Consider the following 135,784-nt stretch of genomic DNA (forward strand, 5'->3'; position numbering starts at 1 on the left):
AATCAAGACAACAACAAGAAATGCAGGTGATTTTAGAAAAGACCATCTTAAAAAAAATAGGATCACATTAATAAAGGATATCGTCACACATGGAATTATCGCTTCACTGTCACTTCAGCAATTAAGATGTTTTGTTCAATGATGGCTCAAATATATACATACACCTTCGGGAATATTTGGTTAAAGGCCCGTTACCAAGTTTCACATTGACCAGCTGATTTGGTACCCATCAACAACCGTCTGCCACAATACTGTCTGGATATTTGACCACTTCTCTTGACTTTTCTTGACCTTGAACTGTCATGGACCTGGTTTTCAAGCAAAACCAAGAGTTTTCAGTAGGGTTGAGGTCTGGGCTTATTCCACTTAGGGCCATTCCAGAATGTTATCATTAGCCTGCATTCCAAAACTAGATTTGATATGTGTTTGGGACCATTGAGTTGGAACACCCAACTGTGTGCAAATTTCAACTGTCTAGCTGTTGTTGAGGAATTTGGAGACAGTCCGTCTACACTATTCCATCCACTTTGTCCAGTGATGACCATCATGCTACCACCACCATGCTGGTACAGCTAGTGCAGTCTTCTTAAATTTGATACCTCTTGTCATTGTGGCCAATTACCTACATATTTGTCTTGTCTGATACAAAAGTCTTCTCCTGAAGGCATTTGGCTTGTTGATGTGGGGAGCTGAAAAGCATAAAGGTGTTGATTTTGGAGGAGTCTTGGTCAGCACCGACTCAGTCAGTAGTGATGTAAAAGTCACTTTAGTCTGGACAATGACAATGGCATTCGAGATGTTTTCTGTTCATGGCGAGATCGAGCCTTGGTGGCTCCTGGGTTTTTCCTAACTAATTTCAGCATGCTCCTAAGTACCATAAGTTATATCATTAGTTCTGCCATTTTTCTCAGTATCAATTTTCATTGTTAAAAATTAAATGTACATCGGGCACAAGCAATCAAAATAACTTATTCATTAAAAATTGTCAGTATTACTGAAATATCTGTAGACTGTGCTGTTCTTCCATGATGAAGATCCACACTGACAAACAGGAGAAAATCACAAACCTAAAGTGGTTTTGGAGTGTATCGGGTGGATTGAAAACAGAGGGGAGATTAGCACTTTTTTCACAATTTTAAAATACTTTTAAATACAATTAGCACTCCTTTATCCCAGACTAGAAAAGATCAAGCACATGGAATTTTCCACTTCTGCCACAAATTCTGAGAATCCTACAATTAAATGTTGTTACTCTTGCTGAGTCATACAAATACCCAGGAATTTTTGTTCACAGTAGACTTTGATTCAGAGTTCATAAGGTTCATGAAAAGGTTTGATAACAGGTTGGAAAAACCTGCTATTCATTCCTTCTCTCAAGATTCTCTTTGTTTGTTTGTTTTTGAATTACTCATAAAATTATGAAACAGTTCCAGAAAGATTAAAGAGGTGGGGATGGCCCTCCTTTTAACTGATAAACCTTTGAAACTGAGCCCATCTTGGGAGAAAACAAAAAAGGCATGACACAGCTCTCCTATTAATAATCAACTTGAAATATAATATTTAATGTTCTCAAGAAAATAACAGAAAGCCTGGCATCCAGTTAAATGCAATTTATTTATAGTGTGGTTTTCAGCAGTGGTGGAAATATGCTGTGTCAAGAAAGCCCCCGTGATAATGTCTTCAAACCACATTAAATTCTTCTTTCATTTAAGTTTTAAACTCATTAAAACTGGTTTCATATACAACGCACCTTTAAATGTCAACAACTTCAAACTGCCCTTGAATTGGAGATTTAGCCCCCACGTATAGGCTTAATCATCTCATGTTTTTATCATTCTTTCAACTGCATTTATTAACACATTGTTTACTCTGTTCCGCATTTTTTGTCTGTTGTTTGTGTTTTTGTGACTCATTTTTGTTCTCAGGTCTTTCCTGACAAAGACATTAATCTCGCTGATTAAAAAAACATAGGATCAACGTAGGGATTTTGAAAGTATTCTAAAGGTTAATAAGTAAGAAATAACTTGTAAAAGCAAAGTATTTCCTAAAAAAAATGTTTGTGTATAACGAAGTATATATATGTGTGGCAAAAAACAACAACAAAGAGACAGGTTCTCAACTCACACCACAGCTGCCAGCAAGACCAGAGGGAAAACAGCTGGTTTACTTGGGAGGGCTGGTCGTAACTGGATTTACTGCTTTTTTTACACAATTAGCCAGAATTTACTGATTAAGCACAAAAAACATAGTATTCAGCTAAATTTTATTATATAGGAGCAGTTCACAACAACAATCATCTGAAGGTTTTGCTGGAGTAATTTTCCACAACATTTACCTTTTGTTTGTTCAGTTCTAGCAAAAAAAAAGCCCAAACCGACAAGAATTTAACCGCCACCGTGTCACCATCTGAATGTATTTTCATATGATTGCAATTATGTGGGTCAAACCTTAGAGGGATTTCCCTACTTGGGAGTGACCTTCACAGGCTGTAATGAGAAAAGAAGACATGCCCTCTTTGGGTGACGATACATTTAAAAAGGCAGAGTGGTAAAAAGAAAGACCCTTGGGGTGTTTAAATGCTAAACAGGCAAAAACAACCCTCCACGCTCCTCATCTTTTGATCTGCCACCTTTTTAAATGGAAAACAGGTCCAATTAATTCAGCATAATATAACCTAAGTCTGCCACCCAAAGACAGATTTAAAGGTTGCTGCTGTAACATTCAAGTAACCCCCAGTCAATTCGTTATGACAGTTTTTCAGTTTTCTTTATTTATTCGTTCATTTTAAAAGATACAAAGGCCAAACACAAGGTCCTCTTAGAAACACAAGACTGGAATAATTTTTTTTTTTTTTTTTTTTTTTAAAAAGCTTCAAAACCAGCCAAAATTCAGAGGTCAACAGTCAGTAACTCATAATACATAAAACACATCAATATCATCAGTTTCTTTTTGATCAATCAGAAAAAAAGCCAGAACAGGGGAACAAGATATCTATAACTTCAATGCTGATGACTATCTAGAAAAAAATATGTCACCAATAAAGTGGAAACTTAAACTGAGCAGCTATTAACCAATAAAACACATGCAGACGTGGATAAGAGGGCTGACTGCTGCCTGGAATCATCTGCGATAATAAATACTGTACAGTGTTTGACACCGACATCTATCCGCGACCTCTCAGTGGCACTGCTGTCCCCTCATGCATTTTTTAGGGATCCTGAATTAATATTTATTGTCATCAAAACTAACACAGTATAATATTGCACAAGCCCATAATTCATAATTCATGGGGTGGAAAGGTTTAGAATACTGTGACAGGGTGGCAGAAAGCTGATGATATGGAGGCTTGTGTCATGTCCAGTGGAAGCGTTAAAATCAGCTTTAATTTGGTATCTTATCAGCAGGGCTGCAGCTTTGAACTGGAGGCATAATGCTGGACCCAAAGTAAATGATCTGCTGCAAACATTAGCGTCTACCAATGCAGGCAGATCCCAGTACAAACGTACTGCGTATATGAATGTTAAACCCAAACCCCTTCCCCCCTACACACGCACACACACCACTTTCAAAACTCAGTTTAATCCAACAGACACTGAACTGCAAACTTGATTTCTCTGCTGCTTACCTCTACACATAACAGCAAAATCTATGTTTGTTCTTCAATGCACAGCACAGTTGTTTTTTTTTTGGTTTTTAATACTTTCAAAACACGAACATCAAAGTGCCATAAAAAAGTGAAACTGTGTGAACACGACTAGAAGCAGGGCCGAGTGAGTGAGTGAAAGAGGAGAGCTCAGTAGCATTTGCTGTACATTTGGAGCAGATCTACCTTGACCTGAGACGACATCCATTTAGTTTTAGGCTTGCATCTGGTAATACATATATTTACTGATTTAATACTGTTATTTCAGTAAAAACATAAGTTGAGTAGGGGATCCAGATCTGAGACTTTTATAACCAGAACACAAATGTGACTTTATACAAGTAAAATATATCTGCTATAGCTAATAACACATGAAAGACTGCAATAACTGTAAAAAAAAAAAAAAAATTTTCTGAGTGATCTTAAACGTTTTGAAAATTTTATCCCCTCTAATGACTGCAGCATGTGTTTGAACGATTTGCAAATAAAGAAAAAAGTGTTGTTTTTTTCTTTCATATATTAATTACCTCTTAATTATCTTAAACCTGTTGTCTTTTGTTTAAAATATCTGATCCCGGGTGTCTCCTCAGGTATTTTAGATCACAAGTGAAGTGACTCTATAGGTTTGTAATGATGGAGACTTAAACACATTTTATTCCTCTTTCTGTTCTGTGTGTCAGCACCAGTGCACAATATACTAGATTTTTATAAATACAACAACAACCTGAGGATGTGCTGGCAAAAAAATATGTGTGGATTGCATCTTTATTTGAAGCATCCAGGTCAAGAATTTACTCTTGTACAAAAAAGGAACACTATTCTGTTAGTGGCTGCTATACTAAAGCTTAGAACTAGATATTAAATAGATATTAAACATCTTAAAGCCGCCCTGAAAAAGAAACAAAAGGTAACAAACTAAGAATTTTACTCTTTAAACCACTGGTGAGAAAGACTAGTACTACTCTAAGACTGACCTTGAAATTTTCAGTCTCACCTTTTTTTTTTGCCCAGCAAAATAAAATATTACAAGCTTTTAGTTTGTTATGAGTAAATTTGGTCGTTTTTTCAAATAAAAATACATTTTAAAAATCTGGTTATTTGCCAATATGTTAATCATATATTAATTATTAGATATTATGTTCAGATTAAGTTTTGTCCATAACCCTCAGTGTAACTTCAAAAGATAATATATATTCTGTGTTTCTTCAGGGGAGCTCAAGGGTTCATTTAAAGGACATGTGCAAGTTGTTTTAATGGAGCGTATATACATCACCAGCTGTGGGTCTCGGAGGTTCCATGTTCCACAAAGAACTGATTTAAGATCAGAGTCCAGGTAGCACCAACTGGTACAGCAGCAGTCGTGTTACCCCTGACCTCAAACACGGGGATTAGGGACACAATAATTTTATTTATATTTTGCCAATAGATTGGATCATATCTGTCCATAGATCTGCTTCCTGAAAAGATCCCAGATTTGGTTCAGGTGGAAAAGATGAATGATCAGTTCAGGAAACAAAAACAGAGGGCACACGTGGACTTCTGGTAACACTGGTTAGGGGCAACAACTCCCACCTCCGGCCAGCCAGGGTTTAGGTCGTGGTGTGCTACTCTGGTGTTTGCTGCCCTCTAGGGCTGAGAGCAAGGCAGTGCAGGTGTGGCTCAGCAGGGAGAAAGAAAGGAGGGAATTAAGAGGGAAGGGAGGAAAACAAAGAGAGGGGAAGGAGGTAGAGAAGAGGAGGTAGGGGGGGGGCAACGCTACTCGTCACAGCCCAGAAGCTCCATTCGCAGGGTGATGTGGTCATGCCACTCCCACGGCAGGATGCGGACGTATCGGCCGTAGAACGGCGGCTCAAAGATGTTCTTTTTATGAACGTTGTTGTCGCTGTTGCCTGGGAAAATCTGAAGAGAAGACAGTGATTAATTAACACAACAGTTTCACATGTTGTTGCAACAGTAAATGTTGATTTTAATTAAAACGCCCTTAATTTACTGTGTAAAGTTATTAAGATCCATTAAGATATTTTAGTTGCAAAAGTAAAAAAGGAACATGGGCTCTAAAACCATTGTCAACATAAAATAGAAAATTCAAAATGAGATCATAAAGCCATAAATGTTTTATTGATTAAATCAGAGCCACGCCTCAGTGTGACCTAATCTGGCCGTATACTGCCTGCATCTGCAGATCAATTGATTTTTCGGCTGTAATGGAAATGAATACACACAGAAGACTAATCAGTCCCAGTGACAGCATAACTGGCTCCAGATGCAGACAAGTACATCAAATACAGATTTCGTTGTTATTCAGTTTTTTGCTTTATTTAATTATTTACTGATTACAAAAAACACATGGTTAAAGTAAGAGCTGTTTGGGTACCATGACTGGAAGGTACACAAGATTAGGCAGATGGTTTTAATGCTGTGGCCAGTCTAGGTGTGTTAAGTTTTACTCAGTAATTAGAAGAACATTTAAATTCATTTTGTTCCCCTGTGCTGTTGGACCGACCTTGTCTGTCTTTGTGGTCTCGTCCTTAACTATGGTCCACAACTGTCCATCATCACTGTGGGCGACTTTGAAGGCTGTGACAAACTGGACAGAGCCAAAGTCTTTGGCTCCCTGTGTGATGATTCCTGTGATCCTCTTGGTAGACTGAAGGTCAACCTGAGGTCATAGACAAAAAAAAAAAGAACCTTTACATGAGTAGAATGCATTAAATAAAAACCAGTGTGCAACTCTGGCCAGTCTTCTCCCACCTGTATCCACTCAGATCGGTTGTTGGTAGCAGCAGTCCAGGCGTTGGTCTTGCCCTGTTTGTCCAGCCGGGCGTAGTGAGGGTGCCAGGTGAAGGCCTCGATGCCCCAGGTGCGGAAGGTGCTGGAGGCTGTAATCTGGCGATCAGACACCAATCTGGACTTCATGCCCATTGGCTCTGAACAACCTGAAGCGTTTGAATACACTGTGGAGGTGAGACCAGGCAGAGAAGAAGAGACAAAGGAAAGAGAAGAAAAGAGGAATGGAAAGAAAGAGAAAGAAAGAAAGAAAGAAAGAAAGCATGATAGACAGAGGACGGACAGGAAGCAGCCCAAGGCCAGCCAGTGATGCGAAGCAACAGACAAATGAGCAAGGACAAAATGTGGGTGTTTCTCAACTCTTTGTTGCGGCTGGCTGGAATCATTTATATTTCATAATGTACTGTCCTAACCCTTAGACCAACTACATTTCTTCTACAAGACAGTCTTGCTATTTAGCTGCCATTTTAGGCTAACAACATTGGGCTTTTGTCTAAATGAATGTTTTAATTTCATGGGGACATAAAATCATATACTTGGAGTGCCTGGCTCAGCTCACCAGAGCACTGCCATGTTTGTTCACACCAAGGATAAAGCAAGCTAAAAAAACACTACATACACTTGCCTTCATCTTCATTATGAATACTATTAGTCATGCCCACCAACCCGCAGTTTAAAATTACATGAGCTTCAACTCTGAGCATGCAACAAGATGAATGGCTTATTAGTTTTTTGGTTTTGCTTGGCCCAAAGATTTCTACTTTTCTTTGTTCTATAACGTCTCTGCTCTTACCCAATCACACCTGAGGCTGACAAACACCCACTGGATGAGGAGAACATTAGGTTTTACAGTGACTGGAGGTCCACAGTATTCTTACTTTATGTAATTTTACATGTGCAGAATAAAGATCTTAAAAAAAAGAAAAATGTGTGGAGCTCAGTGTAATATTTAAAGGCTGTAACAGACTTTTTAATGAGTGATGGGTTAGTGGAACAGCTGAGCATGCATGTTAAATGAACAGGGGTCAAAGCTGCATGAAAAATATTTAGCACAAGCAGCTGAATATTAAAACAGCATCTTTACAGTTGAGCTGATTCACTCAACAGCGTTGAAGCAAGTCAGTGAATGTAAAACAAACAGTGCTAGATTAGGTAATGAGCATTTTGCATTAAAGTGAATGTGAAAGTATTAGTATGTTGTAAAGTGATTAAACCAAAAACACACGCTGGTCGAGATCTCGTGTTACACAACTGTGGAATCATGCAGAAACTGAAGTTCAGTGGAAGAAGAACACACACTGATAAGAGACAACAAAGAGAAACAGATGTCTGACAGTGCGACGAGGCCAGCAAGACTGAAGGAACTACACTGGCTTATGATAAAAGGAAAAGAAAGATGAATATGCTTCTACTGAAATACAGAAGACTTCAAAGAACCACATATTACATCAGCCTCCTGGGGTGACAACATTGGGACGATGAATATGATCAGTCTTTTACCAATTAGCATCCAATATGTTGTGGTATATATAATCATATGGTTTTAATAAATTCTTTAGGGAACATCTTAGACTCAGACAGCACACAGCTGCGTTCAGAGCTGGCAAACAGTATTACCCTGCGCATGACATCGTTTGATCATGATTAACCGCTCAATGCAAAACTGAAATAATTAGTGACAAAACATAGGAGATAAATGCCAGCAGAAAAAAGGCTGTTGGATTTCCCTTCCTGAAAACTTCCTCCCACATTAAGCCTGCATGTTAAAAAGCTTCTTTCAGTCACTAACAAACCTCAATAAACTGAGAACCTAACATGTGTGCGCGGCATGTGTACAGCGGATGTTTTCTTTGTGAATTTACCGTTGAGTTCACAGCCCACCAGCTCCATGCGCAGAGTGCAAGCCTTACGACACACAACGGGAATGATGCGGATGTACTGGGCAATGATCGGGGGGTCAAAAATGTTAGTCTTGGTGCCGTCATTGTCCATGTTCCCCACAAAAACCTAGGAGAGAGGTGGGAGCAAGCAAACTGTGTCAACTGCACCATCAGGTGAGTGTTAGCAACCATTGTTAGCAGCTTTGTGACCTAACTTCTGCTTTCAAGCTGATGCAGTCAAAAGTGTGGCATTATAGTAACCGTAGAGTATTACCAGATTTATCTGTGTGATGTGTGATATATTATTTATTTGTAAAGGAAAGTCTTTTATCACTGTGGAATCTGTCTTGTTTGGAACAGTTACTGCAATTCTAATATAAAGCAATGGAAAACAGACTTTTCAACTACAATACTGTGTGTTTTATTCTTCTGTTGCCTTACATAGTCTTTTCTCTGTCCATCTGTTCTGTACATGGTGTATGTCCTGCCGTCCAGGCTGGAGGCCACCTTGAAGGCCTTGATAAACTCAGCTGTGCCCATGCGACTGGCGCCCTGTGTCACAATTCCTGTGAAGCGCATCTTTCTTTGCATGTTGATCTGGAAATGTAGAAATGGATGATGGTAAGATGAGTCTCCCTTCCCTTTAAATCAAATAGTTTTCAAAATCTCAAAAACATAAGAGGTAAAATGAAGCAGTCCAAACAAAAAGCTCTGCATACTGTGAGAATATGTTAAAAGTTTATGATTGAAACGCATTTGTTCTAAATCTCGATGATTCCAGACCCTAATTTCTCACCAGCCTTTATTTATTATTGTCAGTCTACATGGTCAGTTTTCTAACTGCCTGCGTTACACTCATAATCTACTGTATAACTATTCTCACTTGTATCCATGGGTTCTTGTCATGTGCAGCTGCACTCCAGGCATTAACCAGTCCCTTGTTGTGGAGGCGGGCAAGCTCAGAGCCCCAGCGCTGCAGGCCCAGTAGGCTGTAACGGACTGATGAGGCTGAGATCTGTGACTCGGCAATGCCCCCTCCCTCCATGCCGAGAAGAGAAATACAGCCTGAAGAAAGAGCCTGGGGTTAGGTTAAAGTTTATTTCCATTTAATTTCTGTTTCTGAGATATGGAGCTGAATAAACATTATGTCACAATGCAGTCTTCACGTTCTTCACGTGGTGTGAAGCCTATGAGATAGTTTTACTTTTACTACGCCTCACTCCCCAGTATCATACCAGTCTTGGGGTCTGATATGTCAGCAGTGCTGCTGCCCTGCGTGGCTACCTGCTGATTCAACTCCTTCACAACCCCAGCATCCACCCGTACTAGTAATCAACCTAATTTACATAGGTGACATGTCTGTGTTGGTAATGTAATTGGCAGCTAGAGGCCAAACTCTATAGAAGATTTTCTGCTGTTGCTTTTTAATTCTTCACTTATAACCAAAATTGTGTTTTCTTTGACAACAAAACTGAAATTAGTTTATTATTTATTTATTAAGTCCAAGTGAATGTCTGTATTAAATCAGTACCAACAACGCATTTCTCAAATATCATATTCAGAAGAATTGGCTCAAGGGATGAAGAACTCCCCCCAAAATTCTGCATGTGACGGTTACCAATGGAGAGGCATGTAAAAAGTCAGTATCTGGTCTCACACACGTGATGTGTATGCATAACTTTTACTAACCTGAACCATAAAATCATTAGGGATGCAGAGCACTGAATCAGCCTAATTGAACAAAGTATTGATTTCGCATTTTGAACAGACCATCTTTATGTTGAGCATTGATCATCATAAAACCCCAGCAGCTTGGCCACCATCCCCTATCCTCTTTAGTGTCGTGCACTTCCTTTAATCACAGTGCTTCTGTTACATTAGCATAAATAAAACTAAGAAGATATGGAGTTTTTTTTATTGCCTCAAAGCATTTTGTCATACCAAGTGCTTGTCTGACACTTACGAAGTTGGCAGTGTTTTCCTACATAAGGGGAAGGGCAGTGGCATTTGAAATCTCCATCCAGGTCTCTGCAGGTACCGCCATTCTCACATGGCTGTCCAGCGCAGTCATTTACATCTACAGGGAGATAAATCACAGTCAGTGTTGTTACAGGACAGGTCAACTATAGGTAAGTTTAAAAGCAGATTACGGTTAGAAGTGTGAGTGAGCTGCATATCATGCTTGAGAAACAGAGTTCAATATTCAATCATCTGATTTGCAGTAAGGTCACCTCATGCTGTGCCAGCAGAACTGGAGCTGTAGAGAGGTTAGTGAGACGAGCTTAGTCCTTAGTCAGAAAATGACTTGATAGATATATTTGACATCAAAGAGACTACTGCACATGAGATCGTGTGTTTAAGGTGTAGATTATAAAACAAATCTCCCAGAAGTAAATGTGTCTTTATAGGAAATCTCTGACTCCATTTCTGGATGCTCAAAGTACAATAGATGATCTTCTGGAGAATCATTTCAGTGCCTTGAATGTGTTCATTTTGCTGTGATTCTTTGCATCACCTCTTGATGGCACCCTTACAAACATTATGTGTCCCACTTAAAAACTGTAGCACAGAGAGGGGGACAAATCAGCAGAATGAAAATGGGACTAAACTCCTTTTCATCTCACCCACCACAACTGTCAGTGTGATTAAACTGGCACTGAAGGCACTCTATATTGACCACATTCAGGACCAAGGCACGAATGATGCTGGTTGTACAGATGACTGCACACAAAAAGCAGAATTTCAGACCAAATCTCTAAAGCTTTAATCCTGAGTGCTTGTTATTACGCAGGGAAATGCACGCAAACAACTCAGCACATTGATGTAATGTTTCTAACCAACAAACACGCACACACAGCAGCATCTTCCTGCCCACATGCTCTCTCTATAAATAGCTCTGTGTCCAAACATTCATTTTCAAACGTCACAGGAGGAATATAGTCATTTTGAAATGTGCATCCGCAAACTCTGGATAATGAGGTCCACAGCTGTGACACTTCTAGCTCGGGGAGTTCATGCTACATCACATAAAACTGACTATTTTAGCAGCTGAATATTTTAAACATCAGGCCCTGCATGTTGCAAATAGGCTCTTTGATCTCTTTGTTGTTGTGAAAAAAAAATGTTAGCAGCTACCTCTGTCTATATCCAGGCATGCTGGTATTTCCTGTATCAGAGCATTTTTATATTTTACTAGAACAAATTATTACAGCATAATTGTTTTTATTATTATTATTGTTGTTTTATTTTTTTACATGCACTGGATCGTTACAACATTTGAAACTACAGAAACAGAAAAAAGGAAAATAAAATAAAATGTGTAGGACGAATGCAGCACATGGTGTATGAATACTTGCACTTTGCTAATTCATGGGTAGAAACAGTCAAAAGTTAAAGGTCAATCTTCCATTTTTATTTACTTTAAAACTTATTTAAAATCAGACAGCTGTTTTCTGGGACGAGAGGCTTTGTGGGGACAAACTGAGTTCTTGTCACAAATAAGTGAGATGATCTGTGAGGTGTCAAAGAAAACAAACCAGACAACATTAGTAAGACAAACTCTTGTCAAGTTCTGAGGAGCGTCAGCTGGTGGCCCTCCTCCTGTAAGAGGATTGAGGACCAGGAGGACCACACAGCCTTGTCAGATCCAGGCGCTAATCCATTTATCCATCTATCTGATAAAAGGGGGAGGAAAGAAGAGAGGGAGAAAACAGGCAAGGGAAATGTTGCAAAATGTATGACCTGCACGACTAAAAGAAAAACAATACTGACTGTCCTGTGTGTAGTAGCATCTCAGTATCAGCTAACTGTTTGTACATAGATTTTAGTGGGACGAGTGCGTGGTAGCTAAACAGGCCAGCTCTCTATGGCTGGGATCCAACAAACCCTATCACGTTTAAGGGAAATGGCACACTACCACAATATTTAGAGTGTCAATATCTGTCTCAGCATGAAGCGAAAACCAATAGAGATCTCACGTGGCTTGTTTGAAATCTGACCCTGATCGAAGCACAGCCAAGGTCCGCTGGCAGCGCATGTGGTGATCAGCAAACCTGTCTGCATCCTGGATCTGTGCTGCAGCAGGGTGGGATGAGGTGCCAGCTTGCATCTGACAGTCCAAACCTGCTTTGGAGTTGCTCTTTTAAAAGTGTCATGTCTCCATACCTCACAGTGTGAGACTAGACCCTACAAGGTTCTCAAAGTGAGCTCTGAAACTAAATGATTGATGTGATTTTACAACAAAACAGAAACCCTTCTCCACAAAGACAAAGAGTAGCAACACACCAAGGACGTTACTTAAGAACCTTCTGAAACTTATTTATATGAAACTGCTAAACTCAGTATAAATGCTAGCAACTTTCGACCTTATGATTTTTATGAAATTTAGCACAACTATTAAACAGGACCAAAGTCATTTATTCAAACTAAAGCCAACATGAAGTGACAAGATTACATATTTTAATCACTTCTCATACTGTTGCCATGGTACAGTAACCAAGAGCTGCTCTTAACCCCAGCGGCATTATTAAATTAAAAAAAGCTGAAATGTGTTATTTTCTGTGTGCTGTGAACTGGACAGACTGTTATAGCACAGCCTATAATAGATCTGACCCACGATAACACCAAAGCTTCTATAGTGCAACATTTTACTATCTATATCACTGCATCTCCACACTCTTGTATGATGTATTCATTATTCATGACTTCATGTCCTTGTGGCTTAAAAGAAAAAAGAAAAGAGAAGGGGAAGTTTGACGGATTTCAAGGTTCCCTGCAAAACCCTTCTAAAGTTAGAAGTAATCTAAAGTTAAACACCACATTATATTTACATATTTACACAAATGTGGTTGGTGTACTTTCTTGGGGATCTCGGGCAAAGCCACTCGACTCACTACAATTTCAAATAAAAACACAGCAGGCTCCTCTAATCTATCATAACTTCATGGGTGAATGCCATAAGTCTAGTTTTTTAAAAGCCAACTCGCTTAATAAAATTTTAAGTATTACTCAAATATGTATACTTATTTAGTGGACGGAGAATGTTTTACTTTTGACAAGGAAATTCCTTTTAGTTTAAAAATAACTTAATGTCAAGAACTAATATAAAAAAATACATAATTTTACTTCACTTCATCCATCCAAGCTGTAATGTCTTTATTTTCATGGAAGCAACCTCTATGGTTAATTGTGACTACCCACCCTTACTAGTCTGTTTGTTTTTTACCTGTGAGGCTTCAGCCTCTTATCAAAACACCTGACAGCTGTGTCGTGATTCTTAAGATCATGTAGTGATTCCACATAAGCTGCTTTGAGTTCCTATTAGGTCAACAGGGCTTCTTAAATGCAGACTGTAGAGAACCAATAAATATATGCTGGGCACAACAGAGTTCACGACGGCACAAACACACATGAAACACACACCCTGTATTCCACAGGGGGCACGTGTCCCAGACTGTCCGCACCACCACATCCTGGGAGGAGTTGAAAACTCTCCCAAAACAAATGAGAGATCAGAACACTCATAGACACACCCTTTTCTGGCCTCCGCACTGATTTCCAAGAAGTCGGAATAACTGTTCGGAAATGTGGGATTTAAAGACTGTAAGAAGAAAAAGACTATTTCCCGTACTGTTTGCATTAATGTGCTTCGGTCTGAAGTGAAAAGCATTCAACATCCTTCTCTCTCTCTCTGCATCTCTATACCCCCCCCCCCCCCCCCCCCCACACACACACACACACAAATTCTGTACAACCCATAAAGGCTTTTAGGCCAATTTGACAGGACAATCAGAACTGCTGCAGTCAGACCTGAGTAGTGAGTGTGACATTGTAAGGAGGGCAGACTTAATTCACTGTTCCGCCTCCATGTTCGCTTTTTCACCCGGCAACAGAAGCAGCGCTGACGTTGCTAGCACTCAGCATGGACCGCCACTTTCTGTTGGCTAGACTGGCACGAGGGATAAACCATGTGTGTGTGTGTGTAAGTGTATGCTAAACAGTCTGTACATGAGATCATGAGCTGCGTGCGGCTGTTCATGTGGGATGTGCAGCCCACACGTGATTAAGCTGTTTTCCAGTAGATTTCTTGTTCATTTGATGTGTTTCTCAAAAGAATTTTAGGCTGCGAATCTTGAAGTGGAGTTGAATGGTGCCATTTTGTACCCCCCATTCCCCGATCAGCCAATCTTCCACTTCTTTTCTGTTTCTATTTATAGTATTTTTTTTCCATGCAGTAGTTTGTGTGAGAACATCATCTCCTACATCTGGCTTCCAGTTTGCTGACACCTGCTTGTCAGGCTTTGAGCTTGACTGCTTTCTGATTAGCACCATCACTCCAATCACAGACTCCCATGCATTACCAATCCTATACAGCCTCACATTTCTGAATATTTTATTTTTCTGAAGTTCTGGCCTCATATTTCTGTCTGAATGTGCAAGTGTAAAGTGAATGTGAGAATGTTGGCTAAATGTTTAACTACACTACATCCCTGGGTTCACCACAGTCACCGGTTTTCTTCTTCCAGACTCCTTCTGCTTCACACAAACCATAGGAGCTGGCTGCCATGATAGTTACTCCTTGCCCACACACACAGACATATTTTAGAGCACTTAAACTGTCAAACAAGTCATCAGAAGCTGTAAAATGAGGTGGACCTTTATGACCCAGCAGTCCTCAGGGGGGCTCTCAAACAGACATGGTCAAATAAATTCCACTCCTCATTATCCCTGAGGCATCATCTAATTAGTGTAAATGCCTGCCCCATGGAGGGCTCATACTCTGGCAGCTTAGCTAACATTAACTGCCAAATGACTTGTGAATGTATAGATTTTGATGAGCTGTGATTTGTGGTTTTTGAGGGGAAAAGAAAACAGAAACAGATTCCTTGGCTATGGTTTCTTAAATGAAAAAAAGAATGTCTTGAACCGAAATACACTCTGGGGACTGTAAATTAAAATAGATGAGAACTTGGAAGCAACCTAATTGACTCAGCGGGAATGATGCACAGCTTCAATGATATCTGAGCAATTGTTTTAGTATAACAAGACCCATCCCATCAGGGTGGCTAAACTGATTAAAAGTTGGTGGATCTAATGCTAAAATGATATCACTGCTGTTTTTGTGGTTGGCCTTGATTCATAAAGGACTATTTGTGCTGAGTTAGAGATAATGCTGAACTCAGCGGTTCCTTGTCTATAAGTGTATCTGTGAATGTAGCCAAATTCCTCAGCCTCCACATGCAGCCAGAGTGAACAGAGAGCAGTTGGATCCAAGAAGGAAAAGAGATAAAAGTGCAGCAAACACTCCTGTTTTCACTGTTACCTTTCTTTGAATTTAAATCTGCACCTTGGACACCTAGGACAGAAAAGCACACAGGTTCACACAAAAATACACTTTGAAGGTCTGACTTGCAAATGAGCTCTTTGAGCACGTGTGGTAACTGTCACTCTGCTGCCTTCTCCTGCAAACAGTAACCATCTGTCTCTGTGTGCAGGGGTGGAGGCAGCTGCAGGAGCGCAGCACGTTCCCATCCTTGTTTCGACTCTTTCAGGCTGACCCTGTTTAAAGCAACCTGGTCTGAGTGACGTCTGAAAAAGGATGACAACTGTCCAGTGGCCAGCAATCACAGCAGCTGTCTCCATGTTAGTGTATCACATTACACTGATCAATGTGGACGTCATTACACGTGCCAGTTAATGGCATGGCAAAGTATGTACTGCTGGTAAAAAACAAACAAACAAACAAACAAACAAACAAACACACAATAGTAGCACAGTGGCAACACTGAGACTTAGGTCTGCTTATTACAATTTTCTCCACAAGTAAGCATCAGTAGAAGTCAAAAACTGTTCCAACACCCATTGTTTTTCAATTTTCATTCATAGTTGGCCTTCATTAAGTAGAGTTATTACACTACAGCAGCTCTACAAGGCCCACAAAAAGCCTGCCAGTATTTTAGATTTGCAACCTACAATAGTCAAAAGGGAGCACAAACTTACTGTTCTGGCAGTGAACTCCATCAAAGCCGGGCTGGCATTTGCAGACATACTCGCTGAAGACATCACCTCGGCGGGACTGGCCCGTCACCTCACAGATGGCATCATTCTTACATGGATTGGGGTTGCAAGGTCCTTTGGGTATTGAAAAAAAGAGCCAAGTTTAACAGAGTTTAAGCAGTGTTCTATGTAATTTTTTATGAAAGGGGTTTAACCTTGATTTAACAAAATTAAACTTGGGCTTCTGAAGTGGGGTATGCCAGAAAATGTTTAAGGAAAAACTAAGCAGTAAACTGTGAATCAGTCATCCTGCAGAGGCATAACATACCAGACTCAGTCTCATTGCAGGTTTCTCCAGAGAAGCCATCAGGACAGATGCAGATGAATGGAGACCCTGCCCCGGTCACACAGGTCCCACCATTAGTGCACACGTTCACCTCACAGAAATCACCTGCATACAGAGTGGAACGGTGGCAAGTTGAGTACTACATTTAAAATAAACTACTCTGCACAAGAACTGATAAAAAAGTACGTTCTTCTAGTGGGGAAATTGAATTTGATTTTTTTTTTTTAAATGAAGCCAGCGGTGGTTTATTTGCTTCATTTCACATTTATAAATGCTTGACAGTTTACTTTTTCCCCTCAGCAAACATCTGATATCTCCAGGAGAATATTTCAGGACAGAAAATATGCTCACATACAGTAGGCAGGTTTAGCATTGGCTTTATGCGTCTTTACAATGAAGAAGCTATCCCTTTTTCACAAAGGAGTAGCTCCACATGTTAACATATTTTTAATAACAGATGCCTTCCTGACACAACCCCAATTGGATTTTTTGGTCTCGTCTTCCTTACAACAGGGATCCTTCACTGTTAGGCGTATGTGCAAACCACCACACTATGGAGCCACTATACATGTTTTTACTAATATTAAATTTTTGCTCATTTTTTAGCATTACAACTATAGTCTGAAGCCATTCAGTAAGAGTGTAACAACAATTAAACAACTAAAATGATGTTGTTCTGTTATCATATTTCCATTCTATTCCCATATTGTGTTTCTGAAGAGTACACACCATGCTGCAGGCTGGAAGTGAGGGTTTTAAAAAGCTGAGTAAGCCATCACTACATTGTAAACACCACACAAACACTGGATGCTTCTACCAGAGTGTAACTGCTGCCGAGCCTGGACCTGACAATCTGGCTGCTCTCTGGGCATGAGGGAAATCATGTCAGTTAGTGCTCGGCGGAGGGGAAAAAAGAAACAGAGGGTTTGTTGTGGCGTTTTAAGAGCATCATGACTGAATCAGGTCTGATTCACTCGCAGAGTTTTAGTCCAACAAAAAAGGGACGCCTCTAATTCAAACTATGTGTTACGTCTATTTGAGAATTACACCAGTGAAAAAAGTACAGTGAATTAACAATGAGCAAATGGGTATTTTACTTCCTGCATGCTCTATCAAAGCGCTTTTTCCTCCTCCTAAAGCAAACTTAGCGTGAAAGCATCTCACACAGCCATCAGCCCTTTATAGGGTTTAAATAACAAACCACATGTAATGACAATTTTCTGCAAATTGATACATAGTATTTTGGAAATCAACTTTAAAAATTACACCTCTATATAGCTATTTTGACACTTCGAATAATACAGAGGAAGTCAATGATTTAGCATCTTATAACACTCAAGAAGACAGAGATGCCTTTTTAAGCAAACACTTTATCATCATTTAGATAATTGTTAAGGAAACTGAGGTTGGACCCCTTGGGACAAACTAGTGGTTTAATCACCGCAGAGTCTGCCATACAGGCTAAGAAAGGAGTTCTGACCCTGTGTTTTGGAGGAGGAAATAAATATTTTTCCCCGCCTTCTAATATAAAGTTAAAGAACTGCATTTTAGCTATGCTGAGGGTATAATTATCATAGGCCACAGGGCCATAGCTAAAAATGGTATCTTGGAGAGACTAAATTTAATGTGCAAGGCCGCATGCTTCTAATGTAATCACACACATCCTTGGTTGTTCTTAAAAACAAAAACAAAACAAAAAACAAAACACAGAGTAACTTATTCAGTGCAAACTCTAGCCAACGTCGGAAGCACTACTCTTCAATGTGCACAAATGAATATCGTGTAGTCTGAGTATTGTGTAGTCACTTATGACAATATGGACCTCATTTGTTATTACCAGCAAACAGCACTGAGGGAATTGCAGGAATCAGATCCATTTTACAAACATCCTGTTTGACTGTTTATCCATGAAGTGCCCAGCCCACAAATATCCCGGGTTATCTGTGCTGTAGCCAGTGTCACGGCCCTCGAGTGCTTTCACATCTCGTGGGATTCTTAGGAAACAGGCCTGCCTGGCACCACTAACAAATCCTTATCAAACAAAGTTGCTGCCTGTTTATCTTTGGGAAGGAACACATCCTCCCTTCCTCTGGAAACCTAACAGATAAAAATGAATAACAAAATATGTTTACAAAAAATCTAATAAAGTTTGCAACAATCGGCATTTTATCTGTCTGTTTGTGGTATGACTTGACTTATTCAGCTGAAAATCTGCCTGGGTGTATTGAGGAAATGAAATTAATGACGCATCAAGTTAATGTGGTCCGCAAAGAGGCAGTGACCCAACCTGAAAAAATCCCTACAATGACACCGTTGTCAGTAAAAGTCACTTTACTGATGAGTGAAATGAGTGAAACTTTTGTTGTTCACGCCTATTCATTTTAAGTATAATGAAATTGAAGAGTCACAAAGCAAACAAGTCATGGCTCTGAACTTAACCAGTTATAGTACATATTGTTATATGCTGTGCAAATGCAACCACATGAACCCCAAGCTCTGTTATACTCTTCCAAGATACTTAAAGCTTAAAAATATGTTTAAGTAAAAGTTTTCTGTACTACAAGAGTACAGATATAGATGCATAATATTTGCTACAGTTATTAATGCAGTGAAAAAACAAAAAAGTACACCACTTCTACAAGTACCCAACATGGTGCCCCACTAAGTCTAAACCACAGTGACAGATCAGGAAGGTATGTGGAGTTATGTTTGGCTGGAAAACCCATTTCCACAGGGCATTGTTTCTCTCACTTTTTATGAGTCACTGTCTGTGCCTTTCCCATGATGCCCCAGCCCTAGATTGAGGTCCAAACAGTGTGACTATGTGATAAGTGTTGTGTTTGCTTGGGGGGGGCACCAACAGATATTTCCCACATCACAGAAGGAGAAACCTTTACAGTTAACCAGCAATCTCAGTCAATCCTCTGTACCCTCTGATCACAATACAATTCAGATGGATAGACAGGAAAGAAAATGAGCACTTAACAAGGATGAGAAGGCTCCACAACAAGGGACTTTTTGGACTTACTGCATTTAATGTGAACCTTGAATGAGGAAGAAGACAGAGGAGTCATTTGAGGACATTAGGAATGTGGTGGACAAACTGAGGACACTTAATGAGTCCACATTAAAGAAAAAGAAATTGAGGTAACATAAAACTCTGGCTTCCGCACTGATGTCTGATCCATTTGTATTCCAAACTTAATCATTTGTGAGGACTGCACAGAGCATGCCATTTGCTGTGTGCACAAAATACACATAGCCAAGGGCAAAAAGTTTCTTTCATCCGAATTACCCCTGAGCTATCAAAGGAGACTTGGAGAAAAAAAACAGTGGTGCACAAAACATAATACACTTAGACAGGTTAAAAAAGACATTAAGGAATTACCTTATTAAATGTATTCAAAACAGGAGCTATCTGCAGCCAGATGGAAGTAACTTGACTGTGGTCTGAGGGGTGATTAGTCTCATAAGCTGTATGTTAAGTGCAAAGAATGAGCGAGATCTGTCAGAGGTCAGGGGTTTGGAAGTCAATAATCTCAAAGGCAATGTCTCCATACTGTTGATATGCATGGTGAGAACAAAAAAACAGAACAGAAAAAAGAAGCGGACATGGGAAGTTGTTTTAGTGCAGGACAGAATGCAGCAAGGCACTGATACCAGTGTGTTACTGACGATATAACAACCTCATTTCTGGACCCAGGCATCTCCTGGACCGTGTGAGGCTCACAGCATTTCAACATGATGCTGTCAATGTTTCACTGTGGATATCATGCTAATACCAAACCATGCAGCAACATATTAACGACCTCATGTTGTGGATCTCAGACGTTCTCTGTGGGGTTTTTTGTTTTGTTTTTTTGTGTTCTTGCCATATGCCATAAGCACTTGTCCACTGTGGACCCTCAACATGTAGTTCTATTGAGAACCCTCCAAATGTTACTAGTATTTAGTTTTCTGGCTTTGTTTACATGCAAAGTTATATAAGTGCTGTACTTTTTATAAAAAATACTTAACCTTTACATCAAAAACAGGCTCACCTTCAAATATCATACAAATCTACAAAAAACTGATTTAAATACAATCATCTTTACACGTTAACTAACTGGTTCATTTACCGTTAACGTCTCATGCCACTAAACCTAGCAAGCCTTGGTTTACTTTACTTTACTATAACACCTAGGAGAACAGCTACGCTGATTGTTCTAATGGAGCTTAAAGAATTCAGACCATTTTTTAAACTTTCAATGGCGTCTCAGTGCTCATTTTCTATTGGGAATTGGAGGACCATTTGGACTCAGAAATGGCTAATGGTGTTGGTCTTAACAACTGGACTGAAAAGGTCCTGTGGTCTGAAAACAGCAAACATGCTGTACGCTGCTCTGACGTCCACACACTGGCCTGCCAGGTCATACAGGCTGGCAGGCCAGTGTGGGAACTCAGTGTACCAGAAAGAGAAAAGCTTACATCATGTCCAAAAACACACACACACACACACACACACACACACACACACACACACACACACACACACACACACACACACACACACGTACACGTCCAGCCCTTGTTAAAACAGTTAAGGATGTGCTGAACTATAATAAAAATTCCTGTAGTACTGAGTGCTCAAGGAGCAAGCAGGGAAAACCTAAACACACAGGAAGTGGAAGGTCCTGTGATAACCCAAGCCTTTTCAATATTAAGAATCAGCGGGACTCCAGCTGCAGGTGAGGTTTCTATAATCTGCATTTGCTATTCTAGAGCACAGCCATCTGCTACTGCTCCCAAGAAAACAACAACGAAGGCCAGCCGCTAAAAATACACACTCAAACACACAGGCACACACGAGTCATGCACCATCAACAAAACAACACGCTCGTCTGTAGCTGACTACAGCTGAAATAGAGATAATAACTCCATAGTAACAACAGTCTTAACTGGATTACTCATTGGAGATGTAACCTTTGTGGCAATGCTGTCAATAATTTGGCGTTCTTTTCTCTGACCATATGAATACAAAAAGTTTGTGTAAACAACTCCTGATCTTGGATGCAAATCCCATCAATTTTCTACTTGGCTCCAGTGCTGAATGCACAAAAGACAGCGTGTAAAATATTCAGCATGGCAGATTGGAAAGTGGGGCGACAGACACTAATAACGTGTCCCGAATTAGATGATATTCCATATTGTTATGAAACATTGATTAAGGAAGCTATTCAAAATTCATATGGAATTTTAAAAGAAAGAAAGAAAGAAAGAAAGAAAGAGCCTGTCCTGTCCCCAAGGGATTTGGTGGGAAAAGGAATAATAAAGTCGTCACATGCTGAAGCAGACAGCCGCCCAAGGGGAAGACCCAGAACGCGCAGATGGTTAGACGGAGCTTTGATATGAATGAAGATTTCCGTCACACATTCACACACATGGAGATGAATAAACTCCAAAAGCAAAAAAAAAAAAAAAAAAAGGATATAGAATATATAAAATCTGACAGATGTTGTCCTGCAAAGCTCTGTGTTGGACCAATGCACAGCCATGCCAGTCCCCTAAGACAAAGTATGTGTATAAAACACGGATGTAGCTTCTGAAAAGTGAATCAAACTGAACTGTCTTAAATCTGTACTTTTTCATGGCCACCATGGGAGAAACTGATGAGTTTTCATAAATATTCCCAGTCCTATAGAAGTCCATGGGAAACACTTTCCTGGTGAGTTTATATAAAAGCAAAAAAAAAAAAAAAGAAAGAAAATAGTCCGTCTATCCATCCAGTAAATTTAGTTATGCTCATTCTAAAAGCCAAAAAGTTAGATTATCCAGGGTATGCTCACTGGGTAACAACTTTTCAATCACAAGTTGTTAGCCAATAACAACAACAACTAACTACTAAGTAAGTAGAACCTTTTTAGCAGAGTCAGACCAAAATATATGAAAAGGTAATAAATCCAATGTGCACTGTTATGAAAAGCTGTTTCTTTTATATTACTATTATTATTTCAACACAACAATACAGAAAAAGTGAGAACGGGCTGGAAAAAGATACTTGGGTAAAAGTAGTAATGATGTAATCAGAAAGTGTGTAAAGAAGTCCAGAAGGTCAATATACAATAAAAGATATTCCATGGGCTATATGTTCTTTAATACAAAATAAGATGTTAATAAATATTAATAGCAGAAAAATATTGAACAATTTAAAAAAATATATATATATATACATAAATAAAAACAATCCTAACTAAATTATTCAGGAAAGTCTCTTCATTTTTTTCTGAAACTTCGAAGAAGGAACATCATCACTTTAACAGGAAATTAAACTCCTTGTTGAGATCAGATATCTCACATTTAGTAAGACCAATATCTACCTGATCTATTAGCAATTATCTCAGACTCACAAGAAAATTTGTAAAAGGAAATTATTCATACACACCTGCCAACATGCACAAGTTATACACATACACACACACAGTGTCCTGGCTATATTTAGCCCTGGTTCCGTCAGCTATCCTAAGTGGTCTTGTCATGAGAAAAAGATTGCCTCAGCTCTGACAGAACTCAATTTTCCACTTGTCTTCCATCAGCAGCTAATGAAGAAGACAACCAAAGCACAACCTGCTGAAATGAACCTAATCAGGTCAAATGCAGAGTGGGAAAAATCCACTCAGCTCTTATTATGGCCTCTAAACATTTTGCATGACACAGCAGCAACAAGTCCCCCCCCCCTTCATTGCTGTCTGTAGCAGAGATTTGAGCAAGCGCTGGTGTGGGTGGAAGTTCGCTGGCACGCTAGGATCTGGAAAATTGACTTCACATTGTGGTTGGGTTAACTGTACCTTTTCTCCGCAGCTGTCCTGTCTGTCAGTCTTGAGGACTAAGAGAACACTGAGATGTGCACTTCACTTCATTCATTTCAGTTTTAGCAACAGACATAGAAAAGTTCATGAAACATTTGTGCAATACTGCACCTGGGATAAGTAAGAGGAGTTGTTTATTATCCATTAATTTCACTATCCTTCAAGTCTGAAAAAATATGGTTCTCTTAACTACCAAACAGAACATATCTTCAATTATGTCTTGCTTTTTCCACAGCATGTGTTTCCACACAATTGATGAGCGAAAGCACTAAATCTACAAAACAATAAAATAAAACTCACTAAGAAGCACGTAAGCACAATGTGTAGTTCGGATGTTATATTATAAGCAAAGCATAATGCATAAAGTATCTATTATAGGATTCATGTTGGCTCGTCACCAAACACAAGCACCATAGACACAGCCAAGGCACACTCTGTTTCTTCTGGCTCAAAACAGCTATTTGAGGGGAGACTTACACATAACAGCTAGTTCAGTCCACCTTCAGTAAAGCGAATGAGTCTTTGCTACTTTGACAGGAAACAAAAGTGTAATTTCCTGATATTTCTAACTGTCTTACAAAGAAAAGCATGGTTTATGCATGAGTAAACTGCAATTTAAAAAGTACAATGCTGGTGATTTACCTCTGGCTCTGAACAAAATCTCTGGTGGGTGTCAAAAGGCAGGAAAAACTCTTGACACAGAAGCATTAGGCAGATAGTGAAACCATGACAAGTACAACAGTCATGCTATACTGTGAAAAAAAAGTAGCCACTTCTACGCTTCTATTTTCAAATCAATCTAACTCTGTTCTTTATTAGTTTATTTTTATGCTTTCCAACATATTTTCAAATACATCTGTAAAGAAGAAGAAACTGCTTTGACCTCTGATACTGAGTTTCAATCCCTCAGGAGAACTAAGCCAATGGCTCACTGACAGCTGAATAGACTATAAATCAAAATGTTTAATCTGGAAAGCAATGTACTATTACACAACAGTAATCCAAGTTATGAATTTCCCTTTTTTTTCAATATGCAAATGGTGGAAAATGATCCTTTTTTTTTTTCTTCCTTTTTTCACATTTGGAAAATACACCATCATACCAAGGAAAACACATGTGACTCCTTTTCCATTTGTGTGTGAGCAGAAATGGAGGCAGTGGAAGTCAGGCCATTTCAGCTTTTGTCCATCGGCCTAAATGTGTTTGATGCGTGGAGAAGCAAACAAAGATAAGCGCCAATGGCATAAGGTTAACACTGGATAAGTATAATAGCCACCGTAAGTGTGTGTATGCTTCTCTTTTTTAAAAAAAAAAAAAAAAAAAAAAGGGGGGGGGGGTGTCAATGCGCACATGAATGCCTCCAAGCGTTGACTCTGTAAACCATACAAAACCTGGAACACATTTAGATCTCATCAGCTACAGACGGTTAGTTGTTTTTATGTGATTATCCTTACAACTGCAATCCTCCCGTTTCACAACCAGCCAGTGTCCCACTCACCACATTCCCACACGTCCTGTCCACTTATTCATGGATCGCTTGAACTTGGACCTACAAATGCCCACAGCTCCATTATTCTGGCGATGAAGTGAAGGCACCACTTGTGCCGGGGTGTGATTAGCGCGCGCGCACACGCACAAAAAAAGGGGGGAGATAGGGGAAAAAAACTCTGATGTGTCAACAACTAATTTATACTGTGTAAAATCAGAAGTGACGAGAGGGGAAGCAAGCAACCAACTCAACTGAAACAGTCACGGTACTGGACGCTGTGGGCTGCGGTCTGAGCAGTAAGGGCTGTTAACAGTAAAGACTGATAGTAATAGAACAAATGTTAAAAGAGGGAGAGAGAGAGGTAACTTACCGTTTACCCCAAACACCAGACAAGCTGTAAAAAGTTGCAGCCAAAGGAAAAACCGCGTCTGTTCGTTCATACTTCTTGTTTTTATCAGCCGTTAAATAGCTGTAGTTTGTTAGTTTGAAGGACAACTGTACGGTTAGAGTGCAACGACAGTCTGGACGTTGTTGCTACGGCGGCTCGAGCTTGTTGTTCGGCTCTTACTCCCAGAGAGCAGGCGTGGAGAAGGAGCACGTGTACCTCGGCTCTCGGCCAATCGCAGCCTGGCATTTAATTGTAACCCCGCCCCCCGTTTAAAAAAAGTCACTAAGAAAAGTAAATTGATCTGCTATGGAAACAAAAGAAGCTTTTATAGCTAATGGGCTGCACTATACCTAAATTTGATTTCATTCAATTTTTCAATACCCAAACCTTGAGGGGAAAATCATTGTTTACATTTTAGTAACATTCTATTCTCTGTATGTCCTGTACATGTGGCAGAATTGACAAATAAAGTTGACTTGACTTGACTTGACTTGATTTATGTATTACGAAGGTGAATAGGTCTGCCAGTCCTTTCCAGTGTAGTAAAATGCTTTTCTCTGAGTTTGAGGGACATCACAGCACCAGGAACCACGCACCTTTATTTTGACTTCAGATATCAAGCCAACAGCATTAGTGAACTTCAAGAACCAACTTCTGATAGCATCACCTTTGGCCACCAAAAGGACGTCCTTAAAATCACACTCTTCCCTTGACAAACAGTTTGATTACATTTTCACATTGTATGAGAGTTACAGCTAACAGGGACAAAAACAGCAACGCGTACTGACAGAAAAGTTCAGGATATACTCAAGAACTCAACTCATTATTACTGTTGTTGGACAGAAGTAAGCTCACTGACACTTTGACCCAAATTAGACTTCATCAAAACGTTTTACAGCCTCCTCCAGAGTAAATAAACATGGACACATATTGACAGCTAAGCTAAACAGCGGTGGCCAGAGTTGTTTACCCCACAGAGGCCACTGTAGCTAGGATGATTCAATTCAATTCAATTCAATTTATACAGTGCCAAAAAGTCACACAAAGGTGCTGTGTATTTTAAGATAAAGACCCTACAAAAATACAGAGAAAACGAGGTGACTTCCTATGATTAAGCACTTGATGACACTGGGAAGGAAAACCTTCCATTTAACAGGGAAAAAAAACCTCTGCCAGAAACCAGTTTGAGGGAGGAGCAACCGTGGGTTGGGGGTGAGTGAGGTGAACTGGGAGGTGTAAGAAAACAGAATGTATTTTACTGTAATCTACATTCTGCTGAACTCTAGTGGTAAGATTTTACTAACTTTAACAGTTCAATCAGCATGCATTAGCATCATTTGGTTGTTTTATGGCTAAAGTCAGATTTGCTGTATGTGAATTCATTATACATAAATAACAGCTTTATATGATTACAACAGGATGGATAACAGATGGGAAAAGGAGCTATAATCATGTAAGGCCTAGACCACAGCATTAAAAAAAAATTCCATATGAGTTTTTGCTTTAATTGTAATGTATATATCATCTATATATGATATATGAATATAGTCTAAAATGTCAGATTTACTATAGCATGTGAGAGAGTTCATTGATTCTTAATGTTCTGAATAATGTTTCTTGTATCCAAAAATGTTTGAAGCACACTGAAATATTTTATAAATATTTGTAATATTTAAATGAGTCCCATTTTTCTTCTAAAACTGAATTTACATGCATTTAATTTGCGTCATCATCGTCACCATCAGTACCGCTTTAGTCCGTAATGTCTCTCTTTGATGGAGCCCTGTTGATGAATTGCAAGTCTATTCACAAAAAGTTCTGGGAAAATTTCCATGATGTGCCATGCATGAAATTCTCTTCTGACATGCAGATTAAGGCCAGAGCTTTATTGTATCAAGCCATCTGTGGGTGTTTCTGGAACTGGGATCCAGCACTGGGTCAGAGTTGATTTTTGAGCTGTCAGAGGGAGTGGGCGTGAGACAAATAATTGTTTTTAATAGGTGTGAGACTAAGAGTGATGTCCAGGAGTGGAGATTCTATCAAGCTCCCAGTCTTTCAAATTTATCTTGTGTGGATAAATGTAACTTATTTGTGGCTCTTTGTACAGCTCCAAATCTGGGCGACTAATGCAACTACATTTGTTTATGCAACACTACATCTATTTTAGAACTCCAGTGCCTGTAATTGATTTTTCTTTCCCTGCTAATACCACACTTTGAGTGGTGGTGCAAAGTTAACATTAGCAAGAAAAGGAAATCCCCGAATGGTCATTTTCTCATTAAAATACTATCTTTAAATTTTAGAGATTGGTGTTAAGCTTCTCTTGTAGTCTCACTCATTAGTTTGAAGAGCAGCAAGTAAAACACAAGGTGATTATTGTCAGGGTCTTTATCATTTCTAATTGATTAGAGGGGGAACTGAGAGAAAAAATAATAATAAAGGAGATTACATTTCTCTTTAAGAGGTAAGTAAATGGGGGGGGGGGGGGTATAATCTTTCCCCTTTTCAAGTTTTAATATGAACTGCAAAAAATGACCACTTCTCTCTGAAAAACCCGATGGCACAGTATCATGTACACATCAGGCTGACTGACATTTATCAGTGGTCACTGTGGTGTGTGTCTCAGCAATGACAGATTTCTTAGATGTTCCTCTTCCATGCGACAAAGCTTCTTCACATGACTGACCTTCAGTTAGTATGAGCTGGGTTAATCATCACAAGATGACAGTTAAATGAAAATTTAATGAGACAGGACCCTGTTTGATCTTAATCCGCATTGCAGAGAGTAGCATAATCCTGTAAACTCAAATCTTGAGAACATGTGATACCCTTAAAGGGAAATGCTACTTGGCGAATTTGGCACAGGATTCATGAATGTATAGCTGGTATGTATCAGTGATGTTTCACTTCTGTCTCCCACACAGAAACAAGAAAAATTGGCCAAGATGTCTTTCACTTCTGTCTCCCATTTGGAAATGAGACTGAGGATTCATCATAAACAGCACCAGATATATATGCTCACAAGACTCAATGATTTTTTTGCCAAATGGGGCTTTCTGGTGTATGTTGGACTGTGGAAGATATACACATGACAATAATTGATGGATGTATATATTGCCAAAAGAATTCTATTAATTTTAGTTGTTTAAGTTTACATCGTTGCATCATTGTCGCATAAAGTATGCTGAAAATCACATTTCTTAGAATTTATTTGAAAGAGTTAAAGATTTGGGAGATGTGATGAAATGTATGCAAAAAGTATTGAGAGTGTGTATGTTACCAATCTGTAAAACTATACTTTTTGATGTCAAAGTTAAAGCCATGTCATCAACACATTAAAATAAACAAATATTCACTTATTATACATGGATATATTATATATTAGTAGAAACAACATTTAAAGCATGGTTAAGCCGCTATGAGACTATACAGTTATTGATTTTGACCCACGACAGTGTTTCCAGTTAATCAATGGCGCCCTCTTGTGGCTAACACACTCAGTGCAAAGATCAGACAAATCGCTTGAAAATGAATGACATTTCAACTAGAGGAATAACGTTTGTTGGGTTTAGTTTTTCTGTTTGTATTATTATTATTTTTTATTATTTGTCAACGTAAGCTAGGTTTTCAGTTAAGTAGGAAGTAAGTGGTTATGTTTGCTATACTGCCTGCTGGTACAAACGGAAATTTCAGTTTCACAAAGCGAAGGAGGAGACTGTGACACCGAAATGGAGAGTTTCATGTATTATATTATGACTATACATGACAGGTCTAACAAGTAGAACGTAAAATAAGATGGACAAAAACGTGAAAATAAAACGTTAAAAAAATTGAATATACATATTTTCATTCGCAATTGTAAATTTATCATTTGGTTGCATTTGGGATTGCAAAAATTCGGAGCTTTTTCAGGTGACATGAAGGCATCCTGAGCGAGCCGCTGGTCAGTCAGTTTCTCCGCTGTAAACAGGCGGTGTTAGAGCGTCAAACTTCGGGTGGGTCCGGGAAAAACCTAGTGAAACTTCAGAAAGTGTAATGGTAAGACCATACATTTTAATTTTATGCTCAACCCATATTGCGTTCTTTACGTAAAGTGCCTGTTGTGTTTGGTCGACATCTGACAGAAAAAGTTTTACCTGAGTGACGTGACAAAGGCAACAAACTGAGGCACTTTTAAGCTAGCAGGCAGTTTCTTCTAACCTACCTATTTCTCGTTTTGTGTAATCCATATGCGTCACGTAACCGCACCGCAAACCACATATTGCAAATTACTCGTGTTTGTGTACTCTTTTGTTGGTTTGCCTTGGACATTTTATTCAATGAGATGTTGCTTGCGTGTTTTCCCAGCTCTGAATGAAATACTTTCTTCTGGCAGCAAGGTGAGTAAAAACCGTCAACATTAATAGATGGTGTCACTGCTGGATAACTCTATCATGTCTTCAGTGGATTTTTAGTTATTTATTTATTATTTTGAGATTTCATACTAGACTCTACTGAAAGATCAGATCCCAAATGTCGCACAGCTGCCTATAAGTTAGAGCACCATGTAATTTTATGCTGTTGTATGTGAGAAGCTGCCGTTTTAGCAGAAATTTACAAACATATTTTATGTTTTCAATATTTCAGTTTCATTTATGAAATTTGACTTTTGTAAATGTACTGTGTAAAAATAATCCATTTGCTGTAAGCTTTTTGCCTGTGTAAATTATATGTTTATGCACACACAGCGGATCAACTCACACATATAAAATGACCACCGCGGAGGGCGGTTATGTACACACCTTTGGCCCAGAGCTGCCTGCCATGTTTGATGGTGTGAAGCTGGCGGCGGTGGCTACCATCCTCTATATCATTGTCCGCTGTCTGAACCTCAAGAGTCCCACTGCACCACCAGAGATCATTTACCAGGACACCCTGCTCAGTCACTACCTGCTCAAGACCTGCCCAATGCTGACCAAAGAGTGAGAGATTTTAATATTGTATTAAAAGATCTGTGATGGCACTGGGATGACTGGAATGTGGACTTAATCATGAACTCCCGATTCTTACCTTAGATACAGGTGTACCATAGACTCATCAGGCATAACATTATGACCACCTGCTTAATTTTGTGTTGGTCCCCCTTTTGCTGCCAAAATAGCCCTGACCCGTTGAGGCATGGAGTCCACCAGAACTCTGAAAGTGTGCTGTGGTATCTGCACCAGCAACAGATCCTTTCAGTCCCGTAAGTTTTGAGGTGGGGCCTCCATGGATCCGATTTGTTTGATTTGTGGCAGGGCGCATTATCCTGCTGAAAGAGGCCACAGCTGTCAGGGAATACTGTTTCCACGAAAGGGTGTATAGGTAAGCAACTCACACACAGCTGGCCATCCATGTGATGTAAAAGAAAATGGGATTCATCAGACCAGACCACCTTCTTCCATTGCTCCACGGTCCAGTTCTGCTGCTCACGTGCCCATAGTTGGTGCTTTTGGCAGTGGACAGGGGTCTGACCATACGGGCCAGCCTTCACTCCCCACCTGCATCACTGAGCCATGGCTGCCCATGACTCTGTTGCTTATTCACCACCGTTACTTTCATGGAACACTTTTGATAGATACTGACCACTGCATTCCAGGAAAACCCCACAAGAGCTGCGGTTTTGGAGAAGCTCTTACCCAGTCGTCTAGCCATCACAATAATCAAACTTGCCCAAATCCTTACCTTGGCACATTTTTCCTGCTTCTAGCGCATCAACTTTGAGGACAAAATGTTCACTTACTCCCGAAGATATCCTGCTCACTAACCGGTGCCATGATAATCAGTGTTATTCACTTCACCTGTCAGTGGTCATAATGTTATGCCTGATCAGTGTATTTACAGTGTGAGCACAGTGTATGATATACACAACATACAAAAATCTAGAAAATTTAACAACAAAAGCAAAAGAATCAGAAAACAGTCATCCTGAAACTGTTCCAACTCTGTTCTAAGACGTGGTTTGCATTAAAGTTGGTCAATTCCAGATTTTGGCTTACATAGATTTGAATCCCACTCTCACAGGTCCTCGAGTCCTATGTTGAACTGACTGAACCACTGCTTGTGTGGACTTCTGAGGTCTTTATTCTGCTTTATGTGACTCATTGTAGGGGGGGTTGGAAAAAAAGCTGTTATTGGCCAGAGTCTCCCAAGAAGGACTAGATTTCCTAAACACTGTAAACAGAGCCTAGAGGAGCAGCAGTCTTTTCAGATACGTTGTAAGGGAGAGATCCATTCTCTCAGCCCAGCACCCACAGAGGCAGGCAGTGGCTGAACTAGGAAACATAAGAAAACCATGCAGTGTTGTTGCATTATAGAAGTTTAGGGGGATTTCAGATGTTTGGAGACATAACATCCATTCACAAATGTACTTTCATTTCTCTTACTCTGACCATAATGTGAATAAACATGCCATTTGTTCTCTGGTGGAATGAGCCAGGAATTACAATTTACGCTGAGCTGATCCATTAGTGAAACTGTAATTTTCCACATACATGGTAGGAAAAAAAGCTTCCCGAGGAGAAAAGAAACTTTAGAAATATTTTTGGGAGGAAATTTACCAACCTTTCTAAGTATTTTCAATACATTTGAGTCAATATCTATCTATTGATAGAGCGACAGGCAACAGTGGATGGATGGATATCCTCATTTATTTAGATATTGGCCTTAAAATAAATGCCCCAATAGCAGCCATCAAGCGCTGCTAAGTGGTTGATCCATAGTATCCAGATTATATCAGAGATAGTCCACAGCTTCTTCTGTGTTGTAAAAACCTGGTATCTACATTACTTTCAGGGCTGCGTTCAACACTGAAAGAACTTAGCAAAACATTTATTTAAACAAAAACAGTGGTGCGTTGAACATCCTGTCCTGTTATGTAAGTGTTTCACCTAGAGTGTGCACTGGCCATGATAAAAATCTAGCTAGCGGTTGGGTAACAGTTCTGACTCACTCACCAAAGATGACAAAACATACCTCACACCCCTTCCAATAATGTTGCACAGCTATTGAAAGAAACATGTCATTCATTAGAAGGAGTGTCCGTGGATGGGCTAAGCTAATGTAGCCCTGATCCACTACCCATCCTAGTGAGGTTTGGCGATTTCCTCCATACCTCAAGTTTACTTTCAGTTTTTTTAGGTTGTTTTTGTTTTTCTGTAAAGATTCTGTTTGCACAGTGGGTGTGCTGTTTTTTAGTACATGCTATGAAGTAGATAAAGATAAGGAAAATTCTCAGCTGTTTGTTTTTGGACAGGAAGGAGCGGTATGTTGGCCAACCGCATACCTGATGTGAACTTAATTTCTTCTAAATGTTATTTGGCTTCATATTTTTGGCACTCTTCATATTTAAGCACTCTGGAGTCAAGTAATTTGAACACCTAAAAAAAAAAAGAGCACTCTCAGAGTTCACCCTGGCTTGTCAGACTGATGATCTTCTGAAGCATCTTCCAGTTACATAATATGGGCCTTGTCCTTCTTTTCAGATACATTCCTCCCTTGCTGTGGGGGAAGAGCGGTCACATCCAGACGGTGCTCTACGGGAAGATGGGACGTGTCAAAACTCCAACGCCCTGTGGGGTTCGCATGTTCCTCCCAATGCAGGATGGTGCTACGGCTACCTTTGACCTCTTTGAAGCTATTGGAGCCCACACCACTGGAGGTCAGAGGCAAAAACTACTTTGTTCCTGTTAAACCACCAAATCAGCTGGTTTTCGGGGTATTCAATTACACAACGGCTGATGTGTTGGTACTTAAAGAGTTTCCTGATTGTTGTTTAGTTGAGGTGCTTTTATTTTAATTTCATTCCTCCTGAGTTTTATGTGCTTGTTTGGACCGATAGAACATCAGTCTCATGTAACAAGCAGCTCCTGCTACACTTCGAGCGAGCAGCGACAACTTTAATGAACTCCCTCGAGGAACGATGCCAGCAATGTAGTTCAGCGGGGTTAAATCCGCACACACACTACAGTGCACATGACATCGACTTTTACACAAGCTCATGACTCCAATTTAAATGTAGTTGCACATCCAGACTCTTTTGTGTCTTTGTGTGGGTGCCAGATGACATTACCATGGTAATCTGTCCTGGGATTGGTAACCACAGTGAGAAGAACTACATCCGGACCTTTGTGGATTATTCCCAGCGGCAGGGTTACCGCTGTGCCGTCCTCAACCACCTGGGAGCCCTGCCTAATGTTGAGCTCACCTCGCCACGCATGTTTACATACGGTAAAAAGTTATTGCCACATTGTCTGTTTTTATGATATTTTTAACATCACTTGGATAAAAAAAAGAGCCTTATAATGTGCAATCCTGCCAAAATCAAACTTTTGACAAATAAAACCAGATTCCCAAGAAGCATAATGTTATAAATATATATTAATCTGTCATATCGAGTATATATTACTGCTATACATTTGTAAAAGCAACTCTTTTACTTTCAGGTTGTACCTGGGAGTTTGGAGCTATGGTGGACTACATAAAACGCACTTTTCCCCAGACTCTGCTGGTGGTCGTGGGGTTCAGTCTGGGAGGAAACATCGTCTGTAAGTTCCTGGGGGAAAACCAGTCAAACCAGGACAGAGTGCTATGCTGTGTCAGCGTCTGCCAGGGTTACAGCGCCCTCAGGTTGGTAAACTGACTGAAGGATTAACACAATTAAGACTAATGGGTCATGTTGTTGTCGGCGTTGCTCTGCCGTCACGAGTGAAACTGAGGTGATCATGTTGAACTCTGATGAATACTGAAACGGGGTTTATTTACTCTGAAACACAGGAAAGAAAGGAGACTGAGAAGACTCTGTTTTATCAGGACTATCAGAGCTTTGAAAAGAAAAAGAAAAAAGCTTGTGAAAAAAGCATCCTAGGTACGGTTCTAGTCAGAGACTTTGTTAGAGAAGAAGACAGCACTCAGTGAAACCTAAATTGAATCTTAGGGAATTCTGCAGCGGCAAAGATGGTGATAGAAGTACAATGTACAAAGATGGTGATAGAGTTAATTTCCAAGGGGGTAAAAATGTTAATAATGCCTCTTTAAGGGGAATGTCAGTAAATTTCTTAAGTAGTTTTTATCAGCTTTGACTAGTGATCTTCTACATGCAGATTTTGTGTCACAGGGACCAAAAAAATGTTGTTTCCCAATGGTTCTTGTGAGATTTGCTTCAAGAAAGTATTACACGTTGTCATGTTGCCATTCACCCTGCTTCACTGAGTGAATGGGTTAAATGCAGAGAGGAATTTCCCCATGGGGATGAATAAAGTAGGCAGCACGGTGGCACGGTGGTTAGCACTGTTGCCGCACAGCAAGAAGGTCCTGAGTTCAATTCCACCATCAGGCCGGGGTCTTTCTGTGTGGAGTTTGCATGTTCTCCCCGTGTTTGCGTGGGTTCCCTCCGGGTACTCTGGCTTCCTCCCACCGTCCAAAGACATGCAGCTTGTGGGGATAGGTTGATTGGATAATCCAAATTGCCACTAGGTGTGAATGTGCGAGTGAATGTGAGTGCGAATGGTTGTCTGTCCCTGTGTGTAAGCCCTGCGACAGACTGGCGACCTGTCCAGGGTGTACCCCGCCTCTCGCCCTATGACAGCTGGGATAGGCTCCAGCGCCCCCCGCGACCCTGAAAAGGATAAGCGGAAGCGAATGGATGGATGGATGGATGAATAAAGTAATAAAGTATACATTATTCAGAGGGAATATTTCTGTGGTAAACAACATTCAGTGAGTGGTGATCATTTGGCAGCATTGAATTCACTTAAGCTTTTTTGGCAATTAGACCAATGAGCCGTCATAGCAGGCTGTCAGCGTTGATAGGCATTACGAGTCTAGGCCCTGATGGGATTGAAGATGGAGGATTGGATGGAGCTCTGAGTGACCAGGGGGAGGTGGGTTCCACCAATCAGAGTCAAGAGGCATCAGGCGAAAGAAGATGATTGGATTAGAGTAATGATGTCAGCAGTGAATTTGAAAGCGTGGAAGTGATGAAAGAAATAGACTAACAGCCAAACATCCATGAAAGCAGGCAGATGAGTGATTACAGATATTGAACTGAGGCATAAGCGTCATTACTGCGCTTGTATATGATCGTATTAAGCGGACCCATTACATTTGTTTTGGATTGCTTGGAGGTACTGCGTGCAATATTAGGTTGTATAACTTAACTTAAAGTTTTGTGTTAAGCAGCACCATAATAGTGTTGGGATTAAATAATTTGCAGTGTTGATATTTACAATAGTTAAAATATAATAGTGATATGATGGATCAGACTACTGCTGTAGTGACTTTAGTTTGTAATGTGGTTCCACAGTATGTTTGTATTCATGTTCATTTGCTTGTGTGTGTTTAGGGCTCAGGAAACTTTCCTTCAGTGGGACCAGTGCCGGAGGCTCTACAACTTTATGTTGGCGGAGAATATGAAGAAGATCATTCTGTCGCACAGGTGGAGCAACACAACAGTTATTGATTAATGGTTACAGATACGTAATACTCTTAAATTTGATCAGAATGTCATTTAGTCATAAAGTACTGCAGCTTTATTCTGTTCTGTAGCTCAGACACAAGCTTGAATCTTTTCTCTGCTAATTGTTGGAGTGGCTTTCTGCAGACACAAAATTTTCTCGATTATCTCTCTGTCTGATAGAGAGTAGAAATTCTTAAATGTTAGCGTAATTCTGAAAAATTAGCCAGAAATTCCTAAATCTGTTATCTAAAATGTAGATCTGTGAGTCATTTGTGGAGAATCGGATGAAAAGCACTTCTCAGCCAAACAAAGACACAGTCTTCCGCGTTGGTTTTGTCTAAATGTCATATTTTTAAACAGGGACAGTTTGCTGGCCATGCAGTGCAGCAACATTGGCGATGGAGAGCTGAACAGACTGTATGCAGCCACATCTTTGATGCAGATTGATGACAGCATTATGAGGTGAAATATTCTGGGCTTTGAATATGATGGGTTGCTCTAAATTCTGTGGGCCATCTCTTTAACTATGTTATCGCATCATTTTTCACTTCAGAAAATTCCACGGTTATGACTCACTGAGAGAGTACTATGAGAAGGAGAGCTGTGTGCACTACATCCACAAAGTGAGTGACAAGTACCTATCCGTGTATGTAACACAGCTCAACACATCTATCCCTCTATTACTACTTCTGCAATGACTTCATGTTTGGACTACTGTTAAATACTGTTGCTGCTATATTTATTGTTCACCTGATCTAGCATACTTGGATAGCAATCATACATAATTAAGTCCAGGTGTGGTTGAATACTACTTCTCTTATCACTGTTATATTATTCTGTTATAAAAGTGTAATGGTAGACAATATAAAATGTGGGCGTGGCTTCCAGGTTTGAAAAGTGACATCAGCACAGAAGTGCCAGTGATGGTTACTTCTATCTTTTGTACTGTCTGCACTAATAATGTATAAGTAGGTATTCTAAAAGATTAATAAATAAACTGGACTACTCTTTTTTACAGATCACTGTCCCACTCCTCCTGCTAAACTCCTTGGATGACCCACTGGTTCATCCATCACTACTGGCTGTTGCACGCACTCTTGCAGGTTTGTGGTTTTTGTCTAAACTCCTTCTGCAGTGTGAGTCAGTGGTAGTTAAAGGTTGTCTTTGTAACAGGCTAGCTTAAAGCTGGCTGCCATGATAAGTAGCTACCAATTTGAGTCTTCAACATAGAAAACATGTTGTTGAAAAGAACTGAGAAAGTCAAGGAAAGTCTTTTTTTTTTATGTTGTTTTCCACTAAGTTTAAAATATGCTCCCATACAAAACCTTTAATAACAAATATTAAAGATATTATTTCATGGCATGCAACACAGGTGATGTAGAGTCTGATGAAAATGCTGTCCTCACAGTGGTGCTAACTCAGAGCAACATGAAGTGAGTTAACAGGACACTCGCAACACAGTCTTAAGTGTTGATAAAGTCTTGATGCAGCTATCTGCTCAACACACCCTCCCCAGACAGTCTTGTTGAATTTTTCAGGGCCATGTGATCCACCTGAGCTGTTGGGTTATATACAGGGACCTGTGTGTGTGTGTCTGGCCTCAACCTGCTGCCTTGTCTTGCCTCACATGGGAGATTCTTGTTTTGTAAAAGTCTTTGTATTCATGTAAAGTTTTTACGCTTCAAGTAGTCATGAATTCTATTTCTTTAAATTTTTGTCTACTTTTCTACTGGTTCTGTATCAAGATTCAAGTTATAATCTGTGCAGTCGTTTTCTTTTGAAAAACATGATCATCTTCATGGTTGGATATTTGGACTCGTCACAGCTTTGGCGTCATTTAGCGTCTTAAAAATTGGTCTTTGACGGGAACAGATTTTTGGTGAACTGAAACTTTATACTTCTCTCTTCCTAACTGTCTTCCCCTTTTAGAGAAAATGCCCAATGTGGTATTTGCCCTGACTCAACATGGGGGCCACATGGGCTTTTTCGAGGGAGCTGTTCTGTTCCCTCAGCCCCTCACCTGGATGGACAAGGTCATAGTGGAGTACACCAACGCCGTCTGCCGCTGGGAGAAGAAGCAGTCGGTCTGTCGGAGTAGCAGCGAGTAGGACATGAACTTTTTGTATGAAAGCACGCAATACCACTCTGCGAGTTGCACTTACATACAAGTCCAGAGACAAACACACAAAGACAGCTTGCTGTACCTGCTCAGCTTCAGCACTTTTGGCCTTACAGCTACATGATTCTGGAACTTGTAGATGATTAGACAAGGCAGCCTGAGTGGAAGTGGTTAAACCAGATTAGAAATAAAAACCTACAGAGGTGATCGCACAGGTGAGTGTAATGTGATCCCAAGCAGAAGTGTTCCTTCTGCTATGGTTCTTTTTATCTCTCAGGTTAACAATAGTTTGCCCTCTGCTGGTTTTTGGCAGGTACTTCTTTCTTTATTCTCTAAAGCAGGGTGTATTTTGTAGTTTGAATTCTGCCATAAGAAAGAAAAAAAGGTGGACTTTTTTTTCAAGTTTTCAAATAATATTTTAATGATGTTTTGGTTCTGTCCTGTTCTGAAGTCCTTTAATTGAAATAGTGCATTTTCACTAAGAGGATGTTGCTGTTTATTAAAGAAAAACATCTGATAAGAATGTGATTTAATCTCTCAAATCAGGTCATGTTTTACAGATATTTTTTGGTAGGTTTTCATGCTCAATTTTCTCCAGTGGACTATCAGTCTGCATTTAGGGTAGACAAAAACAGACCCAACTGAACATTTCTGGTTTGTTGAAACATGTACTTGTAGATCCAACCATTCCATGAATCAATCAATTTACTGTAAAGCCTCCTGGTGTAGAACTCTGGTTACCCAAAACTTATAAATAACTAATAATTCCCAGCGTAGAAATAATTTAACTAGAAGTGACAGGTGTGGTGGTATAAACGGCTGTTTACGGTATGCTTCGAAGGTGATAACATTTTGAATGTGTCTCTTCTTGGTCACGATTATGTTCCATATACCAGGCGTGGCTTCAGTTTAAACACTGTAGTGACTTAATATTAAACTTTAGCATCGATTACCTTTTGGGGGAGGATGTTGTTGTTGTTCATAGCTGTTCATTGCTGCCTACTGGATGGTGGTGTTTGCAATATAAAAGGTAAAAACAGTTAAGAGTATCGCTCTATTGAAGATGATTAGTGTCACTGACAAAAAAGGAGAGGGGGTGGATTTTTATATTTTTTATTTTCTGTATTGTGAGAAAGAAAGAAAAAACACTCCTGTACTGTCATGGTACTGTAAATTTCCACCAGAATTATGTGATTTCAAAGGTTTCAAACACCAGCTAAGCTGGTGAGGGCACAAATGCAATGTTTTTGCTGTTTTGGTTTGCTTGTTTTTAATATTCTGAGCTCTTATTATCATGTTAAGGACTTTTGAGGTTGGTCAGTTTCCTGTGAGTTACATTCTCAGTGGACTCCACCCAGTCTATGTAGCCTCCAAATTATGCAACTTATATCTGCTCTGCAGAAGTCAAATGTCATGCAACTGCACCACAAACATGTCCTGACTTTTTCACTGTTTGCTTGCACTTTATTGTCTTCAATGCACTATGTAGAGTCATTGACAATTAAAAGTAAATGAACACATTTTTATTGGTGTGATATTATAAATTAAGACATTTCAATTGTCTTTTCTCACAATCATTTTCTGATGGGGTATTGTGCATAGTGTAAAAAATTACTCTTCATTAACTTGTTCCTGGATGAATGAGTTTTTTCAAGTTACTTGACAAGATTTTTCTTTTTAGTCTCATTTCACATAACAGGGGCTTGTCTGCATTCTTGAATATATGATTATGATGTATAGAATGAAGGAAAATGTGGGTGTTTTCATGGTGCGCGGCCTGACTGTTTACAAGTGATTTTCACATATTGTTTCCTTTTGTGTATTTCTACATCAACAAAGTCACATCACTTTGCATTTATTAACAGTTTATTGTACATGTATTGACATTGTTATTGGTGCACTGGGTAGCACAATGGGTCAAACTTTATTATACCTTACTGAAGAAGTCTTAAAAAAAAAAAGAAAGAAGGAAAAGCAGGAAAAAGAGGCACTTGTTGGAATACCAGCCTTGTGCAAGAAGATGATCAGGGGTAAGAGGTTGGGTCCTGAGAAAGCTGGGGCCTGCCAGTAATAAACCATCTGTGTGGGTGAATTTAAGTCCAGAGAAAGCACAGTTTGACAAAACGGAGACATAACGTGTTGTTCAGAGCTGGTCAGGATTGGCAGTGTTTTTGCGTAACGGAATAAGTGATGAGATAATCACATATATGACTTTGATTTTTTTTTTTTTTTTTGGTCCGTTAATCATAAGCTTCTGTACACTTCACACCAGTACCAAACCATGCTGCTTCTTCTTCTTCTTCTTTTAAGATTGACAACTGCCTCCAAGGCAGCCAGTCATTCAGTCCATGTACTTGGGTTTGGAATGAAAACTAAAAGTGATTGTCACAGCTAATCCACCACTGTGTACATTTACTTATCTGCATTTATTTATTTATTTATTTATTTATTTATTTATTTATTTATTGGTTATGGTTCTAGTGATAAAAAAGGGAACCCTGTGACAAGATTGATGCTAATTGGACTAAAATTTATCTTAATTGCACCAACGAAAAAAAGTCGGACTGGACTGTTTATTCTGCTAAAAAAAATACAGAATTGGCAAAAAGTAAATAAATACAAACACTAAAATGTTCACTGTAATGAGTTAGAAGTAAGTTTTACTTATCATAGGACTGACTTTTAAAGAAAGACAAGCAAATACATGAAGTGTATGCACTCTGTAGTTATTTGGAGCATGTATGGCACTTTTGATGGTCATCAACTAGAAAATTCAAACTATACGGTGTCACCTGGATGGCTTGTCTAGTTTTTGTCTTGAATGTGCTTTGCCAGGACCTGTGCAGTACAATATCATTTTACCTTCTAACACAGTCAAGACTTTCATTCATAACTTTAGATCCTACAACCACACAGCTAGATTGGGCGTTGATTCTTCACAGTCTATAGGGTTTATAATACGTAAAGGCTCTCGACCTCATTGGCAAAAGGACTGAGGATGTCTAGTCAAACAGCTTGGCTGCTGTGGCCTTGCCGTCGTACTTGGGACCTTTTCCGTCAAACTCGGCAGGGAGAATTTCGGCATCAAACTCCTTGTAGTAATTTTCCAACTCGTCTCCGTGCACGAACACCTAAAACGAACATCCGCAGCTGTTAGAGATGCTTAAAGGTGTGTGCTATCCTTCAGCAGCCAAATGTCAAAGTCATAAATTAATTTAATATCCTTGTATCTAATATCCTGACAGACTCCAACGTATTGCTTAAGCGCACCATAAAACCAATTTTTAGAGTGGCATTATGGTTATTAGATTCAGCTCTGTTAATCAGAGTGAAACCCACATCAAAATCCTTTCAGAAGCAAACTGAAGGATCCAGACCAACACATTATTGAATTAATACAGTGGTACTTGACTGTCGAGTATGTATGAAAGTCTAGTTTTATTAGAAAAAATACAAAACTGTTTTTGCTGCTTTTTGCCAAGCAGGTTCATGTCAAGTCAGATGCTGTCACGTTGCGTATTACAGCTCTCCTGCACTCAAACCAAAATATAAAGGATATCTTGAGCTTGGTTGATGATAGGTTTATATATCAGAGACTTAAGGGGCAACAGTGGTCACAGTTTGCATTGCAAACCCCCTTAATGTCTGCCATCAATGCTCTCTACAAGGACTAAAACCAATCTATGTTGTCATTGAATATGATTCATTTGACTCACTCTCTCCAGCAGCTTGCTCTTCATGAGAGGTTTGACCACATTATAGGTGGTAGTGAAGTACCAGGGCTGGTGGATGAAGTGCACAGCTTTGAAACGGGCAGGGAATGAGTCCTGGTGGAACACAAAGAGCAAGATGAAGGGCAAGGAATCTAAAAATCCCATCATAAATGAATGATAAGTCAAAGTGTTGAAACTTTGTTTGACTACTCTATTATACAATGGTTTTTGAGCTTCTCCTCTAAAGTAATTCAACCAAAATAATGGATTTTTTCTCCCCCACCTGTAACATGTCCACCATCTTTTTGAGCTCAGTGGGTTTGATTCCTGATGCCTGCTGCATGGTGAAGCCCTTGAAGTTTTCAATGATACAGAATCCATTGATTTGAGTTTCCTCGTTCTCTAGAAGCTTCTCAAGTATCACACAGTAGGCGCGCAGGATCTGAATATACACAGAAAAACGTGTTTTATATTTATAGTATCTTCTAGTAAGCTCCTGTCAGAGATGGGACAAAAATACATAAGCTTCCTGTGTAATAAAAGAAATGAGTCACCATACCTCATCAAAGGTGATCTCCTCGTAGTCCCAGTTCTCGATGTTGAAAAGCAGGACCACACGGCCGTATTTGTCTCTGCTATGCAGGATGCCGGGGTAGCCGGCCTCGATGGTGCTGCGCACGGCCTCAGGGGTCAGGTTCTCAAACAGCTCGGGGTAATCCTTCCTAAAACGCACATAACCTGAGTAGAAGCACAGGAAGCCTATTAGATTACATTGAAAAATGCTTTTTTTAACTACAGGTGGTAGATTTTTATTTTTTTATTTATTTTTTTAACCTGGATCCTTATGATAAAATCATATGTTTGTGAGGCTACATGACTTTTCAGAATTGATACCATAATGACGCTTAGATGCACAGAGGAAGAAATGATGTGCATGTATTTAGATCTGCCACTTTCAGCCGCTCATTTTGAACATTTTACCCTTCATAAGGTCGAAAGCCCTGGGCACGTCGTACTTCCTGGCACGAATGAAGCGGGTCAGCATGTTGTCTGGTTTCTCCCCGAAGGTGTCCTGCACCCCCTTGGCCAGATCATCACCACCTTCTGCCTTCTCCTTAATAATTGCTCGCAACTCCTTCACTGCTGACACCCGCTTCTCATCGGTCTCATTCAGCTCATCCTTGGCCTGCAGAGAGGAGCCAGTCCAGGCAGTTAGTTCACAGATTATATTTGAGTGGTCCTGGTTGTATAAGGGTTTATTTTCAGAAATATGGTCGATGTTTCATTTCACTTATGCCCTTAAAGTTGGTCGTACTGATCAAATCATTGTGTTCTACCAGATACAGGGTGATAATTTAGATAGGATAGGGTAGTGGTCTAACCACAATTAAGAATGACAAGCCAGCTTTAACCTCCTAAGACCCGAACTCTTCCATGGCATGCATTTTTAATCTTTGATATTTGGGCTGATTGGAACCCGATGAACGTAAAAACAAAGAATCACCAGATTTTTTTTTTTTTTTTTTTTTTTTTACTTGATTTTTTTTCCAAGAAAGATGAGAGCCACATATGAGGATATTCGTTTTAAATTTTGATAAAACAGAGGCAGTATAATGTCCTCGTAAGTGGATATCAGGCCCTTGTAGAGCAAAATTGAGTATTTTGGTCTAAATAACCCAAAATGTGATGTCCACATATGTGGATGCCAGGTCCTAGGAGGTTAAAGTCACTGCTTCCAATTTGTAACTCTAGACAAACAATTGGAGGGCTACAATCCCAAGTTTTACATTTCTGGTGCCACCTATTGTTGTGGAAGGGTATTGCACATCCTAATGAAGCCTTAATGTTTTTTCCCAATTTGGAACACCAATACAATAGATGTACCTTGAAAAAACTGGACATTGTTAATAACTAAACCATTGAAAGTTGTATATTCTCAAACTTTAATTTTATTTATGAAAACAAACTTCAATTTAGAGTCATTTATCTAGCGTAAAATGGGGTAAAGATGCTACAATAATAGAGGGATAATGCCAACAATCAGATGACTCCCTATGAGCTAGCATTAGGCAACAGTGGGAAGGAAAAACTCCCTTTTAACAAAAGGAAACCTGGAGGTTTTACTGGGGTTGTACTGGCATTGCATTGCAATTCCTTTGCTTGTTACAGAGTTTTTTGTCCTGATGTGACTCTGATGAATCTTGATCTTATTCCAAAGGTTTCTTTGATCACCTTCTGCATTGTGTGGTCTGGTACGTTGGTGCAGGGTCCAAAAATTGGTCCGTGGTCCTTGACGGTCAGACGCTCCAGCTTGGCCCTGAGCGCCTGCTCCTCCTCTGACACCATACGGTAAGTTCCACTCTGAGGACAGAAGATATTATTACAGCTTGTCATGGTTGCTTATAAATGTTTATTTATAGTGAGAAAATCTATTGGTCCTGTAATCTCAAATTCCTCAGAAACATTTAAAGACACTTAATCAGGGAAACAAATGGACTAGTAAATTTACAATCAAATGACCTCCCAAAGTCCAACTTCCAGTCTGGATTCGGGAGACAGACACGTCTTCTTTTAAGATTAGGCTTAAAATGTTCCTTTTTGATAAAGCATATAGTTGGGACTGGATCAAGTGACCCTGAATCCTCCCTTAGTTTCTTAGTTATGCAACAATAGGTGCACATGATGCACAAAGTGTTTCTTTTTTTTATTCACTTCTTTAAACTCACTATGTGTTCATGTTTATACACAACTTTGCATTTAATCTTACTTCTTAGCCTTCACCTATCCACTCGAACTCTGCGCTCCTCCAGTCAGATGCTCTACACCCCCAACACCACCACCCCACCCCACTGCAAAAACTGATCTCAATTCAAAGCTACTCTAATTGTGGTCAAGAAATGAATATGGAACTGAGCATGCTATATCCACTTTAGTAAAGATTAAATGCTTTAAACCAACAGACAAAGTTGTGCTTTTGAACACAAACCCCAGTAGGCCCTGTTCAGAGCAAACATTTTATCATAGTAAGAAGGCACAGGTATGATTACCATCATTAAAAATGGATGCATTCCACTTAGGTGTGCCATTTCCAGGATCTTGACATTATGGATGTTCACTGGCTTAGTGGCACAGGTGAATGAAGCACATTCATTTTTAATGGCAGCAGTGTCACCTGTCAAAATTGCTGTAATGGGGGAGACTAACTAAAGATGTTGCAGTTTGTTATAATGGCTGATGGAAAACAGTTTCCCTGTGAGCACAAAGATGTTTATGTTTCACGTGTCTGCAGGAAAACTTTTAAGTTGCGCAGCACTTTGGATAAAAGCCGAGTGCCTCGTCATGTCAATTTAACTCTCTCACAAGACTGGGTTTTGCTGTGTGAGCTTTAAAACACGTCTAATCCACGTGAGACAGGATGCCTGTCCACCAGTGTTGCAGGTCCGCAATCAATAGACTTCAGTGTTTTGGTTAATCTCCCTCACATGAGTCCTGCAAAGCTTGTAAATACATGGTGAGGACCACTATTCGACCTGAAGCAGGGATCAGAGATTAGCAGCTAAAGAAACTGTGGCTATCGCTGGTGTCTGTAACAATGGGCCTTTGGGAAGTTTTGAGCTGCAGCTGAATCCATCTGAGATGGAGAATAGATGTTTGTCCTTATGAATGCTGTCCTGTTTGTCTGTTTAAGAGTGTAAAAGTGGAGATACTCACGACTACAGCCATGTCTTCTCTTTAAAAAATGTCCTTGTCCTGTCTGGAAGAAAAGAAGAGGTAACTTGTGATTCTTATCAATCCCTCTTAAATCTTAAAAATTGACACACTGTAGTCCATCTAAATCCCTTTTATCCCATCCTCTCTGCTCTCACACGGTACCTTTTTGGCTATATTTAGCTTTTGCCAATCCTGGGTGACTTATCAGGAGAGTTAAGCTTGACAGCCTTTTAGTTTCATAATCATCAGGCTCACAGTGGGTGTCGATGGGCCAAATGTTAGATATAGAGCAAGAAAATCTTTAATTGGTACAATGGTGCATACATATAGGCATACATACAGTATAATACAGCATGCAACCACTTGATGAAAGAGATTTGAACAAAAGTTGAATAGCTAACCTAGTTGCGGTCAGTTATTTACTTGAAAGAAAATTAAAGTGCAGTCTAATAGTCTATTAAGCATTTATAAAATAGATTCATAAAGACCAGCAACATCCATGTGTCTTTATAATACCATGCTACACAGCCCAAAGCTGTGGTGTCACGAGTGCTTGCATTTTTATGACTCTCGGTGTCAGTGGAAATGCCTCAAACCTAACCACTGTCAGCCCCATGATGCACCCACTGCACAAGATTTGAGCTGGAATGATCTGCTTTTAGATACCTCGAGATAAAAGAGAAACAAGGCAGCAAAACATCCATAATTTCATCCTGCTACATAAGATGAAGTCTGTAAAGCTGAGCCAAATCCACTGCCTGGTAACAACAGGAGTTAAGGAACTGAATACAACTGGAAGCATCACCTGAGCAAAGAAGGCCGATTCCTACCTGAGGCAGACGTGAAGTAGCTGGTGGGGAGTCACAGGGGTCTGTGCTCAGAAGTGTCGATGGGACCTATGATTTGTAGTGTTGGGATTAGTCGCGTCACAGCAGATTACGCCCAACAGGCTCCTTTTTCTTTTCAATCAGTATAAAAGAGGCAGTGAGTGTGGAAAAGGGGAGGGTGGGGGGGGTAGCCGTGATGGGGTTGCTTTTTTAACCAATGGTGGACGGGCTCCGGTGATGAAAGGCAGGGCCAGGATGATGTAAAGTTAAGTGTACCCTTCAGTTCAGAAGTGATTTAAGGAGAAGAGGGATTTGATTGCATTCCGAGGAGACTTGAACGGAGTGAACAGTGACCATTGTGAGTGCTGAGTCCCCAGGATGAACACACTGTGTTCAAATGCTCTGTTTTACATGTTCGGAGGTATAATTGAGAAAACGTGGTTAGTCTGGTTCTGTCATATCGCTAACTAAAGAACCAGCAATATTATCTTAAAGGGAATGCTGAAGGGATTAATCAGTTTATCAATTAAGCTTTTACAGCTTTATTAGGACATTTGTTTCTTTACATGGCAAACTTAAATTGCATAATTTATCACATTTCATGCAAGCTGTTGGAGTCGAGCAGAAATCCAGAGAGCTGAAAAATTAAGCCACCGCAAAAGTGCAACTAAATTACAATTTTTCTGTTGGCCAGTCGCTGAACTGAACATCTCTGTGTTTGTGCTGTTGGTGGCTTCTTGAAGAAATGTTAAAATAAATTATCTGACAAATCACGAGACATGCCCCTTAAACCTAATAACAAGCATTTGCAATAACTGGAAATGAATCTTTTACAGCGCTGTCGAGGAGTTTTGGCCCACTCATCTTGGGAGAATTGTTGTAATTCAGCTACACTGGTTTCTGAGCCTGAGCTGCCTTTTTAAGGTCATGACACAGCACCTCAATCAGATTCTGGCCACTCCAGAATTTTCATTTTGTTTTTCTGGATCAATGGTAATGAAAATTTGCATATTAATGATCAAGAAACTGACCTCACAGCCCGTTGTTTGCCAGGGAGCTAGTTTCAGTCGTTATGCAAATATTATGTTTATAAGGTTGGGGAAAGCTGCAGTCAGCTGAGACTGAAGAAGTCACTTGGATGAGTGACGAAACATTTCTCCCACTGAAAACTCTACGTCCAGATGAACAGAATGAACTTTATGGGAGTTCTTTGGAAATCCCCAAACCCCCCATAAACCCATGACACCTTAGAATATGGGGTTCCATGGTGCTAATGACATTTAACTTGTCTTTATTTAAAAATCAAGGGGTTGCTTTCAATTGAACTCTGTGCTATCATCATACCAAAACCTAAAGAACTCTTAAAGGCCTTCAGACAAAACATTTTAATGTCCATGAATTAGTAAAATGTTTTTTAACTACTATAAGAAAGATCATCTACAAGAGGTTTATCTTTCAAACTGCAGGCAGTTTGATTTCCCATCCCAGTAATTTTATCCCTAAGTGCAGATCGTCTGATGGAAAACAGTCTCCAAGAACCCCAAAATTATCTCGGGGTACCTGCAGGTAACTATTACAACTTTTGGTCTCAAAGTACATGTGTTCACGATCAGAGACTGCAAAGTTTGAGGTGCATTATAGGTGTGCCAAGAAAAAACCTTTCTTGTACCAAAACACACTTTTCCACTAAACATACAGTACGTGCAAAGAATACACATTTTGGAAAATAATGTGCTGTAAAAATAGTAATGCATAGGAGTGGAAATGTGTCTCTAGTCGTTTCAGTGGCTCAGCGACTCGAAATAGTGTTTAAAGGTCATGGGAGGCCATCTGTGCACACTCTGAAGCTGTCTTGGAACAGGATAATAAACTCAAGTGCACTCGAAACATTATCCAAGGAAGTGAATTTTATATAGAAGAGTGGTTACTAATCTGAGGAAGTTGATGCAGAAATTGCTGGCCAATTTTGCATAACTCTGTGATTGTATTTTCTTGCGATGTTTAGTGTATCGCCTTCATCTGTAGGTAACATTTCAAAAAGGTTCATATGGTTGATCATCCTCTGAATGTTGCTTTTACTTTACGCGTGAAATACTCAGGAAATCTTATTGCTATAACCGAAAGATGACCAAGAGCAAAAAAAATAAAAGCAAAAACTGTCAGACATGTTTTCTCTATTGGGTATGTCACACGTATGGAATAAAGGAAGCAGCTAAGATAATGAATAAGGTTCAAAATATACACCATTTTCATGCATATCTGCACACACAAGCCCACAGATCTGCCTGTAGACATATGTGCGGCCACAGAAGATCTTAAACTTTCCACACTGCTCTGTGATCTGATTAGTTCTCACGCACACAACTTTGCATGAAACAGTCACTTTCTTCATTTTGCTAGACCAATGTCAAAAGTTATCTTTATGCAGCACAGTGAAGCATGATCAAAAAAAAATAAATTATTGGCGCCAAAAATATTTGTCGATTTAATTTCTCTGTTCAAATATGAATAATCTTGTGTTTTAGCTAAACAGAATGACCCCGACCGTGTTAACGTCACTGATGATGCTATGACGAAGGTGCAGGCAGCCAACCAACCAGTAATCTGCTAATTCAGGCCTGATCTGCTAAATAAAGCGATTTGTGGAGCAAAATTAGATGGATTGTGCAAACAATGCTATGCTTTGTTCTTCCCTTGTTGCCTGAGCTTTAGGGCCTAGTCCAGCCGTGTGTGTGTGTGTCTGTCTGTCTGTCTGTATACAGATGCTTGAGAATTAAAGCATGAGATGTAAAAACATATGTACAGCTCCACCTGCAGCTTACTGCACTCGCCTACATAAAGTAAATTGTGCACATTAGTTAAATCGCTGTCTGGAAACAAGTATGTTTCCTTTTGTTTGGCTTATCCTCTAAAAACAGCTTTTGCCAAGTTAAATGAGGATACTGGGCCAGGTTATGGAAGGGATTTTGTAACCTATTTGGCCAGGGTGCCATCACATCGTTTCACATGCTGAGCCTGTATTTGTGACACTTAATAGTAGGTCTGAATGATCCCCAAATTATTTCCCAACACTTAAAGCGAGATTTCATTATGTAATGCTACTGGTGCTAACAGAAACCCACAACCTGAACTGATATGACACAGTGTGCTTAGGAAACCAACCTGAAAGAAGAATGTACAGTAAAGGTCTTTCATCATCAGGGAATGACTTTAGTGAGGCTGGAGGTGTCTGCATTGTGAACTTCTCACAAGCACTAATATCAAACAATGGGACTTTTTGTTTTTAAACATGATGCAGTTTTATTAGGACATTTCAGAGCAGCTTACAATGTGAGATGATCAAAATACTAACCGAACCCTGCTAAAATCAGTCCACATGACCAATATCAGCTCATAGTAATATTTGTGATTTCCAAGTGTTTCTATCAAGGCAGTAACTAACATTTCAAAAGCAGTCATTCATCTTGTGTTTTCAAGAACAGCTACATTTATGTCATCTTTTCCAATTAATAGATGAATTTTTCAAGTAAGAGCAGATACTTGTTAGAGAACTGCAAACCTCAAACGCAAGAGCACCAACTCTTACTTTATAAATACAATCAAGTCTGGAACGACTAATTTGATCAACCATTTCTACAGACAACCAAAAATCTTTTGTTAGAAGCTCTGAACATGTTTAACATGTTAAACGCAATAAGTTAGAAAGTGTTTTTGTTCCACATTTTAAAGTTATTTCTCTCCAAAGTGATTCAGGACACCTTCAATTTAACATTTCTAACATTCATTTGGATCGGACTTCCATTAACTCTCTGAAGCTGCTCTGATGACTACGAACATCATCACGCAAAAGGAGCCTGCTGAGGTATTTCCCACTGTCCCACCATTACTTTTCTCCTATTGGCCATCAGCAATGATGTCATCCGGCCAGTACTCGTCCTGCATGTAGTGCTTTGATGAGGAGAAGCTTGGCTCGAGTGGAGCGTCGTCATCCCTCAGCTTGTTCTGCACCTCCTGCTCCCACTCCCCCTCCACCAGCTTGTAGAGGTCGAGCGCAGCCTGAGCATCCTCCACTGAACAATGACCTCGCTTCCCAACCTGAGAGAGTGATAGGATCCACAGGGTTACAACTACAGTTACACGAGCATATTACTAAATCTAGTCTCAGATACCAGAAAATAACTTCAGTGAAAAATGCTGTGACCTGAAAGGAACAATTTTCCAAAACAGCCACTCATCACTTGTTTTAGAGCGTCCTCTCATCTCAAGCTCTCACCTGTATGCTCCTGTTCAGCAGCTTATTTGCCAGCGTTCTGAGGGAGGGACAGCATTTACTGGGGAAACCGGCCAACCGGCTGAGGAGACGCGTTGTACTCGTGTCCCTGACCATGTGACAGGGATGAAGCATGTCCAGTGCCTCAAAGTCATTATAGATGGAGTGGCCCACGACCACTTTGCCTTCAAGTATACTGAGGATCTAAGGGAGAGAGTGAGAATCCATGCAGGGGAACAAGAAGGAAGACAATTTACTTAACATTTAATTTTTTATTTTTTTTTTAGACTGTAACAGATTCAAATAAGTTTACTGAAGTAATTCCAGAATTCAGGGGTTAGATTTCTACTGTCATGCATTTCATTTGTAATCTGATTTGCAGATTCTGTCTCTCTCGGCTCTAGCTTGAAGTCTTCATACTTATGTCCTGTGACAGACTAAGGGCTCTAAACTCATCATCATAAAGTCAAGTGCCAATGTTTTTTAAGTGCTCGTGCGCTGCAGCAGTGCTGTTGTGGAAAGAAAGCTCGACTACACACAGTCTGCATTTAACTTTGTTTTCTGTGAAATGCTTTTATATTTTTTAAAATCTGTTTCCGTCCTCCTGTTTTGCAGTTCGCACTACGTTCTTCTTCGTTAGTCTTGAGCTTAGTCTTGGCAGACGACATAAGCGGTACTGCCCCGATTAGCTTCCAGTAGTGCATTGCATTTCCACATTTTTTCAACATGTTAAAATAGACAAATAAAGAGCAAGACCAAATATGCTTACACTTTCAGCCTGCTACTACACAAAAAAAGGAAGAAAAAAGTTTAAAAAAAAGAAAAAAAAAAGGGATGGTTCATCGAGATTTAAACTTGGCCAAGAGTTTTAGTTAATGCACCTATTGTATTCATTTGAGCATCACCCTATCGATAACACCAAGGTTATCGGCTGAAGGATAAAAATTTAAAGTAAGGATTCCACTTTCTCCAAATAAAAACTCAAGTCGGGCACATGATAGAACAAAAGTCTGATATACAGTCGTCCCCCCCCCCCATGATGACAGAGTGTCCTAAAATGATTAAACTGAAGTTTTTCTCCTCAATCCACCAGATTATCCCAGGAGAGCAGAGTCTCTATTTTAGAGCCCAGGTTAAATCTTTCATCACTGTTGTCTACAAACACTCAGACGTACCTCTTCTCTGGCTTGAACGAAGGGTGTGGCATTGAGGAGATGATGCCTTCGGATGCCGCTCCAGCGAGTCCTGAAGTCTGTGACAGTCTGACAGGGTTTCACGTATTTATCATACAGCACGTTCCCATGATAGTCCAGGATGCTGCAGCGGGCCAGCTCGCTGCAACGTCCTCCAGACCCTGTCCCCACCATCTCACAGTCCAATGCCACCACTGTAGTCGGGCAGGAGCTGAAACACGGCGAACTTCGACCACTGGCTGGAGGGCTGGCTTCAGAGGAGAAGCCACTGTCCATCTCCCAGCGATCTCCAAGGGCCGCAATCCCAGAGTGGTGGTTAGCTGTTCCAGACACTGATGTATGTTTGGATAGATCAGTGCTTTCAGAGTTCAAAGCGCTTTGATTTTCCTGTTCTGGAGCGCTCATTTTAGACCTTTTGATCAATACGTTTGTATCAAGTGATTCATGGTGGGCGTCCGTTCTTTTCATCTTCATGTTGGCGATTATCCTCTTTTCCTGATGCCTCTTCCTGGCTCTTGCATTCTCCATGGCGCAGAGCACCATGGCTTTTTTACACAGATACCGATAATTGCTGAGAAGACCTCGTGAGGAGGCTTTTCTTCTGTTTGATGACTCTGCCATCATTGAGTCGTGGAACAGTTTTCACAGTCATGTCTGAGGAAATAACACAAAAGTCAGGATAGTGATCACCATTATTTAAAAATGTGGCTCATCATGAACTGCAGATTATTGAAATGACGTGAAAATGATTTTTAAAATTGTTAATGAACTAATCCTGTAGACCAGCGGTCCCCAACCTTTTTTGCGCCACGGACCGGTTTATGCCCGACAATATTTTCATGGACCGGCCTTTAAGGTGTCGCGGATAAATACAACAAAATAAAACTAGTACCGGTACCGAAAAAAGAAGATTTATTCATAACACGCGTGAAAAGACCCAGGAAAACCAAGTTAACGACAAAAACGATAACAAAATAACGCTGAAAACCGATAAAACCCTGAAAACCGTACATTTCACACCTGAGCCTCAACTCTCGCGGCCTAACGCCAAACGACTCACGGACCGGTACCGGTCCGAGGCCCGGGGGTTGGGGACCACTGCTGTACAATACACAGTACATGGGGACTGACAAGTCATTAGCCGGTTAGCATATCCTGGATAACCCAAGGAATACACCAGGCACAAATTAACACCATGTTTCACATGCAGTTTAGTTCCATCCTTTGCACAGCTTCCCTCTTTATCTGCTTTTTACACAGCATCAATAGAACCAGCAATATGAAGCAGGTCTGGTGGAATCACAAGCACCATCTTAGGAGGAAATGATTGGCTAAGGCAGGACCACACCCAGTGTAATTCCTAATACTAATACAATAACCAGAACTTCAAATTTCACCTGAAACTAGAGACTTTGAACATGGTGGTTTGAGCATGAGCAGGAGAGTGGATATCTTGGAGAAGATGAAGCTGCAAGGCAGGAGGAAAAGAGAAAGACCACAGAGTAGATTAATTATGTAGTGAAAGAGGACATGCAGAGAAAGGTCTGAGGTGATAAAAGAGGATCCTAGGAATAGTGTGAAATGAAGGGAGATGTGGTGATCCCTAAATGGACCAGATCAAATAAGGGATGAATGAATTAATAAATGCAAATGTAAGGCATTTTGCGCACTTGCTTCACTTTTCAGACCCATAGGCTGTATCGATGTTCTGCTAACATGAGGAATTCTTCATGTTTTTAGGATTGGAAAAACACCCAAGGAGGACTGTTCTTGCATAGTCGCATTTTTGGTACACCTGAAAGTGAATTTTAGCTAATGCGAAAGTAAATCACTTTGGTATAGCCCCGGTTTTTACTTCATGCACTGTGAAGACAATAAAGCAAAAAAGTTTGAGACTAACGTATTTGATACCACCTGAACATCGTAATTCTCCAGCCACAATAATCTGGACACGTGGGCATACATACGGGTGCCTTTAAAGGCCATATACCTGACACTAACAAATTACAAACACCCCATAAGTGCAGAGTTTGACTCTTCTTAGTGGCATAAATATGATGGCGGTGTCAAGTTAAAGTTTAAAAACTTTTTCCTCGCCAGTCTTCATGTTGATAAATAATAAATCCAGCATACAATTCAGGCTGTATATACAAAGCACCCATCATCCAAACATCATCCGCCTGGATGATCCGGATATGGCGAGGCCTTGATAGATTGTAAAAGCTTACAGTTGTTTACAAAAAACGCACTTGGCAGTTTTGAAATCAAACACTAGCCGGTAACATTTCAGAAAAAAACTGAAGCTCATGTACGATGAGTTTGCATGTGACTAAATTCAGCTGGAAATTCCACGTATTTAAACACAGTTTGTCTCTCAGTTTGATTTAAAAAAAACAAAACCCAGCGAGCCGCAGAAAGTCGCGTTAAAAAATAAGACAACGCCCCTTGAGATAGATTACAAGCATAAACGACGTATTTCTGAACGCTGACAAACACGAGAAAAGAAATTAATTGAGAAAAAGAGTAAAAATATCTTACGTTACCTTCTGAAACAGCACGTGTAGGGTCTGAACATGCCCGGACAAATCTCCTCTACTCTTCAATCCCATTGGCTCAATCTCTTCTTCTTTAGTTTTCTCAGACAAACTCACATGCAGAGTCGCCGCCTATTGGTTGGGTGCGTACCCATGCTTTGTCTAATATTAAACTTTGATGATGTAAAACATGTAAGCGTGACAATTTGAGAATCCATCACCGTCTTCATTTCCTCCAGAGACTCTGGGTCTTTGCTATTTGCAGCAACATCAATCAGTTTTTTTATGGGACTGTAAATGCTCTCTGATCTCCTACAGGAGACGATAAAGTGATCTCATCTTGTATGTTATATACAGTCCGTAATTCAGACCGCTGCCAAAAACACATGAAAAGAATACAGATTTTAGCATTAGCTACCTGTAATATAGCCTAAGGGTTTGGAAATGTCCCATTAACAAAACACCTTTTCTTTGCACTCAGTAAAGAGGTACTAAATCTAAAATAAATCTCATGTGAATCCCACATTATTAATTGTAGGACTATAAATGTCCCCCTTTACAAAATGTGGTGGCATTTTCCCCTTTGTGTTTGTCATCCATCTCAATTTTAGCTTCCATCTAATCAAGGTTAACATCTAGATTTCCAACATGTGAACTGGTAAGGTAAATATAACCAAATAACTCAAGGTTTTGAAGATGTAAAACCTAAACAAAACCACAAAAAAATAAAAAATAAAATATAAAGCTTGCTCAGTTTCACTACAGATACATCAGTTGTTCACATTTAGCTACCAAATATTAATTTCCAATTAAAATGATCAACTATGTCTAAGTGTGTGTCAAACAAGCGCTTGAGTTGATATAGAAAATACTTCAGAGTTCATTTTGGTTTTGTGGGCCTTTTTATTTCACAATCCTTCCAAATGTACAAAATCAAAGGCATGTTACAAAATAAAAAAAAAGAAAAAAAAAAAAAAAGAAAGAAAATTTCACCATTACCGTGATCCCCTTTGATGACAACAACAAGAAACTAAAGCGACAGATGACAGACTGTATCAAACCAAAGTGCATCAGCTTGAGGTGTAGTAGACAGACCAGGGGAAATAGAAATCTCATGTTTTAAAAAAAAAAAAGTCATCCCATCTTCCCTAAAAATTGGTTTGTTTTGAAATATTGGGCAGACCCTGGCCAAAACCTCTCCACCTTCCACAGCATTCCCAGTGCAATGAGGACCTAAAGGAAGGGCCACGTCTTTGACTTCAGACCATTCGGTAGTTCACTAAGAGAGAGGAATATAATTTAGTTCTTTTTCTTCCCCAATCCTCCTGTTGTGGTGGTGGAGGTAGGGAGGGGTGCTGCTGAGTTCCTGTTTGGAGCTTTTATAGCTCTGACTTCTTCTTCTTCTTTTTCTTGGACTCCTCCTGCATCACCAGCGGGTTTGAGGCCTCCCTCTTCAGGTAGGAGATGAAGTCACTCACCTCGCGACCTCCCTGCAGCGAAAGCAGAGGGTTCATCAGCAAAGCACAGACATCACTTTGCTGCTGTGAATGGCACTTTAGCAGACACTCACCTCATATTTCTTTGGGCTCAACTTGTGTCCAGCTGGAGAAAAGTAGATTGTAGGGAATCTAGAACAGAGGTTGAGGACAAAGATTATGATTTCATGTATCAAACTGCACAGGTAATCACACATGCATGTTAACCTGAGTTCCTTCACCTTTCCCGAAGTCAAGCTTCTCACATAGCTCACAGCTAATCATAATCAGTCTGTAATTAAGCTTCAGGATGTCTGCAGTTTCATGTGCGATGTTCTGCTCCCCCCTTTTTATCAGTGATGAAGATACGTAGCCCACGGCAGACTCTGCTTAACACTCATTACTCGAGGGAATACAGGAACAGTCTCCAAGTTATGTTGAAGGGAACATACTGTATGCTCTGTCACCATGGCAGACAGATATGGTCTTTAAATTCACTCTAATGTCACATACAGGACTCAGCATGAAGCTTATGGCTGACCCAAATTGTACACCTTCACATGGTACAAGAATGTCCTGACTGTTCCGCTTAAAGAAAATCTGCAATATTGCAAAATTCTGTCCCACGTTCCTCACCCCTCTTAATTTTACAAAAACATGTAATCTAGCTGCTCTGACTGCTACTAAAGAGTTTAACAATTCACCACACTCAGCTGCTCACTTTCACTGATGCTGCTCATCTTGAACTGTCCACAGCATGAAGTTGGGGGGAACCATAAACCTTTATTTTAATTAAATTAAAAACAGTCCAAGCCTTATCGTCACATTAAATGACTCAGCACTCACCCGCTGACTTCATATGGAGATGGCACATCATTGGCTGTGGCGTCCATCTTGGCAATGACGACGTTGGGATCATCGGCCAGCTTTAGAAACAAACAGGGCAAATTGTTAAGTCTTTGCAAGACAGTTCACTAAACCTTAACATCCACACGTTAGACTAGTCTACAGGCTGGGTGATGCAAGCCAGAACAAAAGCAAGCTAATCCAGGAGGTCACATGACTTAAAGTTCTGGATAAGTTACTTAAGAACATGTTATTGTTTTAATGCGAAAGATCTGAACTAGCACCAGCTCAGGATCGCTCCCTCACCTTCTCTCCCAGCTCTGTGTATTTGGGCTCCAGGTTTTTGCAGTGCCCGCACCACGGAGCGTAGAATTCAATCAGCACGTCTTTGCTGTCATCGTTAACGATGGAGTCGAAGTTTTCAGCCACCAAAACCTGAAGAGACATTGCAGGTATTAGAGCTGGTTCTGTACTGCAGCCATTTTTCCACCTGAAGTACCCAGAACTTCCTCCACTCAAAGGCTATTGTCTGTTTCTACTAATGTGCTGATGCATGCTCAGTAATCCAGATGAGGTAAGATGATGAAATCATTGCTTCCAAATGAACCGAATGATCTTTCTGGTTTTTGAAAACATTTTTACCTCTGATTCACTACTTTTGTACCTCACCAGAATTGCAGTCTCATTGATCCATTTAATTATTTTTTTTTTTTTTTTTTTTAAGCCATCTTGCCAATTTGTTCTGCTGTTCCCAATCGAGAGTGCTGGGTTCCACTGTTAGGAATAATCTGACTGATAGCTCCTGCAGTGGACAAACGGCCTTAGGCTTTATCTCTAGTCCTAGGCAACAGTAAAACTTCATCTCCGTTAAAGCTGTCAAAACATGAGGCGAGAGTGTGAAAGGAAGGGGGTGTTGTAGACTGATTATACGAGTTGTGATTATGCGTTGTCACTGAATTAAGCAGAGTATCCAGGATAATTGCACATCCTCACGCTGCATTTATTCACAGCACAGAGCTCCACCCATCCACGGTTGAAATCTTTCAAATAAGATGTAGCTACTAAAAAAGAAAGTTGACTTAAAGGCAGTTCACTTCAGAGACTGGACAAACTAGGCAACTGCACTAAACCTCAGCATGACAATTATTTCTTAAATGAGTCAAAGCTACTCCAGCCGAGGCAGAGAATAAAAATTTGCAGCTTTAAATGATTATAGGTCCCCTTTAGGCTTAATGTACATTTAAAAGCATGTCCATGATACACAAAGAAAATGTTTAGTACAAATCTTACAAGTGTCAGAAAAAAATTGATCTCACCTTAACAGGTCCATCGTTGTTCTCTGGGATGGGTTCTGATTTGAGATAGCGCTTCAGCTTGCCATCAAAGTAGTCCTGCAAGAAACGCTCCAGAGCTTTTCCATCACGACTGTTGAAAGACATTCAACGAGTCAGTAAAGTCACAATTCTCCTTGAGCTGGAAGTCATTAACTAGGCACCGTTCTTTTAGCAAGCGCCTCATCTACCAATTAGTTTCTTAGGCAACCGAGGTGGGAATCGGACACTACACGATACAAGACATTTATACATTTTGTGATAAGGCGAGTTGTGCAATAAATGCTGTGATATCACCTTTTCTTAAATATAAATTAAAAGTTTAAACTTTGTCAATATCAGTTTTATCCAATAAGGTCAATTTCTTACTTCAGGTATGCTGCAAATGAGACGGAGCTTTACCGCAGTTCCCAAATGCTACCATCTGTAACTGAATGGGGTCAAATTGGCAATTACATGCAGTCGGTTTCTGATAATACAACTGTGATAAATCATGGAAGCAAACTGTGTTCAATGTTGGATGCTTTCAGTTGAGCCAATTTAAGCCAAGTCTGCTCAGCTAACATCACCTCAGGATGGTGGTGCATGACATGAGCGCTCTTGTTCATTATATTCCCAGATTACTCCATTTATTTCATAACATATCAATATTTGGTGTCAAGTTTTTATACAGTGTTGCCACACCATCACAAAACTACACTGTTTAGAGTTTTACTCTATGTAGCAAGGGTTCTATTAAATTCAACTAGCAACTTGTGACGTGATGTGTGTGTGCACTGGTGTCCTGGACTTACGAGAACTCCTCAGTCATGGTGTATTTGTCTCCTTTGGCGGTGCGGATGGCCACCACAGGCAGTTCGCCACTGGGATTCAGGCCAAACTCAGACAACTCGTGGCTGAATATGTTCTTGTTAGCTACAGCAAAGTTCAGCTTCTTGCCCTGATCCAGGAAGCCCTTTGCCACCTTCATCACCCTGAAAGATGCCAAGATGGTTTTAATCATGCTGCCAAAAACAAAGATAATACTGTGGAGGATTAAATTAAGGTATTAAAAAAAAAAAAGAAGAAAGATCTGGTCTCATTTTCGTTTCTTAGCATGTGGCTAACTGCCAAAGGGGAGGTGCATGGTCTTGTACTAAACAGAAAACAAAACTTATGATATTCAAGATGGATCTGAGAATCAGCCATCTCTGCACAGTGCAGATTTAAAGTCGGCAGGGAAACTGCAGCTTCAAAAACAGAAAAACACCACAAACCTTAATTGAGCTTTTTTTCCCCCCCAAACACCTACCTGTTCCTCCAATAGTTGGAGCCTTTAGGGTTTTTCTCATAGTCAACATCATAATAAGCCACCAGAAGGTCCTTCCCTTTCAGCTGGTCCTTGTTGTTGTCATTCATGTGGGGACAGAATCCAAAGCTGAGGAAAAAAAAAAAAAAAAAAAAAAAGGGAGCACTTGTAAACCACGCGGAGGAGATAAGCAAACAACTGCTCTCTGTAGGTGCGTCAAATGTCAAAGTTATTACCCAAAATAAAACCCATATCAAGTCCCTATTATCTGTTACGCTGTTGCAGTGGTGGAGGTGCATATCTGAACACCAGCTTGCGCTAAACCACTTTCAGGTGCATTCTTTTCTTCTCTCTGAATGTCAGTTTAAGTGGATACCCTTAAATCTTTCTCAGGTTTCTGCAGCTACACCCACCTGCAGTTCAAACTCTCTGCAAGGAGAGCCAATCACAAAAAGGCTAGCTTAAAAGGGAGACCAACTGAATCTGCTTGTGTCAGACAGAACTGAAATAAAGGGAGATCTAGATCCCCAGATAGGATAATTAAGGCCCATTTTGAAATGTGAATCATGCAAAGCTACTCTAGTACCAAAATCCAACAGTATATATAAAACTAGAACGAGCATGATTTCCCTTTAAATATTCAAACTGAAGGGACATTTCAAACATATTAAAAAAAAAAAACATTAAAAAACAAAGTAAGCTTCATGTTAATGAGCTTCAGAATTATACAATTAAAACCATGTTGGGGGGGGGGCAACAAAACAAATCTGCCTGGATCAACTGCATGTACTTTATAAAGTGGGTTGAGGTCAAACTCACACTCTGAATATAAACAAGATCTCAAACAGCAGAGTTTCCATCTTAGCTGATCCCCTTCAAGACTGATTAAACAACGGGTCACAAAATCATTTTTTCCTTTAACTGAAGATTCAATTATCTACTGGTGTTATTACACTTTGAGGACAATTTACTATGAAGTAATATTTATTCAGTGCCAAACTCTTTGCTACTGTCAGAACTGAACTGTGTCCCGAGAGGACAACTGCCTACCAAACAAGATCCTGTTGGCACTGGGCCAAACTTGTAAATATGTATCTTTGAATGAAAATTGACTCCGTATTTAATCCTAAACAGATCAACTATTTATAGACTGATTATTTTGATGCCTCTACAAAGTGTCTCTTCTAAAAAGCAGGACTCACATGTTGTCCTGGATGAATCTCTTGATTTTGTTGCTGGTGTATTTATCCTCACTGAATTTGACCGAGCTGTCTTCAAACTTGTTGTTGAGTTGGGGTGGACGGAACAAAACGACTCCCCTGTAAGCAGAGAAAGAAATATTTCACTAACAGCAGATACAAAGGTGAGACCAAATGTGCAATACAGGGAGTGCAGAATTATTAGGCAAGTTGTATTTTTGAGGAATAATTTTATTATTGAACAACAACCATGTTCTCAATGAACCTAAAAAACTCATTAATATCAAAGCTGAATGTTTTTGGAAGTAGTTTTTAGTTTTAGCTATTTTAGGGGGATATCTGTGTGTGCAGGTGACTATTACTGTGCATAATTATTAGGCAACTTAACAAAAAACAAATATATACCCATTTCAATGATTTATTTTTACCAGTAAAACCAATATAACATCTCCACATTCACAAATATACATTTCTGACATTCAAAAACAAAACAAAAACAAATCAGCGACCAATATAGCCACCTTTCTTTGCAAGGACACTCAAAAGCCTGCCATCCATGGATTCTGTCTGTTTTGATCTGTTCACCATCAACATTGCGTGCAGCAGCAACCACAGCCTCCCAGACACTGTTCAGAGAGGTGTACTGTTTTCCCTCCTTGTAAATCTCACATTTGATGATGGTCCACAGGTTCTCAATGGGGTTCAGATCAGGTGAACAAGGAGGCCATGTCATTAGTTTTCTTCTTTTATACCCTTTCTTGCCAGCCACGCTGTGGAGTACTTGGACGCGTGTGATGGAGCATTGTCCTGCATGAAAATCGTGTTTTTCTTGAAGGATGCAGACTTCTTCCTGTACCACTGCTTGAAGAAGGTGTCTTCCAGAAACTGGCAGTAGGACTGGGAGTTGAGCTTGACTCCATCCTCAACCCGAAAAGGCCCCACAAGCTCATCTTTGATGATACCAGCCCAAACCAGTACTCCACCTCCACCTTGCTGGCGTCTGAGTCGGACTGGAGCTCTCTGCCCTTTACCAATCCAGCCACGGGCCCATCCATCTGGCCCATCAAGACTCACTCTCATTTCATCAGTCCATAAAACCTTAGAAAAATCAGTCTTGAGATATTTCTTGGCCCAGTCTTGACGTTTCAGCTTGTGTGTCTTGTTCAGTGGTGGTCGTCTTTCAGCCTTTCTTACCTTGGCCATGTCTCTGGGTATTGCACACCTTGTGCTTTTGGGCACTCCAGTGATGTTGCAGCTCTGAAATATGGCCAAACTGGTGGCAAGTGGCATCTTGGCAGCTGCACGCTTGACTTTTCTCAGTTCATGGGCAGTTATTTTGCGCCTTGGTTTTTCCACACTCTTCTTGCGACCCTGTTGACTATTTTGAATGAAACGCTTGATTGTTCGATGATCATGCTTCAGAAGCTTTGCAATTTTGAGACTGCTGCATCCCTCTGCAAGATATCTCACTATTTTTGACTTTTCTGAGCCTGTCAAGTCCTTCTTTTGACCCATTTTGCCAAAGGAAAGGACGTTGCCTAATAATTATGCACACCTGATATAGGGTGTTGATGTCATTAGACCACACCCCTTCTCATTACAGAGATGCACATCACCTAATATGCTTAATTGGCATTAGGCTTTCGAGCCTATACAGCTTGGAGTAAGACAACATGCATGAAGAGGATGATGTGGACAAAATACTCATTTGCCTAATATTTCTGCACTCCCTGTAGTGTTATTTTTAAATGGTTTGGTGAGAGACATCTAAAGAGATCTACTCACTCTCCCTCAATGTCATGGCTTTTGAGGAGAGCCTCAGAGTTTGTGTGGGCGAAGCGGTAGTTGTCCCTCAAGGCGCTCGCTGCCCTCAGGAACTCAGCCTGTTCTTGGCTCTTGTCATCAGCAAAGAATCCTGGGAAGGAATGGTCAGTCAGACCAGGATTCAATATCAGCAGCAAAAAGCGGCAATAGTGTCTGAACAAAAAGTGAGTAACATAAAATACCCTAAACGTTAAATTATGAAGAATGTTACTAGTGAAGAGCTTTAAAAAGACCTTTAGACAGGTTTCCTTAACTAGATGCTTACCGACAACACTTGCATCTTGATCTGCAAGAAACTTTTCTAGGTCTGCGTTATCCTTGAGCACCACAGAAGCTGGACCAGCCTGCTTCTTCAGGAAGCCGACAATCCCATCTGCAAAGAGAAGTAGTGAGGTGAGAAGGATGCAAAAAGACAGCGAAGAGCCACAGGCCCATTTGCCTGCTCATTTCTGCCATTTGTACACCGATTTAAGATGCAAACATAAACTGAATGAGTGGGTGATGTGGCAAAGAGATCAATTCACATTTCTTGTGGTAGAAAACTTGCTGGTTTTATCTTGAAAGTTCAGCTTAACAGAGTACGAACGTTATGCTCTTTTGTATACGAGGTTCCATTTGTATGAATTTTATGTTGAAAATTCAGTCACTGTTAGCCATGTCTTGTTCCTTTACCTTTAAGGCTGGTTAGGCTGGTGTTGTGGAAAACTCTGTATCCTTTAGTTACCTCTCCACATAGCCCTCATCCCACTAAGGATATCATTTTCACATATAAAGAATTCCTCCAAAAGGCAGATCGAACGCCAAGTTAAACACCTAACTCTCAGATCTTCCAGTGCTAAAAGACATGAGGGCAATACCTGCAGTTCTGGGACCATCATAGGGACCAGATTCATCGCCATCCCTGAAGATCTTGAGGGTTGGGTAGCCACTTACGCCATATTTGCTGCATATGTTGCTGTTGGAAGTGCAGTCAACCTAAGCAGGAAAGCAAATTATTCTCACTTTTCAATGAGACACACAGAGCACTGCTGTTCAGAGTGCAGAGAAGCCACACTGAAGTGGACAAAGTTAAGTGATCTGTGTTGTGCAGTACCTTGGCCAGTGAGACGATGCCTTTCAAACGTGTGGCTGCTGCCTCGTACTCAGGTGCCAAACGTTTACAATGGCCACACCTAAAGTCAGACGATATGGATTAGTCAAACAAGCAAAAAAACAAAAACAAAAAACTTTAGGGCCTAGCCAGATGAAGACCCCAAGGTAGACCTAGTGGAATCTGATGATGCAACCTAACTATGTTTGAATAAATGGAAATAGGTTTAAGTACAAGCAAAAACATGAAAAATGTACTGAAGATTTAATTTGCCACATATTGTTACAGCTGTGCTTCATGTTTTCTCAGGTACCTATATAAAAGTTGTCCTTAATATAAGACAGACCATTATTATAATATTGCTTGCGTTTTCTGTAGGTCGAAAACCCGAAGGTTTAGATTATATTGAGAAACTAAAACCAAGACTAAATATTAAATCTTCATAAAAATTTGTGAATATTTGCCTTTTTCAAACCATTAGAGTTTGAAAAGACAGCAGATCAGACAGCACAAAATGTACTCGTTAGTGCTTTATTATAAGGAATACTGTACATTTTTATTTTATTCAAGTTTAGCACAAGGGTACACGTCACATTTCCTCTGGGCCAATCCCAGGTGGACACCAAAACTTTCCTGGCCAATCAAAAGGTTACAACAATGAATGGACACACCCCCAACTTCCTCATAGCCTCATTCGCACATAATCTTCTCTTTTTCTTTCTTTTTTTTTTTAAAAAAAAAAAAAAAAAAACGGAAACTAAGCGGAGTTAAAATACGACTAGTTAGTCACTGTTTAAGGTAGCATTTTCAGTGTGCCACTAAACTGCAGCACCTCTTAAAATGCGACGTAAAATAAAACGCCAAACACATAGCGAATTAGCCTGTGCCTTTCGACTAATAGCTAACATGCTAATGCCTGGTCCTATGCCAAGAAGCGAGCGAATTTGACAGTTCTGCCTCCATTAAAGTTAGCAACAAACAGCGATGCAGTTTGCACAATTAATTGCACGTTTCCGACAAAACGAAAACCCCCACTGACATCCACGATACTGAGAGTTCTGCAAGTGGGTACCGCTCAACTGTTAACCGCAAAGCGAGTAAGCTAGGATTCGCGTTTTTCACTTATGCAAATTTCTCTGATACTTCGGAGAAAACATGTGACAAGACTCACCAAGGGGCAAAGAACTCCACGAGAATTAGCTCATGGTCTCCGATCCTGCTTTCGAAATCGTCATCCGTGTACTCAAGCACATCACTGGCTCGAGAGAACCCGGCGAGAGCAGCCAAAAAGATGAGTCTCAACATCGCACACAGCGCTTACTGAGTCCTTTAGTTACACAGAACGGTTTTAGGATGCAGATGGGGTCCGTAGAAGCGCCCCTCTTCAGCTGTGCTGCAAGGGGAAAGCCAAGGATGCGAGCTCCTCAGACAGGGCCAAGTGCAGACTGGTCGATAGAGAAAGAGAAAGGAATGGAGGCGGTGTAGCCCTTCACACAGGCTGCGAAAACTCTCATAACCACAGTGTGGCAGCCTCCCATTGGTTCATTTACACAGTCACTCTGCCTCGATTATCCAATCAGAAGGAGGCAAATAAGACCTCATCGTCTCCAATCAGGAATGGGCAAATCATGGCTTTTTAATGTCAACACAGCGACCTGTCCAGGATGTACCCTGCCTCTTTCTCTATGACAGGTTTGGGAAAGGCTTCAGTCTCCCGTGCCCCCGAACTAGTTAAAGCAAGGGTGTTAAACACAAGGCCCGGGGACAGAATCGACCCGGCGAAGACCCTAACCCAGGGGTCGGCAACCCTAGGCACGCGTGCCACAGTTAGCACGCGAAGGGTTAACTGATGGCACGACCATAGCTGGACTGGCCATCCGGCATACTGGGCACTTGCTCGGTGGCCCGGTGACTTTTTTTCTTTGTAACGGTATAAACAATGAAAGGAGGTGGATTGGCCAGATGCTGGTCGGTGTGTAAAAATAACTCAGTTGTTTGGTGGTGGCTATGGCGGTGCTTCCTCAGATTCAGTAAAAATTAGCAAATGGTGGAGGCCAGCAGGTGGATGAGAGAAAGGAGAGGCAGGAGGAGAGCCCCGAGGCAGCCGCCGAGTGTCAGGTGAACTGAACTTCAGGTAAGAAGTTAAGACCTGCAGTCTGTCCGGGTCAGATATAAACCAAGTTTAGGTGTAGTTTATTTTCGTTGTGCTGACTTTTTACAGTCAGTTACAATAACTCATACTGCCTACTAGCTAGCATGACGGAGTTTCTATACAGCTGGGTGGGTGCTTTGATGTTACTGATGTTGAACTTTATTTAATTCATAAGGTTAGTTAGTAGAGTTGCCAACCGTCCCGTAAAATGACGGAATCGTCCCACATTGAGAGGAAATATTACGCGTTTTGTGTTGAGGTGAAAAGGGACAGTTTGTCCCGGACTTCAGCTAGAATGGAAAGAGACACAAAGCTCATCAGAGCTGAACAGGTGATGGAGAAACAGGTTTACCTTTTAGGTGACATGAATTAGTTGAAGGGAAGTTATGAACTGTTTCTGAGAGACAAATAACACCAGGATCCTTTTTTTAAATGTAGCTGATAGCTGGTAACTGTGCAGGGGCGGGTCTAGCAAAGTTTTGCCAGGGGGCCAGGTAGGGCATTAACAGGGAAAGGGGGGCGCAAAGAAATACTGTCTTATTCTCATTTAAAATGTCTCGCTTTTATTAAATAATTATCTGAAGCTTACAACCAAAGTTTTTATCTGACGTAAAATGTATAGAAATCATACATATAACATCGAAGCAGCTGGAATCCACAGCTGTGCGTGTTCATGGGGCTTGCATTTTCACCTGCTGGACATCACTACCTGACAAGTTTAAACTTCTTCAGAACATTGCAGAGGCCTTATTGACAGTATTTGGCTCTACATATCTGTGTGAGCAGATTTTCTCTCACATGAGTGTCCTCAGGTAGCCATCTGAATGCTGGACACTTGGAGACCTGTGTCTCTGAGTGGGAGACCAGAGTGTATTAACAGACATGCCATATTGGCCCAGTTTATTTTTCTTATCATTGTTGTGAGGAGACCATAAATAGCATTTGCATTTTCTGTTGTACAGTTCATTTGGTGTTATGGAGTTCTTGTTATGGATAAAAAGTGTCTTTTTTTGTTTCAAAACAGCTATAATAGAGATTCTTCACTATAATAGTTTGAATGAAAGAAATAATTTAAAAATAAATACTGAAATAACTAAAAAAAAGTCAGACTATTTAACTGTTGGGAAAGGTAGATATGAGAGTAGATTTTAAAAGTAGCTTAAAGTCATGTGATTTATGTATTATCTGTAATATATAGGGTGGCATACAGGGTTACAACATACTAAATGTGTGTCAAATAGTTATCATAGTTTTATTTAATTTTCATTATTTTTCAATTTTGTTTTATTTTACTCAAGCAGCGTATAGATCGATAACTCACCCGGCTTACTGTGTTGGCAAATATGACTAAAGTGTTGAGGGCTAAAACCGGTTCTTTATACACATATTGCAGATCATAGCGGATTTATAAAAGCATACAATCTTTACATGTAGAGTTTTTGGAAGTAAACCAAATAAGTATTTAACTCTTTATGGTTCAAAAAGTCAAGGTCTAGAAATGTTATCAACCTTTCACACATTTTCACTCCTTTGTAGAAATGCTGGCAGTACCCCACCAGGAATAGCAATTTGAAAAACTGGTGGCTTTACTGCTATTTTCGAACTGCTTTAATGTTTCCTAAGGTCACTTTGAGAAACTCTGCTAGGCGATTAAAAACACAATTCCTTTGTCCTTTGTTGATGGAGTGCGATGGACATCAAAATCTACCATGCTGCTCCAAAATATTCAATATGGTTCTTCAAAGGACACAAGATATGTATGAGTCATGTCCTTTTCAGGCTCATCAAACAACTGTAATTTATGAACATTTCTGTCTCACTAGAAAAAAAAATCAGCACAGGATAAAGGTTGTTATTCAGAACTGTGTGCTAATTTAATTTACAGTAATCCTTCTCTCCAAGTGGACCCGAACCATGCCAGAAAAGTACTTATGCAGCAATCACATAACCAGTGTCAATGAGGAGGACACTGTCTTTGGAGTGAATGAGCTTATGAGATCAAGCTTCAGAAAGTATTCTTCTTCTTTCTTTGGCACTCAGAAGAGGTCATTCATCATCTTGTGCAGCTACACTATGGACAGAAGTATAACCTGTTAATCATTGAATTCAGGTTCTTGCAGTCCTATTGCCACAGATGTACAAAACCAAGCACCCTTTCCAGGCAGTCTAGCTTTACAAACATTTGTAAACAATCACTCATTCTACAGAGCTCCTTGATATTTCATGAACAGCTGTAAGTGGCATAATTTCAGAGTGGAAGTGTTGAGGAACCACAGCAACTCATCCACAGAGCACCAGGGCAAGGAAAGTCACAGAGTGGGCTCGACAAGTGCTGATTCACATAGTGTGTAAAGGTCAGCAATAGCTCTGCTGACCCAATAACTGCAGAGCTCCAGTGCTATCACCACTCACTATTTGTGTTGATGGCATTAACATCAGAATAAAGCGTGTGCGCCAAGTGCTTCATGGGTGGTTCAGGGCTCCCATGGCCGAGAAACACCTGTAGGTGTAATGTGGAGGTGGCTCAGTACTTTTGTCCATAGGGTGTAGTTTTAGAGTAATGACTACACTCGGAAGTTGCAAAATATGGGTCAAAGATCTTGTGCGCTCACAGTCCATTACCCCAGGGTGTGGTGAGGTCATTGATCCACTTGTGCACCAGATGCAAAAAGGGGCATCCGAGAGTATCCACTGGTTTTTGAAATCATAGTTCAGTCGTGTAGCAGATTTATTCAGGCCACCAAACTTTTCATTACAGTCTTGAAAGGGCCCCATTCTGACTCAAAGCACTCTACACTACAAGCCACTTGTAAGCACTCATTGGTACAGCACTTCCCGAGGTACAGAACCTACTGTATGCCAGGTCCAAAGCCAGTTTAGTATCAATTAACTTAATGTGCATGACTGTGGACTCTGAGAGCAGGCCCGAGTACCTAGAGGAAAGCCATACAGGCACACAGGGAACATGCAAACTCAATCCCAGCTATCCAGGAGATTCAAACTAATGTGAGAGACAACATGGAAGAACACAGTTAGACTGCGATGAGCATTTTTGTTAGTTCAGAAAAATGAAAACACAAGAAGGGAGCTGTTGTCCTCACACATATCTGCACATTTAAAAGGGCATTTTACTCACAAAAAAATAAATAATTTTGTTTAGTCAGTGCATTTCCTGCAATTAACACAAAGATGTGACAATATTTTAATTAGTTCAAAGAACCCACATTCATTAAGTGAGAAATCCTGCCTAATTATATTGTACCTTCATCCTCATGTCCAATCATCTTGAATTCCACCCGAAGTACACGATAAAAGAAACCGCATTCCTGTGAAGAAGTCCCTAAATTTAATGTACAATACTACGGCTTTAAATTAAAAAAATTTATTTCATTCAGTTGCATTTCTTTCAGTTGCACCTCCGGCCTTTGACAACTATTTTCAGTTCAAACATGCTTTTACTTGGACAACTATATAATACATACAACTTTTAAAAGAAGTAACGAATTTTATGAAAAGTTAAGGGTGTCCTAGATTTTTCATTGGTTGTACCACCTGATATGGAAGTGTGTATGTATAACTCACACCAGATGAGTAAAAGTTGCTTTGAAAACTATTGGATGTGGTATGAAAAAGAAAGATTTGACTTTCTCAGTGTACAAATTCACTTGCATAGTACACACATAAGTTGCATAGTAAAGAAAAATGTAAATAATAACTTGAGCTATTATTCACAGACATAATATAGGTAGAGCCTTGGCTCAGATGTCAGAGGAAAGGTCAAACAGACTCATCACCATGCTGATGTGCAGTTCTGCTTTTTTTTTTGTCTTTATGCCACATATCTGTTGTGGAAAAAGCCAGAGCTCCTGGGATTTAGTGTGTTGAAGTGTGACTTTGCAAATATAATTAAAATTGGGCAATTTTCATTCTGGAAGTCAAACACTGTCCCCGTTTGTGGTAGGACTTGACTTAAGCGGTCAAAGAAGTGCAGGAGACTGATGCTGTCCAGTGTAGCAAGTGATTTATTCACAATTTGTGACCCAAACAATATTTTCAAAGAAACAAATAAGAAACTCAACTCTATAATTAACTCAGTTCAAATAAACATAACTGAACTTAAATCAACAGAAATTAAGGTCAAACTGCACACAGCTACACTGACCTGAACCTTTCTTTTGAAACACCTGAGTTCTTCTGCTTAAATAGTCCACTTAACCAAACAATTTCTCCTCTGGACTATTCCATTCAGTATGTAGGTAAGATGAACATGATTATATTCAAACCTCTACTACTCCTCTTTACTAGCAACATAAACTCTGTGGTGTAATCAATACATATTACAACAATAAATCTATTTCTTCATAAACCCTCTAAAATCAACTTTATTAAATTATAAGAGTTCTTCCCCTTCTGCACTTGGTCTCTTCCTGTGACATCAGATGAACCCAGAAGCTATAAAGCAGGAAGTAAAACTACATTTCCTCCTTTTGTTTCTGGAAGACAGGTAGGTAAGGTAAGTTCTAAACAATACAAATTAACAGTTGAAATAAAGAACATGTTAACTTAACAAACTTGTAGGAATTGATTTAAACCAAGATGTTATATTATATAATCTGTAAGAGTGCAAAACATAAACAAACCCGGGATAGTAGATGTTTGCCTATTGCAGATTACATGTGAAATATGGTTAACTCAAAGCAAGAATGTTAACTAAGAATATAGACAAATGGTCTTCTCACCCACTTTGTCACACCGTTACAGCAACAGTAGATGTGACTGCTGGACAATGATGATAAATCATCAGTTTCCATTAAATGATTAAAAGCTGACGTGTCACTTTGTTTTGGTAATGTGTTGACCTGTAAGTTTGTTTAGATATTTTCACAACTTCAGTGCAACATAAGCTACAACAAGACCTCCATTCTGACTAAATTTGGGGACTTGTAGAAAAATCCTGTTTCTATGTCATTATTTATTTTCAAAAGTGATTATGTTAAATCACTGTACGAATGAAGTCAGTGACAGTGTTATCATGTAAAAAAAAAAATAGACTTTATGTTGTATGCATACAGCACAGATTAAAGTTTCTACTCTTTTGAGACATAGAAAGTGTGTCTGTTGGGGCTTTAACATTAGGTATAAAAATTTCTTTTGTGATAAAGCTTAAAGTTAGAGCTGAATCACGTGATCTCTAACTCTCTCTTAGTTAAGCTGCAATAGAGTGTTTCTTCTTCACTTACCTTTTTCACTCTCTATGTGTTTATACACCACTATACATTCAATCATTGGTTATTTTTAATCTCCGGCTCTCTTCCACAGAGTGTCTTTTGTCCTGTCTCCCTCCAATCACCCCCAACCAGTCAGGACAGATGACCTCACCTCCCTGAGCCTGGTTAGGCCTGAGTTTTCTTCCTGTTTAAAGGGAGCTTTTCCTTCCCATTGTCACCAAGTGCTTGCTGACAGGGGATTGTCTGATAGTTTGTTGAAATGAATTGAAAGCAATAATAAAAACTATAACACCTTCCAGTCCTGGTCAGATGCACACCCACCACGTTATATGGATAATTTCAAGCTGAATGCTATATATTTGAACAGTGCCATTATCCAGCAACATCTATTTCATTATAAGGTGTTTTTATTATCGAATACACACAGACAAAAAGAAACCTCAGATTACACAACGTAATGTGATAATACAATAATAATAATAATATACACAGTGAAGTATTTTTGTGTGTATTAGTGCAGAAATCCTGTTTGAGATGTAAACCGAAACGTTTTCCTAATTTGTAAGTCTGCCGTTATATAAACTCTCCTCCAGAGGTCTGTGAAGGTTCTCAGTCACCAGAGGGCGCTCTTTTACTGCAAAGGGGCATTGGTATAACAACCCTTTATTGTTTCCCCGTGTTTTTTCTCAATACATTACTTATTTACTTTCTATATTTCTATATTTTCTATATTACTTTCTATACTTTGTATATTGCGGGTGCCCAGTATGAAATTTCAAAATACACCATCTTAAGAAATTCAAATAACTGCAGTGCCTTTTAGCAATGTTTCTTTTGGACTTTTTTTTTTTTTCAGTCAAAATGCAGCCTTAGGGGAAAGAGACTAGCTGATGTAATGAAAGCTTAAATATTAAAAACTCTGTTAAGGCTCAAATTATATAAAAATAATTCACGTATCTTTAAATAGGATATAATCTTGCACTGTAAATGAAGACGCTCTAAATTGTTTAGATTAGTTTATTATTCTACCAGAAAATTTGTGGCAGCTGTCATAAATGATGTTTAAATGCTTAAAATTAGACTTTTTACTATTTCATGAAAAATAGTAAGCTCATTTTGAATTTGATGGCAGCAACTGTCAGGTCAAAGATCCCGGAGCCAAGGTGTTACCATTTCTCTGACTGTTCACTTGTAGATTCAGCTTTTTAGATCTTTTTTTTTTTTCTTTTTAAAAAGAACTTCTGGAGAAAAGCAGGATGGTTGAAAAACCAGCTCACACTGGATTTCCTCATACATTCATCATTAAAAACCTTTGACTAAGTTCCTTCCTTCTTTAGACCCTTCCCAGCCGTGTTGCCCTCCCACATATATACTATCACAGGTTTGTCACAGCTTGCTTTCATGAGAATGCTGCATTGACAGAACAGGTCATGCAGGGCTCAGTTTCAAGCCTCAAGCAGTAGGCTTACAACAGGAGTAGGGGTTTGCATATCACAATTCTCAGTTTATAGTGTAAGGTAAAGACCCCACAGTATTCACCAGAAAACCAAACAATCAGACATCCTACTGGCAAGAACTTTGTGATGATGGAGGGAAAAACTGCCTTTTAACAGGAAATCTATAGCAATGAAATATTTGCCCAAATAATATTATTAAGTCACTACAATACACAGTGTATTGTAATGTACTGCACTGCTAGATTTAATGATTTAAAACACCACCAACAAAAATGTGAACATAGACATATAGCAGAACATATGAGCATATTCCTCTTTTTTCTTGTAAACTTTGCTTCTTAAACAGACCTCAGGAAGACTGTTATTGCTGTGGCTCAGACTGGGGAGCTGCTTTTCTTTCATCTGTTTACTGTAAATTGATGGCTGTGATGGAAATCACAGAGTTAAGACAGGAGAAATACAGGGATCAAATGAGGTTACAGCATCCTGAGAAGAGTGAAGGCTTTTTGTGAGCAGGTAGAAGTCTACGGTAATATATATATCTAATCAATATGTGATCACACTTAACTCAGTCTCAGTATTAAACATTATTTTATTTTGAAATCCTGCATTTACTTATGCAATTCCTGGCTCTCATCTGTGCTGTACATATTTGCTGTCTTCTACCCACAAAGCCTCTTCCTCCCCCCCAGCAGAGCCCCTCTTCCCTCTGTGAAGTTGTTGCCATGACAATCTGCTTGCTCCTCAGTCATATCTGGAGCAAGGAGAGGGAACGTCTGCAGCATTATGCCAGTGACATGCTCTGACTACTGTGAGAGACGCAGTTTGAGGGAGAAGGAGGAAGGAGGAAGTGTATTCAGTACATCAGAACCTTCCTTCAAATCCAGGAGGGGAGAGAAATCAAGTCTTCCCGTTTCAAAACACCCACACTTGACATCTCAGCCGGGTCTCCACAGAACACTGAACGCCTTGTTGTCCCGTCAGCTCCCCGGACCAAAACACAGGAAAAATTGTTGCTTATTTCACTGCTGGAAACAATAAAATGCTATTTATTCACAAGGGGACAAAGAACTTGTTAGAGACTTCCTTCACTGCAGAGAAAACACTCATGTCTTCACAAGCTTCTTTCAAAAAGAATTCCCTACAGCAGCGCTATTGACTGCCCCATATTTGTCATGTTGTTAGTAATTGAATGAGCTGGATGGGGCCAGTGTATATGGGACTGAGGAGACAGATCATGTTTCATGTAATACTGAAAGATAAGTTACATTTTTTAGTAGTTATTACACACCAGTGAAAAGGAAAAGGGTATCAGGCTTTATAATCGCAGACAACACGGGGGGGGGGTATCAGTTTGTTGTTGTTTGGGTGTTAATTCGCTAACATACCGGCCTTATCTGTTATCTGATATAAACAAAGACTGCCTCCGGTCTAAGTAAAGGTTTGGCTATAGAAGAGGCCTGGGTGTCGAGATCATAGCCTTTATAAAACATGGATGTAGCCACTGTGATGTCAGCCTTTGGTTTTAGACTCTATTTCAAAGCTTCAGTGGGATGCTGCCCCTGGAGTGTTAAATTATCAACATACTAGAAACCGTGGTTATCCATCCAAAAAACTGAATGCAATGCAGAAACACATTTCAGCTGATTAGTGCTAAGTACAGCCTAAAAAAATTAGAGAATAGAAATTGACTCTCCAACGTTGAAGCATAAACATGTGGTGCATCACACAGAAGGGCTAATATTTGTGAGATTAAATCAAAGCAGGCCTAAAACTCCTCTATCCAGAGGAAAAGAATTACCCTATGTAGAGACTGACTTGCTTTTGGAGCGAGCCTCAAGTGGCCATTGGAGTAAATACAGTTTTTGGTAATTCAGTCTCCACTTGGTCTGGATCCCTTTTTTTTCTTGGAAGAAAAGTGATGTCCTCAGAAAAGCACAGTAATAAATATAGTGTGATAATACAATGTTAAATAATATAATAACATACACATGGTACACTGCACTTTTGTGCTCAGACTTTCCAGACAAAACATTTTCAAGATTTAGTACAAAAAAGGGTTGGCCCAATGTGTCCCATTCACCATTTTCCTTTACTATGCCGAGGTGAATTAAAAACAAAGGATATGTTATGTGTAGTTCTTTATTTCCACCACTGAGTAGAACGAAACATATTTAGGGTTATTACCAGACTCAAAATGCCAAATTGTTAACGGGCAGCCATATTTTCTAACACACATTTATCGAGCGGGTCTTACAACAGTTCATATTAATGTAACTTGAATTTTATGTAATACGATTTTCTGATTTCAAGTAGGCCACCGTAGGCTACCTATGACTGGTCTTTTGTCCCCATTATACCATCTCTTTGAAATCAAAGTTCCTGCAGGTGAGCTAAAATATTTAATCACTCAACATATTGTTGTTTTCCAGGTCTGGGCTCCATGTGAGAATATGAACCCCGTGTACTGACCTCTTAAACATAATACAGTTTTGTTATGCTTCCAACTAAACATTGTCACATGACACTATGCAACCACACTGATAGAAATCATGCCGCAAGCTTGGTTACCATGGTTACTCAAAGCTCTGGATTCATATTGGTAGAAAACACCAGAGAAATTGCATTTAGCTCACATAGGACCCAAAAAACATAAAAAAAATAAGAGACAGACAGTGGAGAAAATACTGTTAAATAGATGATTTCTTTAATAAAAGACATTAGAGCGTGACATTCAGTTATAAACTCAAATGATATTGCTTCAGTAGCATACAGTACAGAGCTTAACTGGACCAGTGTGAATTATAATCTGACACCAGCATGTCACCAAACAACCGACTCATCCGGAGAACACAAGAGTCTTCTGTCTTCAGCTTGTTGGTCTACATTCAAACCACTTCAGAACAGTTAAAGTAAACTATGTACACACAATCCACCCTCCACGGTGAGCACAGATGGATGAACTACACAAGCACTAGCTAATAGGCATGAACAGTGAAACTACAGAGATGAGAGGAAAGGGGATGTGTGTACAGGACATGCGACAGGAAGGGAGTAAGCCAGGTTTGGGCAGGCTGAGGAGTGCTTTAATAGGAGAGCCAGAGATGTTGGGCCATGCAGAAAAGGGCATCTTATAACAGCCCCATAATTTGTGCATCCTTATTCGTATCCACTGCTATCTTAGAGCAGGATTTAGATTTAAGCTTAAATCAAACTTTGAATTTACTGCAATAGGCTTCACTCACTTAGGCCCAAAGCAGTTCTGGGACCCTGAAGCTACGTCTAATATAAGGAGATTATATTCTAGAGAGGTATGCTGTGGGGTGGTATGGTGTAATTAGTAGTAATAAATGAGGCGATGACATAGATATTTATAATATCTATGGGCACAGAGAGCGAGAGGAATTTGTGCATGTGTGCGTGCCCAGAGGTCTGTGTGGGGAGGTGAGGGATCAGTGTCTACTTGGACAGCTTGATGGGTGGGGGCACCTTGATGTCCTGTCCTCTCTCCAGCCTCTTCTCACACTCAATTAGGTAGTTGACGCCATCAACCACTGTCTGTACCAGCTGGACCTGAGAGGATGGACATGCCACATTTTAGTAACAAAAGTGAACTGGAACGTGCACAGAACATAAAAAGTAGACACTATTTTTGCAATAAGGAAGAGTAATTTTATCAAGGTCAAAGCCAAGTCACATTTGTGTTTGCTAAGCCACACAAGACAGAAATTATTAACATGACCCGAAAACTTTTATATCTTAAAACAAATAAAATAGTGAAAGCCTTATACAGGGTACTTCTAACAGCTTTTTCTTTGAATGCTGTCAGTGGCTGAAGATACAAAACAGTCTGCAGCTATAAACAAACCCTTCACAACCAAAGTGCAAACTACCAAATAGGGAAGAGCAGATATAAATACAAGCAGCCTGCACTCTTGTTGATTCTGTCTTATGGCTCAGTTAAGACGCAGAATGTGTGCCTCCTCTAGTGCTATGTAAGTACAGCCCACCTCAAAAACAGGCACTTCTCAAATCTTCACAGGGGCTGACCTATAACACACAACCCAGAAATATCTATATATTTTCACAGCAGGACGATGCAACAGTGGTTAGAACGGTCACCTCGCATCAAGAAGGACCTGGGTTTGAATCCTGTGTCTGTGTTGCTTCTCTCTAGGTATTCAGGCTTCTTCCCATAGTCCAAAGACATTAGGTTAGTATGTGTTTCCAAAGTGGCTGTGAGCATGAATTTGTTTGTCTCTGTGTTCTCACCCTATGCAGCTGGGATAGCTTCAGCCTGTCCTGATAGATAGTTTATATTCTGTTGTGTCACACAGCAGTGTCCTCACAGTGGTGTCATGTCTGTGTCAAATTACAACCTGCTGAGGTCATAGGGGGTCATATGATTGTTGGGTTTTTCTCTGTATCTATGAAGCGCCTTGAGGCGACTTTTGTTGTGATTTGGCGCTATATAAATAAAATTGAATTGAATTGAATTGAATTGAATTGAATTGAGGGCCTAAAAACTAACAAGAAACTTTCAAGTACCCGCAGAACTGTTTTTTTTTTTTTAATTAAAATGAGGATTACTAAATATTTATTTTATTTAGTATTTCTAAATTCTGTATTTTATATCATATTAATTCAACAACAACAATACTTAGTAGACACACCTATGGTATCAGTTTCAAAATCGTACGTCGCCTTGGTCTCATGTTATCTCATTCATAAGATTTTCTGAAAACCTGACCTTTGACCTTGAGGTCAAGGTCACTGAGATTTAAACTTGTCCAAGGCTCAGTCGAAGCACCCGTGTTATGACCGTCAAACTCCTATGTGGCCTTGTTTTTGTGTTATCACACTAACGAACTTGCGTCTAATTCTCCATCAGCCTTTTATCACTGAGGGGTAAAAAGCATCGAGTTAATTTTACTTCCTCAAACTTCTGCACAGGTTTGTGATTTTAATGTTTATTTTATTTGCATTATAAGGTGACCTTGAGTGTTATAAAAGGCACCAACATATCAGACTGAAATCTGTATTTGTTAACATGGGCTTAAAGAGGAACACCTCCTTGTAGTCCTCCTGCACTTTTCCCCAACTGCTCACAATTCTCTCATTCCTCCATCCTCATTCAGATTTTCTCTTTCCTTAACTCACTGACTCCACCCATGGAGGTCAGCTCCCAAGCCTTTCAATAATCAGACAATATTTTAAAGAAAGAAAATTATATGAGTGATTCCTAATCTGTACCAAACTGAAGGCTAATTTGTACACTGCACTTCACCCAGAAACAACAAAGAGCCCCCGCCTCCTCTGATGTCATCAGAATAAAACACACAACCATGCACTCACCACAATAGAGAGCTCCTCTATTGTACTGTACCCATGTGACGCTAAGGCCAAGGACATAACGGAGACAGATTACATGTACAGGCCAAACAAGAAGCTTCTCTTATGCTTTTGCAGTTGTGAAAAATAGCTCCAGCTATACTTAAACTGTACTCCAAATAATCCAACTCACAAAATATTTGGTTAGCAACAGTTTACATTGTGCTCATATTTTCTAGGTAACACGGTTAAGATGGTTAGCTTTTTTTTAGCCTCACTGAGAAAGCATTGTCTTTGCTTATCCCGGGATAATTTATCGAGGTATTTGTGGTTAATGAACAACACCTGGAAAAACGGCTTGACAGGTAATATCTGCGGTGTACTTAAAGGTTAGGGACGTAGCCACACACTTCATTTACCCTACCTCAGACTGTCCCAGGCGGTCTAGGTTGGAGATGTCAAACACACCACCCACAGCTGCAGTATCCACACCGCCTGTCCCTCGCTTCTGCAGACGCAGGTTGTCCAGAATCTTACTGAAGCGAGGATCCTGGGATGAAGCAGAGAGGAGTTATTTCACGCCATTTCAAATCACCAACCACAATATTTTTAAGGGTGAATTAATCTAAAGATTCCTTTTTTAGACTTGAGAAAAGAATTGATGATGTTCACAAAGCAGACGATGGATATCCAAAGTTATCAAAGGTGTTTTAAAGTGTCAAGAAGAGTGAAGTATCATCAACAAATTCACAGAGAGCAACACAGCGCATAACAAGCCTTGCAGAGGTAGGAAGTGAAAGATTTCAAAGACTCTGGAAAGAAGAACAAGAACAAGAGAGATGTGTCTAAAAACCCCAGAACAACTCCCAAGACATGAATGAATGACTTAGCCAAGTCAGGACCTGTAGTCTCAAAGAAGACAATCGCTAGAACCATGCACAGGAATGGACTTCAAGGTTGCAGACCAATAAAAACTTAATTCTGGAGAAGAGAACACCATCCCCACAGTGAAACACACGGATGGGAGTATTATGCTGTGGTAAGTGGGAATCTTGTCAAGGTGGAAGGAAACATGAAGAAAGAAGATTTTGCAAGAAAACTTCAAGTAGTAATTGCTTGAGGATCGTTGCGTTGTCTTCCAACTTGACAATGACCCAAAATATGTCGCTCCTGCTGAAGAACTACCTCCAGAAGACCAAAGTGAAGGGTATTGACTGGCTTGCTCAAAGCCCTGACTTTATTCCCATTAAAAATCTGTAATGAACTGAAGACCAAGATCGGTGGAAGCAGACCATCAAATCTGGAGGAGCTTGAGAGATTCATCAAAGAACAGTTGTTTGGGATTGCTCAGGAGACATGTGAGACTTGTTGAAAACTACAACAAAAAGTGCAGGCTGTTATTGAGCAAAAAAAGGTACACATCAGACAACGAGTTAATAATTTTTGATAGTTTTTGTTTTTTTGTGAACAAAATTAATAATGTAACATAATGAAGATGTGCTAAAATGTCCCGAGTCTGTTTAACGGCACTTGGGAAATCCTTATTAGCTTAAATTTAAAAAGCCATACACAGTGCAAATCTTGTGCTTTAAATGTGACCCCGAAACCCAATAAAACATATGTATGGAAACAAACGTATGGAGTTTCTTTACAAACATTAAACTCACCTTGCTCAGCAGGGGCAGCTTGACGTGGACACCGGCCCTCAGTCCTGTGCCCAGGTTTGAGGGGCAGGTAAGGACGTAACCAAGCCTCTCGTTCCACATAAATTCCCAGCCTCTCTCCTGGATCAGACGCTCCACCTAACAGAGGAACATGGAGTCAAACAAGACAGTGGGTGTGTTTCACTCCCAGACTGCAATAACTGCCCCACCTTTGAGTTTTCATATTTTGTGGCTGACAAGAAAAGAATAGGGAGTTGCTCAACTTCATTGAACCAGAGTTCAATGAACTCTGGTGGGAGTGGAATGACAGATAACCCAGTGCTAATGTAGAGCCAAGGAGTGCTGTTCAGGGCCCTCACACATTTAGTACATAAAAGCCCCAGATGTTGTATTGCTTGTCTTTAGTGCTTTCTCAAAAGGGGAATTTGGCCTGCTTTTGGATAAACAGTTTATCCCAAAAAGTTGATTGTATTCATCTGGACATGGTGTTTTCAGTAGGGGGAAACGTTTTGTTTCAGCTCGCTGTCTGACTTCTTCAGTCTCAGCTGACTGCAGGTTTCTCCAACCTTATAAAAAGTACCTCTGCAGACTGACTGAAACTAGCACCACTGGCAAACAACATGCTGTGAGATCAGTTTCTTGATGATTAATATGGAAATTGTCATGACCATTGATCAACAACCACTGATCAATGGCCATGAGTACCATTCACAGAGTTGAGGAATGGCTGCAATCACAGCATTGTAAGATGGTGAAATAAGTACCCTTAGGCCCCCCTGCTTCATTCAGAGATGGTCTTTCCCTTTTCACGTAAATCTCCCCACTCAGTGTTCCTCCCTGTTCAGGATGTGTAAACCCTCATTATGGGAACATATACTTCCTGGACAGGGTGACATATACATCCTCTTTCCTTACCTGGGTGAATGAGTATGCATCAGGACATAAAGAGTTTATGTTTGCCCAACCATTTTTGGGCATCTGTCTACATGTGAAGTCAAAGTCTAGTGTAAGCAGTTTTTTCCATTCTGTAAGCATTCTCTACAGTGATGCTTTTAGACTGTATTAATTATCCTGCCAGGTTTATTAAATCCATAAAGCCATCAAACTGCAGCAGACCCACAGTTTACCATTATCAAATTTAATATCCAATACTTTTATTAAATCACACACAGCCAACATCGTGCAGTGTGTCAGATTTGCTGGCAGTAATTTCTTATGGTCCAGGATCACATTTGCACAGAGATCACAACGGAGAAAAACACCATGCCTGCTCAACCCCCCAAATTCTCTATTTAGTTCTTTTCTCCTTAAGCTGTTTCAAATGATCCCCTTGCATACACAAACACAGTCTTACCTCCTTCAGGCCTCTGCAGAACCTCTCAAAGACTCTCTTCATGTTTCCTCCCTTCTCCATAGAGATGACTCTTGTGTGATCCTCCTCATTGACCCAAATCAGGAATGTCTTCTCAATGTTGTGCCTGCGCATAGATTAAGGACATAGATTATACAGTATTCATGTTTGTGGTTGATGGTTGCCCAGTTTCTGTATTTGCACTAGCATATAAAACAGAAGTGGACAGACTATAGACAGTAAAAAAAACCCAGATGGTTATGGGCTGGAAAATAAAGCCGATCCAGAGGTGCCTTAACCCTGCATTCTACCTGAAGGCCTCCAAACTATGATAGCTATGGTTGTAAAGAAGACCTTTGGTCCTATAGACGTTTATAGAAGAACAGCCTTCAGTCTTGACCTCTTTAAACACTTTCCTGACGAGTTTATGGGCTCATTCACTCTTATTAATCAGACTGAATAAAATATTGAGTCTATTTTGTAAAGCTTGGACATGCTATGTTTCAAATTGGAGAATTATCTGACCATTATTATGATTATCTAATTATCTGAACCCCCCACCCATTTGCTTAATGGTGGCAGACATTTAAAAAGGGTGGGGAGAGAGATAGAGAGAAGGAGAATACAGTGATGCAATAAAAAGGAAGAAAAAGAACACGGAACAGAAGCAAAAAAGATTAAAGAATAAGCAAAATGATTCACAGCAGAGCTGAACATAAGGTTAGTGAAAAAAAAGAAAAGATCACAGAGCCAGAAAAACAGAAAGCTGAGCTCCTGAAAGAAGAGATGATGAAGGAATGACGTGAAGGTGAATTATTAAGGAGAGCTGAGGACAGGTTGGCTGATACGGCTGGCAGAGGGAGAGAGGAGGGAGGCTGGTGATTGATTTTGGCTGGCTGACACGTTGCACTGGGTTATTCCTGAGTACATGCTGAAACTCAGTGCTGAGGGAGCATTTTCCGCATTGCTAATACACCTCCACCAAGGATCAGTGACGGAGAAACGCCAAAAACAAAGACAAAAAAAGGCCCTTCTTTATTTAGAAAACTGTTAAATATGAAAACTAATCATTAAGGACTAAAAGAGTGGCCTCACTTGGGAGAAACACGTTACATAACTGTTTGTATGACCCATTTCCAGTTTGTAGCAGTAAAGAAAAACGTTAATTAAATATCATAGTGGGTCACCTCCTAACACTGTGTCACTGTCATCCCTCAGAAAAGAAGAAAATGTTATTCTTAAATATAAATACAAGATTAGTCAACCATCAGCAGCGCCTTGTGTAAATCCAGTACACAGCAATGATCTAAATCAGGGGTAAAAAACATAAGGACCACAGGCCAGAATCGCTGCGGCAAAGACGCCGTCCGGCCCACTAGAGTCCTCTGGAAAATGTGAAATAGGGCAATCTTTTTTGAAACAACTGTATTTCAATACATTTTGCAGATTTTCTGCCTGATAAAGTCCAATCATACTACACCAAAGTAATTAAAGATTAGACAAAAAAATCAAATGGCAGAAAAATTCTGTTCTGTGTATCTCCTATACAAATTTCTGTTTTTTACAGTGGATGCACAGAGGGAAAAAAGGGTATTCTCTGTGAATTAACAAAAACTTTCTGTTTTGTAATTAGACGGCATTCTGGGCAATGAGATAACAAAACTTTCACTATTATTTAACACATTTACTTTTTATTTCAGTTTAAGCCCATAGAGTCTCGCTGGCAGATGTCTTTCATTTACTACAGCAGCATTTCTTTATCATGTAGAAAAAGTGAGATATACTGTTGTTGCACTTCTTTTTTGGTATATTATGATAGCTCAGAGATTAAATGTGTAGTTAAACTTCTTTATTCTAACAGAAAGGGGAGTTTCACTGTTCTGGTCCAACTCAGGTCAAAGTGGGACATGTTATTTGGCCCATAATATAAAACAGGTTTGACCTCTCTGACCTACATGAACCTTTACCAAGGTATTTAGGATCTCTTTATTTCTGGAATTAAACAGATGAAGAAGTTTTGTTTACCAGCCAGAAACATTTCTTATCCACTTACCAAATGCCACGGGCATCTGGCCAGTCACGAGCCATCCCTGCACACGTGAGGAGGGGGGACACCGGCTTGTCAAACAAGAAGTGGTCCTGTTGGAAATACAGAAAAAAAGGATGATTTATACTCAGCTAAATCCAGAGTGTTTGTTGGTTAAGAAAACAAAATGGGATCAAGAAATTAGAACTAATTAGAAATATAAACAACATCAGAACATTAGAAATAATATCTTCAATCAACCCAATAACCTTAACCCAACATTCAATCAAGTGTTCTTGCTGCTATTTCCATCACTAAAATGCATGCTGGGAGGCATTAACAATGAGGTAGACCTAAGAATTCAATACTCTGATCTTTTCTCATTGTGAGGAGAAAAATGCTGTGTCAACCACAACACACCCACTCCTGATTATATGTGATAAAATTCTCTTTAATTTTTCTTCTGGTAGGTCACGTACTGGAATTGTAATCACATCAACAGCAGGCTAAACATAACAAAGAAACATAAAGCTGATGGCCCAGAGTTTTCTGATTAAGTGTGATAAAAAATTCCAGCTTATAAATATGTGATCAACTGACGGATTGTTTCTTTCAGGCTAACTATATGAAGTACAAAAATGAGAGAATGCATCCTCTGCCAAGGCCGAGTATCAGTTTTGCAATTTTAGTCTGGATCTGCACCAAAATGAAATGGGTTATTCTTTTGCTTCGTCTTTCTGCCAAGTTTGATGCAATTCTATTGGTAAGTACACTTGCTAAAAGACAAGCAAACAGACAATGGCACTGAAAATATATATTTCTTTATAGAACACCTGTCAAATGTAGTAAATAAAATATAATGCTTTAGTATAACTTTGGTTTCCAATGTGAAATTGTATACATTAAGTTACAGGATGTTTTTTCTAAGACAAATATACAAATAATTAAATGAGAGCAGAGGTAGCTAAAACTTGACTTTTTCCAAATGCAAATTCCAAATGAGTCAACAGCACGACATCATCACTCACATCAATGAGCTGTTGCTGCTCCTTTTCTGTCATTTGGGTGAGACTGTAGTACTTCCCCGTTAGGTCACCCTTCAGGCCAGACAGGGCATCCACCACCACTCTCTCCACCTCCCTGCGCTCTGCCCTGGTGCAGGCGGGCGGCAGGCTCAGGCCGCGGATGCTGCGGCCTGTCCTCACCCTGGACGACAACACATATCGTTCATCGAAATGACCTGACTGGATCTGAAACAAAGATGGGGGAGGTTTAAGGCTACCTGTGCAGGTAAATCCGATCATATGATGTATTAAAAAAAAACAGTGAAAGAAATAAGAGGTGAGGAAGAGGAAGAGTTTTGAAGAAGTTTGTACTTCTCTAGACTGGTTATTGTAGTATATAAAGAGAGCTAGAAATCTAACTAGGCTTTGCCTTCACAATTTAAACGTACATATTTAGAGTAAAATGAGTAGTTCTTAATTTTTTGATGCTTTTTGCAAATTTTGCTTTCAAATACCCAGCCTACGGAGTAAAATACTACTTCAGGCACTGTCAGTGTTAGTAATACCTTGCTAGAATCCAGATCAGTGGGGTGCTTCATGGCGCGGGGGTCATAGCCATTGTGCCTTTCCTTGATCACAGGGTCCAAAAGGTCTGCAAATACCTAAACCAGAAAAAGGAATAAAGAATACTCAGACATTGCATGTATAAGGTTTAGTAATGAGTTCATTTTAAAAGTCTATTTTTTCCTCCTTTAAATATTTATTATTGCTCATTTAAAATAAGCAATAATGAAAAGGAATAATTAAAAAAGGATTTTTCTTATGCCTGGTCTGGAGTGATTGATAAGCCAAGTAGAGCGAACAATGAGGGTCATTTATTAGTGAAATTGAGTCACATGCATTACTGAGTCAATAAAGTTAAAGTAATATAATCATTGTTATTTTGTTGTCATTTGTTGATAAAGCAGGTAATACATTTTCCAAAATGCATGTTGCGGTTGATTAGCTTGTTCGAATCAGTTTATGTTCACTGGCATTAATTACCATAAAACAAGCTCTAAACAGTAACTTAAGCAAATTTCTACAGCACCTGATATGCCTTCAAGTGTGATTGGTCCATTTACAGCACAGTCAGTAAAATATTTGAATTTCTCTGTTATTTCTGACCATTTGATAAAGAAAAATATATAATACACTTGGATACCTAACATCACTCAACTAACTGGTGGAAGAGGGGATTTCCTCTATGAGAATAAATCCAATCGGTACTTCAGTAGTGAGGCATGGTAGAGGCAGCATCACCCTTTGAAGGTGAGAGTGGGGAGAGAACTCAGAGAAGATGCTAAGGGGAATGGAGCCAAATGCACAGAAGCTTTTAAAGAAAATCTAATCCAGAGTGCATGCAACCTGAGACCAACAATGGATCAATTTTCACAACAATAGCCAAGAGAACGCTGGATTGGTTTCAAGACAAGTCTCTGACTGTCCTTGAGAGACCCAGCCTAAACTCAGACTTTAACCCCCCCAAATCTTTGAAGAGACCCAACGGTGGCTCAAAGCTGATGACAAGGCTTAAAAAGATCTGGAAGGAAAAACTGGACACACTGCACATGTGCATGTGTGAAAGGTTGTTACACTTAAAACTATATCTGCCGTAAATGGGGAGAAAAGATGATTTCAGTGACTTTGAACATTGATGCAATACAGGCTGAGTATTTCAGGAACTACTGGGATGTTCCCCCCAACCATCGCTACGGTTTTTAGAGAATGGCGTGAAAAAAGAAAATATCCAGTGAACAGCAGTTCTCTGAGTGAAAGTACTTTGTTGATGTTGGTAATGATGAGGATAATGGCCAGACTGCCTTGACCTGGTAGTAAGGCAACAGTAACTCAAATAACCACTCTTTACAAGCAGATGAGCATCTCTCAACACGTCCAACCTTTGGTAAATGGCCTGTATTTGTATAGCGCTTTACTTAGTCCCTATGGACCCCAAAGCGCTTTACAAGTTCAGTCATCCACCCATTCACACACTGGTAATGGCAAGCTACGTTGGGGCGCCACCGGGCTCTCTGACCACCACCAGTAGGCAACGGGTGAAGTGTCTTGCCCAAGGACCGAGACCGAGACTGTCGGAGCCGGGGCTCGAACCGATTCCGTCTTCTGATTACAAGACGAACTGCCAACTCTTGAGCCATGATCACACCTTTGAAGCAGATGGGCCACAGCAGCACAAGACCAACCCAGGTGCTACTTCTTTCAGATAAGAAAAGGAAATTGAGGCTATGATTCACACAGGCTCACCAAACTGGAGATATTTTCTTTGACACACTTTGAGCCCCTGAGTACCAACTGATGATCATTTAAACACCACAGGCTACTTGACTATTAATGGTGACCATGTTCATCTCTTTATGATCCATCTTATGATGGATCATTTCAGCTGGATAACATGCTACATCACAAACGGCAGATCATTTCGAACATGAACTCAAATGGCCTCCACAGTTACCAGATCCCAATCCTATCAGTCTCTTAAGTCCGAAGTCATGAACCGTTTCCGGGTCCAAACTGTCTAAATTCTTTTACCCTTAATAAAATGATTAGTGTGCTCCCAGGTGTTACAAGAAAGTTTAACATCCAACCGTCCATGAAAAATAGAATTTCTCAATTTCAACCGAGTTAGAAGGTAGCAAGATGTTAGATCACTGGTTTCCATCTAAACATTATACACCATGTTCTGAATGAGGAATTTTGGAAAAACTAAAACAAACAGCTCTGCTATCACTTCACATTAAATGAAGACAGAAAACTGGCAAATAGTTAGCTGATGGGCTGTAGTTCCATTGTAAGGTTTTAAACTGCAGCAGATGAATAGTACTACAGTGAGGTCAACAAGTATTTGTTCACAAATAAATTGTTCAAAAATCATATAATGTGATTTCCGGATTGTTCTTTTTAGATTCTGTCTCTCACAGTCTCTCTGTCTCTATGCTGAAAATTGTAGACCAAGACTGAGTAAGAGAACTTGCAAAATGACAGGGTGATCAAATACTTATTGACCTCACTGTAATAAAAACCCACAGAGCCCAACAGTGATCTCTCATTATTTTTAGGGGTTTGTTAAGATTAAACAGAACAAGATACAAAGCCCTGCAACATGTTAACGATACAACAGTATCAGTAGGAGTTTGGACCTGGAAGCAGGGTTTACACGTCATCACTTAATAACCAGAAAGAGCACTTGTGCGGTGTGATGAAATGGGAGTTGCACAATATGGATGCATAGCAACAAATCTACGCGATCGTGGCTCAAGAGTTGGGTGTTCGTCTTGTAATCGGAAGGTTGCCGGTTCGAGCCCTGCCTCGGACAGTCTCGGTCGTTGTGTCCTTGGGCAAGACACTTCACCTACCGCCTACTGGTGATGGCCAGAGGGGCCGATGGCGCAATATGGCAGCCTTGCTTCTGTCAGTCTGCCCCAGGGCAGCTGTGGTGTGGCTACAACTGTAGCTGCCTCCACCAGTGTAGGAATGTGAGAGTGAATGAATAGTGGAATTGTAAAGCGCTTTGAGGGGTCCCGAAAAGCGCTATATGAATGCAATCCATTATTATTATTATTATTATCTACTGCAACTCTGTGATCCCATCATATCAATATGGACCAAGCTTTGAGAAATGTTTTCAGCACCTTGTTTAATCCGTGTCACAAAGAACTAAGACAATTCTGAAGGCAAAAAGGGATCCAACACAGTACTAGGAAGGTGTGGATATTTTTGCAGTGCAATCTTCTAGCCAACATTTTATGACTGAAAAAAGTGGAAGGGTCTGAAATATCCTAAAAAGACTCTGTCTCTGAACATTGAGTAACTACTTTACCAGAAGTCACTGACATTCTGTTGTGTTACAGTAACGCCATACCCTGAAGTGTTCAAAAGAAACTCCCACACATAGGGATGGGTATCGAAAACCGGTTCTTGTTGAGAACCGGTTCCCACTGTTTCAATTCCTTGGAATTGTTTGACATTTTTACAAACGATTCCCTTCTCGATTCCAGTCGCCCCGAATGACGTCACCACGTTGCGGAGTGTCATTTACCTGGCAGGAAACACGGCGCGTAAGCGGCTCAAACGCTCAAAAGTTTGGTTATACTTTACGAGAACGGATGACAACTGGGCAGCTTGCAATACTTGCAAAGTAGATATTTCATTTAAGGGAGGAAACACTACGAATATGCAAAAGCATTTGCTCACAAAACACGTGATGACCTTAAATGAATGTCGTGTTTTTAATTCCGCTCCGGACTCGTGAATCTCAACCCAGCAGCAGCGGTAACGTTTGCACGTCCTCTCCCGTTAATGCTGCAGGTAAATAATCAACTAACAGTGCATATTATGTTAGCGCGATCCGCCTTATTACAAAACCTGCCATTACTGTGCATTTAGGTGACCATGATGAGAGAGAGAGTCTGGCTGGCTCAGATGCTGGCAGTTCTCGCTGCAGTCTACCGGTAGCGTCTCCTTTCAGGCCAGGATAGACGAATGTCACCGAGCAGTGACTAAGTTTGTGGTCAAAGGCTTGCACCCATTTGCCACAGCAGATGCCCCCAATTTTCGGTAAGTGAATGTGTTTAATTGTAGGCAGGGACATTACTGGATATTCTTGTGTAATTGCTACAGAATAATTTACGTTATACTTTGTTATTGCTACAGAAGAATATTTATTTTATTATTTTACATTTACAATTTTTTTTCCTGGGGACCCTGTGACACCCATTGAAGAGCCGTAGGCTGGATCTCTTAAGATCTCACTGTTGGGTTTGTAAGGCCATGTTACTCCTAAATTTCTATCTTGTTCAAAGAGAAGATATAAAGCAAAGTTCTAAGCTAATCGACCTTAGTGTTCTCCTTTTTTAAAAAGAATCGATAAGAGAATCGATAAGAGAATCGATAAAGAATCGAATCGTTAAACAGAATCGAAAATGGAATCGGAATCGTGAAAATCTTATCAATACCCATCCCTACCCACACATGTCAAAAGCTGGGAGTATATGATACATTGCAAATACTAAGGTATGTATTCATATTGTTTAAGAAAAATGCTTACACAATCACAAGTAACAGAAATGTCTAATGGTTGACCTGCAACCTTCAGCATTACAGATTAAACACTCATTATTCTCCTGATCCATAGTTAATATCACATTCAAAGACACACACACTGCTGTCAGCAGTTCCAAGATATTTCTGTAGCTTCTAAATGAAGTAGGCAATTAAAATGAAAATGTACTGAAGTATCCTCATTTTAGATATTGAGACATCCCAAAAGACATGTCCCATCTAAAAACCCTGCCTCAGTGACACTGTAATACTCTGTGTATGCATGTGTGAATGTCACAAAACATACTTGATAGTGAGGGTGGGAACACTAACAGGGTAGTGAAGACCCGAGGACATACGTCCCGATGACAGCTGCATATGCAAGTACATAATAATGAGTCTTCTCCCGCATAAGGAAGGATTCTCTGTTACCTTGTGATTCTTTCTAAAACCTATTAGACCCAAAACCCTGTTTTTGTATGCAGAAGGAAGCCTGTATGTCGAAAAGTTACTATGACGTCTGACCTCATAAGACTCCTCGTCTCCTGCCACCATGCCAACGGTCTTGATGAAGGGGTGCCCAGGGTTGTCCACGCCCGTCTGGATGGCCTCATCCAGTGTGAAACCATTGGGAGTGGCCCTATCACACAGCTTAGCATAGATTGCAGGTGTGAGGTTACTGGCCATGCAGTTGTTGTGTTTGCGCAGGTCTGGGAACTCCGCACTGCACAAAAACAAATGAAAGATTATATGTGAATGTGCTGCTATTGGAGAGAGAGAAAAATTACAGGAGTGTAGGCGATGGTTTACTTTTTGCCCTTGGAGCAGGGGCACAATGAGTGACTCACTCAAGGAACTGTTTTTCATTGCACGTACGCAAGTGACTGGTGTGTCAACCTGTGACTTTTTGCTAATACAACACCCTGCCGGCTAACAAAACACCACTAATGTAAGACACAGAAGGACACGAGCATTGTACTATAAAACATGGCACAGCGGCACCATTAATGTGCATTCTTTGGTTAATGTTCAACTATTCATGAGATGGTAAAAAGTGCCATTTATTTCATGATGATAGAGGATGCAGAATTAGATTAGACACTACAAGCTTTTCAAATGAGCATTTAGGCTTTCACAGACGCTAATGGGAAAAAAAGAAAATGCTGTGAAAGACCAGCAAAAATTAATACTTGTTGCCAAGAAGTCTGAAAGATTAGCACTGCCGTAGAAGCACAAATTAACATGTGTGTTTTTGTTACACTTTGTCTCAAAGCATAGGGCTAAGACATCAAAAATAAAAAACGTTCACAAACTCATCTTTATCATAGACAATCCATCCTTTAGACTTTCCAGCAAATTCAACTTTATGTTCCAGAATTGTTTTGTGTATGTATATATATTTTTTATGGCATAGAGCAAAAATGAAACAGGCAAATGTTTTCTAAATTTATTGTTAAACCATTTTTTACATAATTTTTATTAGACAAAAACCAGGTTTCGTAATAGTAGTCTGTGTCTGTGGAGTAGATGTGTAACTGTATGTTCAGAACCATTTACTAAAAAAATTATTTGTCAATCAAATGTCCTTGGATTAAAAAACAAAGACAAGCATGTTTTCTTTATTGCAATAATCTGACAGATATTTATTCCTTTGTAAGGGATGATCTGGCTAGAGCCCTATTGTATGTGGAAGCAATGCCAACATCTGTCTACAGTTTTCGCCAACACACCACGACCACCTCCTGCACCATTACTGCAAGGTTTCAACCATAATCACTAGCTACTTCTAATTTGAAAACTTTCGTACCATCACTTAAAAAGGATTATGATTTTTACTTTTAAAAAATGGGTCGAAATATTAGTAAATGATATAGTCCAGATGATTTTCCACATATAATTAAATATGGCCACCTCACTGAACCAATCTTGTTAACGCCCCTGCTGCAGGAGCTCTTTAGGTGTGACCACTTGTATAACAGTGGGCAGGGTTTTATATCAGAATACTAGTAATCATTTACTAACCTATATATGGTGTATGTGGTGCATTTTTAATGCATGCAGGCGTGCACTGGGACACGTACGCACCCCGCCTCGGCCTCTCCGAGTCTTTTGATCCCGCCAGTATCCATGTATAACAATGGGTGCATGCATGAAACCTATATTTATGGCGCTAAACCATCTGCTCTGCAGGCTGGTGCAGGGAGCACAATTATAGCTGAAGGAAGCAGAGATTTGAGACATAAGGTTGCATACGTGCGATGGTTATGAGCGATATTAAATCTAATTTTACTTCACATAAAAAGCATCACTGAACCAAGTAATTTTGCAAGGACGTTAGGATTGTGCGTGATCCCTATATGCTGCCTCTTGCACGATTAATTTTAATTATGCTGATGCAAACAATGATATTAATAACATATTAATATTTCACAAAAAACTAAAAAATAATATAAAACATAGCATTTGCACTGGTTTACTAATAACTAATAATCTGTGCATTACATCACAAAATATGTGATAAAGTTATGCTAAATGCTTCTAAAAAATAATGGCTACATTTGTGTGTAGTTGTTGTAGTATTGAAAAAAAAAACGTTACCTCGCGGGGTACCTCCTGCGAACAGGCACTCCGGCGCTAACATGTTCCCGGTGGAGGAGAAATCCAGCCGTTACCGATCCTCCCACCAAAGTCAGGATCCCGATGTGTCGTTTGGAGGAAAGGATTCTCGAGAAACTGCTTGCCATTTTTTTATTCTCCTTGTATTTGGGTTTTGAAAAAAATGAGAAAGGTCTTTTTTTTCACGGCCACGGGGAAGGAGGGTCAGGTGGACGGGAGTGTCGGTGATGAAGTGCCCCTGATGGAATGGAAAGGAGTGCGATTGAGAAACAGCGACGTCAAGATGGAGGAATACACGACGAGAGCGGAAATTCAGCTGCATCTTCAAAATAAAAGCACACGATTAAAACGCCTAATGTTCTTCCTGTAAATGAGGACAAACAACCTTCACCCCCAAATGTGACTTTATCATTTTTTCACAGTATATTTAATTTACTCTAGCCTACAGTATATTTGCAGAAATACATAGGCTTCTTTTAAATACGGTAACACAGACTAAATGCCTAACTTTATAGCTAAGAAAAATTATAATTTTTATCAAGTGTATTGTAATTATACTTTTTTTTTCAAGGAACAACGATGATGATTTCAGTTTACTGCTTTTAATATTTTACCCTGGCAGACATTTCAGCTGTATACCTTAATAATGAACCACATGCAATATCAAAGTCCATCTGAATGCCTCTGGTTGTACACTGTTACTAGTCACTCTTGTGAAAGAGTTCAATTAGAAACAAACAGTGCCTATGAAATATATTACTCCCAACTAGATTTGTTTTAGTGTTTTACAAAAGTCAAATACAGTATATCGCACTACACTCAGTCAAAGGCATTCAAATTAATTTGTGAAAACCTTTCAAATATAACTGAAATCAGGATCATGGGTGTCATAAGAAATGTGATTACAACCGACTGTGTGCTGTGCAGACAGCAGCTATTTAACGACCAATTATTTTATTTAACGACCAAATCCAACACAGTGATGAAGGAAGCATCAGCAGGTAAAATTATAGCGAACCTTAAGTCACAGTGCACGCCAAATCAGAATTTGGACGGTATTTTTGCCTCGTCTTGTGCAGTTTAATTGCAGCTATGGGCCTGACAGATAATGCAGATGTAAAACTAAAACACCGTGCATACATTTATTCCCATGTCATTTTCACTTGCATACCCGAATGTCGCGAAAAATAACAAGCTCTCCATAAGGGCGGAATCTGCTCTGTGCAGGAAGTCACACACGCTTATATGGGCTAACTTGACAATGTTGGAGCGGTGCGTGGTGTGAATACTGAAGGACATCGGTGAATAGGGCTGCAGCACTGAAACGCCTCACATCACCCCAAGTACTACTCCACAACCCCCAAACACATACACACACAAACACACGATGCGCTCCCTCCGCTCTTCATTCAACCCGGAGGAGAACAAGCAGCCAGAACGCCTTTGTCTGGAATAAGATTACAAGGTTACTCCAGCCACTCGCAGCCTACCATTAAAAAACAAACAAACCAGCAAAAACCTCACTGCAACTTCCTCATGGCGATGCGTCAAGAGTGACTTACAGGGAAAATGTTCAGCTTTTCTTCACGTGGAATCTGAGATGAATTCGTCTGGTGGAAGTATGAATGGAAAAAAATGGCAACACTGCCCTTAAAATCCCAGACCTCGGCTCAGTTTCCATTTCTTCACTGCTAAGCTATCTGACATAGTCACATATCTGTGTGCATACACACTATGAGCAACTTCCCACAGACATTTTATTACCAAGATCAGTCTACAGCCAACATTCTTTAGAAAAAGTGGTTAAAATAAAACTGTAACTGATGCTTAAAAAGTGCTATTGGCTGTTTTTCCCCCCCCTTTTTCCCCCCATTGTCTCCTGGGTCACTTCTGAAACCAGATATGACTAAAAATGCATTGTGATCACTGATTTTCTGCAAAATGGCCCCATTTGGAGGTAGGTGCTGTTGATTGACCGTGGCTCAGGGGGGTTGGGAAGCATATTTGTGTGCAATTTGCCATGCCTCAGCATTTTTTCCATGTTTCCTTCCCTTAACATTGGCTTGTTGACAGCCACCCTTCAACTGAGGCCATTTCTTATGAGGCTTCAACAAAAGATAAATCAACTGAAGAGCCAGATGCATCTCTCAGGTCCTGTGCCATGTTTTTGTTGGATTTCCCCCCTATTTCTATAAGGACATGACTTTCAGATACAGTTCATCTGCTGTAGATTGTTTCGTTAAGGCCGATCACGTTCTTTTGTGCTCCACTTGTCCAGTTACCTCGAGTTTTTTAAGGGCACAGTGCACACTATGCTGAGATATGCCAGGTTTTTAGCTAATAGCTCTTTGGATTTCATTGTGTTAGCACACAAATATTTTTTCTGCCTGTCAAACTGAGTACTTTGTGCTAATTTTCATATATTCAAGCAAATAAATGGGAACAAAATGTTTTGTGACCTGGTTGTTAGTGACAAAATGTCAAATGACACAATCTAAATTTGGCTGTCTGGTATGTGTAGACACAATACTGATTTATCCCTTGAATTAGGTGCGTTTTTATGCTTGGATGTTAAGTGGCTTAATAAAGGAGAAGAATAAGAACAACAGCAGCAACAATTCTTCTGAAAATAGTCAAGTACAAAGACTGGACTGATATTGAATTTTAAATAAAGCAGCCAATATAAAAAAACAACAAAACTTTGAAAGGCCTTTAGAAAGCCTGGAAAACTATGGCTTAACTGCAACTGCAAGAAAGTTTAGCTCCTTGGAAGCAAACTATATACATTTTGTCTCCAAAACAAAACTGTCAACTAATGGTAGTTTTGTATATAAATTTTCTTTTAAAAAGTGAGTCTTTGAATATTTGGAAATGGAAATCAGATCTGTGCCACACACTATTCATGCTACAGTCAGAAAGAGGCAGGCCTGTTTTACATTCACTCTGAGCTACTTACTCAAGATAATTCAGTAATCTCTGGATTATAGACGAAATAGTGGTCATACTGTACTGGGACCAAAGTTCACATAGCTTCCTTATGGGATCATTTATTAGTTTACAGCACCATGATGTATTTAGAACAACTCCTCCATTAGAGAGGAACAAAGCTGGCAGTACTTCTGTGTTGTATTGAACTACCTCCAGGATTAAAAAGGGGGAAAAAAAAAATCTAATTTAAAAAACAACAAAACAAAAAACTACAGTGGTAGATTGATTGCATATAAGCCTATTCACCTGACATGGAGTTCATTGCTAAGACTGAAACAGAATGAAAGTAACTGAGACTTTTTACATCAACACATAAGCACACAAAATTTCACATAATTATTCGGATTAAAAAAAAAAAAAAAAAAAAAGAGGACAAAATCGAATCCTAATCCAACATAAAAAAAAGACTACTTAAGACAAAGGTGCCTCAAGCAGTCCTTCCATCCAAAACTGACTTTCTTCCATGGAAAGTCGACGAGGCCTGTTCCATTCACATAAAAAAGCATGTGGCAGCAGCTGTGTGTGGGAGAGAGGGAGAAATGAGTCTTCTGCAAGTAGGGGTTAATATGAATGCACCAAGACACAGTGCAAAAATGTTCATGCTGTGGAGAAGTCTGGCTAGAGTACAGAGCTCAAAACAATCCACCATTCCTGGCACGAGCAGAAAGCTACAGTTGAGTCATGGCCCCGAAAGCTACATCAAAGAACGTATGTGGCTGCTATGTGAAGGAATACCAACCTTTGCTCAGCTCTGCACAGCTGAGAGACACAACTACTGACTTAACATTGTGTGAGTGTAAGGAAGAGGACTCCCTTACTACATTTATTTATATTATATTATCTGTATAGCACTTTAGAGCACACCTTTCACTTTATTAAAAGCACCTTATCAAGCACGTTATTTAGCATTGCACTGTAAGCATGGATTTGCACAGTAAAACATTTGCACACAAGAAGTTTAATTATTTATTGACTATTTATTGGGAATTTTAAAATCAGTTGGTAGCCTTGTTTCAGATCCTGCACAGCTGCTCCTCGTCAAGGAATGAGGTGGTTGTCTGTGAGGAGAAAAGAATGGTGATTGAGATTGTGATTAAGGCTTACCAGTAAGGAAAACTAAATGTGTGGGTGTGAAATCTAGGAATAAAAGTGGTGCAAATAAGTGTTTGTAAGATATGATTACTCACCTTTCTTGCCTGTGTCCTCTTCAAGGTGTTTGGGCAAATGTTTCCCCAGGGGTCCAGACACCATTTAAAGGTTCCGGGAGAGACCATTGGTAAAGAGAGAGTGGTGAATCAAAGGAGCTTTCAAAGAAAAGCGTCTGGACTTCTTTAAGTTGCTTGAAGACGTTTCACCTCTCATCCGAGAAGCTTCTTCAGTTCTCAGAATCTTTTTGTGCTTGGTTTTTTTTAATTTATAATATTGGGTTTGGTGTAAAATTAAAGTGTGAAATGTTTATTAATATAAAAATGTGAAATGTATTTATTTATTCTAATTGAGATATTGTATACTGTGGTGGAAGGCTGGGATTTGAGAATTTACCTGAGAGTGGAAGAATGGGTTAGTCTGTGACAGCTAAACATATTTAAGGCTGCCGGTTGTCATGGGAGGGTTGATATTGTGCTGCGAAGAAGCTCGACGAGTAAATTGTTGTAAGGAGAGCTGTATAGCAAATAAATACTTTTTGTTCCACTACACTTGCCTTGGTCCGTCTCACTGTGTTTCCAGCTGCTAAGGGCCGCCCTGTTACAGTGAGCAAAACACATTGATATACACATGACACTTCACTTTCAGCATTAAAGAAAAGCCTGGTTACACGAGACATACTGTCTTGACATAATAGGAAAAGTAAATTGTTACTTATTAACAATAAACCGCTAAGTCAGACGTGTGACAGAGCAAGGGCCATAAAACTGAAACAGTCAAAGGGAATTCTGACCTCATTCGTTATAGTAATACTCAGAATTTTACTAGTGAAAGGGTCCAGCTTTCAAAACCACAGCCAAGACAAGAAATAGATTTTTTTCTTTTGTAACACTCAACGTGCCAACACGGGAAATGTTTCAGGAACAAATAAATAGTAAACCATCTGGTACACAGACCACATTTGTCCTTTCACACACGTTCATACAGCTTTGTTCCATGCCTTAACAGCTAACACATACACACAAATACCAATCTGTTAGATGCATCAGGGGCAGTATTTTGCACACAATTACTTTAACATGCACTAGGACCCTGAGCCACAGCTGATCAAGCTAGCGGAGTGTACTTTCTACTTGTGGTAGCTATCTGAACTGCTACACAAACACAGGACGAAGAAGTGTGCCATTTATGGGGCTTTGCAGGAGCTAACGAAGCATTTCAATTAACAGAGGATTAAAAAAATAAATAACATTCACACCAACATATACATATAGGCCAATATATACATATACTATAAGTCAATTATATAGATTTATTAGAGCATTTTTCCTTACTTTTTGTACCCCCTACTGAATGCACTCAGTTTTATGGTTTTAGAGCAGTGACCTTTGAAACTTAAGAGATAACACCAGGTTTGCTTTTATTTGCTGGCAGCTGATAAAATGATTTATTATGGTGACAGTCAAAGACAATGAAGCCTGCAGAGTAAAGTTCGGTAAGGTTTTAGTTTGTCTTACTGAATAGGTTGACTATGTCCTGCAAATACTCAAATGATAAGAAGGTACAAGACACAAAATACATATGTAGCTTCCAAATCATTAAGAAATTTATATTTATTTACAAGACTTTAGCAACTTATTTACAAACTGTTAAAATTGTTCCTTTTATTTAAAAAAAAAAAAGTATACAACTAATAAATACACAAGAACATATTTACAACAGCAAATTAAAAGCTCTGAATTGATTATAAAATAATTAATTACACATGTTGAACAATGATATGCAATGCAAACCTGTTTTCTAGGTTTTAGCTTCAGAAACACCCAAGTGGGTATTTTAAAATGACTAAAGGAACAGAAAAGGCAAGTTTTAAAGTCTTGGCAAAATGGCATAACTTTCACCTCGGTTTGAAACCAAAGTCTTAACCTATCCCACGGGTTGGAAGAGAAAATGTCCAGATCAAAAGTGTCGAGAGAGCTGATTGAATGGAACATTGTTTCATGTAAAAAAACATTTTCAAGTGGTGCTTTAAAGACCTGTTTCAGATCTGTCATCAAAAGGCTCAGCTTCAGAGTTAAGCATAGAATGGACAAACTTTCTGCTTTGTTGGCCACTTTCCTTTGTAACTCAGTGAATTAGTCTCTTCCTGCTGTAGGTCTTTCCTGTGTTTGAGCGCTTCTTTGGTTGGCTGAAGGGAGACAGGTCCACTCCATCAATTTCTGTCCTCTCTGATGCAGCTTCTTCTGAAAACATTATGGAAAGAATACGGTTTGCCAGGAAATTCGAAGGATGGGAAATGCAAAGTTTACTTCATTTATACAGGAGGATGTGTAGTTTTGGTTATTAAGCAGGTTAAATGATATTAAAGCTCTATTAATTGTACTGGGGAAAATTTTGGAACCTAACTTCAGAGAATTAGCTTGAAGGAGGTCAAACTTGTGGCCTCGATCCCATAATCATACCACAAAAGGATCCCATGCCATCCGTGGATGGCTTTGCAAACAATGAAAACGGCAGTGACGTCTTTAATTTGCCAGTTGTTTCAATAAAAACGATTGTAAATCCCTTTGTGGTGACAACGTGTTTACTACTCAGGACTGATAATGCTTGGAAAGTTTAAAATATTTCTAGACCTAGAGAACTTATCTGAACCATAAAGATCTAAAATACAGGTGAATATTTTGTGGCTTTCAATATGATCTGTAAATTCTAATGTATGTGTAATGAAAACAGACGCTATACATGTGAAAAAAAAAACCATACATGGTTTAAAACTGCACTTATTTATATTGACTTATCTAAGGCTGTGTAAAATCTTTGGTAAATGGATTTCTATTGATTTTTATATTTTTGAAAAATATTTTAGGAAAAGAGATGTTTTATGAGTTATGACACAATGCTTTTCTGGTCAATCCCACAAATTAGGTTGCCTGTGGCTCATGAACTAAAATCCTTGAAAAGAATGAGCTGATAAAATCCTACTGAAAAGACAACAGAAGAGCCTTTACTGCATATTGAAAATGTGAGAGTAATGAAAATAGATGGTGCCTTGAACAATAAATACAAAAAACAAAAAGGTTTTATAACAATGTGCAACTTACCTCTAAAATTAGGTGTTCTCTTACTGGCAGAACCTGTTTTGCCCTTGAACAACAATGGGGACTGGGTAAGGGCCAAAATACCACTGGCAGACACTGGCTTTCGCACCTTTGAGCTGGGAGGAGTCACTGCTGCAGAAAATGGCAAAAATCAGACACTCTGTGATGGATTTCATTCATATGACTTCATGCAATCATTTAAAAAACAAAACAGTGTGATCACTAAATTCTCTGTAATAAATAAGCAATGAAAAGAGTAAATATTCTAATTGAAATACTGAAGCTCAGGCTCATAAATCAAATGAAAGACCTTTTAAATCGCTGAAATTTGTTTATCCAATAAAACCACTAAATTACTCACTAAATAAATCATTAAATTAAACTATAAATCAGTTGCAACTCTCCATGCATAATCTCAAAAACTTAGAACACAAAACTTATATATTTAAAGCATACAATACAAAAATGTATAAACCATGGCTTACTTGATATGCCATCTTCATTTTGAGATGCCCAGCCGGTTTCGTTTTCAGCCCTGTGAGAGTCCGTGCACTCAGCCAGCTTTTCCATCCAGTACAACTCTTCCAGTGGAGAAAGAGGAGACACATCTGATCCAACTGGAGGGGATTGTTTGGAAGTCAGAGCTAATGATTTAGCTTTGTTGTCCAAAGGCTCATCAGTATCCTCAATGTCCCGCAACCTACTAACTCCAAGTTCAGCCTCCTCTAGGAGCTCCTCAAGCTGAGGCTCCCCCTTCAGGCCACGATCTTTGCCTCCTAACACACTAATCTGAGCTCTTTTCCTGCGAGGCCAGCTGTTGAGGTTTTCTGGGGTCACTTTACCAGCACTTTGAGGTGAAGGAGTCAGGGGGACAGTCTCTGCAGTTACTGGTGACAAGGCAGGATGGTGCGTAGGTGTGTAAGACTGGCAGATGTAAGTCTGGACGCTTCCACCTTTCCCGGGTGTGCCCTTGGCTGGGGTTACATGAGCACAGACAGATGGTGACATGCATCCGGGATCTCGGTATTTAGAAAATAAGGCCAAGGGGCTTTCAAACTGAGGTTTCACACCTACTACAGGGCTTTGCGCTTCTGATCGAGGACTTCCATCTGAGACAAACTCTCCTGCATTCATGGAATCTGTGCGTTTAATTTTTAGCTTGGGAAGTCCTGATTTTTGCATTTCCAGTTCTACTTGGTAGGTAAGAGGATTTGGCGTACCTGTGCCCTTTTGGCGGCCATGTCTTGCTGAGCCTCTAGGGGTTGAAAATCGAGGTGAATCATTTCCGTATCCTAAACGAGCAGCAGCCTCCCTCTGCTGGCGATCAGGTGTCTGACGGAAGCCGTAACTCCGGCTTGGTATGTTATGGGATGGGACACATGGTTTAGCAGAGACAGTGTTTGACACAAAGTCTGCACTTGACAGTGAAGGCTTCCGTGTAAAGCTAATGTTCATCTTGAGACCTCCGCTAAACTCTGTTTTTACAATGGCTGCATCAACTATGTCAATGCTATCATCATCTGTGGTTCCAGAGGTACCATGAGAAGATTCAAATTGCTGAGAATCGGTATGAAAACTAGCGTCACTTGCAGTGGACTGCGAGGCCTTAGTCTGCGCCTCTTCCTTTGGGTCTGACTGCAAACTCTCATTAGACTGGGACCTTAACACACGTGTAGTTGTTTTACCCCCTTGACCAGACTTTCTTCTTGTTAAGAACTTTGGTGGAGACGTTGCTGAGGCATCTGAGCTATCTGAAAGAGTGGCATCTAAAAGTGGTGAAACTTCAGGATTATATGGGGAAGCAGTGTTTGAACTTTTACCTGGAGTTCGCCCAGAACGAGTAACCATTTGGTGAGTTGGACTAGGCGTTTTATTTTGACTTGTAGTGTCCGGGTGAGTGGAAAGGTGGTGTTCTGGTGGGGGTGTGGTTTTAGCTTGAGGTTCAACCAGAACAGCATCACCTTTTCCTGGTGTTTTAAAACTGGAGTGAGGTTTTACAGAAGACCCTCGATTTTGTTCTGGAGTCAAACAGCTACTATGCGCATTTTCTGATACTCTTACTAGGTGTACCTGACACGTCTTTTCTGGGGTCTTGAAAATGTCTCTTTTAGTGTTTGTGCTTTTGACAGGACTGCTGAACTTACTGGATGTCACCAGTCTCAGAGAACTGTGAGATGTAATACTCGGCGACTGTGGCACTTTAAAATTAGCACTCTTCTCCACTATCCTACATTTCTGTGGAGAGGGAGACCACGTGACACTCTTCCTGGGAGTCCTGGAAATTGGGCTGTGGATCAGATGTAAATCAGTAGAGGTGCATCCTTCGATCAAAGCCTTGACTGGAGTCCTAAGAATACCCTTCAGAGGGCTCCTTATGGGGTTTTGCTTTGTAGGTGTCTCTGGAACAAAAGGCTTTTTGGCTGGAGATCTGAAAGGAGTGCCCCTCAGAGACATACCAAGTCCACTGGTGCTAGCTACCTCAGGACTCTCTGCAAGTGACAAAACATGCGTCCTGGTTGAAGGTGGGGTCTTGGGGGATTTAGGGGTCTGAGGAGTCCTAGGTGTTTTTGGAGTCGTGTTTGCAATATTTGCCCTCCCTCGTTTGTTGGGTGATTTTGCGTTTTTGTCTGGAGTCTAAAAAGATAAAAAATACGTTTTAGAATTTGCTCTCAGATCACATGAACACACTTGAAAAAAAGCTGATCTTTAGTAATCATCTCAAATTGCAGCACATTAGGATGACACACAGATTATTAAATTGAGAAGTTACCTCAAAGATGCTTGAGTCTGTGGATAACCGTGACCTGCTGGGCATGGTTGCACCTGACTGGTTAGAATGACTGGGAGACTCAGCAGCTCCAAAAAGAAGACGCATGGGAGACCGAACTGTTTTTACATTAACCCCACATATTTTGCCATCACTCAGACTAAGCTGGGATGCAGAGAGAGCCTGGTCCAGGTTGCGGGAACGAGGCTGAGAACTTGAATAGAAAGTGCTTGAGTGTCTTCGAGCGAACTTCTTTATTCTTGGGCTCCTTCTTAGATCTAACACAGAACCAAAGAACAAAGATGTATTGAGTTTATGGTATATATGGAAAGTGTGAGTTGTGTAAAATTACAATCTTATGAAAATATCCAAAGCAGCAAAACGAACACAAAAGAGACTGTCTAATTGATACACACAAAATTATTGTGCATCTTTGAAGTTATTTCTGTTAAATGAAATATTCAAATATATATGTAAATATTTTTTACTCAGAATTCCTGCCGTATAAAGAAAAAGTACAAGGTGAAATTGTATATATAAAACTGACTTAATTTACATACATATACAATTATAAATCATGCATTTGTGTAAATGTTATTTAAGTAGAAAAACAAAACAACAACAACTTGGTATTAGCAAAATACCTTCTGAGGGTTTCACAGGTGATTCTTCCACAATGCACTCCTCAGTTAGGACAGGTTTTCTTCACAAAAAATAAATAACCTGAGTTACTACGTACTTCAGGTCTGAGTAAATTTAAAATAAAGGTATGGCAAATAAAAATATTAATTGCATTAACAGAAACATACCTTCCAATTTTCTGCCTGTGTAGTAGACGACTAGACACTTGCTTGTGGAGGGGAGTCTCACACACTTTTTTGGTAAGAAGCCTGTGCCTCTCTGAACACAAAAAAATATTTGGAAAGCATTAAAGTAGTTTAAAAATAGGAATAACTGTGACAGGAAGTCATGGACAATTATTACATTACGTATTTAAATTAATCTATAACAGTGCATTCTTCTACCTTCAGGTTCATGGGATCGCTTGCGTTTCACTCCTTCCACAGCAGACACAGAGCGGCTCCTTTGTAGCTTGGCTTTCTTTGAAGGGGAAACAATCTCTTGGTTGAAGAGGTTTCTTCTAACCTTGGTCACCTCTGAGAATTAGCACAATCTAGGTGTTTAACACTCATCTCTTTTTTTTAATGTCAAGAGGTATTAGAGTGTGCATGAAACAATACATGTAACCAGGCTAATTTACACCAAGGAGCCCTGCTCTCAAAAACTGATCTAGATTTAACACTGTCTGTGGAGCTGGATTTAAGAAATAAGTGCATAAAGTTAAAGTTTTTAGAACATGTTTAGCACCATATTGTGTCTGTACTCAATGTGATGCCACTGGGTGGGTTGGTTGGTTAACATGTGATCTGGAAATAGTTTTGAGGGTGGAATAGGCAAGTTATACGTGATCAAGAAAGATGTAACAAAGGACATACCTTGTGTTTCTTGTTTTGCGGGATGTGGTTCCTCAACCGGTTTATCCAAAGTTACACGACCCTTTGATTTCGACTAAAAAAAAAAAAAAAAAAAAAAAAGCAGAAATCAGGTGGATGAGATAAAGAAAATTATGAGCAAATTACACCACCATTGTTTCATTGTTTATAGTGGGTGGCTATCTTCACCAAAAATACAGTTTAACAAATCAGACAGTCCAAGTAACATCTACAACATTTCTCTCAATGGCCATAAGGCTGGGTGATAAAATGATAAAGATAGTTTTCCTCAATTGAAATACAAGACGTGGTCAATATAAAGTGGAGAGAACTCGACACGAAACACGACAATCCAGTGACTTAAACAGCAGTGCGCCAAACCATTCATGTGGCTAGAATGCAATTAATCATGTCGGATTGGTGGACAAAGCATAGGTGGAAACAGCAGCACATGTGCTTGGGGTACTGCAGCTAAAAACAGCTGTACATTAGGAGTGTGAGCGAGATAAAAGAATAACTGACAACAAAAAATCCTAATGAAAACTCGACCATGAGTGAACATGACACCCAAAAGGACATAGCCTCATGCTCAAAAGATGAGGACTTTGTTCAAAAAAAGGCTCAGATTAATTCAGCAGTGTGAAATTTTTTTTAAATTTTGGCTATTTAAAGTCCAACAAAGAAGCAGAGTAGCACACACTGCTAACTGCATGAAAAGCATGTTTCCACAAAGGCATGGATTAAAATGAATCAAAAAATTATTGGGATTTTTTTTCTATTTCAGACAGGCCAACTCTGCAATTAGAGAGGTTCAGACAGTTAGTTCAGAAAGTTGATCAAGGTTTTATATTAAGTAGAGACAGCAGAAGTGTTTATCTTACAGCTCTTGTAGCCTTTTTGGGGATCTCTATTTGCCGAAGACTCTGTGATGATTCTGTCATGCTGCGATGGCGAGTCAGCATCCCACTCCTAACAAACAAACAAAAAGAAAAAACCCCATTACATTCTGTGAATACTTCTGGGCACTTTAAAAATACTTGATTATGATTCCAGTCCAGTGAAATGAAAACAAAATATTTCACTTAAATGCCACTGCTTATTGTAGCATCTAAGATTATTTGTAATTTAAAGTCCTCCCAGATTGTCTATAATAGAAGAGTCTTTTAAACGTCCTCCTCACCTCTTTTTGTTGCCTGAGCGGTTCCGCAGGTCCTGTAGTCCATCTCTGTCATCTGAAACCAGGCACTGTGCAGACAGGGGAAGTGAAGAGGCTGAAGGAGAAATGCTGTCCTTGGCTACCGAGTCATCACTGAAGAAGTCTGGAGGCAAGACTGCCAGCAAAACTTCAGGGAGCTGTGTGCCCAGACTGTGGTAGATTTCTGCAAGCACTCTGGGGATTGCGGTCAGGAACCTGCCACAATCCAAAAACACTATTGTTAGATTCTTACAACTGCAAGTGAGAAAGTGGCTCATTTAAAATCATACAAAAAAATCAAAAACAAACAAACAAACAAACCACAAAACAAAACATGTTTTGTGTGATGCAGTAAGCCGACCTTGGCTTAGCTTTTTTTGCGTAAAAGTATAATCATTAAATATGCCTACAAAATTACGGAAATTCAATTCATCTGAGGCACTTTTATTTATGACTTTATTCTTGACTTGAACAAAAGTTATTAATGCTGCTTTGTCTTTCAGCAGGAAAAATAGTTGTATTGCTTATTCTTATTTTCTTTTGAAAATACAATAAAAAATTTATTTCTGAAGTATTACCCTGGCATGACCTCATCTTGAAGGAACCTCGTTAGGAAAACTGGGTCTCTGGTCAGGGAGATTATTCGAAGCATTTCAGCCACCTGAAGCACAGGGATTGTATTTTACATGAATTAAAGTTAAATTTCACTCAATTTGAAGTGACTGACAAAAAGTGTATCAAAAGACAGAACATTTCAATATAACTGGAAATACTGTTTTATATTCAGATTACAATTAATGGCACATACTGTGTTAGTCCAACAGCTCGAACAATAGTCACCATTAAATAAAGAGCTTTTTTAAAATCATCATGATGGTAGAAGGTATTGCTCTGCTTGAAATAAAATCATATACATTGTAGTCACAGCCTTTTCCATGTTTGTATTAATTACAAAGGAGACCTCACTGCATAAAAGTCTAAGCCATGATCATCTTACCTCCTCTGCTATCTGATCAACATCCAGTGAGTCTGACTGCTCTGTGGAGAAAAGTCTGCACAGCTCCAGCCTTAGCACCACTTGCAGCTGGCACCTAGAATAAACAGCCCGTGTTACTGACAGCTAAATATTAATGACTTGGACTGAAACTTTATTATCCAGACAGATGGAGACACAGGTTGTCCCCAAGGTAAAACTTGGAAACCACTCACTCCCTGACTTTACTATCAACATCAGCAGCCGTTCCATAGAGCTGTCTGATTGACTTGCTGGTCTTGAGGAGATGCTGTTGAACAAGCAAGGAGGTCTTTGCCTAAAAAGAAAACATAGAACTTAATAATCACAGTTCAGATCCCCCACTGGCCTAGTTTATGCATTATATTTCCATGATATTTCAAAGATTCTTCCATCTTCTATCAGCATTTTGCATTCTTCGACCTAAAGTGAACATCTTGCATATTGTAATGAAGTTTTCATCAGGTGATTTAACCAAAATATAGCATTTATTTTACTGAAATCAAAATGTAAGTTTTTCTGTATCTATTATTCATTTAGAAGCATCGTCTGTCTCACCTCCCAATCTGATTCTGCTGCAAGGAAGGCCTTTACAGAAGAAACAAGCTGCTGAACACCCATAAAGACAGACTCCTCTCTCACTGCCATAAACTTCTCATAACTGGACATCAGATGGGACAGCAGTTCTGACTCACTTTTAAAACCTAGGAGAAGGGAGAAAATACATTACTTGACTATTCGAAGTAAGAAAAAAATCATCATAAAGTGTTTCTAAAGACTAAAAAGAAAAATGAAAAATCAGTCCAAATTAAAAGCCAAAAATCAGTTCTTAAGTCATTACGGAGGGAGTTAAAAAATTTAGGAACTCCAATCTCAAATGCACAATCTCTTCATCTGGTAAAGATATAAGAACTTTTCATTTATGCATATTTAATCTATTGGTGCACTAGGAGCAAAGTGGGATTCAGTGTCTCCCTCAAGGACATGTAAAGATACTTATTATAAGATGACTTATTTTCCTGAAATGAAGCAAATACTACAAGCAGTATTGGGCCTTGGATGAGGAAAACCAGTGATCAGACATAATCAAGAAACACTCACTAAAAAGTTCTGTCTCAGAGATCTCCAATATACAGTGACCTACAGTTTAAAAAACTACTGAGATCTAATAGTCTCAATAAAAAATATTATCGCATCACCCGGAAAATGATGCTAGCTTAGGTTTTATCTTAAAAATAAAAGAGAAACAGTATTTTCATAACAGGCTGCACAAAGCTTTGTAACACAAGCAAGTAGGTAGTAAAGTAAGTAGTTCAACTGACATTTTGGGAAATGTATACATTTGCTTTCTTGCAGAAACAATTTCATACAACAAAGTCAATAAAAGTGAACATTGAAGTCGAAGAGTATAGTAAGGTTTAACAGAAAAGGTGCACGTACTGATCACATTTGCTACTCCAGGTTTGTTCCTGTCACTTGACCGTCTCTTCCCTGTTCTGTCTGCTTCCCTATCCTCAGTTCCAAGCTGCTCAGACTCAGCCTGGTTCTTTTGGGCTTTTACATTCAAGCGTGCCACATTTAGCATCTGCAAGGAACGACTCATGGTCTTCATCTTCTGTTTCACTGGTGTGCGGTGGGCGCCACCTATAGATAGCGACAAGAAATTATTTAGGAAAAAAAAAATATCTGAAGTTCATGACTATGTATGAGAAAAACATTAAAATGATATTAGTGTTTTGGATAATCTTAAAATTTGAGTTTTATGATTAGCCATAGTTTGTGATCTTCACAAAAAAAAAAAAAAAAAAAATTAAGATATTCGCTTACATTTCTTTCCCCTCTTTTCTGAGTCCTGGGATGATTGGTATATTTCAGCCAGACCACTAAGGAATTCCTGCTGCAGTGCAGGTAAGTTCTCGTCTTCTCTCTCCTCCGGTACTGCATATAGCAACCTGTTCAACGGTGTGAGGAGGACATTATAACCAAAGGCTTATAGGCTTTTTATTATTCTATGTTGAAATATTATACAAAACCTACACTATTTAATAACTTGATACATAGATAAGCTCTTCAAAAGCGCTATTGTTAGTAACAGAAAATATGGGATTTTTGAGTTCTTGTACCTCATGGACTCCATTAAATGAGAGCTCACTCCGGAATAGTCCGACTGAGAGAACCAAGTCTCCAACATGTTTGTTGCTGGTGGACTGTGGCTGAATTCCTGCTGAGCCCACTCAGGAATGGGATTCTCCTTTAACTGGTCTTAGAAATAAACAATCACAACAATGTCAACAACCTAAAAATGCAGATACTGAAAATAACATTTCCAATATTTGACAGATAAGATAAACAAGATTAAAATTAGATTGATATAGAACTTGATATTGATCTTTTCTTAAAAATATTATTAGTTTAAAAGTATTAAGATTGTCAATTGTACACCCATTAACCCATAATGATGAAATTAATGGATTGTGGATTTACTTTCTTTTTGCATTCATTAATACATTTACAGACAGTTTCAAAAATATATATTTAAAAGATATTTTACAGTTAAAACATCATGTAATACTCTCTTGAAAAAACACTAAATAAATGAGTGGACATGATATCAAACAGCCTTGATCTTATTCCTACCATTAACACTATCACCATCCTGCTTCATGATGTCATACACTACTCCCAGAACACTGTTCACAATGTCTGGAAGGTCAGCAGAGGTTTCAGACAAGGCAGGGGTAATGACTTCAGTGGTCAGTCGCTGGTTAGACTGCGCAATTACAGGCTGGAGAATGGAGAGCAGAGCTGTAGAGTATGATAGTGGAGAGAGCACAGCCGAGCACAGAAGCCCATTGTCATTCACCTCAGCAAGCTGGGGTAACAAGAAGACAGAGAGAGAAAAACAAAAAGAAGAAGAAAATAAGCAGATCAATAAATGCATACAGTACAGTATAGAGTATAAGACAGTACAAGATGAAGGTTCAGCTGTTTACAATTGCACATGGACAACATTTTCAATAACAACAATTCTAAGCTTTCTGATCGGCTTCTGATCAGGTTTATCATGTGGCAACCTCAATGAAAAACATATGTCTTTTGGAAATCAGACACATTCTACCTGCATAGTGAAATGCAGTGGGCAACAGTAGATCTTAAGGGAACTTATTGGCAGCTTAATATTGCCTGGTTATTTATTGTGACCAAGTACATATTTTTTGTATTAATTCATTAAACAAAGCATAGGTTCGGGTCCTTTCATACACATACATGTGTTCACAAGCAGGTCAGCATGCAAAGTCTTGCTACAGCCACAAATACAATCTCATTCTGTGGAAACCACAGATTTTGCAATGCAAAAATGACAGTCCAAACCTATCCATCTAAACCAACCTTTACTCAAAAGCTCTGAAAGGCTGAATCTGGATTATAGTGTTGGTGTTTTCATCTGCACAACTTTACACAATCAGAATCAGCACGGCAAAAAAAAAAAAAAAAAAACCTGAGAAAAAAAATGTACAAATTGTGTAAAACAGAACTATTGTGTTTCGAGTCTCACCACGTGCAGAGCATGAGAAGATAGATCCATTAAGAGATGCTGGAAGGCAGCAGCTCCCTGGTCACCACTACTGGAACCATGAATCACCCATGACTCTGTGGAGGTCTGCATCAGTGATGAAGCATCCCAGCCTTTCAGAACTTCTTTTAAGGACATTTTGACAGATTCTGGGAGAAGCTTCTGTCTTCGAGTCACTGGCTCCATCATGACACCACAGCTCTGTGTCACTTCACCTGGTTTAGTGAAAAATATCACAAGTGAATTTTTGCAGGCTATTCTCAGCTTTGAAATTAAGCATGTTAAAGATAAACTCCTTTTAGCTCACATCAGTTGCCACATTATTTGCTGCATGTTAAGACGCCTTTAAAATAATTAATTGCTTGTTTTGCCGTAAGAATTGCAACTACTTTTCCATCATCTGGATGTAGATATGCTTATACCCAATGTTTAATTCAAGCACAAAAACATTGTGCTTCTGCACAGAGGGATATTTGGTAATAATCATGAATGCTTTTAGTTTGTTGAAGAGATCTCCTCTGGCTACTAACCTTGCTGCCACTGCAGGACACCTCCTATAACAGGAAAAGCCAGGCGGTAGTGTTGTTCAGAAGACAACAGGTATCCAATGCTGGACTTGAATGCAAAAGACTCCCTCATGAATCCTGAGTTGGGCTGTTGAGCGCTACAAAGGTTCAGCAGTGCAACCACAGGGATTATTCTGCCATCCATCTGAGCTAGGACCTCAGACAGCTTGTCACAGCCAAAATAGTCCTCACACCTCATAACCTGCAATAACACAGATAGTTACAGACAGGTGTCAAAGCAGATGTTCAATTAATGAATAATTAAGCCCGATAAACAATTTAATACTAACACTGCATCCTCAGCATAAGCTTTTTTCATTCCCATCCATGTCATGTGCTCATATGCATTAGTCAATGAAGTTGTGGTCACAGCACTTAAGCATCAGACTAACTTTACAGAATAGGAGTGAGTAGAAACAGAATAACTAATCTCAAAACCACTAACATCACAACAAACAAAGCTGTTTCTGTGGAGTTTGGATCACAATCAGTCTAAAGGTGCAGTGATGGCATTTTCCATGATGGAAAAAAAATGTCTATGTGTGATAAGTTCACTCAGAAAAAGATATATATAAAAAGAGAAAAGACAGAAGAGGAAGATGAGACATTATTTTAAAATAGAAGAACTGCTAACCAAGTAATATTTGATCAGCTGAAAATGTAAATCTCATGGGCTATGTTATAACTCAAATAGTTGTTTTGTTAAATCAGACATTGGAGGTGTGCAAAATTATGTAAGTGAGTGAATTGGTGTTGTGAATATCCTTGTGTGGGTATAATTTTTTTATGAAAATTCTAGGGACTTTAGTACATGCTGAACCAGTCAGTTTGCAGTACTGTGCTACACTTTACAGTAATGTACTATATTAGACTGGTGAAGAGCAGACACTACTAGGTTAGATCCATAGTATTAATCATCAGTTTAAATTTAGGTTGATGATAGTTAAGATAATTGAACATTTATGCTAGCTTTATGTATGTTGATTAATTGATTATATAGTATTCTGTAGTTCAAAATACTTCGTAAAATTGCATTTTCTACTACATAAATTGTTTGCAAGGGATCTTTTTGTAGAATTATTATCAAGTAGATTGTTTTCTGGTCTCAAAAGTACTACTAACATAAAATCATATAGTCTGCAGTATGAGCCCTGAAATTTATTGTTAGTATGTCTAACTTGTAGATTATAACATTTACATTATTGTTATTAAACTTGAGGTATGACATCTGTATACTCAAAACATTGTCACTTTGCTGGTAGCAGTGTATTAACTGTGGCAACTATTGTCAGATGCGGATACTGGACAGTGGTTTGGTTATGCTCTTTTGAACACTACTGTACTCACCTGGACGTGTGATCTACAGTCAATCCAGTGGAGGACAACTTGTCTCTGAACCAACATATCCTGAAGTCCTTTGGCTATAACGTGGTCTGTCACATCTGTAGGAAGGCTATTGTCTCTCAAAGACAGGTAGTCCACAAGCTGCGCCCTTGAAAGTGGACACTGCGAGACAATAAACACCACATTCCTCTCGTTAGTTAAAATGTCATCTTCATGAGACACACTGGGTCTTCCTCCACGACTCGACTTCCTGGGCCTTAAGGACAGTTTAGTAGGAGAGGTGATGTCTGGTCTGTCCCACTGGAAGTCCAATAGGGTTTCTTTAAGTGCATTTTGAACCGAAACCGAGTGATTTGATCGTTGTTTCTGTTGAGATGGGCACGCTTTCTCCTTCACATCAAATTTGGCTTCAAACTCTTGCTCAAAGTCCTCAAATATTTTGTGCCGAAGCTCCTTGAAATCAGATACTCTTGATATGAGACTGGCGTTGCGGCCAGTCTTGGAGTCAAAGAACTTGTAACCCCATCGCACTTTCTCAAATCCATATTTGTAGCCGAAATGTAAGAGAATGTTTAATATTCCTCGTTTCACGAAATGACCCCTGACATCCATTTGATCGCCCGAATCGTGATCTCCATAATCCACATCGATAACAAAAACCAAATTATGTAAAGCCATACCGTGAACTGCAGACTCAGAGTGCCCACAGATCCCCAAATTCAGCGATAGGCAGTATTAATCAAATGTAATCAATGCAGACGTCAACGACCTTAACTAAAGGAAGTTGACGTTAACTAACATTCTGTTTCTGTGCTAACCTCATTCCGCTAGCTAACTATGATAACGCTTGCTGAAACGACTCACATTAATGTTAAGTAAAAATCAGCTTCAGTATGCCATACAAGTTTATCGCTCGGATAAGGCATAAAAGCAACACACTTATCGTATTTACATGTTTTTAAAAGTGCTTAAAGTATCAATATAGTATAACCCGCAAACCCAAACTCCATATTCGCCATTTTCTCGTAGCCCCTTAACCGTTCGCGCTCCTTGAATGAAACGCCTCCCCTTAATTTTGATTGGTTAAGCCTACGACAACACAATTGTCATTGGTCCAAAGTGAAGCTTAAAACGCGTCAAAAGTCTCATTTAACTATTCATTGGTCAATATTTTGCATCACTCACATCTGAACTGTACTTCATGAAGTGTGACGCAAGAAAAGGCAGGAATAAATGATTGACAGGCGACGCTTGTATTTAACTTTTAAACCTGCTCCTGCTAACGCGTCACAAATCTCCAAGGACGCATCAGGTTAACGTTAACAGCTCTGTCTTTTTATCAAAACTGTTGTATACAGAAACAAAGTTCAACCGAAGCAAACCAACAATGTAGCTTGCCATCACCAGTGTGTGAATGGGTGCGTGAATGGGTGGATGACTGAATGTGTAAAGCGCTTTGGGGTCCTTAGGGACTAGTAAAGCGCTATACAAATACAGGCCATTTACCATGTGCTTTCATACACATACATCTACTACTACTACTAATAATAATCACATGAATAATCACATAAAACTCATCCACATATGACTGTTACAACCCATCATATCTACAACAAGAACAAATCAAGAAAAGTTAATCAAAATAACCCATTATCATTATCATTATGATCGTATTTGCATTATGATCATTATGATCATACAATCAAACTTAATTCATATATTGCCAAAAAGGACTCCAGGACTCTTCATATTGACATTTACAGTTAGCCTAATAGATTGAATGCTCTTATTATGAATAACTAAAACAAAAATAATGCAATCCTTTCCTACATGTTGGACGTAATAGAAGGTTTTAAAAAAGTTTTTGAGAAGAATTCCCAAGAATAGAATTTTAAATTTCTTCATTACAAATAATTTATTTAAAACTGTCAGTTTATTATTCAAATGCTAAATTCCATTGTATTCTGGATTATAATTACAATGTAACAGGACTATGGCAGGAAATCAGAATGTCATGGTAACCTGTGTTGCTTATACTGTAAACTGAATCAGCCACTACTACAAAGTAGTCAGTAGATGTAAAGATACCAAATGTAATACACAGCCGAGTAATTAGGTACGATACACTTTTTCTGCAATTTTACACATTTATTTCTTATAATTTAAGCGATGTGCTAAAATTGCACTTCTTTTTCCTTTTTAAGATAGCTCAAAGATTAATTACATTTCTTTGCACTGAAAAGGGATTTTCAGTGATTTGGCCTACTTAAGATCAAAGAGGGCTGTATCTGGCCCACAATACAGCATACTTTGACATCCCTATTTTAGATGATATTAATGATGATATTTTAGAAAATATTGACTTAACTCCTTTTTTTAAACACGTGTATGTCAAAGTACTGTGCAAAAAAGTGTGCAGATAAAAACTGATGGAACAGTAAGAAATAATACACACATAACTTTATACTAAACTTTACAATCAAGGTCTGAACCTAAAACTGGATTTCAAACTTTCTGAGTGAGTGGAATCAGATTTCCAAATCTTTTAGGACAAGAAAAATAACATAAAGTAAAACTGAGACAAAAGCGAATAAAGTGAAATTTCCTAATTTGACTTTGTGGCGGAGGTGTGGTCCCGGGCGCGGCTGCAGGGGAGGAGTGGTGCAGTAAGCTCAACGGGGCGGTGCTGGAGACGCAGGTGAGAACAGCTGATGGCGTTTGGACTGATGATGGTTTCCTTCCCTTTTATAGTGAGACGGGAGAGGAGCGGAAGGGAGGCTGGAAATCAGCTGAGACCGGAGCTGTCAGACTGTGGTCGGTCATAACAAATGGAAACGATAAATAAACGTGGCATCTGGCGACAAACAACTGTGCGTGTGTGTACGTGTGTGAAGTGCATTTCACAGACTTATCTGCTATGATAGTATTTCACTTTGAAGGAAAGAAGGAAGTTCAAAAATGGCAAAGTACTCACTTTAAAATTAAGCATGTTTGTTCAATGGTAATGACTTACGGATCTGTGCCAAGTAAAGCACTGAGTAGGGGAGTTTGGTATCCTCAACCTTTCTGTCTCTCACTGCCAAAAATGGAGAAAAAAACTCTCAGAGAGCAAGAGTTGGCCTGGTAACGCTATCTATCTATCTATCTATCTATCTATCTATCTATCTATCTATCTATCTATCTATCTATCTATCTATAATCAGTAATCAGCTCTTTTCAGCAGCAGGGGGAGATGAAGAGCTTAGAAATGAAGCTTTGAAATAGAGGGAGAATAATGCCTTGGACCCTGCTTTCTTTGTACCTTTTCTGTGACTGCCTCCTTCCTAAGTCATGAGACAAGATGAATGCAGCTGCTTTAATAAAATGCAAGTCCAGAAGTGACATGTGGTGCCCTGCTTCTATTCCTTTACATTTTGGGTGTAAATATTATATGTAAATATTCTGCTATGTACATTTTATAAAGCTACCTACAGGTGTGTCAGTTAATGAAAACTCCAACTGTAACATTAAAATCTTGAATACATTTATAAATCCTCAAATGCCAGTAAAACGTATATCATTCTGAACATGGCATTTTTACACAATGACTTCTGTTTTTTTTAGGTGCAAAACTGTGTAAAAGTCTTGAGCCCCCATTTCTCTATATTTTGCGTGTACTGAAAGTGGCAAATAGCTGGGGACAAGACAGCGGCTGTAGACCTGCTGCCATTGATTTTCATTACAGTTTTGTGCAATTTAGCATACCTTACCCCTTTCTCTTCATTTCCATTCTTTATGAATGGTTTTCTGACAATGATGTGACCCGACAGTGATTTCTGATGAGGCTTCAGTGAATGGTAGATGGACCACCTAAGATCCAGATGCATCTCTCAGGTCCCAAGGTCCGTGCTGTGCTCAAAAATAAAGTGTTAAAATTTCAAGCTACAGCACCAGCTCAGATTCTACAAGCTTCAGTTGAAACGTTAAATGTTAAAATTCATGACAGCACAATTATAAAAAGACTGAACAAGTACAGTACGTCTTGTGTGGAAGGGTTTCCAGGAGAAAACCCTCTTATTTCTGAAAAGAACATGACAGCACAGTTTACGAAGTTGCATCCGAACAAACCACAAAACTTTTGGAACGATGTCCTTTGCACAGACCAGACCACAGTGGAGCTTTTTGGCCATTAAGCACAGCACTATATATGGGGAAAACCAAACACAGCATATCAGAATATCACCTCATACAGAATGTCAAGTCAGTGGTGGAGGGGTGATGATTTTAGCTTATTTTGTAGCCACAGGACTTGGACACCTTGAGGTCAGTGAGTCAACCATGAATTCCTCTGTATGCTAAAACATTTTAGAGTTCAAGGCCATCTGTCCAAAATTGGGTCATGCAGATTGTCGAAACTGGAACGTTCAACAGCACTAATATCCCAGGCACACCAGCAATCTATAACAGAATGGCTGAAAAAGAACAGAATCAAGATCAAAGTCTGAATTTCAACCTGACTGAAATCCTCTGCTGGAATTGTACATAAATAAAATTGTCACAAACCTAAATAAACTGAACTGAAGCTACACTGTAAAGAAGAGTGTGCCCAAATTCGTTCACAATGATGTGAGAAACCGATTAAGTCATACAGAAACTGAGCACTTCAAGATGGTAAAGATGGTTCTACAAGCTACAGCGTGATGTGCATATTTTGTCATTTCATCTGTGGTCCATCAGTTAAATTAAGAACTCCTTGTTCAATGCTAATTTGCCATCATGACACTTTTATCTGATAGTAGAGGGAAAATTGCTATTAATGCCAACTTTTTAAAATTTTTTAATTTAACCAGTCATGAATTTAGTTTGCTTATAGCCTTAGATTTTATTTTTTATTTTTTTAATGAAAGGCTTTAAATATTTATCAGCTAAGTCTGGACCTCACTGTGTGCTTTTCTAGACAACAACCAGACAAGTGACCATCATACATCTATGGCTATAAATGTCAACAGCTTCATAAAAATTAGGGTGAGACAGACACTGTACAAACAGACAAAGGCATGAACGTGCTGCTTGTCATAATGTTCTCAGCTGTGGGTGGAATCACTCAGCAGATGCTTTGAACTTGGGAGAGAGGACTCTTCTTCCAGAGCAAATATTGTACCAGCTATTTATGCCGAGCTCTCGGTACACACCACTAGAACAACCCTGCTAACATGCAAGTCCCTGTGACCCTAAAAAAAATAAATCTCTGATAAATACAAGTCAAATAGTTATCATGATCATGGAACATTTTATTCTTGTTTTTGGAACATTTTGCAATAATGTGGCCTTCAGACGGTTTCCCCAGATATATGAATATACACCTAATTAAGACATATCTCAAATAAATAAAAGGACATATTTCATAATATAAAGGCTTTCACATGTTTAGATAGTTATGTGCAAACCAAAAGGAATAATAAAAAACAGATAACATAGCTGGTTGTAATGCAATACCTAGAGTGACTTTTCACCTAAAAGTGAGCAATTTTTCAAAAGGTTTATTTTGCTGGGTAACATAAAAGCAGTGGATTAGTTGTTTCCATTATTCAGCGCTCTAATGATTCATTACTCACGACATTAAAGGTTTAAAACCTTATTTTTGTTAAAAATTTTTTTTACCTTAAAACTTAAAAAATGATCACATGAAGTAGAGTTGTCCATGTTAAAATATTTAATTTTCAGTCCTCTGTTCTTCAGAATATTGTACATACACTTCAGATTTTACAATAATAAAATGTTTAAAACCAGAACTCTAAACAAACTTGTGAAAAATAGGTACAAGGTGCATATTTTACTTAAGGAGCAGAATATTTAGATTAAAACATTGAATCTACTTTTAGCTTACAATACAGCACATTTCTTTCTTATTTTGGAATAGTCCAGGCATGCATGTACTTTTTTTTGTACGCATGTATTTATACAAGCTCCTTTGCATTTGAATAAATGTAAGTGTCAGCAAAGCAGCAGAAGAATGAAGACAGCAGCTCCAGACAGTGGTGTATTTTAAACAGTAATGTCGCCTTTCAAGGAGCTTGGTATTCCACCAACATTAACAGGAAAATGACACTGAACAAGATTATATCTTTTCAGCTTCCTCTCAGTTTTTCTTTTATTCCTTACAGGCTATCTAGTTCATTGACTGACAAAACAGAGTATCTATACAGTTTGTTCCATGTTCTACATATTCATTTATCAGATGATTGCCCCTTTATGCTATTTTAGCTGCTATCAAGTTGTTTACAAAGACATCATGCACTTCACAGGGTCACACTACCCCATTTTGTACTCTTTAACAGTGGTTTCATGTTGTTTTTCATGCTTAACTGACTGCTTTCAGTGCTAGGTTTGCTCTTTAGTCCAGATCTTTAAAAGGGGGAAGAGTTCACCCTTGATGGATTTGAGTGCAGTGCCCAGACCAAGAATGGCAACCCTTCGTTGTTCAAACGCACTTTAAAACTTTTCATTTTGAGGCAAAAAGTGGACTGCTGGTCCCTGGACATTTGTCAGACACTTCACAACTGTAAAAATCAGTCATCAGTCGTTATAATCCGTCTTCCTTTAAAGCACTGAGCAATCTGTCTTGCAGTCAGACAGTGAAACTAATTACTAAAAGAAGATTTCACATGCAAGGTTTTGTTTCAGTGATGCTCTTGAACACTCCCTCAGCTCCTCTGCAAAATATAAACTGGGTTGCTGAAGAAAGAGGACAGGAAGAGGAGGCATGGACTGAATCAATCTGTCACTCCGACATTAGATGACAAATGTGATTTTCTTCTCTCTCTCTCTATTTTTCAAACCAGACAATATCTCCGTGACTCAGCTGTTTCCAGAGCTGCGTCGTCAAACAGTGTGCTGTGTATGTGGTTAACTACAACAGCTCCACAAGCACTTGAAAAACAATGACTAATGAGTGTGTTTGGGTAAAGGATGGGGAAAGAGCTCTGGAGACCTTTCATGTGCTACCGGCTGGTCTTTATCCTTGTCCACTTTGGCTGGATAACTGGAACTGGCTGTTTGTTGTTGTTTTTTGTAAAGAAAAGCGCAGTTGTGCTTTGCTTTACGTCAGAAGCAGCAACAGGGTCAGGGATGTTACAGCTTGTAAGTTCAAGATGCTTTTTTGGCCTGCTGTAGCAAGTGCTCTTTCTCTGAGTCTTGAACTAAAAGATGAGAGTGTAGGTGTTATTGTAAAATATACAAAATCTGTATTGCAGTATTTGTTACTTTTCCAACAATCTACCAATACCAAGAACAAAGATTGTTTAATTGTACAGCAACAATTAAAAGCATGTTAATAGGACATATTTTTGCACTTGCTGACATGTTACTTCACTAGGATAAACATGGGAGATTAAATTTATTTTGTGAGCCAAATCCAAGTACACAAATCCAATAGAAAAGACAGTTGGTGGCTACTAGGCAGCATGAATACTACTGGCAGGGTAAGGAAAGTGTTTTTGTGTTTTCACTCATAACAAGAAAATTAGTGAGTAAATCCTACACTATCATGTAACTGCCACCCACTTACTGTCTCATCTCTAGTCCGTGTCACTCCATGACACAACTGGCTGCAGTGGCTCTCTGTGCGTTGCTGTTAGAAACCCAACATTACCCAACATTACTGAAACTGCGTCACCTTTAAAGCCATTGGTCATGTGTTGACAAGTGTGTTTACAAGCGAGTCAGGCAAAAGTTTATCTTAACAATAACACTGGTAATGGAAAACCAGTTAAATCTATGTAGGCTATGAGTTTGCTGTAGTCCTAATCGTATCAAAAGTCATAACTGTTAACTTTTGAAGTTCTTTTTTTTTTTTCTATGATAATCCTTCCCAAACAGGAATATACAAAGAAAGGAAAACAGAAAATGGTTCAAAATATTTGAAAATATTTATTTATAGGTACATACGACAAACATATATGTATAAAGTAAAACAAACAAAAAACAAGTATAAAGGTTATATTTTTTGTTGAAAGTCGAGGTGACTTTAGAAGTCAGAAAGAACAATAAAATAATATTACATCTACAGCTCCACTTGGTTATGAACAAAATAAAGGAATAAATAAAGACATGTATGCAGAAAGTATGTTTTTGCACATGAACCGAAGCTGGAAAACAAGAGCTCAAACTCTTGACAAAGCTTTGTCAATGGTACTCTACTACTCCAGTGACAGCCAGGTCACTTTCGATGCTGGGCATTTTGCTTAGTCAAAGTATTTACAGCCTTGTAAGTCACAATACTAAGAGTTCTTTCTATGGTGACTCAAGTAGAAAAATATGGATTCAAACAAAAAAAAATACCTATACAGCTTTAAAATGGGAAAATACCATCTATCTTTCATCCTTCAAGTTTTTATTAGACTACAGTAGACAAGGAATACGTATGAAGAGTGATGCGCTCAACACTGTTACTTTTACACTCGTCATATCTGTGGAACCAGCCTGTGGTAGAGCTCATTACAGATATGCTGTAAGTGCATCTTTAAGCTCTATACTTTGTGTTGGCATGTTAGTATTTTTTAAAAGGCAGGCTTTTGAATGAAGAGCAGCAGCTTACACACAGGCAGCCTGGCAGACAGGCCACTTTGGTTCAGTTCAGTTGACCTCAGTTCAAAGCGGGGTCAAGGCAAAGCGAAGAACGTGGGAGCCAGGAGAAGGTCACGTCTCTGCCCTCACTGGGTGGAGTCGGAGTCGCTGGAGTCCAGGCTGGCCTGTGTGGGTGTAGGGGTGCAGCTGTGATGGGCAGCAGGTGGGCAGTGGAGGGTCTGTGTGCTCCGCCGCAGGTTTTCCAGTGACTGCAAGAAGGAGCGCCGTGCCCTTTCCTCCTCCATGGGCGAGGAGCCTTCTTCTTCTACCTCTTGGATCTCAGCGAAGGTGACGGGCTGTGTTTTGAAGCGAGCCTCGCGAGGTCGACGGGAGCGGCTCTTGCCCTTTGCTGGGCCCTTTGGGACGGGCAACTGCTGGGGAAACTCCTCCATAGCTGATGCCATAAGGTGAGCTGGCAGGACATGGAAGCCAGAGGCCTCCATAACCATTTGACGTACAGCAGCCATGGTAGAACAGGAGTCCAGTGAAACTGAAGGCTCTATAAGTGAAAGCTTGAATACTTCTCTGCGGACAGTTTGTCTCTGTGCTGTTTCCAGTTTAAACGAAGAGACTCTTTCTCAGGAGCAACAAAGCAGTAGTCAGTCCAAAGTTCAGCCAAACAAACACTCCAGAAAGCTCCAAGTCCAAGTACACTGTAGTATTCTTGAAGATACAGCTGCTTTGAAACTACTCTGATCAGCTTCTGCTCTTCAGCACTCAGTGTGTTTCAACTCTGCTGTTGCCCGTTGATTCCACTCTTCCTCGTTTTGTGTGTGTGTAACACTCTGAGTCTGCTGAGGCTAATGCCACAGACAGCTCCAGCATTCTCTTTTATAGCTCCTCACTACCCACTCAGCCTCTCTCTCTCTCTCCTTCCCTCCCTACTCTCTATTTGCTAGGTTCCTCCTACTCCTCTCCTTTCCTCCAGTCATGTTTCCAGTTTCTGTAGCAGTCAGTCCCTCAAAATAAACATGTGAGAAGTGAATCTCTGTGTAGGGGGCTTTTAAGGTTTTGAAAGTGGGGTACATAGACACAGAGAAGATGAGAAAGATACTTGATACAGACACAGAGTCATTTGAAAGAAACCAAACCAAAGGTTGAGAGTAGGAGACTCAGAAGCCATAAGATTTGCCACAGTGGCTCAGGCTGTTGTTTTTGTTTTTAGCTGGAAATCTATTTCAGTCTCCTGTATTTAAGGGAATGCCACAAGATACCAGAGTTAGATTATACCTGGCCAAAGAAGCTTCTATTTATTTACCAGATTCACACATTCATTCAGTAAATATCTATCTCAGTATTCATTTATTGTCATTCATGATGTTAAAAACATAAAAGAATGAAATTTGTTTCCTAGGTCAGCATTAAATAAATAATAAAAAGAAACACGGTAATAATCTAAACTCAGAGATGCACTGAAGTCGAGGCCTTGTTTACAACAGGTAAAAACAGAAGATGCAACTGAATAAATTAAAAAAAAAACCCACAGAAAATTATTAGAAAAATCAAAATGAGATAAAACAAATAATAAACTCAGTAAATAAGATTGCAGGAAAAACTGAACAACTAAAATTAGAATATCTTTAAAGGCAAGATGGCACTAAAAACTAAAATTGTGATTAAATGAAAATGCACATTATTCCCATTTAATAAAAACAACTGACACCTGAAATGTAACAGACTCATTTTATTGTGTTTGATAAATGCCTCTATACACCATCATAACATATTATGTAATAGTTTGTGCTTAACAAAGGGGTTCAGCTGCCCTTCATCTGACCCATCTGAGCAGAAACACATCTGGCAGCGATGCTTGCAGGGTTCATGTGTAAACATGACTGTAGGAGAGGCAAATAATGTGACTTATAACAGTCCCTGTGTTGGCACAACAATCTCATTTCTTACCCAGTGGCATCTGCAAATGCATAAAACAGTCTACATGTACAACAACCAGCAGAAAAACTTATCTGGGCCACATGCATTGTGTGTGAAGAAAACAGAAGCACCCTGAGGGAACTCAAATTCAGTTCGAGAGGACTTGCAACAAATGGCCAAAGCATGGAGCAGGTAAACCTGAAATAAGCAGCTTTTGGTGTTATGAGCCACAAGGAGGAGCAACTTTGGATTTTACTTTATGGCACAAAATAAAACAACAATTTGCTCCAGATTAATTTAATCTAAAAACTTTCAAAGATTACTGGAATCACTGTTGGTATTAGACAGCACTCCCATGAGACATTTGGCATCTTGGCATTTTGGGCAACCTCAAAGATCTTGGCATGTTGTGGCACTGTGTGTGTCTGTGAATTTTTCTGCATGCAGTGAAGGCTAATAATAAATTATGTTTATTTGCATTTTAATGCAATAACATACAGAAAAAAAATGCAGTGCAGTATTACATGATTCAAAATCGACCAAGAATTTCACATTAAAATATTTAAAGCCCCTAATTTTTGTTGTGAATGTACAATTATTTTAATTTTTATAATATTAATATATAATAAACTATTCAATAAATAAATAAATAATTTGCAACAACACAAATCAAACTTATTGTTTGATATTGTTCAAAAATATTGTTCCAAAATGATGTTTTAGTTGCAAATGCAGATGTGTCTGCCTCAAAAGTCTAAACAGACTATTATGTGGTATATACATAAAATCGTACTTTGAGAGCAAGATGTCACTGAAAGTTCATTATATTGATCTTTTTAAGTACTGTTTTATATTTGTGGTATCAGCTATTACTGCACTGGGAGAAAATGGGGAGGTTAGTCAGTGAATGCACCTGCTCCAATTTCAAGTTTGGCAATGACTCCAACAGCTAAAATTACAGCTGCTGATTTAAGGTTAAAACTGCATTTTAGATTTTGACTAAGATTACTACGAGTGTGCTGTAAATGAAACATATTCAATGGGTGTAGGCTTTTAAGTTCAGGGAGTATAAATTTTGGATCCAGAAAAATGGATCCAGTTTTCTCAGCATGACATGTAGTAAACGTCACTGTCGATTAGTAAACAAACACAACCATAAAACAGCACAGACTGATCAGCAGCCCCAGCATCATCCCAATAACGTCATCTTGACTGTAACTGTAATGACTAAATATATCAGTGTCAGTGCTGACGCTGGCAGGCCAGGGCTGGTGGAGACTGCCCGTGGTCACACCGTAGCTGACAAATATCTTTCTTCCACATGTGACACAGGTCAGATGTCACCTGATCAAACAGAAATACGTGTACCTATGTAGAGTCATGTTCTCAATTTCTCCTGTGAAAAATGAAAATCACAGACTTAGTCATCCACTCTATTTCTGACTATTCTGAATAAATCATTGACAGAATTTCTCACATCAGAAAAAGAAAGGAAAAGACAGCAGCAGGCATTTGTCACATCATCATCCATATAGATGTTCCTATAGCCAATGTGTGGTTCAATGACCTCATGTGGAAGACAGAGGATTAAAAAAGACAGTGCACTTCAGCTTAGTCAGAACAACTTAGTCAGAAAAAAATCCCACACACTGTTAGTGCTCACATGGCAAATATCACAACAAAACAGATGTAGTGACTTCTGTTGTGTTTAATTCATACTAAGTCACTCTGAACTCTCTCTGCTGGGATGCTTCATTCAGGTTGCAACTACTATTGCATACAGTAATGTCATGAGCAAAATCAAGGACAGATACAGAGTGATGGTTCTGTTCAGTGAACAGACAAATTACTTAAAATAGATATCAATAGTCATATGGGTTTAGATGTGTTTGATATAATGTTTTTTTCTATCTACTTCTGTGATTGTTTGTGAGGTGTGTCTGCTCAGTTATTGTGCTGTCTCTTCAGGGATGCCAAAAATATTTTGGCATTTGGTAAATAGTCGCTATATTCAATGTATGGCTCTTGAACATAATGAATCTGGGATTGTGATTAGAGTTATTTATAAAACCCAAAATTAGTTTTTCAAATGCATTACAGTGGGCAAAGCAACACAAAAACACCATAAAACGTATGGTTAAAGCTAAATGTCATTTACTTATTATTACTTAGTATTTAGTATCACCCACAGCATATTGCACATTATGCATCGTAGTATCAGCCTCACTGAGGTGACAAGTTCTTTGCATTTCAAGGGCTGACCTCATGGGCTTTCCTTTGCCATCCTTGTGGAGTTTCCAGGAGTGACAGTACAGCTTAAAACAGCCCCCCTCATTTCGTCATGCATTCCTTCAATGACACTTCAGGGGAGTTTGTGGGCAACGAGGTCATCCTATTTCTCACGCTTACACTTTGGAGTCATAATCTTGAAGAGTGCATATGTGTGTCAGATGCATATGTGAATGTGCAAACACCTGTTTTCTCTGTTTTGAGTATATCTAAGGCACACCAGTATCAAACCACTTTTGTCAAATGACATTAGAGGACAGTTAAGACGTAAATGTTTGTGATATGGGGTAGCTGATGCATAAACATATGCTGCACAGTTGATTTTTCATTTGCTTTAGCGTACGTGTTTTATGACACATTTGCAGGGAATGACAAGTGTACTCAGCATGAACCAAGTAGGCCAAGAGCTGGTTTGTATGTCCTTGGGGATTATATGTTTTTTCTAAAAGACCCAGACAGTGCTGCACGTGCTGTACACAAGGACAGAGTTTGGCAAAAACAATGACATGAAAACCTTTTTCTCCTGGACTTGTTTTTTAATCTGTTAATTAAAGAGTTTAAACTGAATAGAAGAGATAAGAGTAAGGCCAATGTTTTGGCTAGAATATTATCTGATTTTCTCCATTTATCCTTTTATAGCTTGAAAATGAAAGCATTTAGAAACACTTCTTTAAAATATTATTTCAGACTTTTTGGATAAGTTTGTGTTTGTAGAAACATTTCAGAATTACTATCGTTCAGTCACGATGCATCAGTGCACTTCATTTACATGAGATGGGAAGTCTGTTTCTTGTGAATTTCTGGATGTATTTGCTAATGAGGCAATATGAAAAAATGGGGGCTAGGGGTCTATACAATAATAATAACAATAATAATAATACTTTATCCGTAAAAGGGAGGACCTACAGAAAAGGTTTAACAACAACACTGTCAAATGACTTTGCAATGATTTATATAGAAAGAATTATTGCTCAATATTGAAGCCATTCAATAATTTTAAGCTATATTTAACTCACCTATTTGTTTTTACAGTGCAATTATTTTCAGGTCTTCTAGTCTGTAGCTTTCTAGCCCTTTTTCCAATATCACAGTTGACTAGGAAGTAAAGAATGTGTTTTGTTGCTAAACAGACCTTAACAAGTAATAGATTGCATATTAATGAAAATCTGTAAGATTGGCAGTGCCTTTTCTGAAGTGCTTGTTAGCAACAAATAGTAACCTCTATAGTAACTGGTATTTGGTTACTATTAAATAGTATTAAATCTGTGATGCAATGTGTGTATAAATATCAGAGTCCTGTTAGGAAACATGGTTTAACTTTCATCACATGATACATTAGTAGTGTGAAGGGAATGTGTGAGTCTACATGTGTGTTATGAATATGTGTTGGTTAGAATTACAAAGCTAAATGTAAGGCATGGATTAAGTCACTAATAGTATGATTATTATACACATAAGTGTATGGCACACTATGGCAATCTAATATATTGAATGTATAACTATCGGATATACAACTACAGACGTAACCCGAAACAAAAAATATATTTGCGTCATTGAGCACAAACAGCTGCCAGAAACACCCAGGCATGAACAGTGTTTACATTTTTGATCCAACCCAGACAAGAAGCAGTTGCACGGACAAATAAAAGCCACTAACTTATACTTTGGAGGCGACATTGTTATTAACCAGGCTACTGGTAGGATATTAAATTTTGGACTGTCTTTGGTTCTTGTAGAAAAAAAATTACAAACTACACATTAATTGTTGTGAAAATTTGTACAGATATTTGCATTCCCTAGTGAATTAACCTACTACACTTCAGTGAGCTGGTGTTCTCATCATACAATTGTCTTATGTGCCAAATAGCTAGTTTGTACAATGTTATTGTTAGGAGGCTAGTGTTAGCATCAAGCTAGATAATCCGTTTGCTTATGCACAACTTCACAGAATTGGTGGCGTGGCACCTCTTAACGTTATTTATTTTAGTTTGCATTTTTTCAGTGGTGTATAGGCAATTTAAAATAGTCTGTCAGATATTTTAGGACATACTGCCCTACATCCCTTTGCACGAGTTCTGTCTGCAGGGTCACAAGACACAGACTGACAAAAGGTGTGTTTATATGTGCACACTGGTAACAAGAATTGCAAGTGTGTTCAAATGTCAGGGATAGATCAGTTCACATTAGCCTATTCCACATAAATTTTCCATCCTGCTACTTTAATTTATTTTATGTATTTGCTCAACAACGTTGAGCAAATACATAAAATCCTTATCCTTATTATTTTGTAAATTGTTATGTTTGTTGCTGTTATTGCTTGTGTACATTGTCCTTGAGTGTTTTGAAAGGCCCTTTCTTAAATAAAATGTATTATTATTATTATTAAGAGAGAAAATAGAAGTGCACAAAAGCAAAGGAAACACATTAAAGCTCAGAAAAGAGAACATTATAATAAAAAAAACATGAATATAATTAAAAGTTTATTAATTTTTGCCTTGTTGTAACAAACTGCACTCACCAGCCATTTCACCCTTGACCTGTTATGAATGTCTCATTTTCCACTTGTAGTGTGGCAATGTAAATATTACTTTTGTGTCCATCAGTGAGCTCTGCAGTGCAGTGCTTTTGGTTGATGGGTTTAGTAAAGTAAAAAGGAAATACTATCCGCATGAAACACATAGATACAAGATCTTTTAAAGAGATTAAAAGAGATTTTACATTTTTTTCTTTGTTTTTTTGGTGCTTGCCATTTAGTTACATAATATTCAGGCCTGCAGAGCTTTTTCAAATTCTTTATTCTATATTTAGCAATGAGTCAAACTAAATTCTGTCAAGGATACAAACTGGCATTTTTTATAGATTTAAAAAAAGAAATCATGTAATTGTTAGTAATTGCTGTATGTGTGATAATGTTAGCATTAAGTTTCACATTCAGACTGGCCCACCTGTTAAGGAGAAGATAATATACATACAGATGTAGATACATGTGATCGTTATGGTTTATCAATGGTTACAGCCTCTTATAATAAAAAGAATGTATGTTGCATCACAAGACAGCTGATCAATTTGTTTTACTACCTCATCTAACCAAGACATTTTGTAGAGGGTATAGCAAATGTGGCAGTTTGTCTTAAAACAACAATGGTAAACTCCACATTTTGCCTTTTTTCTGAAAATAGATTTTTGTCTTTATTCTCAAAATGATCAAGAATATATTTTGTCTTGTTGCCCTAATACTCTGTTGTAGAAATCTCTATGTCCAACACTAAATACATTTTTAAAAAATCTATTGGCCAAAAGACAAATGCAACAATATGATTTTAAGGTGAGCTATTGATTAAATATGTTAAATATTTCACTAATAAAAACGAGCCATTGCAATCTAGCATACTTTAACAGAATTTAAAGAGAGAGAGCGAGAGAGAGAGAGATAGAGTGAAACCCATTACCCAGAAATACAAATTCAAAAGGTGAGGTACACTCCACAGGCCACATTCCTGAACATGCAAATCCTCCTGTACCCACCACAAAATGTCAGTGAGCTGGAGACAGGAGGGAAGCAAAAGTCAAGCTGCAAAACTCAAATACTTTACTTCTTTTCTTGTTCTTCACAAAGAACAATAAGCATGCACATTTAAAATATCTTTATTATTAAGAAGAGATTATGCTTTAACTACTACATGAAACAAAACATTAACGTAACAGCACATAGCGTGCCTGCATGCCTGAAACTGAAACATGCTGACCAAATGGATTTACCAAACTGAGCTAACAAAATGAAGATATACAGTATATATAAACAAGTTACTATTACAGTTGCTCCGAGGTACATTGCTAACATTTGGAAAGAGCTGGGGTAACTATTTCCCTGTTTAAGATAAGCAAGGTTAACCATCCCAGCAAAGGCTACTGTTAGCTTTTAATATTTACATATTTAAAACAAGTGCAATATGTGGTATATGTGGTAGAGGACTCCCCCTGTAACCCCCAGTGTAGTCTTATAAAGAGACGTGGGTTTAGTACTGTTTACCAAAACTGCTAGTAAAAATCAAGCCACTCTTTTTCTAGCACTTGGACTGGTCCCCTTTCCCTCCCTCTCTGGAGACCAACTCCGTAAGACTTCATAGGGACAACACAGTTATTTATAAACTGAGACTTGAGACTGGGAAGAATTCGCATGCAGGAACACCGTGTCTGTTTATGCTGAAGTCATGTGCACCCACAGACACATTAAGCCGTAAGTCTTGCAGGTAAAAGATAGTTTTTGTTGTATTCTTGTGTTTGCACTTTTATTAGAGGAAGAGATGCATTCCAGGTTACATTTGCAAAGTTTAAATCAAACCACTTTAAGCTTTTGCTAAAAAGTGTAAGTCTTTTTTAATAGTGGAAGTTAAACATCTGAATATCAATTGCCCTACTGGCTCACTCATGCACATTCTGACAGCGAGCTAGTGGTACAAATCAAAACAGCTTCATCAAGGACACATAAAGGTCAAATACAGCGAAGACCCATGGCTTCATTCGTGGTACATCCACCTTGGGGGCTTTTCAAGAATTTTCCTCCTATAGCTGTTCAGAGGTTATGTCCTGCTTTCCATCCTTCTGATTCCCGAGTTAAGGTGAGCCTACTTGATTTGTGTCCAGTGTACTCTGGATCTGTTGATAATAAGCTACTGTCAGTGGATTCACGTGTATGATCACTTGTAATGGATGGACTGTATACACCACTGTGAAGTCTGTGCAGTGTTAGCACGTTGGTGATGCATTACAATCAGTTATAAGATGCCACTGATGATGCATCTGTTAACATGAGACATTAGCGCCTGCTTCTAAAACTCACACAGGAAAGACGTGACTTCACGGGCCAGGGGGCGGATACTGAAAACAGCGGGAGAGACAAATTAGTACAAGATGAGGTCATGTTTTCCACCATTCCAAATCTGGCACAAGCCACTGAAATGAAAACATGAAGAACTGACATGTGAAATGTTTCGCTGTTTTTAACCAAAAATGATGGAAAGCCCCAGTTTTTCTGGGGTTGTCCTTTGTGTTTATCATGTTAGAGAAAGAACAAAGGTCAAGAGCAAGGTTAATTCATCTCCTCACACAGTGCAACATTTTATATTAAGCCAACAATACAGTCCACGAGGATGGTCTGTGGAAAGCTTTTTAACCCAAATAAACCAGCGTGGTGACTCAGTGGTTGGAACTATTGCCTCACAGTAAGTGGGTCCTGGGTTCAAATCTTTTGTTGAGTGTACATCTTCTCCCTGTGCTTGGGTTTCTCAAGCTATATTAATGCTTACTATGTCAGCCCAGTAGACTTTTGAAAAAGAGATACTTAATGTTAAAAGTTTCACCTCTTGCAATTCACTGCAGTGACCCTCTTAAGGGAATTTGTAGTGTAAGGTAAAGGCCCTGCAACAACCCAGGAGTCCCCTGTGAGAAAGGACTTGGTGAGTGTCCAGTGTCTGGGAAACCAATAATAACCTGGTCTCCAGTGCTGAGTTGTCACTGGCATTCACAGAAGCTCTTGGAGTATTCTCTTTTAAATTGACTCTATATATCACCATGGCATTGTGTTTAACTCAAGGTTTAGGGTTTATACTGATCAAACACATGTAACCTCCCCATAATAGACATAACAGGTTGGTCACTGCTGGTACTTACCCTTTTCTTTTTCCATGTAACTGATTCTCTTATTAAAGTTAGCAGCAGCACACTCAAACAAAAACACGAAAAGCATCAAAACTATACAAACACTAATGTTTTGGTTCTTTATGAGACTACAAATGTAGTTACTGACTGTAGTTATATGGAATGAAAAGTGTAAGTTAGTTAAGCCAGGCGATTAGTTGCCTTATGTTATAAAAACAAAACATCTCTCACTTTCTTCAACTCGTATTCCAACACAGCACAACTGCACAACTGGACAGTCTTTTTTGGCTGTAAAATTTCCCATCTCAAGCTTGTATATGTCGGTGTTGTTGCTGTCCTGTTTAACCCCGTCCTGCAACAGTAACCTATGGGGGTGTATAGTTACTCTTTACCCCTCAATTTTATAGAGATGGATTTGAATACAGATACCAAACTCTAAATGCATTCTGCTGCTGTAATAAAACAATCATTGCAGAATTGAGTAATTTCTGCCCCTTCTTACAGAGAACACATTAAAGGGCATCAAAAGTCATGGTGGGGTGGGGAATTCATGCTAAATTGTACTATTGACTGTAACTGGTGTTCATAATGTACAGCCCTCAGTGAAGCTTTACTTGGGCACAGTGGCGTTACCTAAGATTCATTATGGAAGCTGCTTAGTAACTTAATTATAACATTATGTAACACTGCATCTGTACTTAGTTTACATGGATATATATTCCCCAGTGGATTTCCTGTCAGAGGCTTATAAGTCACACAGCCTATTCAAAGCTTTGCAATTAGAGAAGATTTAACAACTGCCTGCTGATGTGAGGCTGGTGGCTGCACCAGCAGCAGTAAACATCATGAACATGAACATCTTTGGAGTATGGCCTAATTGAGTGTGATCCACAAAGTGGCTCCAGTGGCTACATGGAGAGATAAAAGGATTTAGCAGGAACAGTGGTTCTGATGCAACTCCTGTAAATCCAAATGTTTCCAGCTCTGCACAACAGGTGTCAGGATCTGGAACAAGCAAACAGTGGCTAACAGGAATGCCAGGCAGCTTTGTCCTTAGCTATTGTGTTACATTCCAGTTTCCTTTCCAAGCAACCTGGAAAATGCCAATTGTTACAAGGCAGATTTAGAGTGTTGCTGTTACAGGAAGATATAGGGAGATGATAAGTTTTAATTAGAATTTTGTTAATTAGGTACATTATCCATCCATCTGTCAGTTTTCCACCACTAATCTGGGTCTGGGTCACTGGGGGCAGGCGTGTTATGTCTTCCCTTCCTCACTTCCTACAGATCTTCTCAGGGTGGGGGAGATGTAGAGGTACTCCTAAATCAGCTAACATAAATAGGTCCTGAGTCTGCCTCAGAATTTTCAGATTAACAGCACCTTGAGCATCTCACCTGGGAGGTTATCAGGGGTTATAAGACCTAGACAGACTCCCAGATGATCCCAGATTAATCTTTTCAATCCAGAGGAGAAACGGCTGTACTTTGAGATCCCCTTGATTGACTGAACACCTCATTCTATCTGTGACAGTGTTTGGAAGAAGTTTATTATTTGACACGTGTCTGTTCACAGTGTGTGGCCATAGGTAGAGCCAGGAGCATAGACAGAGCAGCCTATCATGAATCAACACCTTTTTGTGAGTAAGCGATCTAAGTGTAAAGACTCATATGAAACAAAAACCAAGATGCCTCAACCAAGATATGGATCCTGGAGAAGCACACTGAATTCAGACAAGGGTGAGTGGGTTGTTGGCTCTTATTTAGGAGGCCTTTGTCTTAGCACTTGACCAGGTTTAGACCAAAAGAGCTACCCGAGTCAACCCATTACTTCACAGGGAACCACATGAGTCTTGCTTATATGTAATGAAGTTTCATTTATCATTATTTAATTGGATATAAAAAGAAAAATAGCTGAGTACTATATAAAAAAATACACAAAATAATGTTAATTAATGTTTTTTTCTTTTTTAATGGATGATGCTTCAGGTGTACAGCCTGATGAACTTTCAGACTGTCGCCACAGAGGTTTATAATGATTATTTATCTGTCAACTCTTTGATACTAATGAGAAATGACTTTGATTGGTTATCATGTCCATGTGATGTGATTACATGACTAACAACATGATTTACCACTGATGGCCTGTGTATTATTAACGTTGCACACTACCAAGATGTAGGTAAAGTTGGGCTTCTGCAGTGTGTAAGCTGTTGATTTTTTTTAAAGTGGGAGGATATGTTTTTTCCAGTCCAGCTAATGCCCCATATATATATATATTTTTGGTGTAGATTTGCATGTATCATACAGACATGTTTTATCATACTCTCAATCTTTACATATATTTTAATGTAATGTAGGTGATGATATCGCCAACTGTGTGTTTAACATTGGGATTATGTATTTAGCTTTTCCCAAAAGACTTTTTAAAATCAAATTTTAATTAATATTAAACTTTCTCCTGTAATTAAGCTAATGAACATTGAGATTTTCCAGGTGTGTGTGTGGTTTTTTTTTTTTTTTTAGCATTACAGAACTTTCCCAGGCTATTGTCATCCTTGTTTCAAAGATTTGCAAAGATTTGTTTGTATCAAATTCAGAATTTAGTGCATATTTCAAGAGCTGAACATTTGAATTTGATGCCTTTTAGTATTTTATGCTCCATCCATCCACTTTCTTAAATGCTTTTACACTTAAGGATCTCACATGGACTGGAGTTTATCCCAGGTATCATAAAGTCAAAGGTAGACAGGTCACCAACCTGTTACAGAGCCAATACAGAGAGACGGACAATCATTGATGCACACATTTACACCTTCAGCCAGTTTAGAATAGTCAGTTAACATGAATGCATGTCAGGATTGTGGGAGGAAGCTGGGGTACCTGGAGGGATTTCAAACAGGCCTAGGGAGAACATGGAAACACCATACAAAGTCTTCAGTGTTTAATCATCTAAAAATCAGTGGATTTTGATTTATTTAGGTTTTAATAAAACATTGAAAAATGCTGTTATACAATATTAGCAACAATGTTCATATAAAAAATTCTTCAACTTAATTTCTTGATTCTGATTATTACAGATGTAAATCTTCAGAGCAATTAGAAGGCAGCCAGGAATTGGGAAGCAGGTGCAGGATTTGCTACAGGGAATGGGCTGTGATCTGGAACATTACCAAACAGTGTTCAGCCCAAACCTTCTAACAATGTGATGTTTCTGTCACATACAAAATGTTCTGTGCCTCTTTAGTCCCAACTTTAAGCAGGCACTGAAATTTGGGCACAGCATGCTACATTTCCTAGGACCCGTTATACAACTTGTAACATTCACTCTGTTACAAGTGAGGGTCTCCCTCATTAACTCTCTCAAAATCTTCAGTCTTCCAGAGAGACATTACAGACAGTTTAGACCATCAAGGAAGTTGTCATGGTTACAGTAGGTGCTGTACTGATGCAAAGGTACATGGAAAATTGAGTTAAGCGAGTGCTGCAGGGAGTTTACAGTGTCAGTGACTATATCCCACAGGGCTGTTCAAAACCTGAAATCTAATCTTTTTCTTTTTTTTAAATGTAGCAAATGCTAAATGTGCTTGAATACGGCCCAATCTGAAACAGAAAATCAAATATTGCATCCCTGTGAACTCTTCTGGTGGTTGACAGATTAGATTTTTTTTAGTGTCCAGCTTCCCTACCATTCACATCCCTCATCCACTTAGCTGCACCAAATACTTTAAATTATTAGTGAAGGTTAGTTAAAGTGTATTAAGTTGTTAAAATATCTTTCATACATGCTGCATATGTGAAGGTAAATATTAAAATCTTAAAGATGTTTTTTTTTAAAGGTAAATCAGAATCTACCTTTGAACTAAATTGTTCTTGTAGAGATGCCATTGTGTTAGTCATATAAAATTTGTGAAGGGAACAATAAATGCATAAATTAAAGATTTTTATCAAATAAATCAGGACTAAACAAAACAGCAGCATCTTAATAAACTGGAACTGGTATGATAAAATACAACTCACAAAAGTTTTCAATAATCCTAAGTGATATAACACACTCAATTGCCACTTTGTTAGTTATGCCTCGCCAATACTGTGTTGTATCCCATTTTACTTTCAGAGCTACTTTAATTCTTTATGACACAGATCAACAAGGAGCTGGAATCATTTATATTGACTTGATAGCAGTATGCATTTGCTCTTTTGCATGCCTTGCTTGCAAAGAGTGGTTATTTGAGTTAATGTCACCTTCCTATTAATTCAGTTTAGCCATTCTCCTCTGACCTCTGGCATTAGCAAAGTATTTTCACCCATAGACTGCCACTCACTGGATATTTTCCCTTCTTAAGACCATTCTCTGTAAACCCAAGAGTTGACTGTGTGGGAATCCCAACAGATCAGCAGAAATATTCACCAATAACAGGATGTTAAGTCTCTTAAAATAATAATAATAATGGATTGGATTTATATAGCGCTTTTCAAGGCACCCAAAGCGCTTTACAATGCCACTATTCATTCACTCTCGCATTCACACACTGGTGGAGGCAGCTACAGTTGTAGCCACAGCTGCCCTGGGGCAGACTGACAGAAGCGAGGCTGCCATATCGCGCCATCGGCCCCTCTGGCCAACACCAGTAGGCGGTAGGGTAAAGTGTCTTGCCCAAGGACACAACGACCAGGACAGAGAGCCCGGGGATCGAACCGGCGACCTTCCGGTTACAGATACGCTTCCCAACCCCCTGAGCCACGGTCGCCCACAAAATCATCTTTCTTACCCATTCTGATACTAAGGTTGTTTTGATCTTGACTACATGCCTAAATGCGTTGAGTAACTTCCCTGTGATTAGCTGATTAGATATTTACATTAATCAAAACGTATCTCACTAACTTGTACTTTAAAACATGAAGCTTTGTCAAGACTGAACCAGCTCTGCTGAGTAGTAGATACCTTACTTTGTATGTAGCCAGCTGATTACATAATGATTGGTTTATCATCAATCATTGAATCCATTTTATTTTATCTATCTTTCTTGGATTTTTTCTTTGCAGCTATCTTGGCTGTTAGAGTCTTCACAGACCTTACTGGATCTGCAGGACAGTTTGTTTTTACCAGCTTTTTTTCGTCAGAGGTAGCACTTCAGACCTGCTGTGCGATTCTTTAGTATCTGAATAGGCTTTCTATTTCCTCGCAGCTAGAATAGTTAATTCATACTTGTATATGTATTTACCAAGGGATCAGTTTGCTATGTTGAACTTTTAGATTTGAGCAATCCATACCACACAAACAGCTATTAATACACTATACAGAGAGTGGCTGGTATGATTGGTCTTGCACCAACAAGTTGAGGTTACATGGCCAGTGACCTAATATCTAAATTTACACACACGTATTATATATCACTAGGAATCACCCAGAGACTCGGTTACAACTGTTCAAATGGGTCCTTAGTTGTAGGTTTATTTTTAAGCTTTGATCAATTAAAGAATGTGGACTATCAACCTGAACGACTCTGACTGCAGAGACACTCCTCTCTGTGGATGTATACACAGTCAAATAACCTTTAAGAAGAAAGCCAGTTTAACTGAAGCTCTTTGCTCTTTCCATCTATTGAGTTTGACCTAAATGGACAAAAAACAAAGCAACACACCAAAAACTGCCCTGAAGCATTGTCTGTACACCGTAGCACATGATTGTATTACAGCCACACTATAAACTGATTAAGAATTTTCCATTAAATACATTTATCACACTTTTTTTTTTTTTAGATATAATGAAAACACTGGTTACATAATTTCTCAGCCCTGTAGCACCATCTTTCTTGTTCACTGTATTTTGCAAACACCATGCTCAGATTCCAGAATATTTACATGACAAACTTTTCATCACAGCTCAGGACTTTGAGTCTGCCTAACACAAGTAAAATTATGATCGTCCATGTGTGACTGTTGTCCACGTGTGTTTCTCTTACTGTTCGTTGAGGTTTGGTTGCTGTTTTGATTCTGTTGATATTCTGTGTTTCTAAGGTTTTTATTTTTCTAGTCTGCATTTGTCTTTCTAATGTTCACTTCTTGTGCTTCTTCGGAAATCGCTTCTCCTTATGTGTTACCAGAACTTTAATCCCCCCCCCTTTCTTTTCACCGCGGCCTTGTATCTTCTCTGTCTGCAGTCTGTCTTCTTTGTTTCTACCTGTGGCCTGTTTCTGTCAGTGTTTCATTCTATAAATACAACTTTATATATCAACAAGGTTTTTCTTAATTTCTCTTAATTTTTTCCACCTTGGTTCCCTTGGTCTTCATTTTTATGTGTGCATGTATGTATATGGGGGAGATATTTGGCTTTAAAGGGATAAAGGATAATTCTCCTTCACCTCCACTGCTTGCATACCTGCATGTCTGGTGGGCCACACTAAGATGTGTGGAAAGGAAATGAAGATGTACAAACTCTTTCCCTTTGTGAGAATCTGCTTTGTCGTCTCCTTTTTTCTTACATTTCTTGGGCTACACTTGTGGATTCATTGAGTCGGCCAAAAAAGGCTCACTATTATCTATTATCAGTTTATGTTCAACCTGCTTCTGTGTCCTGTGTTTGGGCCTTCTCATTCAACAACATGACAACAATCCTTCCATAAAAACTTACTAGTAAAATGTTAATATACAGAATGTATCCCTAATTTATTATTATAGTAGTTTTATGGCCAAACAAAAAATCAGGAAGATGGCTTAAGTATACAGAAAGCTCAGTAAGAGCTGTAACCACACAGGGTAAAACTTTTAGCTTTAGGACTTTGCCAACAATTCCAAAAAGTGACATGGATGGCAGCATACCATTTCCCTGTGTGCTGCTTGGTGCATCCTTGGCTATGTGAATCTGCTTTGTGTAATGCATTTGAGATACCTGTATCATTTGCATGACCATATTTTTAATGCCTCTTCTCTTTTTGGATGCTTTCATCGAATACAAAGACACAAAAGCAATTCCTCATCAAGGTAG

The 135,784-nt window shown here is 39.3% G+C and overlaps 8 protein-coding genes across 14 annotated transcripts; 1 reads left to right on the top strand and 7 right to left on the bottom strand.

Moving 5' to 3' along the window:
- Window positions 1-2,246: 2,246 nt before the first annotated feature.
- mfge8b (milk fat globule EGF and factor V/VIII domain containing b) lies at window positions 2,247-25,554 on the bottom strand. 4 transcript variants are annotated; one of them, XM_084934091.1, is made up of 11 exons: window positions 25,356-25,554; window positions 16,634-16,756; window positions 16,309-16,440; window positions 15,632-15,664; window positions 10,274-10,387; window positions 9,194-9,375; window positions 8,752-8,907; window positions 8,293-8,437; window positions 6,395-6,579; window positions 6,147-6,302; window positions 2,247-5,542 (listed from the first exon to the last, which is right to left on the bottom strand). In XM_084934091.1, the coding sequence occupies exons 1-11, from the start codon at window positions 25,423-25,425 to the stop codon at window positions 5,399-5,401; spliced, it is 1,440 nt and encodes a 479-aa protein (XP_084790217.1). In that variant the 5' UTR covers window positions 25,426-25,554; the 3' UTR covers window positions 2,247-5,398. The 4 variants fall into 4 exon arrangements, with proteins under 4 accessions (XP_084790217.1, XP_084790216.1, XP_084790220.1 ...); XM_084934090.1 differs by having other exon boundaries at window positions 6,395-6,597; XM_084934094.1 differs by lacking the exon at window positions 15,632-15,664.
- Window positions 25,555-29,278: 3,724 nt separating this feature from the next.
- Window positions 29,279-39,524, top strand: abhd2b (abhydrolase domain containing 2, acylglycerol lipase b). Its single transcript, XM_084934095.1, has 11 exons — window positions 29,279-29,411; window positions 29,721-29,752; window positions 30,101-30,334; window positions 32,876-33,051; window positions 33,453-33,620; window positions 33,836-34,019; window positions 35,734-35,826; window positions 36,208-36,309; window positions 36,401-36,470; window positions 36,866-36,950; window positions 37,777-39,524. Exons 2-11 carry the CDS (start codon window positions 29,727-29,729, stop codon window positions 37,953-37,955), a joined length of 1,317 nt encoding a protein of 438 aa, XP_084790221.1. The 5' UTR covers window positions 29,279-29,411; window positions 29,721-29,726; the 3' UTR covers window positions 37,956-39,524.
- Window positions 39,525-39,902: 378 nt separating this feature from the next.
- Window positions 39,903-46,308, bottom strand: rlbp1b (retinaldehyde binding protein 1b). Its single transcript, XM_084934096.1, has 8 exons — window positions 46,221-46,308; window positions 45,391-45,433; window positions 43,912-44,040; window positions 42,661-42,865; window positions 42,239-42,417; window positions 41,963-42,121; window positions 41,683-41,793; window positions 39,903-41,097 (listed from the first exon to the last, which is right to left on the bottom strand). Exons 2-8 carry the CDS (start codon window positions 45,400-45,402, stop codon window positions 40,969-40,971), a joined length of 924 nt encoding a protein of 307 aa, XP_084790222.1. The 5' UTR covers window positions 45,403-45,433; window positions 46,221-46,308; the 3' UTR covers window positions 39,903-40,968.
- Window positions 46,309-49,474: 3,166 nt separating this feature from the next.
- Window positions 49,475-54,298, bottom strand: isg20 (interferon stimulated exonuclease gene). Of its 2 annotated transcripts, XM_084934099.1 has the most exons (5): window positions 54,224-54,269; window positions 53,078-53,148; window positions 51,663-52,334; window positions 50,491-50,691; window positions 49,475-50,312 (listed from the first exon to the last, which is right to left on the bottom strand). In XM_084934099.1, the coding sequence occupies exons 3-5, from the start codon at window positions 52,302-52,304 to the stop codon at window positions 50,112-50,114; spliced, it is 1,044 nt and encodes a 347-aa protein (XP_084790225.1). In that variant the 5' UTR covers window positions 52,305-52,334; window positions 53,078-53,148; window positions 54,224-54,269; the 3' UTR covers window positions 49,475-50,111. The 2 variants fall into 2 exon arrangements, with proteins under 2 accessions (XP_084790225.1, XP_084790224.1); XM_084934098.1 differs by lacking the exon at window positions 53,078-53,148 and having other exon boundaries at window positions 49,476-50,312; window positions 54,224-54,298.
- A 799-nt stretch (window positions 54,299-55,097) lies between these two features.
- On the bottom strand, window positions 55,098-64,763 carry pdia3 (protein disulfide isomerase family A, member 3). The gene is made up of 13 exons (XM_084934097.1): window positions 64,439-64,763; window positions 63,271-63,349; window positions 63,035-63,152; window positions 62,443-62,550; window positions 62,139-62,268; window positions 60,357-60,473; window positions 59,158-59,283; window positions 58,661-58,840; window positions 57,852-57,960; window positions 56,842-56,970; window positions 56,536-56,615; window positions 55,785-55,842; window positions 55,098-55,704 (listed from the first exon to the last, which is right to left on the bottom strand). Exons 1-13 carry the CDS (start codon window positions 64,570-64,572, stop codon window positions 55,594-55,596), a joined length of 1,479 nt encoding a protein of 492 aa, XP_084790223.1. The 5' UTR covers window positions 64,573-64,763; the 3' UTR covers window positions 55,098-55,593.
- Window positions 64,764-74,789: 10,026 nt separating this feature from the next.
- On the bottom strand, window positions 74,790-91,478 carry LOC146383016 (creatine kinase U-type, mitochondrial-like). Its single transcript, XM_084934100.1, has 9 exons — window positions 91,176-91,478; window positions 89,103-89,301; window positions 84,047-84,142; window positions 83,505-83,726; window positions 82,504-82,589; window positions 80,454-80,577; window positions 79,103-79,237; window positions 77,860-77,985; window positions 74,790-75,677 (listed from the first exon to the last, which is right to left on the bottom strand). The coding sequence occupies exons 1-9, from the start codon at window positions 91,319-91,321 to the stop codon at window positions 75,564-75,566; spliced, it is 1,248 nt and encodes a 415-aa protein (XP_084790226.1). The 5' UTR covers window positions 91,322-91,478; the 3' UTR covers window positions 74,790-75,563.
- A 5,272-nt stretch (window positions 91,479-96,750) lies between these two features.
- Window positions 96,751-111,414, bottom strand: ticrr (TopBP1-interacting, checkpoint, and replication regulator). Of its 3 annotated transcripts, none has more exons than XM_084934104.1 (21): window positions 110,380-111,414; window positions 108,997-109,234; window positions 108,449-108,681; window positions 107,530-107,764; window positions 107,016-107,154; window positions 106,720-106,844; window positions 106,333-106,536; window positions 105,451-105,596; window positions 105,090-105,190; window positions 104,878-104,971; window positions 104,459-104,541; window positions 103,866-104,096; window positions 103,567-103,654; window positions 102,689-102,761; window positions 102,218-102,349; window positions 102,002-102,092; window positions 101,837-101,895; window positions 101,196-101,470; window positions 98,911-101,059; window positions 98,429-98,554; window positions 96,751-97,570 (listed from the first exon to the last, which is right to left on the bottom strand). In XM_084934104.1, the coding sequence occupies exons 1-21, from the start codon at window positions 111,052-111,054 to the stop codon at window positions 97,455-97,457; spliced, it is 5,613 nt and encodes a 1,870-aa protein (XP_084790230.1). In that variant the 5' UTR covers window positions 111,055-111,414; the 3' UTR covers window positions 96,751-97,454. The 3 variants fall into 3 exon arrangements, with proteins under 3 accessions (XP_084790230.1, XP_084790229.1, XP_084790228.1); XM_084934103.1 differs by having other exon boundaries at window positions 96,751-97,567; window positions 98,429-98,557; XM_084934102.1 differs by having other exon boundaries at window positions 98,429-98,557.
- A 6,850-nt stretch (window positions 111,415-118,264) lies between these two features.
- On the bottom strand, window positions 118,265-119,802 carry c7h11orf96 (chromosome 7 C11orf96 homolog). The gene has a single exon (XM_084934105.1). The coding sequence runs from the start codon at window positions 119,445-119,447 to the stop codon at window positions 119,067-119,069; it is 381 nt and encodes a 126-aa protein (XP_084790231.1). The 5' UTR covers window positions 119,448-119,802; the 3' UTR covers window positions 118,265-119,066.
- Between the last annotated feature and the right edge of the window lie 15,982 nt (window positions 119,803-135,784).

Source organism: Perissodus microlepis, chromosome 7 (genome assembly GCF_051167445.1).
Source record: "Perissodus microlepis isolate ML-2025 ecotype Zambia chromosome 7, ASM5116744v1, whole genome shotgun sequence".
NCBI classification, from domain to species: domain Eukaryota; kingdom Metazoa; phylum Chordata; class Actinopteri; order Cichliformes; family Cichlidae; genus Perissodus; species Perissodus microlepis.

What these genes read in the sequence shown, in the direction of transcription:
- ticrr (XM_084934102.1), bottom strand. Translation starts at nt 111,054, where the DNA reads ATGGCTTTACATAATTTGGTTTTTGTTATCGATGTGGATTATGGAGAT. An exon ending in AGAAAAGAGGGGAAAGAAAT is followed by an intron (nt 106,537 to 106,719) that starts GTAAGCGAATAT and finishes CGCTATCTATAG; the next exon opens with GTGGCGCCCACCGCACACCA. An exon ending in ACCTGTGAAACCCTCAGAAG is followed by an intron (nt 101,471 to 101,836) that starts GTATTTTGCTAA and finishes GTTCTGTGTTAG; the next exon opens with ATCTAAGAAGGAGCCCAAGA.
- rlbp1b (XM_084934096.1), bottom strand. An exon ending in CAGACCACACAATGCAGAAG is followed by an intron (nt 42,866 to 43,911) that starts GTGATCAAAGAA and finishes TCCTCTCTGCAG; the next exon opens with GCCAAGGATGAGCTGAATGA. An exon ending in AGATGGTGGACATGTTACAG is followed by an intron (nt 41,794 to 41,962) that starts GTGGGGGAGAAA and finishes GTGTTCCACCAG; the next exon opens with GACTCATTCCCTGCCCGTTT.
- abhd2b (XM_084934095.1), top strand. Translation starts at nt 29,727, where the DNA reads ATGAAATACTTTCTTCTGGCAGCAAG. An exon ending in AAGATCATTCTGTCGCACAG is followed by an intron (nt 35,827 to 36,207) that starts GTGGAGCAACAC and finishes ATTTTTAAACAG; the next exon opens with GGACAGTTTGCTGGCCATGC. An exon ending in GTGTGCACTACATCCACAAA is followed by an intron (nt 36,471 to 36,865) that starts GTGAGTGACAAG and finishes TCTTTTTTACAG; the next exon opens with ATCACTGTCCCACTCCTCCT.
- pdia3 (XM_084934097.1), bottom strand. Translation starts at nt 64,572, where the DNA reads ATGTTGAGACTCATCTTTTTGGCTGCTCTCGCCGGGTTCTCTCGAGCC. An exon ending in GTGGAGTTCTTTGCCCCTTG is followed by an intron (nt 63,350 to 64,438) that starts GTGAGTCTTGTC and finishes GTCTGACTTTAG; the next exon opens with GTGTGGCCATTGTAAACGTT. An exon ending in ACAACGATGGACCTGTTAAG is followed by an intron (nt 56,971 to 57,851) that starts GTGAGATCAATT and finishes ATGTCTCTTCAG; the next exon opens with GTTTTGGTGGCTGAAAACTT.
- mfge8b (XM_084934090.1), bottom strand. Translation starts at nt 25,425, where the DNA reads ATGAACGAACAGACGCGGTTTTTCCTTTGGCTGCAACTTTTTACAGCT. An exon ending in TGGAGTTCACTGCCAGAACA is followed by an intron (nt 15,665 to 16,308) that starts GTAAGTTTGTGC and finishes TTTCTGTCCTAG; the next exon opens with GTGTCCAAGGTGCAGATTTA. An exon ending in ATGGACAGAGAAAAGACTAT is followed by an intron (nt 8,438 to 8,751) that starts GTAAGGCAACAG and finishes CCTCTCTCCTAG; the next exon opens with GTTTTTGTGGGGAACATGGA.
- isg20 (XM_084934099.1), bottom strand. Translation starts at nt 52,304, where the DNA reads ATGATGGCAGAGTCATCAAACAGAAGAAAAGCCTCCTCACGAGGTCTT. An exon ending in TCGTTCAAGCCAGAGAAGAG is followed by an intron (nt 50,692 to 51,662) that starts GTACGTCTGAGT and finishes TCTCTCCCTTAG; the next exon opens with ATCCTCAGTATACTTGAAGG. An exon ending in TGCTGAACAGGAGCATACAG is followed by an intron (nt 50,313 to 50,490) that starts GTGAGAGCTTGA and finishes TCACTCTCTCAG; the next exon opens with GTTGGGAAGCGAGGTCATTG.
- c7h11orf96 (XM_084934105.1), bottom strand. Translation starts at nt 119,447, where the DNA reads ATGGCTGCTGTACGTCAAATGGTTATGGAGGCCTCTGGCTTCCATGTC.
- LOC146383016 (XM_084934100.1), bottom strand. Translation starts at nt 91,321, where the DNA reads ATGGCAAGCAGTTTCTCGAGAATCCTTTCCTCCAAACGACACATCGGG. An exon ending in CGCAGGAGGTACCCCGCGAG is followed by an intron (nt 89,302 to 91,175) that starts GTAACGTTTTTT and finishes GTTTTTGTGCAG; the next exon opens with TGCGGAGTTCCCAGACCTGC. An exon ending in ACCGCCTGGGACAGTCTGAG is followed by an intron (nt 75,678 to 77,859) that starts GTAGGGTAAATG and finishes CCATCCTCTCAG; the next exon opens with GTCCAGCTGGTACAGACAGT.